The sequence below is a fragment of the Gambusia affinis genome, linkage group LG12, assembly GCF_019740435.1.
Source record: "Gambusia affinis linkage group LG12, SWU_Gaff_1.0, whole genome shotgun sequence".
In the NCBI taxonomy this organism is placed as follows: Eukaryota; Metazoa; Chordata; class Actinopteri; order Cyprinodontiformes; family Poeciliidae; genus Gambusia; species Gambusia affinis.
The window spans coordinates 2,104,221-2,220,165 of NC_057879.1; the positions used below are offsets into that span (position 1 = coordinate 2,104,221).

The following is a 115,945-nucleotide window of genomic DNA, read 5'->3' on the forward strand; positions in this document are numbered from 1 at the left end:
TATGGCAATTAAATTGATATAGCCCCAAATTTTCAGCACCTTTAGGTTGCCAGGCTTTAAGCTTGCAGAGTGGATCAGTAGACCTCGCCTGTTGGCGGGACTAGGAATGAATTAAGTTAACTTTTCAGCCATTAAAGTTAACCCTTTCCTTGTACAATGTTCTGCCAGCCTCAGCGCCAGGTATCCCCCCACTCCCAGTGAAACCTGATCTCAGCTGCATCAACGTCCGGGAAAAAAAAAAAAAAAAAAAGACTTCTTCACTCACAGTGGTCAAGGAGAGCCTGTGGAGCCCTCTCACAGGCGTGGCATTGTCGTCACGCTCTGATGGATGTCAGATGTTTAGACTTGCAGTGACAGCTTCACCCTGAGACCACGGCGACCTTTGACCCCAGAGGAATGGACAAGCCTGGTAACAAAAACAGAGGCCTTTTGTGCAGGTCAGAGGGAAAACATCTGCTGCGCTGAAGACACAGAGACACGAGAGGAATTGACCCTCCAGGTTTCTCTTCGGTGTTCGGTGGGAACACTTGGAAAGCCACTGTACCTGACAATGTGCGGAGTAAAAAATCCTTTTTCCCACACGCTGCCGCAGCCCAGTCGTTTCTGGGCTCAACAGGAACGTGGATTTAAATTAAAATATGTATAAACACAATGTGAAGGAGTAGAATAACGCTGAATTATGGAAAAAAGGAGTGCATTTAAAAAATGTCCACATATTTTTCTAGTAAATTTTGTTTTCTAATTACAATGCCCCTAATAGGTTGTGGTAGGATGAGTGGTGTGACATGAATCCTGCAGGTTATCTTATCAAACAACCAAATGGGAAATCGGCAAATAAATACATAATTCAAGCAAACTGGGCATCAGATGGCCTCAGTAATCTGTCACAAAGCATGGAGGAAATTTCACTTTGTGTTCTGAATTGAGACTTTGCTGATGTGCAACTGGATGTTTATTCACAGAGGGATAAAATAAGCATTGGACGCGTCTAAGGTTTTTGGCTTTTGTCTTGAAATTCACACCAGATGTTGGTAAAGGGTCTAAGCATCGATACACATAAAGAAATCAACGCAAATTACTCAGTTAATGAATCACGTGAGGTGCTTACACAGGGAATAATACTGAATCCAATTAATCGGGTTTCATACACAGTAGAAAAAGTCGTGTTCGGACTCTTTCCTGTGTGTAGAAACTCATCTTTCTAGTCAAATGATATTCTTTATATTTCAAGATTAAATTCCCATCATGCTTCACTGAAACATTTTACATTTTAGAGCTTCTTTTGTTACCTTAGCTTGCCAAACTTTGCTAAGTCTTGCCAAACTTAGCAAAGTTTGGCAAGACTTTGCAAAGGTTATAGTTGGTTTTAGAAATCATGGGCTTTTCATGTGTTACTTTGCTGATGACAAACTATAATAAACTGTAAAATTTGAACTAAAGCAGCCGATATTGTTTGAAGCGGATACAGAGCCAGAATGCTGTCTGAGGTATTTTCTTGGCTTTTTATTCTAAGGTGTCATTTGTAAAGTTACACAGTCAAAAATTAGCAACAATAATTTGTGTGTGTTTTTTTTTAGTCCATCATAAGAAAAGCAGGAGTTACATTCATTTCTAAATGCACCATTTTCAAACAAGATAATGAATTACCAAGCTAAATATTTAGCTTATACACAAAATATTTAGCTAGCAATCTAAATATTTTAATACAATCTGAATATTTAGTTAACAAACTAAATGCTTAACTCACTAATTAAATATTTAGTTTGGAACTGTGACATTTATAAATCAAACAACGGATAACATGGTGAAAACATGGCTTTGGAAAATGCTCACCCAATTTTTTTCTCTTATGAATAACCCAAATTATTGTTGCTGACATTTCACCGTGTAACTTTACAAACAGCTCTCCATAATTTTATGCTTTTTTCCCCCAGCTTCTTCTGTTTACATTTCATTTATTATTTGTTTGTGTAGACTACCTGGGCTGTGAGTACCATTTCAACTGTCCCATTAAAATAAATATATATACTGGAAAAAAAACCTTCAATGCTTATTTTCCCCGGAGAAGCTGGAAGAGAGACAACAGAAAGCAGACTCTTTCTACAGAGAGCATGAACTGTGCACATCATTTGGCACCAGATTGTTTATTTGTCCTTGTTCCATCTGGCAGAGGACTTCAGCCCGTCTCCTGCTTGTGAGTCCCTCAGTACAGAGACAGCATTCTTCAGGCCTGGACGCCCAGGTGTGATTTGGGAAACCAGATGCTGTGGAGCAAAGCAACAATAAGTCAAACATCACTGGAGGGAAGCCTTGTGGGCTTATCCCACTTGTATTATTGGTAAATTAGTTTAATTATTTATGTTAAAACTACTTGAGGATTGACATATTATAACATATAATAGCCAAAACTTTAAATTGTGAATATTTCAATAGAGTAATTTTGACAAGGAAAACCAATATGTTTTCACATGCTAAGGAAAAACAAATCTGAAGCTGTTGAAGCAAAACTATCACTGGACACTAAAACATGCAGGGGAAACATTCTTTGCAGAAATCATAAATAAAAACACGAACAATACTCCAGCTTTATTTGCAACAGCTGACAGGTTCTCAAACCCTCCTGTGAATGTAGCACCTGAACTCCGCTCCAGCATGGCCTGCAGGAATTTTAACAACTTCAGTGAAGAGAAAAATAAAAAATAAAAAATAGAGGTAAAAAAATAATAGAGGGCTAATCTGCACATCTATACCTAATCCAATATCAATCCTGTCCCCAAACATAACACATGCAGAAAAAAAAACACTTGGAAGAAATTGTAAATCAATTAAGCGGAAGTTCTTGCTGTCATACCGACAACTTTGCTCAAGAAAGTCCTGCCCGTCATTGCATCTGATATAATTAGGTATCCCTCTCATGTTATTGTTGGTTTTGAACTATAATAAATTAAACATTGACAAGTTTATTGGTGTGTATTGATGATTTTAATGATGGCACTAAAAAAAGTGCAATATTTGTTACTGGTTTCTCTACTGACGACTACATGATATTTTTTTTACTTTGTATTTTGGTGTTTTTATGATGTGAAGCACTTTGAACTGCCTTGTTGCTGAAATGTGATTTACAAATAAATGTGATTGATTTATTGATTTATTGAAGCAAGTGCACCAGTGAAGGTGTTTCTTGCTTTTGAAAGGAGAGCCTGGGGTTGTGGGATGTGCACATAAACAGCTAAACAGTCTGCCAGTTGAAGCTGCAGTTGCCATGGCAACCATCAGAGACTCCAGGAAGCGTGGTTCCCAGTCCTCACATTACCAAACTAATGATCAGGAATCCACATAGTAGCTGTTAAGATACACTGTGAATTCTTAGATGAACGTTATAAACTGACTCATTTTAGGGGTGATTCAAAAACGAACAAGAAAAGAAATCCTGGGGCATTCCAGAGTTTTAAAGGATTTAATGTCAGTGGCAAAAACCAAAAAAAAAATATCAAGCTTTTGTTACTCATAACTCAAAGACACTGAGCAGTTAAGCCTCCATGCTTAGTGTCCTTAGGGTCTCATTTTGTGTAAGAAATCAGGACTTGCATACCACAATAAGAAAAATACCTTGATACTCCTTCTGCTACATCAGCAACATTTTAGAAGTGACAGAATTGTTTCTAGATAAGAGCAAAAAGAAAAAAAAACAATGTGACAAAATCTTATCTCCCTAAGTATGGGTACAACCAATAAGTAGAGAAAAAATTAGCACCAGTTTGGTGCTCAGACCTCACAGTGAAGAAGATAACATCACTAATTGATTACTCTGATTCACAGCTCATTGTGTTTGTTCTTTTTTTAAGATAAATAATTAATCCTAAAGATGTGCTGAAACCTTTAAATTTGAAACTATTTCAGGAGATGAACAAATCCAAACTGCAGGAGGACTTCAGATGGTATATGGGATTATTTATTTAAATGAAATGGCTTATTGTAGCTCATCAATGCTACTTTGCATTGCGAATTAAAATAGAAAATTAAGAATGCTATTCTTTACCTTGTCACTTGCTCTACGAGAGGTTGTTGTGAGGCTGCTGCAGCCCTGAAACCCAAAAGCTGATCAACAAACGAATAAAAGCTAAAGACAAAGCATCAAAACATTCTGTGCCGTTGCTGTCTGGGCTTAACTACACCTCAAACTAGAAGACCATAAATTATTGAATGTTTCAAAAAAAATTTCATGCATTTCTTGATCTAGTTCTGTTCAAGTCATCCATGACAAATGTGTAGCCAGTTTCAACAGCTCTACTTAAATAATTCACAGATGCAGACTGGTTATGGGATTCAGTCATCAAATATTGATGACACGAGAAACAGATTCAATTAAATGGCAAAAATCATTCAAAAGTAAAAATTCTGCATACAACTGTTTATCTTGTCAGCTATGTGCTGGAACGTTCTCACCGGGTCAGTCATTCACTAAGATTGTGTAGTCACTTGTGGTTGTAGTACTTTTTATTTCCACCAGGTGGCAGTGTGCTCCATGTCAAAACTCGTCTGATTTGTGGCCAATCTTGGGATCTCCCTCCGCTCAGTACACATCCTCACTAAAAACAAAGCGAAGCTCCAGCCTACTCTAAACTTTGGGAGGTTCTAGAGTTTTGTTCTAGGAACAACATTTTTATTTTTTTTACTTTTTTTTATTTTTATTTTTTTACAAATAATCAGATTTGGAGATGATTTAATTTGTTTAAAAATTACTAAGAAGTCCACATAACACAGAACATTCAACAAAAAACAGGAAAAAAAACAGGAAAACATGAATAGTAGTGACAGTGTTGAAAACATTTGTGTTCAGCTTCTTCTGCTGTCCAGTAGCTTGGAGAAATCTCTCTTCATATCAGTTCATTTCAGCTGCAGGAAGTTGGCAAGATGTCCTTTATCAACATTTTAACAGAATTACATAACTTGGCTTTCTACTCAACATATTGTTGTGAACCTTCCTGCAGTCTTTGGTGAGGCTGTCATAAAAAACCGATAGAGATTTCTCAAAGATTCAACACAAGAAAATATGCTAATCCATAGCAACCTGTAATTATTGATTTTTATGACCCAATATAATTTTTGTTTGTTCCTTCCAACAAATTGTATACGGTACTTATAAAAACCATTGGAAGATATACGATATGAGTAAAGTAGTCCAGTTCTACTTACTGATAAGACTCATATACCTCTGGATTTTCCATCCATTGATCGGGTGAGAGGTGGGGTCACCAAGGACATGTCTCCAGGGCAACACAAAGACTTGATCAGGATGCTTCACTGGTGGAAAGATGATTCTTACTGGACTTACCGGACACACATGCTCATACCACTGAACCTCCATGAACTTCTTTCTGAATGATGATGGCTGCAGGCCTTCTTTTATTTTTTAGCCTTAACCATTGCTGACAGAAAATGACAATGAAACACAGTCTGTCCAATCAGTGGACATTTTATTATGTACAGTACAGTTCAATAAATTGTGAACCCAATGTCAGCAGCTCGATATATGTAAGCATCTAGGCAGCTTCTGTCTTTTTTCTTTTAAGTTCAAAGTGAGGATCAGAATGGGAAAGAAAAGGAAGTTCAGTGACTTTGAAGTTGGCCTGGTTCATGGTGTCAAGAGAGTGGCTCTCTGTTAGCAACCAGTCTGCTACTGAGCACAACTTCATCTCTCATTGTCACCATTATGATATGAAGTTTGCAGACTTTTTCTCAGATTGTAAATACAGTCAAAATGGATCTTTGGAAACTTTTAAGCTCATAGAGCTCACAGCTCATAACTCTGACCTTTTAAAAGCATTTGGCTTTGTGTTGCCATTAAAACTTATGACCGTTACTGTATGTCTGACAGCTACAAAATGACACTCCAGATCAAACTCTTTGAAAAACTGTGCATTAACTGGATCTTGTACTTCTCAATGATCGCTATGGTTTCTAGCTTGTTTTCTCTCTTTGTGCAGGTGGAGAAGCAGACTTCTAGAGCGGTATCTTATAAACTCTTCTCTTATCTCCTTTCTCTTTTAATTTTTTCCCTAGCTTTATCTATTTATTTTCATCTCTGTGTCCATTACATTTGAAATATACTCAAAGGAGAAAAGTGTAAAATAAATAAATAAATTAATTAATTAAAATAAATTAAAACTGAGTGAAACTCTTCATGTTTTCTGGGTACTCAACATTTCAGACTCTGTGGAGTGTCACGCAGCAGACACAAAGCAATCTGGTGCCTGGGAATCTACTTACCAACAAACACAGAAACAGTTGAGCTCTTATTAATAGGCTCGTCTGGCTCCATGACAAAAAAAAACTAAGCATCACAGCGATGGCGGGGACATGTAGTTCAGGGTTGGTAAACAGCCTTATGCTGACAGGAAACCCTCCCGGTAAACACTTCACTTTTCTTTGTGCTCTCATGTCCTCCACTGACAACACAATAGAGCTCTGGTTCCTAATCACCTCCACGCTGTGATTTCCAAACTGTAAACTGTACATTGTGTAAAAAGCAGGACCTAAGTGGGAGCAGATGCTCCACATCTCAGCATGTGGGAGTGATAGAGATTTGGCTTGTTTATGCTGTCTCAAGTGTTTCAATTTCCACAAACAGCTGGATCAAGTTCAACTCTTGTTTCCAGTAAAGGGATCTTAGTCAGAGATCGTTAAAGGCGTGATAAAAATCTGACTACTTAGATGACACTTCGTAGGAAACAGGACTGACATCCCTTTGTTTTCACTCTGTGTCCAGTCTGGTTCCTCGGGAAATATTATTTTTAACTTGGCCTTCCAAGTAAAAACCCTTTAATTGCACTTGTAAATAATCCTGCATTGTTTGATTTTACTGTATGTTCTTGTGTGAAAACACTTTTGGATTCATATTTTTTAAAATTACTTTAGACTTTATGACCTCATCCTATTCTTAAATTTGTCCTTCCTTCTCCAAAACCCTTCAATAAAAGGGTGACTATTATTAGACTATAACAATAGTACAATAGTCTAATAATAGTGTTTCATTAGACTATTACAGATTCATTAAAAAGATGTCAGTGCTGTCAAATTCCACCTTTATATAACAAACATTCACAATCAATAAACTAAAATATTTCATCATTTTGATGAGGTTTGATGGTCAAATTAGAAGTGGAGTTTGGAAAAAAAAACATCCTAAAGCATACCTTTTATTTAGCCCCGCATTTCTGTATGAAAAATGTTTTATTGTTGATTTAATGTATTTACTGGAAGTGTAAAATCATCATAATTAACAGAAGTAAAGGCTTTCAAACATTCAGTGTGTGTTAAATCTATATTGTAGCTCCAAAGTGACAACACTGGCACGGCTTCCTTTAGACAGGCTCTTTATTAAACGCCGTGAAAACTATACAAATAAAACACAAAGATTTAGATACAGATACATTTACAGATGGACATGTGACACGTGCTTTAACAAAAGTTACCTCTTGGCCGCCAGCCACTTCGGAGGTCTTTAACAGATTAATTCTTCGTCGTCCATTCTAAATGAAAATATTAAATAATTAAAACACTACATTTACATTTATTACATTGATGCATTTATTTTGTGCCAATAAATGTCCAAAATATTGCAAACATAACTACAAAATACCTTGACAGCTACAGGAGACACAAGGCTGCTGTACGTAGGTTCCAGACTTCTGCTCTTTCTCTATTTATTCAAGTCTCGCAGTCTCACATATACGCACATCTCGCAATGACCTTCAACAAAAAATAGTTCGACACGAAATAAAATGCAATCATTTTACACAAATCTCAAAACGTGACCCAAACAACTTAAAATGCACTATCCTAACTGTTAGAAATAAACATACATTTTTTTCCAAGAAATAAATTATTCCACTGACACTTACATGTATAATGCGTTTCACTTAGAGATGATGTTCCAGAAATAAATGATTTTTAATAATATTTTAATTAACTGAATGAATCTTTGCAATCAAACCACTGTTTTTTTTTTAAATAACTACCTGTAAGTTATTGATTATAACAACTACTTCCTGTTAAACTGACTTCTTTATATTCTTTAAAATATGTCAAAATTATGGGAAGTTCCACTTCTCCATGTTGTTACAGGCCTGTTTGTTTCTGCTTTTTCTAGATAAAAACAACATGAGCATCGTTATACAGAGGGCCTTTCTTCCTCTCCCCAACATAGATTACAGATATTTTCTGAAGATATATCGGCAATGTTGCGTTTCTGCAGCTTATTTATTCCCATTTCCCATTGGCCTAATGTTGTTTTTATTTTATTATTTTTTTCACCTTAGACTAAGAACGACTACGACCTGGCTCAACTGAAGAGTTTAGTCAACAAGTCCATAGAGATTTTAAAGTACCAGAGCATGAAGATGGTAAGAAAAATACACTGAAAAAAATGACTCTTTGAATGAACAAAAAAAAAATCATGGAAAGGATTTCCACCAGATTACTTTGCTTTATTTCTGCACCATGTAATTCTGTTACTCCTATTTAAAGCAAATGTGTTAGGTCAACTTAATTTATTAATGTTATTCCAATGTAAAGCAATTGTGTTGGCTCAACGTATGTTATTATGGTTATTCTACGGGTGATTCTAAATCATACGTGTTGGCGCAACTTATTTTATTATGGTTATTCTATTAAGTGTTGGCTTAACTTTATTATCGTTATTCCAATTTAAAGCAAATTTGTTTGCTCAATTTAATTTATTAAGGTTGATTCAACTAATTTACTATAGTTGGATCCAATGTAATTTAAAAAAGCCAGCCCAACTAATTTACAATGCTTTGGACCAATTAATGTACTTGACTAAGATTAATGGCAATTTAGTTGAAACCAACTTTTTTTTGTCCCCTCCGAAAAGTTTTTGCAGCGCTAGTGGCTCGTATTTATTTAAGGCAGTAGGCAGACAGGATGAAGACATGCGGCAAAAGTTGCCGGGACTTGAACCAGCAACGTCTGCATCGAGGACTAAGGCCTCCAAACATGTAGTGTGTTAAACCCCTGCGCCACCACAGGACGCCTGAGAAACCAACTTATGTTACAGTGATACCTTCACACTACTTATTAAGTTGATCCAACTCATGAAAATTAAGTTAGTTCAACAAACATGCCTCATGCTGAAAGAAAGCTTTTTAATCATGTGGATATCCTTTCCACATGACTTAATTACGTTAATTCAAAGACAATTTTTTAAAAAAGTCATAGACTTTTTTTACGGTTCTTAAATGCCAATAGTTCCCTTCAGAGAAAAACAAATATCTATAGTTTAATGTGTCACTAAAACTGCTTTGAAGACTTCCCAGGTGCAAACCAGTTATGTCACATGATCTTCCATAATCTCTTGTGATCCCCTGAACTCGCTAGACACTCTTTGGAGGGAAATGAATCTGACTAAATTGAATCATGTTATCTCAACTTGAATACGCATGTTGTTCAAGTTGAGACAAAAATGATTGTCTCGCGTGATATCCCGTGATTTCACTCGTTGTCTTCAGCACAAGATCAGTCTGACTATAATGAATCATGTTATCTCAACATGGTTAAATTTCATAAACGTGAAGTTGTTGAATTTCTTGTTTATCCAACATGATTGTATCACGTTTTTGTTCGAAACATGAAATCATTTAGTTAAAAATACAAGATATTCTTTTGTTAATGTAATAACCCCCTAAGTTCATTGTTTACAGTGTAGCTTTGGCACCATGATTAGTTTCTTCCTCTCCAGCTCAGATCTGCAATGTGAAGAACGCACGGCAGGAAAAGTGGCGACTGCTACAATGAACAAGTTGCTCTGCACTCTAAATGGCGTCGGTGCTTGTTTGCCACAGAGGAAAGTGGATTGACGTCAAAATGTTGACAAGAGACTCAGGTCTTCAAAGACCTTCTGGGGGAGAATTCCAGTAGAACAGCACATGGCTTTGTCCTTCTCTCATGCTGCGCACCGGAAAACACTCATCATGATCCCATAAATATGTTTTTGACAGCTTTATGGAGAGACTCCACATATCCAGTGTGGTGCAGCGTTCAACAGTGGAACATACGGAGTTCAAACCAGAAGTTTACATATACTTCTACTTTGAAGTATATGTAAACTTCAAACCAGAAGTTTTTAGGTGTTTTCTTTTGTCTGAAGTTAAATCAGACCAAACTTGTCTTTTTTCAGGTTAGTTAGAATTACCAAAATCATTTCTATTTGCCAATTGCCACAATAATGAGAGAAAGAATATGAGAGAGATTTATTTGTTTAAGTCATCACATTTTACCTAACTATTCCTTTAAAATATAGGGGACATTGTGGTACCACTTTATGTGAAGGGGTGTTCTTAACACTGACATGACACTGTCATAAATGTGACATAACTCCTGCTATGAACATGAAGAAGTCTTTATGAATGGTTATGACTGTTGTTATGAAGAGTCATTTGATAAATAATTACATTTTTAATGTAAAGTTGCTTTAAAATTTGCATTATAAGTCATATAAAAGGGGCATCTTCTCATTAAAGTGTCATTATTTATCAAATAATTTAGCTGCCATATGCAAACGCTGCATAATGCTGAATTTGAGAAAATTCAACTGAATCTTGCGAGTTATTGTAGTTATTTTGGGAAGGCAGAAATAATTTTTCTTCACACCAAACATCTGTAAAAAAAATTTCTCCCTATTTAATCAGTGGCGATGCAGTGAACAGTTAGCTACAGCAGGTAAGATGTGTTTGACCTTTACACTCAAACTCACTTTAAAAAACTGCCTATTTAACCCAGACGTGTCTTTTTACACTGAGAAAATACAAAGTCTTACTTACCAGTAATGTTGGTTTAGCTTCTAGTATAAATATTTAAATACATTTGAAATGAGACAAAGCTAACTTACAAGTAACCTTTCAGGAAGAAATAGGAGTTTGTTTTAGTTCAATAATTGCTAAATGTTAATGAAAAAGTATCAGTTCCACTGGCAGATTATTTAATTTATAACAAGTACTTTTCTTTTTCAATATTACAAAATTATTGACTTGAAACAATCTTTTGTATCTTAGCTGAAAGGTTACTTGTAAGTTAGTTTCGTCTTTTCTCAAGAGCACTAAGATGTTATCACTAGAAACTGGACAAAAATATGTAGTAAGATTTTATGTTTCTGCATTGTACCATTATGTTCATATTTTATGTACATAGTTTTTTTCACATTACCTTTAAAACCACAAAGAGCAGTGTTCATAACACAACATTATTTTAATATGGAATCGTGTGTGATTGTGTGAATATTTGTGGGTTTAAAGCAGCCAATAGGAGGAGGAGGCTGAAGCAGGCTCCACTTCCCCTGAAGGGAAATGGCTACACAGAGGGGTTTATAAACTCCTGCTCATGTTTGTACCTGATCCACAATCGATTGTTGTGTTTCCAGAGCTGCAGTGAGGAAACAGCTGTCCTACATGTGCTGGGAAATTGGCTTGCTGTGAAATGTGTCTGCTGTGTTAAACCTGCAAGTTGCTGCAGGTTATCTTCCTCCTTAGAGAAAGACTTCAACAGAACTCGACTGACAGCTCTTTGTAATCTCAACTCTTGGACAGCCTTGTATCTTACCGACAGTGATGTATAGCAGCGGCTATTCCCAAGTCAACAAGTTCAGTCCAGAGGCTCAGAAGAAGATGCAGTACCGCTCCAAGGGCAAGAGTTGTGGCTACTACATGCGCATTATCTTCTTCTTCTCGTCTCTCATCCAGTCTCTCATCATAGTCAGCCTTGTGCTGTTTCTGATCTATGGGAACGTGCAGGTCTCTGCCTCTTCGAATCCCGACCAGGACCTGGAGAAGAGGTTCAGCCAAATCTCCATCGAAAACGTCGCCCTGCAGAACCAGAGGAAGAACCTCACCAACCTCCTGAACGCCACCCTGATTGAGAAGGCTAAGAACGACTATGACCTGGCTCACCTGAAGAGCTTAGTGAACAAGTCCATCGACATTTTCAAGTACCAGAGCATGGAGATGGTAAGAAAAATACACTGAAAAAAATAACTCTTTGGATGAACATAAACAAATCATGGAAAGGATTTCCACCTGATTACTTTGCTTAATTTCAGCACCATGTAATTCTGTTACTCCTATTTAAAGCAAATGTGTTAGGTCAACTTAATGCATTAAGGTTATTCTAATGTAAAGCAATTGTGTTGGCTCAACTTAATATATTATGGTTATTCCAATTTAAAGCAAATATGTTGGCTCAATTTAATTTATTAAGGTTCATTTACTATAGTTGGACCCGATGTAATTTAAAAGAGCCAGCCCAACTAATTTGCAATGCTTTGGACCAAATAATTTACTTTACTAAGACTAATGCAAATTTAGTTGAAACCAACTTGTTTTTTTTTCCCCAAAGAGTTTTTGCGGCGCTAGTGGCTCGTAATTTTTTGAGACAGTAGGCAGACAGGAAAGCAAAGGTTGCCGGGACCGGGAGTCAAACCAGCAACGTCCACGACTAAGACCTCCAAACGTGCAGTGTGCTAAACCCCTGCACCACGACAGCACACCCATGAAACCAACTTATGTTACAGTGATACCTTCACACTACTTATTAAGTTGATCCAACTCATGAGAATTAAGTTAGCTCAACAAACATGCTTCATGCTGAAAGAAAGTTATTTAATCATGTGGAAATCCTTTCCATGACTTAATTACATTAATTCAAAGACTTTTTTTAAGTTACATTACATTAAGTGTTTTAAGACAGGACTGGGCGAAAGGGTAGAAAGAATACTCAATAATTAGAAAAGCTCCAACAGAACTGTATTTTCAAAACCCATCCACCTTACTGTATTTTCATGCTGTAGTTTTTACAGCATTTAAGAACTGCACTGTTACAGTAGTGCCCTGCAGAGAAAAACAAATATCTATAGTTTAATATGTAACTAAAACCGCTTTGAATTTTTCCCAGGTGCAAAACAGTTATGTCGCGTGATCTTTCATAATCTACATTTTATTCAAGTCAAGACAAAAACGATTGTCTTGTGTGGTCTCATGTGATATCCTGTGATTTCCCATAATCTCACTCATCGGTTCCAGCAACTATAATGAATCATGTTATTTCAACATGATTAACGTTAAGTTATTGAATTCCTTATTTATCCAACATGATTGTATCACGTTTTTGTTAGAAACATGAAATTATTGTGTTAGAAGTACATTATATTCTTTTGTTAATGTGATAACCTCCTAAGTTCATTTTTTTCAGTGTAGAGAACACATTGTTAACTCAAACATTTTGGTGTGAAAACGCTTTAAAAAAAAACACACAAAAAAAAACAATAATAAGAATAATAAGAATAAGAATAAAAATAAGAATAAGAACTGTTTTTGTTTCTACAAAAACCTGAACATACAGCTGTCTCTGTAGTATTCTTGGTTTTATTTCTGACGGTTGTCTTGGCCAGGGCTCGCTTGTAAGATTTCTGATCTCAGTGGGACTTCTTGGTTAAATAGTAATAATAATAATATTTCATGTATACTTTTAATGCATTTGGCACAAATAGGAATTTTGGGCTGAGGTAGGAAGGCGGTGGGGTTTCCCACATGCCACGTCCAGCCCCAGTTTAAATGCATCTTACTTTCTGTTGTGAGCTGATTCCACATGTAGATTGTTACCCCGTTTGTCAGTCTGACTGCTATAGTTTATTGGTTGATGCATTTATTTTCTTGTCAGCTCCACTGAAAGGTGTTTCTACAATGTGTTTAAATATACACACTGAGGAAACAGAAGGTGTTTCAATCTGCAGCTAGCCTCCCACATCACACAAGTGAAAACAACAGAAAACAACCTCAGACATAAATTAGGTATGGAGGATATGAAGGTATGCTGAATCTGAGTACCACTAGTTGGTTCCTTGCTGGCGCCGTGAGTAGATGTTTCACTAACAGGTGCTACGTTGTATATTTGCACATACTTTCCTACATGGGATCTTCAGCAGAGGAAGTTGGACGTCTCATGTTGAACAAATTCTTGTGTTGAAGATGTTCAACCATCCTCATCACAAGATGATCCTCTGCTCAACATAAGGTGTTGAACTTTTAAGATGTTGTTATGTTGAACATCTTCAACATAAGCCAAAGAACATTCTGTCCTTCCCACCCCACATTGAACTTAAGATGCTTTCATAATGAGCACCTTCAACATAAGACGGAGATCATCCTTTCCTTCCCAACCCACCTCGAACATAAGATGAAGCTCTTCCCACATTAAACACAAAATGTTCAGCACAAGATGTTCAAGAAAATTCTCACAGCATGAAGATGCTGCTACGTTGAACATCTTCAGCACAAGAATTTGTTCAACATAAGACGTCTAACTTCCTCTGCTGAAGATCCCATGTAGGAAAGTATGTGCAAACATACAACGTAGCACCTGTTAGTGAAACATCTACTCACGGCGCCAGCAAGGAACCAACTAGTGGTACTCAGATTCAGCATACCTTCATGATCCACAACATAAGAGCTGATGTTAAATTGTTCACAAAATGAAACTACATTTTGTTTTGTTGTGTTACGAGAGATATTTTTATAATTCACTTCCTAAAAAAATAAAAAGGAATGAACTGTTGACAAAAAAGTTTCTAATTATTGACTAGTTTTTCTTTTCAGTATAATTGATTCAGAAGCAATACCTTCACGTTTATATAATTACATCAATAAACTTTTACTGTGTAAAAAAAACAAACAAAAAAAAACTCTTACAACACTTGGTTTGTGGTAAAAAGAAACCAAGTTTTGCATTGTGTAACAAAAATACATGATAAAAAATGTGTTAAATTGAGTTGAATTGATAAATATCAGAATGTTTCATTGTGCAAATTAGATTTTGGATTTAAAATGCAATTAATTTGCTTTATTTTGGGGCTTTTGTTAGGGCGGGTCATTCTGACCCGTAGGACAAGGGGAGTAAACAGAATGTTGGGATCGCACTGGGGTTAAAGAAAAATGTTCAACTTTGACTGCAACATTTTGAACAAAGGGCTGCAAAATATTTTGGGCTACAACAATCTAAAAAAAAAAAAACAACAACAAAAAGAAAAGCATCTCGACGTCCTGGAGTGACTGATTATATTTCAATGACAAATCTTCACAGACTGAGAGTCTAATGGCTTTTTTCTTACTCTTTACACAGAAAAATTGTGAATTCGAGCTGATGAAATGCAGGATGACATACATGTCAACCCGCACTCTGAGTAAGTATAATAATCATTCAAACTCAAAATGTTTTACTCAAATCTAAAACATAAAAATACTTGTATGTATTTGAAAGAATAGCAATTTATTCACTGCTATTTTGTGTTTAAAGCTGTCCAGCCCCCTGGGGACTGTAACTGTGGGCTGCTGACTGAGCAAATGAAATATGGACTTCAGTCTTTGGATTCCAACTTTACTGCAACATTGAGGTCAATGACTATGGAAAAGGAGCAGATTGCTAAAGAGAGGGACAAGCAGATCCTGGAAGCTATCCGTCTCAGAAGAGAAAAATCCCTTCTGGAAAAAGAGCTGGACCTCTTCAAGCAAAACTCTAAGAACGAGTTTTCCCAGTTGCTGGCTCCCGTCTCAGACGTTTCCAAGGCTTTCCTGGAGAAGATCGAATCTCTGTTCCCTAAGCACATCGCGTTCCAGCTCACCTGCGCAAAACAGAAGGAACACCTGGAGCAGATCCACACCAACTGCACCAGCTTGTCCCGGGACGTGGAGAACAAGCTGCAGCACTACCTGAATGTGGTCGGAGAGCAGGTGTCAGACATGCAGATTGAGAACACCCGCCTAAAGGCAGAGAACTGGAGGCTGTCTGAGGACTATCGTGAGGTCATCCAAAATCGCACGAGCATTATGGAGCAGCACAAACGCAGCAGAGAAGAGCTTCAGCAGAAACACGATCAGGAGAAGGAGAGACTCCTGATGGACAAGATGAAGCTGACCAGCGATAATAATCTCTCTCTTCAGAAACTGAAGTACAAAGACTTAGTTGTGGATGACCTGAAAGGCAAATTAAAGCAACTCAACACGTCATGCATGGCAAGGGTAAGAATCACCACTGAGGAGTGGTTTAGATTCCTTCTGACTTTACATAAAATACTGTGAAGAACATAAATCATTTCAAAATATGATCTCTATAACAGACTATTTTATTGACTACATAACCTTGAGCTGAGATTGATGGAAGTAATTACAAGGAACATTTACACAATTTCCCTTTAGCTATGTTCTATCTCCATCCAACTGTCATGTAAATTTTGAGCAAACGTTTGAAATGTAAAAGAAAAAAACCAGAAAGAAAGAAAGAAGATGTAAATTAAGCTTGTTTCCATTAGCTGGCTTGGAGTAAATCAATCAGGCTACGCAAAGTTATTTCACCAGATGTCGATGCTGCGCATGGCTGTAGTGAACAGAAAGTTAAGTTTAGAAACTATTCTAAACAAGCACAAAAAAAAAATCAAAGTCATTGTTCACAACTTCTCTTTCTGTTCGCTGATTGGCTTGTTAGAAATTCTACTAGAGGAATCCAAGACAATGTAGGAAGACAGTGACCAGGCTGGCTGAGTTTCTTTATTGTAGAATTGTCTTTTGAAATTTACTAAAACAATGACAAAAACACGGTCAGATTCTGGAACTGCTGCCAACCTCAGATCTCGTGCTTTGGTTACGGGGTGATGAGGAAGAGGAGAGAGATCTATGATGAAGCCTCAGCTGAAACCATCCAATCACCCAGGTAAAATGTGGCAAGACCAACAGGCCTAATTCAGGTCAGCGCCATGGATGCAGACACACAAGTGGATGGGTTCATTCACTACGCCAGAACTTATTCTGCAAATGTGTTTCCATCTCCACTTTAGCGCACAAACTCTTTTTTGCAGAAAAGCCAAAAGCCAAACGAGCATGAAAATGGTTTAGCAAAGTAGAGGAAGTTATTTCAAATTTTGCAATCTTTTTCTATTGCAGTACTTTTAAAAAAGTTAATAGAATCATGGCGTCTGTAGACCAGTGAATGATCACAGACATGAAGCAGCTGAAAATGATCCAGCATCAGGTTCAGAGGGGGACAAGTTTAATAATGTTGCGTAACAACAGCTGAAGGCTCCATTTTGGATGAACCTGGGTGTCATTCTTGTTATCCCTGCATTGTTTTGCTGGGAACTCGCATGTTCATTTGCTGCTGTCTTTTTATTTCAGAATGCATTTGGTGGATACCTAGGAGGGGGCCTGGGCTCAACGTCAGGCATACAGAACGTATTCGGGACTGGCTTGTCAGACGGTGGTGGTTCCAGCTATTCCCCTTCCAGTTCTTCCGGTGTAGGTCAAAGCAGAACAGGAACGGCTGGGTCAAGTCCAAGCCACAGTAGTGCTGGGTCAGAACTCAATAGGGGTGGATCCACAGGAGCAGGCTCAGCAAGTTCAACCTTCTCATCCTATGGGTCAAGGTCAAGCCCCGGTAACACTGGGTCAACATTTAATCAGCCAGGATCAGCTGGAGCAGGCTCAATAAGTTCAATCTTCCAGCCACCCAGGTCAAACCCAAGCCTGAGCGTTGGTTCAGGAAATAATAGACCCTCAAGCCCGGGAGTGTTTGGGTCAACTCTTGGCTCAAGCGGGACACAACCAGACAAACCAGCAGAGAGTGGGAAAAGCCTGTCATCCTTTGGGTCGTCAGTTGGGTCTTTGGGATCCAGACTAAACCAAGGTTCAGCTGGGACGAGTTTAAACAATCCAGTTTCAGGGGGGAGAAGCTCACCAGGCTTTGGGTTGGCGTCATCATCTGTGTCGAGTGGGACTGGCAGCTCAGCCGGTAAAACCAGTTCATCACCATCTTTGTCTTGGCTTGATTTTGGTCTTGGGAGCAGCAACTCAGGGCAAAGTAAGACAGGAAGTGTGCCAGGGAAACCATCTACTGGAAGTGGGAATGTTGGAACCGGGCCTGTGTTTGGTGGAGGAAGAACAAGCGGACAGCCGGGTGGTTCAGGTAAGACCAATCCCCCCAAAATGTTATGTTTTAGTTATATCTCTTTATTTTGTGATCCATTTTCAGGAGTATTTTATATGTAAACAGTGTGTTCCTCTGATGGTCTCCATGGCAACAATCTTCAGAGTCATATTTCGGTTTTTAACCCAAACTTCTCGGGTTCTTGAACTGGGTGTAATCAGAAATTCATCCCATTTTTTTTTTCAGTAGTTTTAAACCCAGCTCTGATTTCCTGAGATAGAATCTACATTTAAATAAGGATGTGCTCCCCTCTTTCCATAACCGTATACCTCATATCATTTTAGTCCAAATTAGAAATAATACCATTGGTCCCTTCAAAACCGTTACTATTTGCAATACACAGATGATTTACAACATGTCCTATTCACACTTTAACATCACAATGCTCATCACAACTGTTTATGTTTCATAATTTTTCCTTCTGTGTTTGACCATTAGTCATCAGCAAACACATCCAGGACCTGCAGCGCTTCATCGACCCTCCTGCCCCACAGTGAGTATCAGCATTCTGTCACAAAGGGGGCAAATTAAATTGAAATTTTCATTATTTATTTTAGGGGTTTTGGAGAATATTGTGAGTTTAAAAAAAAAAAAAAAAAAGGATAGGAAAAAAAAAAGACAAATAAAATATACAGTGTAATCTTTAAATAAAAATGAGATGATACAGTGTAACCTGCTTTGTGAAGATGGACCAGGCATGTTAACATGAGAACCTGACCCACTTCCTCCTCACATACACAACAACAACAACCACTAATTCACTTTTTCTCTTTGTGTTTTTCTTTCAGGGAGAAGCAAGATCTATCCAGAATGTTGGGTTAAACTAATGGAAGTACATGTGGAGATTAAGTAAATATTTAGATGGGAAAGGAAGGAATTTACAAGAGATTACACAGGTTTCTCATTATGAGCTCATGTACAATGACTATCAACATTTATTTAATATTTCCCACATTTTTAGTCATGTAATAATCACAAACCTCCATGTATTTTATATTTTGTTGGGACGTCATGTGATAGAGCAACACAAAGTTGAGATTATTTTAGAATGGAAGGAAAATGATGCATGGTTTTTAATTTGTTCTCCAAATAAAACTCTGAAAACATGAATTAATTTAGTATTCTTCCCCTTAGGAGTGACAAACCATCTTTCTCTGCCATTACACACGTACATGTCTTTTTGGGTTTGTCACTGTCAGTTTCTTCACATCTTGTCACTGAAATTACTGGCAGTACCTCTTATTAAAACAGATTCTGTATGGTTGAACATCTGGATACAGTAGACACCTTGGTTTAAATTATAGCAAATGAGCAAAGAATGCTTAATTTTTCTTTCTTTGCTTTTGGAGTTTAGGCGCTTGGGTCCAGTGGCAGACAAGTTAAACAAAAATATGTAGTTGTTTTATTTTCTGTTTTACTTTTATTTTTTTTTTTTTTGCAGATTTTCAACATTATAATGAAAAACCTTTAAGTAAAGGGATGAAACCCTGTCACTTCATCTAGTATCCAGTCAAAGTCCCGATTCGTTGTATAAGAAAACAGCAACAAGCAGTTACATCATAAAACTGTTTGTCTGATATGTAAGCCTTCATCCCATTCTGGAGTCCATTTACTAGTTAAGGCCCTTTTGAAAGCAATTGATTTCAGTTTATTTGAGGTCAACCTAGTGAAGGGGGCAGAATGCATTGCACATCACATTTCTCAGATTTTTATTTGTAAACGATATCATTTTGAAAACCATGTCACATTCCCCTTTATTTCATAGTTATTGTCTAATTTTTGTAGATATCTCGCATAGAACTGTGTTGAAGACCTCAAGACATATGAACACTTTTGCAAGGCACTTTGTTGAATATAAAGAAATAGAATGTACAATACATATTTCACCAGTTATGTCTTCAATATGCATCTACTGAAATTTATTTGAAAGCTGCTTAGCTCTTTTACTGTGAAAATTGTGCCACAGATTATATTCAACATGTCATTCCCAGGATATTGCTTTTGTTTTTGTAAACATATGAAAATAAATAAAATACACTATAAATACACAATAAAATGTGTTGGCAGGGATGTGCACCCAGAGCACCTGTGGACAAAAACTCAGTTTTTTACCAGTGTGCTCTGAACAAAGAAGCTTTTCTGGATTTAAAAGCCTCGTTCACCACTGGCCCACATTTTTGTACTTTTACTAGACAAAATGTCAGCTCGTTTTCTGTTGTTTCCAATTATATTGTTAAAGAAACAAAATCAACCAAGTGTTGAACATAATTAAACTTCTGCTTCAGACCTCATGTGGCTATTAGTTTGAAATATTTATAAATACATCCTGTTAAGGTTGTGTCTTTAACAGCAAACCGGTGGCTGCCCTTTCCCCACTTGAGCACCTGAGCCTCCAGATGTCTGTCTGTCAGAACAAAAGCATGCCTTTGTAAACAAAGCTATTTAAACTATTACCCCATTCAGACCTGGAAATCACTGTTTGTCCCTTTTTGCGTCACCTATTGTGTAGCTAATTGTCTGCAAAGTGACTCCGTGGCCCCTGCTGCCACGGTTATTGGCAGCGAGGTTTAATCTTTCCTTGGTGTTTATGTTTACCTGCCAACCTGTCAGAAGACAGAGGCAGACGGATGAGGGGAACCTTTGCACAGTGTCACGTAGGTGCAGGTTCCAAAAACAGCTCCACAGTTCTTCCCTGTCTAAAGATCTGGTTCCTGTCGCCCAGATGGAGGCACTAAACATCTCAGGTTATTCAGAAATGAAAGGCAGCTGGCGTATATCACATTTTACTAATTAGATATTTGATTGTCATGTTTTGTGTGGTTTTGACATGAAATATGAGGGAGTTCATTGGGGTTCTTTTAAATTATGAGGACATTATTCTATCAATCCTAATTATATATATATATATAGAGAGAGAGAGAGGTAGATAAACAGACAAATACCCTGTTGGTTCACCAAAGCCCATTTCTATTGTTGTCCTTTCATATGAGGACAGCTCTGCCCTGTCCAAAGGATTTCCTTTGTTTAGCAGAAACAGTTTTTTCCACTTTTGGGATGTGCAGCTCGTTGGAAGAGTAGCTGTAAGGAAAATAAAGGTCAACTAGGTGGATGCTTTGGGGAGTCATTTTATTAAAGACTCAGATAAAAGATGCATTCAGATCATTTCCACTGTCACCATGATGCTCTTCTGAGTAAGCATACTTCCTGTTGGCTTATCTCAGGATCCCAGACAGCTCCTCACATGTCAGCATTCCTGTGGATGAACAGCAAGGATTATGAGGAATTATTGTTTTAATCCAGCAGGGAACAATAACAAGTGAAAGAAATACATAAATGCTAACTTATCAGTTTGAGTCAATTCTTTTGTTGTGTTTACAAACTAGTAATGATGCAACCTATGAATTAAGAAAAAATAAGGAAAATATTAGGGCTGAAACAATTCATCGGATTAATCATGAGTTAATTGAGTATTGAAATAATCATCAAGGAATTCAGTAATCGATTTACTGTTAGCTGGAGTAAACAGACAACAGAAAGGTCATTTGCTGAAAGAACAACCCACTGAGAGCAGGAATCAAACTTAAACTGTACAAAAATATGTACATTTTTGCTTTAAACATAAAAAAATAAGTTCAATAAGTTCTACTTAGAGCTCATTAAAAGGCTTACTTTAATTTCATCAAATTCTGTTGGAAAAAAAACAAAAAAACATAATCTCATAATTATGAATAGGTAAACCCAAAACTGATAACCAGGTCAGCCCTACTGCTGTTAAATCATTCAGAAAGAGCTGAGCTGTTCACATGTTGATGCTGGAAGAATTTATTTATTAAAAATTGAAAAAAGGAGGATTTGTAGCTGCAGATGTATTCTTTGGTACAAGTGACCACTAAAGACAAGCATTCACTAAAGATATTTTTAGGCAATCAAATGTTTATTTTCCTATTTAAGAAATGAATTGTATTTGCATATTTTAATGCATTCCATATATTGCAAAGTTGTTAAATGAAGAATCTGCAGAATGTGCCAATATTCTTTATTCAATTAAATTGATTAATCGTCAGTAAATTAATTGAGTACTGAAAAAATTGTTAGTTGCAGCCCCTAGAAAACAGCTTCTGCGTATGATTGTTTTTAGAGTATAGATAATGGCACCAAATGGCCTGAATCACAATTATTCAGTATTAGGAATTAGTTTTTCTTTGTCTTAGGGTTAGGGCGGACTCTTTATGGGGGCAACCAGTGTGGGTTTCTGTAAGAGTAAATCATCTTCTGAAGGATTTGGGGATGTGGAGCCCAAGGCACTGATGAAGAGTTGGGTCCATTGTGCAGCAGTCCGCCTGGCCACCACCCTCCTCTTCCTTTGGCAGGATATTTAACAGATGGTTATGATTACAACCTCCTTCCTAATCTGGGGTTGAAGGACTGCTGCCTCTTTTTCAGAGGCTCCGAATGTTCACATGTTATTTGGACTTCTAATTGCATTTCCTCTCTCCTGGAACTCTTACAATCCAGTCCAATAGATGAGGGTGGAAGATAGTGCTGGAGACCACTAAGGATGGACAAGCTGTGGATGGGTGGGGTTGAGAGTAACCGTGACCTCCACCATGACCTCTACAGACAGCGCTGTTGTCAAAGAGAAAAACAAAGAGCAAATTTAGCTTCAAGAGATGTCTGATTTTCATAGTTTCAGCTTCTTTTAGCCCAAAAGTTGAAACCTCAACTAACATCATGAGGTCATTATAACAAACTTTAGCAACCCCTCCAGATGTTAATAATACAGGAGTTATTCACTGGAGGTTATGCACAGAAAAATATTCTGAATGTTCAACAAATCACAGCATCAGTATAATCAGATTAATCAGGTCCTGGGAATTAAATACATCAATGATTCTGAGTAGGTGTAATCACTTCTATAAATGCAGACACTTGGATTGTTGTGACAATGAGGAAGCACATCAGGAAAGATGTTAGGGAAGCAGCTTTTGAGATGTTTATTAATTGTTAAAACGACATTTTAGGTTTAGCGTTCAAAAATACAAATGATACATTTTTTCATGCCTGGGAAGCATGAACCTCGACTTCCAGATGGAGCAGTACGTCTACAAGAGGAAAAGCGACAGTGTTTATATCATTAACCTTAACCATTAACCTGATACATCTACTCTATTTTACAGAGTTGACGTATCAGCTGCTTCATCCTGAGTTCAAACTGTGAAATATGGACACAAATGTTTTCATTCCCCTTATGAAAAAGTCATGGGTTTGAATTACTTAATTATATATGTATTGAAAAATGTTAAAATGATTGCCCTTGTCCCCAAATTTGACATTTTTTGTTGAGCAGCAGCACAAACAAATGTTATTCAATGACGACCCTTGACTTTGTGAAGCTACAGGCTCGATAAATCTACTCAAAACAAATGATTTTCGTCTATTGAACACAACGTGTGGTTACTTTATTATGTTTGGAGGCACTGGCTGCGAAAGATTCAAGTCAAAAACGAAATAAAACAAAGATGTCACAGCAGTTCTAACTGGAGTCAAAAGAATCATCTAGCAGCACAATGGAGACCTGTTACAGAGTAAACCTGGCAGAGATCTGAAGACCCTGAAAAGAAAACTAGAGAGAAAAGTATCAAAAGGCCACAGAACAACTCCCAAGATGCTAATGAATGAGTTTAGCCAGGTGGGGAATTGGAGCTCTGCAGGAATGAACAGCAAGGCTCCAAAGAAAACAAGAAAAACTTTCCAACCAGACAGAAGTGTGAGGAAAAAAACCATCCATTCTGCAAGCGAGCCCTTTGGTCTGATAAGATAAGCAGGAAAACATTGCTGATGTTCGGAAGATGAAGAGAGAGGCTGTTGTAGCGTCAAATAATAAAAAACAGACTTTAGATACCTATTCACAATGAATCTTCTATTTCACAGATTGTTCTTGAATCCATCCAAAACACGTTTTTTTTTTTTATATAAAACATATATAATTTGTTGTTGGTTATGAAAGCAACATTAAGCATTTGTTTGTGACCCAAAGGAAACCTATAGTAATTTTATTTGAAGTGAGTGTTAAAGAACATGCAAATTGTTTATTTGAAACTAAGGAACAAGATCAATTTAAAAATTCTATTTGTTATATTTGAAGCTAGAAAGAGGTTGTTGCCAATTAATTCACAAGAGCTACTTATCTTAAGATCAAGTGATAGGAATAACACAAGAAAGTTTGATTTCCAAAGTAAAATTATGTGTATTACTTTAAAACTAATGTGCATTTCAGAAGTAAACCAGTGTGGACGAGAAGTTGAAAAAATGCTCTTCGACAAATACATTCAAAACACTTTAAAAGACAAAAATATGAGCTTTTACATACCAGTGTAAACAATTAGAATGATGTTTGCAATTTATATCGAAAAGTAACGCACTATACAGAGCAATAAAAAATATTTTATATTCAAGGAGAATATTGCAATGAAATTTATATAAAAAATTTATATTGGTTTTGTGCGAGAGTTTTTCTTCTGTATCTCCAGAAGAAGAAAAATATACATTAAAAAAATCATTGTCTTGGCGTGCTGTGGTGGTGTAGGGGAGAGCGCCACCCACGCTTTGGAGGCCTTGAGTCCTCAACGTGGCCGTCGTGGGTTCGATTGTTTTCCCCCTTTTCCTGTAAGCCTACTTTCATACAAGGGACCCTATCCCACAAAAGACCCCCTGGAGGGGAGAAAAAATAATAATAATCATTGTCTTTATAGAGACGTGTACTGAAAACCTCTGGTATTTTCCTCATCATAACTCCCACAAAATGATAATGTCCTGTTGGAAAATCATATCTACAGCAGTTTTCTGTACAGATAATAAAATATTATTTGTCAAAGGTCGAGGCTCATTCACCAGTTTGTTGGTATGGAACTATTTTAAATCATCTATTTTACTTTTCCTTCTGATTAGTCTATTGTATGACGTGTCCCTTCTTTGACTTTTATTGTTTTCTTTGTACTTGTTTATCTTTTTATGAAGAATTGAAACTTGTCACACACGTTGACCTCAGACGCACAGTATTGTTTGTGCTTTGATGTATGTCTTTTTCTGAATCAGGGATCAGGGTTTCCAGTACAATCAGATTTATCCAGCACCATAGTTCTCTGGAATGTTGGCTCTCTGGAATGCTTTGACAGATTGCAGTTGCCTCATATATGGTCATTTTATGGAGGTAATTTTACTGGTGTGACGAGTTGCTTGACTTTAGCAGGAATGAAACCAGCGTGTCATAATAATGTGCTTGAGACGCCGTCAAGCTTTCCAGAAAGAATTAAGAAATAAACCACTCAACTCTGCCATCTAGTGGCCATAGGTGTATTTGCTATCACAGGGGCTTTTCTACAACATCATGGAAATAATGTGGATAAATGTTTCATGGTAGATTACGTTCACATTTTAGATGCATGTGACATGTATGGGTATGTGGGGCATCTTTAATATGTACATGTGCCTTTACATGACCAGTTCACAGGATGCAGTGCATGATTAAAGTGCATTAATAGTGCGAATATGTTTATAATTACAGACCATTTGTGCTGTCTTTAAAGGACCAGATATTGAAGAGTCAACTATGCCTATAATGTTCAGATACACTGTAAAAGAAAAAAAAATCAAGCAGAAAAGGTCATGGGTTTGAATTACTGAATTACATATGTACTGAAAAATGTTGAAATGATTGGCCTTGTCCTCAAATCTGATATTTTTTGTTGAGCAGCAGCACAAACAAATGTTATTCATTGACGACTCTTGACTTTGTGAAGGGTCGTTACAGTATTTATTGACCATATTTATTTATATGGTCAAATTCTGGCAACCACAGGCCGGGCAGGGGGACATGCGGCGGGGGTCGAGCCCGCGACGTCCACGTTGGGGACTGGAACCTCCAAGCGTGGGGCGTGCTAACCCCCTGCGCCACCACAGCACCCCCCAGGTGCTGGTATTTTACCGTTTGCTTGTTTTTTTTACAGTGTAACTAAAACATTATTTTATTATCATTTACATTTCTGTTGAGGTCTGCTAAAGTGAAATGAATTCCATTGTGTACAGATGGATGAAAATGCTTTCTGTTCACAATCAACAATTTTTCAGAGGTTTTACTTAACTGAGTCACCAAGCAGCCAATAACAAGAAATGGAGGCCATGGATCTGCCGTTAGGTTGAACATTTTAACACTTAGTTGATTATTTAGCCGTGTTGAAGTTTATGTTGAAAATGGCACACACAAGTTATTTGTGTGTACACAACCTCTGAACATTTCTTAATAAATCAGAAATGCATTAGGTTTTTGAAGCTCTTTTAGATCCACCCCAGCTTTTAATCTGTCCTGCTCCCATTTTTATCTATTCCCAATATTCTTCCCTGCCACATTCTCCTCATTGTTCATTCTCCCATGTGATCCATGAACCATCTGTTCCTTTTTCTCATTTCTGGTAGTACAATCATCTGTCAACCAATCCATGCACAATCTTTTATCTTTTATCTTCTAATCTGTAACTTTTAACTTTTTAACTTTGGATTGGCATTCACAAACATTAAAACATCATTTGAATGTTTGTGAGTGTTTACTTTTGCTTGGTTGTTTAGATGCGCGTTTATTGGTGTTTTATGTAGGCCCTGGAATTATTTAAAGTCCAACCTGCAGCTGGGTCTAGAAATTGTCAATTGATAAGAGGACCAATAGATAGAGCAAATGTTTCTTTGTTTAATGTGTTACACTGTGTAATCCTCTGTCCCTGTTTACACAAACTAGTCTGAAAAACAGAAGCCAAAGGCAACCATTTATCTTTGAGTGTCCCATGCTAGATACAGCCTGAGAAGGTCCTCATGTGTCTCAATAAATGTACAAACCACTGAGTCCAGTTGTGAGCAGCACTACTGGAGGGATTACAGGTGAAATCCCTCATGTTCAGCATTCCGGTGTGAAGAAGTTCCTGCATAAAAATACACATTTAAAATAAGTTGGAAACAACAATATCAACTTCTAAGAGGTCGTAAAAGGCAAAGTGATTAAGTGGGTCTTATGAGAAGTTTTAAAAACAGCTAGTGAAGACGCCTGTTTAATGTGTAGCACAAGGTCATTCTTTGATTTAGGCCTCAACACGGCCAAAGACCACACTGTAAAATGCAATAAGTGGACTTTACTTAAAACAAATAATAATGCAAATCTAGTTTTGAAAATTAAAAAATGTGCACAATGATTCATCATTGGTAGGTAACCAGATAACTTGTGAAATTCTATCTGTTTTTCATACTTTAACAATAAGCAGCTATACAGAAATAATTTTGGTAACTCTAACTGATCTGAAACAAGGGAAGTTTAGAAGATTTAACGTAAGACAGTGAGGGGGAAAATTTATTTTTATTTGGTTTATGTAAACTTTTGTTTTCAGCTTTATATTTAATGTGTGTGGATTATCATACACATTCAGAATATGCGTTTTAAATGAAAAACGGATAATGCAGATATATAGCAAAGCGATATTCAGACTAGATTGATCTGAAGCATAAATACGCCTACCTAGAAGAGATGTCCCATTTTCTGTATGTACCTGTTGCCCGTGCTCGGTGTCCCCGGTCTGTGACGTCACGCAGTCACGACTGGTGAGCAGAACTTGCGGCTACATGACATGTTTATGTTTCTCGTTCTCCTCCCTCTCCTCCCTGACTGCTACACACACCAGGCTGTCATTCCTACAGCCAGCAGCCATGTATTAACAGTAGCCTCCTCCGGGTTCAGACTGTCGTCTTCCTTAACGTAATGGAGCGTTTGGGCACGAACAAGCAGACGACAGCTGACGCCGACTCTGCGGCAGACGGTTGCAGCTGCGCCGCAGACGTCGACAGCAGAGACGGGGCATGGGAGAGGATGGAGACGACGGAGAGGACGATGCCTAGCGAGCACCAGGACAGAACCAGCAACCAGCAGCAGCAAACCGCCGGGGTGTTCGGTGAGTTCCCCACCCTTAAGCTACCTATTTGTGTTTCATGTGATTGAAAATGAAGACTTACAAGCCACCGTGCCCGGGCTTTGTCAGTCATCACTGACGCCGCGACGACTTGGCTGAAGGGTTTTTGGTTTAGCGTGTTTCCCTGTGACGGGCCTGCTGGAACCACAGGTGTATTCAGGAATCATCAGGCATGTCCTGCTGCTGCATTACTGGTTAAACAGTAAAAAAAAAAAAAAAAAAAAAAAAAAAAGGATATGCTGCAGCTCTTTTTTGTCTGGAGAACCGTACAATGAGGATGCATTATGAAATGTTGCTCTGTCCTTATCTGATTAGTTAGATTCACTGAAAAATGCTGCTTGTCTTTTAACCTATATGTTTAACCCCTTTATTTAACGGGTTGTGAATATGACTGTCATGACAACGTCATTAATATGACATAACACCTGTCATGAACATGAGTAAGTCTTCATGGATATTTATGACTGTTGTCATAAAGTGTTATTTGGTTAATCATGACACTTTTAATGCAAAGTTGACGTTATTCAAAATGTCTTTGTTATGACAACTTGTCATTAACCAAGAAATCATGATTTGACATAAATTTGTTATAAGAATATTACTGATTAGACTTTAAAAAATTGTGTAGCTTTATGTTATTAAAGCTAAAGTTTAATCAGTAATCCTTTTATAACAAATTTATGTCAGATCATGATTTCTTGATTTACCACTATATTTGATTTGTAGGGTTCTGTTTGTTTGGTGTGTTTCTTTTCAAACTCAATTGCTGACATAATACATATTGATAGTAAAGTGTATTGACATACAGTTTTAGAATGTATTTCATGTTAATAATTCAACTGAACTCAATTTGGCATACGTATACCACTCAAAATGACCAAACATCATCTTAAAGTGTGTTAGAAACAGGTCAATTTTATATTCTGCCATATTTGGATGGAATGTGATTTTTATTCTCTGTATTTATAAATTTCATTGCAATTTATTCCAATCCATGGTCATGATAGGAATAAACCATGACCATAGATTGGTCAATGGTCATGATTTTTTGCATCGGTGATGGTTTATCGATGCTATGTGCATCGATAAACAAGCCTCAGTTTCTTTGATTGGGAGAACGATGACTGGCCGATATTTACATGTGAAACCGATCTTACCGGTTTTATCTACCTTTGCAATTATTAACTTTCTTTCTATATTTAGTGACTTTTCAGACAAAAAAATGGTAAGGGGCGAAACAAAACTCATGTATGAACTTATCTGGCCTTAGTCACAAGTTCGAGTCCCGGCATGATGTCCTTTTCCACACGTCTTCCCTGTCTCTCACAGCTGTTAAATAAAGGCTACTTCACCCAACAAAATCTTAAAAAAAAAAAATTTGTACTGACCAAAATCAGAAGGCAACAGTCTAATTTACAACATTTGCACTGATCAGACATAAAATTATCAGCATTGTTGGTAACATTATGCTTAGTAACATGCTGGTTTTCCTTTTCCCGTCAAACCAGCGCTGACTTCCTGCGCCATGGACTCCTCATGGAGCCTGGAGCCATGCAGCTGGAGCTGTGATTCGGGGCAGAGCTTTTACGTTCTGGGAGTTGTCAGATAGGGCCTCCATAAATTGAACTTGTTTATGCGTCACACCCCAAAAGATTTTGTAGGATTAAGATCTGGGAAATTTGGAGGCAATCTTCAAACCATCCTGAAGCATTACCACTTAGTGCCAGGGAGTCTGATCTTGTTGAAACAGGCCAGTGCCATCAGGAAATACTAGATCCAAGAACAAGTGTATCTGAGAATGTGTCATCCACATTGACCCAAGGTTTCACAGCAAAACACTGACCAAAGCATCACACTGTTGGGTTGGCTTTCCTTCTTCTCATTGTGCTTCCTAGTGTCAGGTCAGTGACACACACATCCAAACGTTCAGGTGATGCAAAAGAAACTGCCTAACACATCCCACCCACTAACTGGTGCCATGATAAGATAAGAAGGCATAAGGTTCTGATGGATCCATTCTAACAAAGATGGTTCTGTGTCTAATGTATTCATATTTCAGTAGGCAACAGTTCATATTTCATAACATTTATGAGCACTGATGCCACTTAACCCCAAATATTATTCTGATTTGTTTTGAACTTCATAAGCAGTTGTTGTCACAGGTCCCAGACCTATCCATATAGTTGTAAGTTTTTAAATGATAACTAAAGAGTTGTTTAGTAGGGGTGCACTGATTGCTGTTTTTTGACTGATCACCAATATTTAAAAAAACCTGATTTGCCAATTCACCTGTTGGCAGATACCAATTTTCTTTTGCCAAAAAAGTTGTTTAATATTGCAAAAAAAGTTGATAAGATGGCAACAGGACAGGGGGGAAGAGGGTAACTATTGGTTTTGATTGATTTTCAAACCTTTATGGAAGTATCAAATATTGGTGGATAAGCTCGCCTTCACATGCAACTATCAGCCGATCACCAGTCTCCCAAAATAAAGGATGTCAGGGCTGATTTTTGGCTTCCCCCATTAGTAGCATAGCATTTTTTTTCTCTCATTATGCTGTATATTTACTGCTTATTTAAATAAGGTTTTTTGGGGGGGATATTAAAACTGTGACTTCCTTTATTTATTTATGTAAAAGAAAGTTTACCTAACCTTTTTATTTTAAATCTCACAAAGCAAAAATATTTGTTTTTTAAATTAATATAGACATGACTAACACACGGCTGCCTCAGGCTGGGAGGGATACCACAGACTATGAGTAGATGGGTTTGATCATAAAAAATCCAAGCTCACGCAGACACTGACAAACTCACCTTATAATTCAGTGAACAATTAGGAGAGTGGTCAGTCACTGCAGCTACTGCCTCAGCAGGAAGGAGTGTGAGCCACTGAGAGCCAGCAGGCAGCAAAAATGGCATCAGACCACGTTCACACACACACACACACACACACACGTATTTTGGGATTTCAGCTTTTTTTTCTCTTTTTTCTTTTTACATATATTTCTGTGATATACTTCAAACCTGATTAACTATATCACATGGTTCTAAGGTTTCTGTTTGCAAATACATCAAATATGTGTGAAGAGTTCATATTTAGAGTGTTAATCATTCTTTTTCACAACTTCTGTAATTTTCTGTGACCTACATGTGATCAATACATGCCTTTTCATCCATGACAAACAACCCGCAGTTAACTGCACATGCATAGAAGCATTGGGAAACCTGTGCAAGGTTCAGCTGACCGATAAGCTGCAGATTATGTATTGCTTTTCTTCCAACATCCACCTCCATGTCAGAGTAAAATCCACATGAGCAGTACGAGTGTGAGACAAACCAAAAATAACACCACTGATGTTTGTTTTGGTTTTTTTTTTTGGAGTCAGGCTTGAAAAGAGAGTTTGCTTGGGACTGTTTGCACGCCGCTCAGTTTGCAAAGTAGTTTCTCAGTACACAATATTTGCTCAGTCATTCAGCCACAGCAGCAGAGTCATTCTTATCTGGGATATCTTAGAGAAAATTTTAAAAAAGGAAGGAGTTAAAAATATATATATATTCAGAAGAAATAACGTCAGTAGCTATATTTCTATTACAAATATAAGCAAAGTTTTGTCAGCATTTTGCAAATGTCGTAAAACCACGCAATTGTGGTGTTTCAATTCAATATGAAATACAATTAAAATGATGTGTGAATACGTTTGTCCAAGCAATAAGGCATTTAAAAGCATGCAGTGCTGTTATCCTCCAGCTACTTCCTGTTGTTGTCTTCTTTGTGGTTTGTGCCAGCAGTAACATCTAGTTACTCATGTGATGCGAAAAAAGTCTTTCCATTTCAGTTTTGCAAAATAAACCAGTCCTCTCTCATCCTAGCTGAAAAAAACTTTTAAGCAAAAAACAATGAAACACATGAAATGTCAGATTGGTGAATGGAAATGCAGTTAGTGGTGAGTGGCAGAACCAGCCAGTCATCTGTGTTCATGATCATCACAATGATAAATACCACAATCTGTCTGGTACATGTTGTCTTTTATCAGCACACACTCACGGTTTTAATGTGCTTTATCCTTCCCTGTCAGACTCGTGTTTTTCTTTCTTTTTCATAGATAAACTGTTCGGGAAACAACTTCTGCTGGCCAGACATTACATCAACTCTCGCAAGTCTTGGTTAAAGATGGTTCCCACACAAAACTGTGACATCCTGATGACCTTTCCAGGTAGACGCTCTACTCTGACATATCCTCCATGTTTGTCCTGCGGTGAGGAGAGAAGGCACTTGGAGCCAGTCAGAGGTTTACAGTGAAGTGCTTTGGGGGATATTAAAAGCTGTCAATTAACAGCACCTGTTCTTTCTGCTGTTTCCTTTTAATGGAAGGGCCAGTAATGTGAACTTGAAGCATTTCATTAAGCAACCATACACGCAAGCAGTGTGAAGGAGCACATCCTGTTATATGTGTGGTGTTTAAACAGCACACTGTTTACTTATGGGCAGACAAGCAGCTTAAGTCAACATTAATTATTTCTGTTTAACTACACAATTGCCACTGTTGTCTCAGGCACCGTTTTTAAAAGGACAATGTGTAAAATAGTTTCTTGTTTTTATTTTCTATGAAAGATGAGAAAATGATCTAACGCAGCTTGACTGACCTTTAACCTTTAACAAGTACCACCTTTCACCAGTGAGCATATTAGTGCTGTTAAAAATGGCTTTTACTCAACCTTACTGTGTGTGCACTGATTAGAGATTATCTTTCTGGATCAATTGAACAGCATCAAAAATGCTCAAAGTGTTCTGTCCGTGAGAGGATCTGCAGTTTGGAACTCACTTCCTGTTGATTTAAAGTTTGTAACCAGTTTTAATACGTTCAAAACTCAAATTATGTCAAAAACAGAACTGTACCCATTTTTGATGTTTCCTGTTTCACTGTTTGTTTGTAGATGTCGTCAACATTATGCTATTTTAAATGATTATCATTTTAACTGTTAGAGGTACTTTTTAAAAAGCCCATCTAGGGATAAGTGCTGCGAATTTGCAGTTGCTATTGCTCTATGAAGCAAACATGGGACTGCTGCTTTGTTTAGTTTGTCTATGTCGATGTGTGTCTGTCCCTAACAAATAAACTCAAGTAAATAAATAAATTAAAATACTTATATAAAAATAAATCAATTACAGAACGATCCCAAATTTACAGGACTATCAGGTTACAGTTGGAAATGCACATAAAAACCAAAAGGAGTCACATTATGTCTGATTTATTCCTTTGTAAGAGAGATTCTAGCTCATTTGGTTTCTTTTTCACAGGTCTCTGTTCTACTCTTTTTTTTTTGTTTCGTACCTGCCAGAACTTATTGAAATGGGCAAAAATGGGCAAATAATATATATATATATATATATATATATATATATATATATATATATATATATATTATTATATATATATATATATATATATATATATATATATATATATATATATATATATATATATTATTATATATATATATATATATATATATATATATATATATATATATATATCTATATAAAATTATTCAATAATGGTAATATGAACAATAAGAGCATATATAAACGTCTGACTACTTGAAGAATTCTTAACGGTCGGTAATCAAAGCTTCAACACAAATTTTAAACTTTATTGAGCTAAATGTTTACAAAACCACAAATTAAATTAGCACTTTCGTATTTATCCGGAAAAATTCATTTACAGGAAGCCAACTGCTCTAAACATTTTAAAATTAACAAAAAACGCTAAAGGCAATAAATGACAAATTAGCTCTGCTATTAGCGCATTAGCAGATTAGCGGGAGTGGATCCACCACTGAGATTCCACGCATTTGGGCTAAAAACAAAACTATAGCTAAAATGATTCATTGGAATAATTGTCATAAATTAATAATTGAAATAATCGTCAAGTAATTTGGTAAATGATTCATCTTTAACTTGAGTAAACAAACTCAAAAAAGGTCATTTGCTGACAGAAGAATACTCTCAGAACAGTAAATAGGTCAAAACTGTGTAAAAAGATGCATTTTCCAATTAAGATGAAAAATCTCCTTTGTTTTTAAATATTCTTTACCCAGAACTCCTCAAGTGGGATAGTTTTAGTAATAAAACTATCAATAACTGATCACACAAAGGATGTGATTTTTAGTTTTAGATCAGCTGATCAACAACTGCTCTAGTCAAGCATCTCTAGAATAGACACACAAACTTCTACTATACCACGTCTGCTTCTGTTTTTGGACAGTAGATAGTTGAAAACATGCTGATGAACTTCAAATGGATGTATTTCTAATTTCCCCAGATACAATAGATGACCCCTCTCTGCTGTGGCTTCTGAATCAAATTCGTGTTGGAATCCCACAGGTCAGCATCCAGGTCCGGCAACATAAACACACCCTGACCCACGCCTTCTTCATCACAACAACATTTGAAAAGTAAGACTCGACCTCTTTCACAGGTACACGAAACCATAGCCTTTTATTTCAGACAGAAATTAAATCTTGCTGTCCCCCCCCCAACAGCCTACTGCGAGGAGCCGAGCAGATGGGCATATACAAGACTGTGAAGCCACAGTTTGGTGGTGGCATGCGCCGCTTCTCCTATGAAGAGGACAACATATATGAGAACATAGAAAGCGAGCTTTGCTTTTTCACTTCGCAGGTTAGAAGTCTGAGATTCTCGTTTTCTGTGTCATCTGGAATTGTTGGAATGTCCTCAGATCTTTGTGAAAAAATAAACAAATAAACGGATGTACAAATGTACATGTTATTTTATTAAATTCAATAAAACTATGTGTGCCTGTTGTGCTTAGGAACGTCAGAGCATCATTAAGTATTGGCTGGATAACCTGCGTGCCAAACAGGGGGAAATGCTCCACAACATCCACTTCTTGGAGGGGCAGCCAATAAGTGAGATGCTTTTTATCATCTACATTTCCCAGGCTGTTCTGCATCTTCTCATTTCTTTATTCAGGTTTTATCCCTTAATGCAGGGGTTAATGTTCAAAGTGTGGCCTTGGGGCCATGTTTGCAGCAGCTAAGCTAATTTTGTGTGGCTCATGGCTGCAAGCAGTGTATATGTTTTTTATGATGTAAAGCACTTTGAACTGCCTTGTTGCTGAAATGTGCTGTGCAAATAAAATTTGATTGATATATAATTGGGCACCCAGGACAGGCAAATGATCCAAATGAAAACTTTTTCAATTAAAAAAGAAATTTTCTTACAACTGAATTTTTCTAAAAGAGGAAAACATTAGGTACATTACAATGTATTCATCTTTTAATACTCATGTTTTTTCTTTTTGTTTCTTAAATTTTATATTGATATCCAGCAACCTTTACTGTAAAGCAGACATGATTTCACCAAAACATTTAAGCTGTAACATTTAATTGATTTACTAAAGCTTGGCAATATCAAGCAGTTTTCAAAGAAAATCCAAAATCAAAATCACAACATATTCTTGCTGTTGAAAATAGACAATAAGTTGAGTCATTGTATGACAACTGTACAACTTTAATAAGTACAAAACTTATCAGTGATTTATATATCCCTTCCTGTAAAAAATTAAGACTTTTTGTTTCACTAAAATATCCCATTTAGTTTAGTTTATTGCTGAGCAGGTAAAAAAATTATGTTCAAATCTATGTTTTTTCCTTATCATATTTATGTGGCTCTTTTAACTTGGTGATTTTTTACCAGAAGCTATAAAAAAAAAAGGTCAGCAAAAAGATGCAACATTGTTAGACTGCTATAATTTCAGTACCTTTCAAAAGTTTACATACCCCAAAGCTTTTCACATCTTTGTAATCCAAAAACTGATTCATTTCGTTACAATTTTATGTGATAAAAGAACAGACGCATCGAACTGGGAACTCTGGTTTTAGCCGTTGTCTGTACTTTTAGTTCCAGAGCTAATCGCTCGGGGAGTGATCCATCAGATGTTTCCTCTTCATGAGCAAAGAATACTCAACCAGCTGATGACTTCGTGGGTCCAGGCTGTGTGTGAAAGGCAGCCCCTTGGTAAGAAATACTAGAGGAGGACACGCCAGAACAATGGAATGCATCATACTGAATAGATTTCTTGAAATCGTGGTCGACTTCTACAAGCACAAAGATGGAGTTGTTTAAAGCAAGCTGAATATCCTCAGTTATGTCTAATAAATAATTTCCAGATGACATTTGCGACTACTTTGGAGTGAAGATCGGCATGTACTTTGCTTGGCTGGGTTTCTACACCAACTCCATGCTCTACCCTGCAGTCATCGGCTTTCTGTTGTGGATACTAGCAGAAGATGACCAGGTATCCCAAACCTTAAAGAGAGAGCTTTTGTATTTCAATTCATGGTGTAAAACTATGGAACAAGTTAAATGAGAAATTAAAACAAAGTCAAAATTTAATACAATTTAAAAAGAAAAATTAGGTCATTTTAACTTGCTATAGAAATATGGATGAGACATAGCACAAATCTGTATATGTAAACTGATGCTAACGCATATTTATGTGTTGGGGAAATAATAATGATTACTGCATTATTATTTTGTTATACTTACCTTATATTCCGCTTTTATATTTATTTTACTCATTCTATTCATCATATTATATTAAATGCAGTCATTTTGCATTTATTGATTATATTGTTTTTGATTTATAGTTATATTCTTGTCGTTTATTCCACCTTATGTCCCCCTTTGACCTTATACTTCCATAACAATGTTTGGTGACATATTGATGGTTGAAGTGAAACATGTACATTGCAGCCTTTATAGTATGTAGAAAAATTAAGTTCATAAGTTCATTTCCTGTAGCAGATGAGGAGCATCTGCAAAGATAAGGAACCGACGGTTTTAGATGTTTTCTCAGGGTTGAAAACAGCCACCTTACATCTGTGCAAAAAGCGTAGACAAGTGGATAATAACAAGGTCATTTCCTTTATTAACTGGAAGTCCGATCACCTAAACTCTGTATCTTGTGTTTGCATGACCAAAGACTGGACATGCAAAGAACATTTTAGCCAGTTTTACTGTAATACATATACTTCTTTAAAAAGGCAGCACATTGTCAGTTTATGAACAGAAATCCATGTTTTTAGTATTTTTCTCCTGTGTGCTGTAGAGTCATCCTCAGATTTTATATTTTCACAAAGAAAAGTTTCAAAAAGTACACATTGAACAAAGAAGGGGTACATCTTGGGTTGGAATGTAACTTCAAAGCAAAAGTACTAAAGAAAACTGATTGATCCTCCTCACAGCTTTACAATTAAAGTGGTGTAAAGTGACTGACTCAACCTTTTGTCCCCACACAGACCAGCCAGGATATCTGCTGTGTAGTTTTTGCTCTCTTCAACGTCGTCTGGGCAACTTTGTTTCTGGAGCGCTGGAAGCGGCGAGAAGCGGAGCTGGCCTACAGGTGGGGCACCCTGGACACCCCCGCCGAGTCCTTGGAGGAGCCCAGGCCCCAGTTCAGGGTGAGAACTCTTCACAATAAAAGCACAGGCCTCCTGTAATAATGACCCTGAAAGCTTCTCATGTCTTGGTGATGTTTCCTCTGACAGTCTTCTTCCCAACTCAGGGTTAGCCTAAAATAGCAGGAAATGGGATTGGCGGGTCCATGTGTTCTGAGAGCAGCAGAAGGGGCGGGGTCAGTGTGTGTGTGTGTGTGTGTGTGTGTGTGTGTGGTGATGGGGGGGTGTTATTAGGTTGCATGCCCCCACAAAAAGAAGTTGTGATGGATAAAAAGGCACACTGGTCACAGGTGGGCAGAGCCTGGCTACCTCTGTCAGTAGAGCGTGAGACTCTTAATCTCAGGGTGGTGGGTTTGAGCCCCATGTTTGGTTCTTGCTTTTGTCAACTTTCAATTTCTTTTCCACATAAACATGATCTGTTTATCATATTTATAATAAGCACATCATAACTGTTAGATCAGTGTATATTAATTAATTACGAATTAATTCAATTAATTATTGATTAATATTAATTCAATACAAAAGTATTTTATTGATCCCAAAGGGAAATTAAATGTTGGTGTAGAAAGTGATGGCTGTTGGCAGGAAAGAGCTCCTGTACTGGTCTATATAAAAGCAAATTTGAAAAGCCTCTGACTAAAGACAGTCTCATGGTCAGGGTTGTTCATAATGTTTTTTTTTTTTTTTTGTAAAATCCTTCTTTGCATCATCACATCCACATTCTTTCCCAACAATCTCATTTGTAATATGTGCCTGCAGGGTGTGAAGCGGTGCAGTCCCATAACAGGCTGTGAGGAGTTCTACTACCCCGCCTGGAAGAGAGCCGTGTTCAGATGGCTAGTCAGCCTGCCGGTCTGCCTGCTCTGCCTCTGCTTCGTCTTCCTCGCCATGCTCCTCTGTCTTCAGCTGCAGGTCTCTGTTGGACAGCGCTGTCCACCGTGCTAAACAAAAACAGCTAATAGTGACACAGCTCCACAGCCAAGCATAAAGAATCCAATATTACAATAGTATTCAATTTTCAAACAGGCAAAATATACATGTCATATATATATATAGTGTCTAGTGCTAGTTTTATGACACACATAGCGTCATCTAGCCCTTTGAAATCTCAAGATGTAACAGCCACTATAAATAAAATGTATTTGTCACATTTACACATGCATTTCATCAAGAAATGTATGAATATATTGTATTTCCTTCTCCTTTGTTCTTTTTATATTTCCTCACCTCCTCGTTTTAATTTTTCTTTGTCGTTATGCAAATGAGGAGGGCGGTGTCTTAAAACTTCAACTCTTCCCTATTGGTTGGTCATGTATTTCTAGATGAAAATGCATGTGTAAGGAAAAGTAAAAAACAAATTCTATTACTTTCTGCTTTTATTTTTATGTCAGTTTTGGTCCTCCATGGTTTTCATGTCATGACTGATAAATAACAGCTGTGAGACTGTCACTAGTTCTGATTTCATAATAATATTCTTCACTTTGCAGGAAGTGGTGATGGAGATTCAGGAGCTGCCTGGTATCACAAGATTCATTCCTAAGATACTTCTGGCCATCACTGTAACTGTATGTGACGAGGTGTATAAGAAGATTGCCTACTGGCTTAATGACATGGGTAAGAATCATTTTGTCAAATGACAGAAATCTGTTGTAGCTGAGTTCTTTGATAAGAAAGGGAAAGGATGGTGACTGGCTCTCCATTTCTCCAGCAGAAACAGAAGTAGGAAACAGAATCTCTCTAACGCTTCATGTTTATTTGTTCTTCCAGAGAACTACAGATTTCAGAGTGCCTACGAGAACAATTTGATCATCAAGATGGTTTTTGTAAGTTACCCTGTTTTGTTTTGTGGTTTGTTTTTCAGGATAATTTGGTTTTCTATTTCTTCTTAAGTCTTCTTGTTCTTCACAGTTTGAATTCATCAATTCTTACCTCAGTCTTTTCTACATTGGATTCTATCTCAAGGACATGGAGCGACTGAAGGAGGTAAGAACTTTGAAGAAAATTAGAAATTTGAAATCGGTAGTACAAAATGAAAAAAAAGAATTCAGTAGTTGCTATTTGTTTTGGAATATCAGTCAGTTTTGAGCTTTGGCAAAAACTTTTCCAGCCCTGTAGACTCATTCAATTCAATTCAGTTTATTTATATGGCGCCAGTTCACAACACATGTCCTCTCCAGGCACTTTACAATATTAAAATTAAAATTACAATTAAAATCAGACTGCAACTTCCATCAGTGTCAAAACCCTCTGACTTCAACAGAACTGTTGCTGAGCATGTCTTTCTTCTCAGCTTTTTCAATGCTTTTGTTTTGGAAATATGATGACAATTCTGGAATTTTTACCTTAAAAATGTGTATGAATTCTGGTGGTAATATTAAATAACATATTAACAAAAACAGAATCTTATGACTTGATAATCATTATAATGTTGATTTTAACATAAGTTTATGTCAGTTGATATGTCTACTTTAACTGAATACACACATATATACTCTTACTTTTCAGAGTAAGAGTACTTACTCTGAAGAGTAAGTATATACTCAATGTGCACACATCTATCCATGTATCCATAACCTGTATCACACATAACAATACACATAAAACATAAATTCCATTTAATGTCTGAGAAGGTGTAGGAAGAAGTAACAATGTATTTAATCGTACCCCTTCTCCAATACTCCATAATAACAAACATATACATGCGCATATAAAAAAATATATGTTGTATGTAAAGTCTCTGTTTTCCTTTCAGATGCTTGCTACTCTGTTGATTTTCCGCCAGTTCCTGCAAAACATCAAAGAAGTCCTTCAGCCATATCTCTACGAGCAAAGCAAGCTCGGTGTCTTCACCCCAAAGATCTTATGGGAGCTCCTACAAGTCATCATTCTCAAGTATGGGCGCTTGGCTCTTGGGAAGGCACAAGCCTCAATGACGTCCTACTCCTTCTTGAGTCCCAGAGGAATCTCAAACAGTGACGCTGCGAACTGTGTCCAGGAACCAAGGAGAAGAGGAGATCTGAAAGCTGGCTTCAGGCTCTCAGAGGAAGAGTGGGACATGAACGACAGCATTATGAAGCATCGGAAAGTCAGCTTCACTGAGAAAGTGGACTACAAGAATGTCAAGATGGAGACCCAGGCTATGGAGGACAGTTTCCTGGAAGACAGTCCGACTATGGTGGAAGACGGGATGGATCCATCCAGTATTTTTGACAGTTGCGATGAGGACAGTGACTGTGAATCGCTGTCTCAGGTAATGTGGTCAGCAATGTTTCTGTCTACTGGTCAGGGTTTATCAACGTCTTAAGGGCCCAGCATTGTTGGGCCAAAGTCGACAATGCCCAACTAAGGTGTTTGCTTTCACAAACACCCTTCAAGGTCCACAAGACATACTGATCTGAGCTCCTGTGAAGCCCCTCCTACTGCAGTATATGTCATGGTGTTTCGTCATATGTGTGGTTTACAACAGTGTTGTAAACTCAGCAGTCATGGCAGAGAGGAACCACTGTACTCCAAGTTCGATAGAATGAGAAGGAGGCTGGAGAAGTTCAGTGTTCACTGAACGTACTACCTCATGAGCTTAGTCAACCCCTCCTCAAACTACCCATCTTACATCTACCCATCTTCAGCCAGAGGGCTGAAAAAACTGTTTTTGGATGTTGTGTATTTGGGGCAAACACACCCACAAATTCTGACCAATCTTCATAGGTTTACATGAAGCAGGGAGCATATGTTCTTTGGGGGAAGAAGGGGTGGACGATTTTGTTACCCAACTGCAACAATGAGAACCAATTTCAACACGTTGGCTTGACCATGCTAGACCCTTACAAAATTATGTGAATAAATACACATTAAAGATGTCTCAGTTGCACAGAAGTATTATTTTTAATATTTTTCCTTCAGCAGGAGACCAAGGAGAACATTAGTGTGTCCTCTTCAAAAGAGTCCGACTCCGTCTGCCAGAGAAGGAATGTAGGCGAGCGGAAAGATGACAAGAAATCTTGGATGGATCCACCAGAGGAACCCAAAACCGTTGCTTTGACTCAGGCTGAGATAGAGAGTTGTATGCAGACTTATGAGGTAGCATTCCGGATACATGTTTCTCCAAAATTATGCCTACTCACAGTTATGTGAACACATTAAAAAAATGTGACTAATCTTTTTGTGCTGGGACATTTGATGTGAAAAGGGAACACTTCAGGACTACCAGGAGATGTTCATTCAGTTCGGCTACGTGGTGCTCTTCTCCTCGGCCTTTCCCCTGGCGGCCATGTGCGCTCTTATCAACAACATTATTGAGATACGAAGTGATGCCCTGAAGCTGTGCACCGGCCTCCAGAGACCGTTCGGACAGAGAGTGGAGAACATCGGACAGTGGCAGGTTGGTTACTTCCAGCTTGGAATTGTCAATAATGCCTTTTGGGCTCCCACTTCAACACCCTGTAAATTTGTCTGCTTGTTCTCAACAACAGACTGCAATGGAGGCCATGGGCTTGATAGCCATTATAGTTAACTGTTACCTGATTGGTCAGTGTGGCCAGCTTCAGCGTCTGTTCCCCTGGTTGAGCCCTGAGATGACCATCATCTCCATTGTCTTGCTTGAGGTATTTCCTGCATACTCATTAAATCTGAAGATGTTCTGACTAGTGTAGGCTTTATGGTGTGTGTAAGACTTATTTATCCATCAAAACACAGAATGTGAAAATGAATGTCTTGTACTCTGATGTGTTGTGTTCAGTTTGTCCCTTTGTGGTCTTGTGGGTTTTCAGCACTTTGCAATCCTCCTAAAGTACGTCATCCATGTCGCCATCCCTGATATCCCTGGCTGGGTAGCAGACGAGATGGCCAAGCTAGAGTACCGACGAAGGGAAGCTTTCAAGGTATATCGCTACATCATAGCTTGAAAGACCTTCTGCCAACATCAGACCTGCTGTTGGCTGCCGATTGGCCAGTTTGTGTTGTATTGTTGTATATCTGTGTGTACATGTCCCTTGGTTTCTTGCTGTGTGTTAACCTGAAATGCTGTGTGATCCAGTCTGTGTTTGGATAGTAGCAGTGCATGATGTCAGTCAACTCTCTGTACGCTGCTCCTTTTTCAAATATTTTCAGTTTTTTACTTGTCACGCTTCAAAGGACAACAGTGTTAATATCAGAGCAAAATAATCAGAGTTACAATTAAAAAGAAGTTTTATATGTAGTGATGCACAACATATCGCAAATATATTGTCATCACAGTATTATAGAGCCCATTATTCATATCCCAAAAGATTGTTTGGAGTGCAATGATGATTATGATGAGCACTGTTATTGTGATCACAAAATGTATCAATATTATTGCCATCACAGTATTTTCTAATATTGTGCAGCCCTAATTTCATTTATTAAGAAAAAAAGCCTTGTGTGATAGAACCTGCATGACATTATACAGGTTTAACTTCTTTGGACTTCTTCTGATCCAAAGAAAATCAGAAGAAGTTCAAAAACACAAGAGAAGCAGTCATTCTGGAAAGGGTTACAAATCCATTTAAAAAGCTTTACGACTGTGAGAACCGTCATCCATACATAGCGCAAGTGTGGAACAATGGTGAACTTTCCCAAAATGACTACAAAAGTGCATCGACTACTCATTCAGGAGGTCACAAAATCCCAGAACAATGTCTAATGGTCAGCAGGCCTCACCTCAGTTAAGATCAGAGTTAAGGGATTGAACAATGAGACAGACAGACTGGGCCTATAAAATGGCCTAGTGAGAGTTTCAATGTGAGACCTATGGCTGACAAATTAAAGACCAAGGTCTCATTTGCAAAAATAATTTTTTCCTTGACCTCTTAATAGCTCAAAACAAAAGAAAGTGATGGGTTTAATGGCTTACTGACAGCTTTTACAAAAATGTATTTTGGACACACCTTCTCATTGAATTCAATCAGAAAGTATGTCCAAACTTTTGGTCTGTACTGTATATGCTAAATATGAGACAGATAATGTATGAAAAAAAGCAAGCTTCTCTGGCTCCTATTGCTATGTGCAGAAATGCACCACTACCAGTGAGAGTTTGATTACACATCCGCATCTCACCAAACAAACCAGACTTTCTAGAGAAAGCAAATAGAGTTTCATTAAAGTGGACTGAACAGAGGATGTTATCAAACTCTGATGCAGAGCAAAAAAGTGAACTCTGGTCTGTCTACAAACCAGGTCTTGATTTGATTGAGGTTAATTACAGTGTGGTTTGAATACATATGTGAACGCCAAGCGGTCCAAATACCATTCCAAAAGCAGGAAGTGGATTACAACACAAGGCATTCTGGATAAATACAACAACACAAACATGTCCGTCTAGCAGAAATGGAGAAATGACTTTGGGGTCTTTTACCAAGGACAAAAGAAAAATCGTCCAACCACTAAAATCTGACACCACTCCACTTTTGTTCACATTTTGTGAAGAAGGAAGATGCCTTCCGTGTCAGGGTCAGGTGTTTCGTTCAGTGTTTCTTAGGTGAGGGGTTAAACAGGTTTTCCAAAGGACTTGTTTGGTTTGGCTCAATGCTGTGTGTAAGAGAACACAACACATGAAAATGGACCAAACGCTGCCTTCTTGGTCCCCAGTCAAACTGAGTCTGCCAGACTATCGAGTCTGAAAACACCCTTAGTTTACTGTCGGAATGTAGAACACTTTGTGGTTCTGTAGAACGTTTCTTTTCGATCACTTTGTCCTAACTGTTTCTCCTTTCAGAAACATGAGCTGCAGGCACAGCAGCACTTCCAGCAGCAGCTCCGGCGCCGCCGGGAGGAGGAGGAGCTTCACCGTCAGGCCGAGCTGCAGGCAGAAGCTCGTCATGAGAGCGACCATAAGGCGGACATGCAGCACCAGCACCACAACGACAAATCACAGGGCAGCAAGCCTGGCGACAAGCCCAAGAGGCCAAGCTCCCTGCTGGGGAATAATAACGTGATGAAGCTCAAACAGATCATTCCTCTCCAAGGGAAGTTCTCCTCTGGGACATCCCGGTCACCAGCTCAGTCCCCGACGGGAGGCGAAGCAAAGCTGCCTGGGTTTCTGAAGTTCCTAAAGTCACCTGAAGCAAAAAAAGAGCCTGCGGCAGCATCTGGAGGAACGTCAGCAGTGACGTCTTCTGCTCCCCCTGGTGGACAGGAGAAATCACAATCCCCAAACAGAACATTTAGTCCAGGGAAGCTGTTCAATTTTAGCAAATCAGAGGGTACTGTGGTGTGTGCTAATGGCACACAGCAGCCAAACCAGGCTACTAACTCTCAACCTAACACAACCACAGAGGAATTACCCTCAAACGAGTCAGATAAAGGAGAATCAAGACTACAGACTGATTTAGAAAACCCAAAGACCTAACAAATGATCACCCACAGCAACGTCATATTAGGAAGGGAAAAAAAATGTACAAATGATCATGCAAAATGTAGAGGCACTGATGCAACTCCATAAAGCGTGCTGCTGTCTCTGTGTACACTTAATTACCTAACTTCCATGTATAAATTGTACAGTAAGTGTCACTGATTCTATGGGGGTTCAGTAACAGTGCAGCCTGATCTGAGACAATACCAGAGACTGAAATGGTCCAGAACCAAGACAGTAGAAAGGCAGTTTGTAGGTCAAACTTCCAAGTTGGTGTTGGTACTGAATGCATGTTTTCATGTGCATGCGTGACATGTTCACTGTCTTTTCAGTTGCAATGCACATTCAAAGCCATTGGGATTCTTCTGCACTAGGTCAGATATAGTCACTGTGAACATAAAAAAAATCTATTTTTCCAAACTTTGATTTTCTATGAATTTATTTTACTACATAATTTAGTGACTGTAACTATATGAGGCAAATAAATGTCACTTAGTTCAATGTCCATGTGAGAGAAACAGGATAGGAGGAGCTGGTCTTTCTTTATGAGAGACCATGCTAGTGCTGGGTTCTGATGCCTCCAGGCAGTGGGGCTGGGGGCCGGAGGGCAAACTCTGACCTATTGGTTCAGCCACCACTGTTTCAACTTACAGTGAGGATGAAAAGTGAGTACACCTTGTTTGTTCTTGGGTTTGATATATAATAGGACACAATCAAATTTCACACACCGTTTTGAACAAAAAGTAAACCATGATGGAAACCCTGGTGAAAAAACTAAGTGCACCTGTGGTGCCTTCATGGGACCTTTAGAGGGGCTGTAGCAGCAGTTCATTAACTGATTATTATCAAAATCAGCACCACCATGCAATTGTTAGTCATGACAGCTCAGTATTTGTAAAAATTTAAACACAGAGAGAGATATTTCAAGTCTTAATTTCTTCTAGCTTTGATGATTATGCCTCACAGATCCTGGCAACCCAACATTCAGTGTATCAGAATATTTCTTAACAGACATGTCAGGCTTCTGAGAATGATGTTTATTTCTATTCCCTTAATATTTGATTGGGGCTCTTTGTGCATGAATTACTGCATAAATGCAGCGTGGCATGGAGGAGGTCAGCTTGTGACCCAGGTAGCTTTGACAGCGGCCTTCAGGTCCCTCTTGGGTTTTCCACTTGACGGGAAAGATTAGGTATTCTTTACAGGGTTAAAAGTCAAATTCACACATTTTTGAATGGATTCTTCTTGACAATCGTCTCAAAGCTTCAATTATGTTGCTGGCTCACCTTGTTCACACATTTTTCTTCCATTCAACTTTCTATGAATATGCCCCAGATACAGACCTCTGCGAACCAGCAGCTTCCTCAGCAATCACCTCTTGTACCCTCGCCTCCTAGTGGATGGTATCTGTCACTGTCTTATGCTCCAGTCAGAATGTTGTGTTTTACCAACCCAGCCTGAGGTGCTCAGGAAACCTCTGCAGGTGTTTTCAGTCAGTTAGCTGATTAAGGTGTGAACTGTGAGTTTTCAGTGTTTAATATCGCCACAATTTTCTTATATTGTGAGACACTAAATTGAAGGTTGCCGTTATCTTTAGGACATAATCATCAAAAATAGTAGAAGTAGAGGCTTGAAAAATGCCAGTGTGTGATGTAGCTATACACGAGTCACTTTCTGAAAAAAAGTGACAAAAACTATAAAACTTTTGAACAAAATGTTTTAAGTGTAAACTGTAATCATGAGTGGAAAACATTTAGAAAAGAAAAGTTGTCTATCTTCTTATTGACAGCATTACAAAAACACAACTGCTAGACCATAATGCACAATGTAATGTTTCTCAACATTGTTTTACTACAAGGCCTGCTGAATCATGACAGTGTGAATGAAGGTACACAGTTTTGTACATTCAAATGAAATTCAAATTGAAATTATTTTTTTTTAAAAGAACAGATGATTTTTATTGTACCCTGAAACATAAAACCCAAGAGCTGAAACAGGGTGTACTTTCTTTCTGTCATGACAGTAGAGGTAAGTAGGAAGAAGGGCTGTTTTTTTCCTTGAAAGTTTCTCCAAAGCTTTCTGGTTTTTGTCAGTTACTGTGTGTCACCATGTACGTTTATACAAAACGCTGACAGTGCATATATGCAATAAACTCGGACACATTCCAAACTCGTCATGTGAGAGCTGCAACTGTTCTACTGAGAGGTTGAAAGAACTGTCCAAGTCAAATATGCTAAATGTTGGTACTCACCATGCCTGAGCAGGTAAACACTCAGTCCAAACCTCTGAGCAGCAGTCAACGAATAAACAAACACCACAAATAATTCTGACAGAAAGATGCATTTTAATGTTCAGAACATGTTCTTGTTACATTGTGACCGAAATCTGTCTTTAAAATGCAACAGCATAAACAAAGCTAAACAAAGAAGATATTACTTCAAGAAACAAGACACAATACAAAACCATTTGTCGCATTAAAAGAATAAACATAATTTATTGGGATTCTGAAGAGAACCAAAGCAAATCTGTTGACAGGAATCCACATCACTCTGAAACACAGTAGTGAGTGCATCATGTTGTGGGAACAGGGAAGAAGGATGGAGCTAAATATATGAGAATCAGGGAAGAAAACCTGCATTAGACTTGAGACTGAGGAGGAGCTTCGTCTTCTAGCAGGCCCCAAAACATGGAACGGGTTATGAAAATGGCCCAGTCAAAGTCCTGACCAGGATGTTCAGAATTTATGGTAAGACTTGAAAACTGATGTTCACAGATCTGTTCTCCATCTAGTGTGACTGAGTTGGAGCTATTATACAACACAGGCAAAGCTAGCAAACAAAAATTACAAATGCACGTCACACGTTTCAGATTTATTTCAAAAATACTTCTCTATCTCCTTAGATGTCACATTACATTGTGTGCACTATAATGTTTTTCTCTTTAATGAAAAATCCCCAAAAAACTAAAAATTAATTTGTGGTGACAGCGTGCCAAATTTAAAGGAATATGAATATTTTTTCATACTGCTCCAACATGCACACTGCAAATACCCAAACGCTTGTCAGGAAGTAACCATCACAGTCTGAACTTGTTTCTCAAAGCACTGAACTCTTTAAAGAGGACTCTTTCCCACCGGTTTTTGCTCGGCCCAACCCAGCCCGGTTTTCAGGATTCTTCTTTAGTGTGTCTGGCACATCTCTAGCATGGACTCACAGGAAGCCTCGCTATTAGTATGGATACAAGTTAACTTAAACACAGCTGTAGGTATTAACAACATATTGAAGTATTGTTTAAATCTTATAGTTAGAAAATGTACACCATTGGTTGTGAAGCCTCACACCACAGAGCACTTGAAAGCTACAAAATCTACTTCTGGAAACCGATCGGAATCCCTTGATGTGAGCATGAAATCTGCTTCACTAGACGCTGGCTCATATTTCTCCAATGTGGCTTAATATTTAAGGCAATAAATCACTATTTTCTCTGAGGAAACAACTCATTTACTTCAGCATTCAGGTCTTTTAATGCAGAAAGCCCAGAATCGATAAATCATCATAAACTACTGAGAACATTAAAGATGAAACTAGAACGTATTTGAAATGCCTCCTTTCATTACCAATTATGAAAGTGGAAAATACCTGATTGAACACGAACCAGAATGATAGCAATATATGTATATGTGTGAATTATTGCATACATAAGCTCTGCAACAATTAGAACTTCACATGCCGTGTACAAACGAGACAGTTTAGGAGGAGAAGAAGAAGAACAAAACAAGATGGAGGGCAGAGGTAGAAGTATGGTCATGTTAAGACTCCCACTCCACAGCAGAGACATGGAGACTCGGTAAGTAAAGGAGCTGCTGGAGTAAACCTGGAGTCACACTGTGGGGGGCCGCCGGGACAGCTGCGGTCCGAACCCATCAGCACTGTTCACCACACCGCCACGTCTGCAAACGCGCCGCATGTCTGCGTGGATTCTGTTGAAGCAGTCGAGTCTCTGGGAGAACGGAGGACGAGGCGGAGCTCTTTACGAGTCCTCGGTGGGCTCCTCGCTGTCCATTCGCGCCATCTTTTGCGGAGGCGCCACGCTGTCCTCTTCCGTCTGCTCCTGCTCTCGCTTCTTCCCCGAATTCTGGCAAATTTAGAAGAAAATCCAAATCGTTGGCTCACGACATTCAGCATGGGCAGTCAAAGATGAAACAATGATGGCTCAGACGTTTACATGCAAATTTGAAGGTAGTGCTTCACATAGTCTCTTTCCCTGAATGGAAAATTAATATAATGTGCAGCAAAAGAGTTTGAAATGCGTATAGGTCAGGTTGGCATTTATTGTGGTTTTCTTTTACCCAGACAATGTCGGATCTTTCAAATATATACATGTATTCATAAGCTTGTTGCAATAAGCAATTAATCAATTAACCCCATGATATATTTCCATTCTGACAATTATTTTTTGGAGTACAGTTCATTTTATTTATGGTTTCGAGTGTGTGCGTCTTTTAATTTGCGTTTTATTTAATTGTTTTAGTTTATCGTGTTTTATTTTGGATATATAAAATATCTTCCTGTTCTAGCATTAAAATTAAAGGTTATTGGTTTTTGAGGGGGCAAAATTGTATTATTACGCCATTTTCTAGTTGTTTCTGAAACCCTGCAAGTTTCCAGAGTGTCACATCATTCCACTGTTACGTTTACCTTTTTATCCCACTGCTGATGTAGATACCGCAGTAGGATGTTTGTCTTCTCTGTCACAATGACTGAGTGAAATAACACAGACATGAACAGGAAACATTAAAAGATGCACAGAATGTTCTGTTTAGAATAAGTCTTGGAACTTACTCTGATCTGACGGATATTCTCGTGTAGGAAGATACACAGACGGCCGACGGTTCTGAAACACAGGGTTGACAATAAGTTTAAGAAATTAGCAGTAGTCATGTCGACAAAACAGGAACATTTGTTTATCCAAACAGTGAGAATGGAGAACTTACTGATGCTTTACATACAGACTCGGCATGGAACTTGGTGAAGCTGTTTTTGTTGTAGACAGGCAGCCCCTTCAGGAAGTTTCTCTGTCAAAGGTTCAGACAGATAAAGCATAACAGTAACTCCGAGGTGGTAAAAAATAATTCCTGACATTCGTGGTACAAACTACGAATTATTTCACAAGTTCACACTGTTGTTAATGGGCCAGAAGCCCAATAGAAGAAAGGATGTATTCTTCTATAATTTATCTAAACGCCGACATAGAGCAACAGTAAACAAACCTTCTCCATTTTTGTCTTCGCTGGTCCACTGGCTTAGCACGCTGAGTGAAAACGAGCTAGCAACAAAGCTTTGTTGTTGAGCCGTTTCCTAGAAACCGACTTGTTTACCTGTTAGACAGCTTCTCGGGATGACTAACGGTCATAAACTACATCTAATATTACTGTACTACGTCAGCTTTATTATTTAGACGCTTAAAAGTCTATAAGAAAAAAAACACAAACATTTACTAAAGGAGTCTGCGTAGCTCTCAGTTCACAACTCCATCTTTGTTGTTTATCCATTTTAAGGGCGGTGACTCTTTAACCTCCACGTCATCTCATTGGTTTTACTGTGAACGAGCTCTGAAGACCGATACGGTGATTGGCCAGAACGGTGATTACGTAATTTTGCCTTTGAGCCTGTAGGAGTTTCCAGCACTACGTTATGTTATGGCAATGCAAACCATAGACATATTAAAGAACGTATTACTTTTCTGTGTGTTTCTTTATTTTGACAATAATGAATACAGTTAAAAGTTACTATTGCTCTGAAAATACTGCATTTTTTCCATTTTAGGTAATCCAAAGTATCTTGAAATAATACAATACTATGATTCCATAATTGAAACGTAAAACAAATTAAAATGTCGATTTATAAATTTGACGTGTATTTATCAGTTTATTAAATTATCAACACATTCCAAAATACCCTTAGTGAATGCATATCGTTTTTGATATTTATTCTGAAGTCAATAATATTGTCACAATAAGAATAAGTAGAATGACATATTTTAAGTGTTTATTTCTGCTCATTTTGATTCTAATAGCTCACAACTGAGAAAAACAATAAGAAGTCTCTGAATATTACATCAAATGATTGAAAGATGATTATTTTGTTTTTGTCCAATGCAGAAATGTCCCCCTGCTAACAGGGGGGAAAATGATGTATCCCATATGCACAAATTACAGCATCAATGCCATTCAAGCAAAAGTTGAGCAAAAGCTGCTGCTTTGACACCAGTTCTTCTTTCCAGTCAACTTTCTATTATTACAATTGGATAAAACATTGTAAAAAGCCAGCTTTTTTTACTGTGAGCAGCTGTATGTAACTTTGTAAAAAAAAAAAAAGTCATCATCAATGTACTAATGGCAGAGAAACAACTTACCTTTACAGAAAAACGGTTTCGCTGTAAAACATGTAACTATTGTTTGTTACTGCGCAATAGCCAGCCCCGCCCTCTCCTCACAACTCCTCGGGCTGACTACTGAACCAGTTCTCTGTCTAACAGGTCCGGAGAATCTCTAAGACCTGGGTCTTACCCTGAACAAGATCTATAAGAGATAATCTATTTAAACTGGTGGCGAAAGGGATTCGTCTAGCTCTGACTACCTCCTTATCCAGAAGTTATGACCCTTCCCAGTTAAGGAACAATCAACCGAGTAGCCCTCACAGCCGCATAGTTCCAATAACCACTTCTGTTAACGGTAGTTCCCTTTCTAAAATTGTAACGTGCACTTGGTAACGGCTAGATAATTTTTAGTGACTAAGACTAAGATAATCACAGGGTCATTATTTTTCTCTCACCAAAGGAAAGTCTGAAGCCACCACATTACTAGAATCATGAATACTGATTTTACTATAAATAGAAGCACTTTAATTCAAATGACTCAATTAATTTCAATGTCCACAACCTAATCAGAATTTTTAAAATATATGAATTTATTAAGCAAGCTTTAGCAGGGAAAATGACAGGCATACAGAATTTACTTGTGATTACCATACAAAGAAAATCAATATAGTTTAGATCAATTCAACCTTTACCTAACAACCTCCCTACACTGTCATCTATCTATCAAATAAGGCTTTGGGGTGTGGCACAACTCATACCCATCGATGGTATCGGATCTTGGCAACAGGAGTCCTTGTAGTCCTTGGTCAGAGTCTTTGACTTTGAATCATAAATCCTCTTTGGAACCGAAACAAAATGAACTGTCTGCTTCATCCAGCCGAACAGCCCTTAGTCGATCCTGTGACTTTTGTTCAGTTCCCCAAGTCCGTTGTGATGTAATTTTGAAATCGCTGGGTAGAGTGCAGAGTTTGGAAATCTAATTAGGAACCAAGGCAGTGGGTCGGTGGATCTCGCCCTTTGGTCCGGCGTGAGGAGCTCCGTTGTCCTCCTTGTGAGGCGCTTTTCTTGGTTCAGGCGTAGTCCTCTGCTGGTCTTCTTACCACACTTGTGTAGAGTCTCAGCGCCAAGACGAAGAACATCGTATCACCTCGGTCTCACATTTTTATACGTTTCTGCACTTGTGGGCATGTACCCCAGATAGAGAGAGAGAGCAGGGGTGCTGCTTGCGTTTGCCGCCTCTACACTCAGGCCCCAACCGTTGTGGAGATTGCACACCACTCTGGTGACATTCGTGACTTGGGTCATATTGACCCTGTTGCGAGATAACGTGCTTTTGACACCTGCGACTATTGGAAACTTTCTCAAGTGGCAGGCATACTTGTGACCTGGCAGTTGCACAACTAAACCCACTCTCATGTTCTGACATTTGCAGTTTGCACCCACCTCAGCCTTCCTTCTCTTTCTTTGATTCTATACTCTTATCCATATAATTAACTTTAATCAATAAAGTTTGTTTTATATAAAACATCAATTCATTACATTAGATTATTTGATTTTGGTTCATCGTTACAGAAAACATACTAAAATACAGAGATTACACATTAAGCAATCACTATTAATCAACACACAAAGCTGTAGCAGTCTCCTAGGCATTTTTATAGAAAAAGAACATCTGTAAGCACATCCTCATGACTGCGCAACCAGGCCCCAACTCTTAGCTCAGGCCTTCGCCCTGGTTACTGTTGAAGGTTGCGAAATAATGCACCTGTGACACTTGTGACCTGGGTCACTTTGACCCAGGCACGTAGGACACGACTCCTTTTCCGAGAAAAGGAGCAACTGCATCCTCCAAACTCACATCTTCGCACCGAGAGTTGCTAAAGTCGCACCCACACCCCACTTTTGCTCAACAACCTGTTTCCAAATAAGGTGTTGACCATCTCTGCTCTCCTGTTAGTTCCTCTTTCTCCCTTAACCTTTCACCTACAATCTACCTCCAATACATCAGTGATCTTTAATTGCAGTTACACCTTTGACACCATTTCAAGTTCAGAGTAAAAATCACATTTATAACATTTCAAGTTCAGAGTAAAAATCACATTTATAACTTCTTTTACTTCTCTGATTTATCATTCTTTTATAATGTTATGATAACCATAATTTATCAGTTACTCTTATTATAATCTTAATGTGAGTTATTACAAATGTTTTCTGTAAAGAAACCAAGAATAATCCATGATTCTTATTATTTGATATCAAAGTTACAGTTACTTGTTTTACTTGTAAGAGTTCCCACTAATGTAAGTGTAAGTGTAAGTATTATTACAAGTAAACCAATATTAATATAAGTATTTTACTTTGAATCTTATCCAATTACTCACAATATTTAGATTTCTTTCTCTAAAACTTTCATGCTAAGTAATAGTCTGAACTATTTTTATAAATCTGCAGGCTGGAAACTTACTTCCTCTTTTTCCAGGAAACTGCTTTTCCTGTTTCATGACTCTCTCTGTCTTGACTATGATTTCTTATGATTAAATAGAAAAAAGTAGAATTAAAGCAAAGTTTGCAGGAGACAGAAACAACACACACAACCAGATTGATTTTATTGACATTTAAGTCTAATGTTGGGTCTAGATTTTACTTGAGTAATTAATTTTAAAGATAACTTTATTTATTTTTACTGTTAAACTAAAATCTCCAGCATGGGGAAGTGGGATGATCTCGGATTTTCTTGACACTATTGCTTTATGAACTGAATAAAATAAATAAGCCTTTGGGTGGAATTTGTACTCAATGAGATGAATCTGTACTTCCACAAACGGAATGTCAAACAAATTACTAAATACTAAAACTTTACAAAGAAGTGTTCCTCCTGGTGTCTTCTGGCAAATAAACAGAGTTCTAAAAGCTGGAGGGCAGAGCACTGAGAAGGTGTTACACATAACTCCAAACATCATCGGGTTTCACAATAACAAAACTTGTTTTGCAAAATCATTTTATTTTAATACATTTCATCATTTAAACACATTTTACATGTTGTGAACAGGACGTTTTGACCAATTGGTGAAACTCTAAGATAGCAGTTCTTGGTTGTGATCAGAGGTCAGAGCAGTCATTTTGAATGTATAAACCCCAAAACACACTAGCATCACCATTTTATCCAACTACAGACATTTCCAGTGGCATCCTGAGCGTCTCCCAAGATTCCAATTCCTTCAGATCCTCCATCAAGACCTTCAGTGAGAGAGGGATTTCCGTCTCTTCAACATACGGCGCAGGATCACCTCTATGCCGCCCCGCGAGCGCATCCTCTTGGCCCAACCGTGCGTATTTATCCGTTTTATATTGTTCGGCTGGTACTCTGTGCCTCTTTTGCGGGTTCGCACCTGCTGGTGCAGCCAGGGGAGCTGCTGGACCGTGTTCCCGCTCTCCACTTGCGTAGGGAGAGGCCCCAGAAGTCGGAAAACCCGAGGTCTCGCAGCTCCGCCGGACGCAAACCAGCTGCTGAAGAACCTGAGGTGAGACGTGGTATTTGCTGAGACATCCGATGTAGGGACGCTGCTGCAGAAGAAGCACAAGTTAAAGTTTAATGAGCCTGAATATGAAAACAAAATTCAATGTAATGAATTTATCACATCTCATAGGTAAGCTGAGGCCTGTCAAGATAACAAATTTAGCTATAAACCAAAAATTATTGCGATAAACAATAATATTTTCATTTTGAGACCACTTTCAACTAATATGTTGAATTCTCTCTCAATCCCTCCCTTCTGTTGATCCAAAATGCTGAAGCAAGAGTTTTGATGAAAATTAAAAACAGAAATAATATTTCCCCGTTTTAGCTTCCCTTCACTGGTTCCCTTTTAAATCCAGAATAGAATTAAATATTGTCCCTCTCACATCTAAATCCTTTAATAGTTAAGTTTCGTCGTGCATCAGAGACCTGATTGCTCCATCTGTTCCTGGGAATTTGCGGTGTATAAATAAACTGAACTGAATCACTGACACTTCTACATTAAATAAGCCCACTTTAGCAGAGAAAATGGAGCAGTGAAAGCAAACTACAAAACCAAACGGAGGCACTGAAAAGTTGATAGGTCCCTGCCAGCTAGCAGTGACAATGACTTTATTCAGTGTCACTTGGTTGTAGTCTATGACCATGAGTCAGTGTGAAGCTCGCAGAAGCAGCCTCCCACTCCGTGTTAGCATAAATATGGATTTTAGCGAACAGGACCTTCTAGCCGTTAGCATGTGCACTTAGCATGGCGTACAAACACTACGGCCTTCCTCCTCTGTCTGTCATAGCAAACTGACTTACCAACGCAGGTGGGTTAATCCACGCAGTCGGGAAATAGATGACAAAACGGTGTTCATTGTGAGATTCTTTTCAAACGAACAGATTAACTACATGAGAACGCTGAAAGTCAGATAGAATGGTACCTTGCAAGAAGAAGCAAGCTGATTGGCTCAGACTTCGACCAAAGAAAATGCTTCTTGCTGCACGAGGCAGTGGAGTAGAGAGAGTGTGTATGTTTTAAAACAAAGTCGGAGGGTGCGCATGCGCACCATTTTGTCGTCTATCTTGCTGTTGCTATTCGTTCATGGTGCAGATCAATTCTTCTTATGATTAAAATTCGACTCCAGCAAAGTATTTGACACATACATAACTACAGAACCTGCAGGTTTAAGTTACCCAGGTAAATCAAACTGGTTTTGGGTTTGGTGCCAATGTGAAATAATAATCAGTCTGTTTTTGGACATATTCTGGCATAAATTAAATAGATGGCAGCAGCGAGATCATTTAACCATTTCACAATTGTCATGTTAAAACTTCCACTTTCGCCTAACTGTGTCTTAGGCAAAATTACAAAAATGTGGGCACAATCTGAAGGGGCAAATTGGTAGCCTAGTAAAAACTAGCCCCTTGATCTATGCTATTTGCTTGGTACAGAGGGTCTAAAATGATTCTAAAATAGCACAGAACATCAACATCGTTGTTCACAACTTCTCATTATGTTTGCTGATTGACCCAGAAGACATTCTAACTCAAATAAATGGTAGAAAGCCCAGACTGTCTGTGAGGCAAGATTATAATCGAGCAGAATTGTGCAGGAAGACAATGACCAGGATGGCAAAATAGGCTTTTAAATCCAGAAATGTTACCTTGGACCCAAAAAAAAGAAAAAAGAAGCAGGGTGCATAAGGGCACATTTTTTGTCAAGAGGAAAAATGGTCTTACTGTGCACTTCCCTGTTCCCACAGCATAATGCTACCATCACCATGTTGCACTGTGGATGTGTGTGTGTGTGCAGGGTGGTGTTCAGTGTCAGTTTTCTTCATCTTTAGTCTTATCTGACTTGAGCACCTTCTTTGATGATTGCTGCCAGCCCACTCTATGGCTTTGGTCATAGGCCAGATAAGTTTACAACTAATATTGTCCCATCGTGTGAGCTCTTGAGAAAGCCTGTTCACTGCCTCTCTTAATAATGCTCTAACCCAAGTTGCCATTTTAAGTGGACATCCAATTGGTAGAATTGCAGGTGTGCCATATTCCCACAGTAGACGGAGTCGTGTTCTTTCAAATCTTAAAAGCTGGATTTATTGTTTTGTAAGTAACTCTGCTTTGAACTTCTCTGCAGCTTTCTCCCTGACCTGCTTGCTGGGTACTCATTCTCTAAAAAAACCCTCTGGCCCTCATAGAAAAGCCCTCATGTGAAATGCATGCACATATGCATCCATTTCTGTTTACAAACTCAATCCTGGAGGCATTTGGTTGCACTGGATTTGATTTCACGATGTTAGAATTAAGGAGACTCTAGGATAATATACATCACACCTCTGTGATGCAGTAAGTCTTTCATGTACAACATAATGACACGTTTATGGGGGTTTGATAGCAGCTGCAGATTTTAACAGAGACTAACGCATGTCATGTTATGTATGATCATGCATCCCACTACTCAGATGATAAAATGGGACCATCTCAGCAGGTTCTGTCTCTGACTACAAGCATGCTGTTATTAAACCAGCCTTAGCAACAAGAAAAGCAGCCTTCTCCTATTGGCTTCTTCCCAGCGACCAGCTGTCCTCTATTAGCCCTCCCCACTGCCACTCAGCAACGAAAATGCGCGAAGATTGCCCGTGGTGCTGCGGATCCAAGGGCAGCAGGGCTGGGTTGGGTTTGGCCCTCATAACGCAGTGGATGCTGAGGGGAGGAGGAGGTGCTGAAAAACACTGCCGTTCCTTCTCGCTATGGGTATCTTATTTAAATGGCACTGGCACAATTTGATGGAGGCATGCTTTACTTCCACTTCGAGTCCATTTGTGTCGAGTGACGGCCGCCTGATGAGGCTGAAAAGCGCCCACAGTTCTGCAGCATCTCCCGTGTAGACGGCCCTTCAGAGCCGGTTACGCACCAGATCATCAGTAATTCTGCAGGTAAGAAATCTATTTTTTGCGAGGCAGGCTTTCACTTAGCATGTACATCTTTTCATGGTCGGCCGACTGCATCTGTTAATGCGCAAAATTACGCACATCTCAATCATATAAACGCACATTCCGCACAGGACTGCCACATATTGTTGATGCGCAAAAAGAAAAGATGCATAAAATAAATAATAATAATAATAATAATAATAATAATAATAATAATAATAATAATAATAATAATAATAATAATAATAATAATAAATTGTTCTCGCTGTTCTTTCATGTATGTCTAGCCACATTGTTTTCCTGCAGAACAGCCTGTGATGCTGTGGTATGACTCAATGTTTTGAATTCATTGTGATTCCGCTGCGCCACTTCGCATCGCTTAGTAAACAGAAAGTAGGTTAAAATGGTCGTCTCTTGCAAAATAGGCCATGCACGTGCAGCACTCAGCCCACGCACCACCGCAGCGGTGGCTGAACGCGCACAATGCGCCAAATGTGTGTAAGTGTTGCGAAAATGGCGGTACGGTTCGAGGGGCAGCCTGCACTGTTCAGAGGTCCGTTAAAAACTGCAGACACATGCAGATCTGGGTCTGGTTATCGATGAGTAGGTCAGTAGGAGAATCCCTGATTTACATTTCAGCGCAGCTGCTGTGTTTTTCTGCACCATAAGGGAAAATTCAACTGCATGATAGATAGATAGACCTTTCTATCTAGAATTCTGACTGCATATAAGAACACTCTTCTTATCGAAAATGATAGAACTTGTTCAAACTGTTTGGCTTCTTATCTCTGATCCAGCTTTCAGGCACCATCCATAACATCTCACAAGGTTTGATGTTGGACAAATTCCATTAACTTATTATAAACCTGCTTCCAAAACCAAATTGGGTGTGTTTGTGTTTTGGAACTTTACATTATGTCCAATTTACTGCAATCTGATCCAAACTGTCACCATGAAATTATATTGGTTAGGGAGTTCAAGAACTGAGGAACATTCAAAGGTCAAGCAAATACCAGTTTCTTTATCCACAGTGAAGCAAGTTTAGTATAAGCATGAGGGTAGTGACCAAGATTCAAAGAGCCTAAAGTTCTATTCAGCCTGTCTCCCACAGAGTAACACTACCCTGCCCAGGCTTCACTGCAGGGATGGTCCAGCCTGACATGCTGTGCTAGGTTTTTATTTTTTTTATTTTTTATTTTTTTTGAAATCACACATTTTTTACAATGGTCAAGGCCATTTCAGAATTTTAATGTCAGCCTGCTTATCCATTCTAACTTTTTCACTTCTGTTATAATACTGATACTGCAGCTTTGAGTATCGGCCAATATCGATATTGACCCAATATGATATCAGCACAAATCATTCATATTTTCATAACTTGCATTGCAGTGTGGAATGTTAGAAAGGCTTGACCAAGTGGCATTACTCAAGCAGAGAACAATAATCAACAACAATAAGTGTCAGAACAACTGACTCACTAATAATTAACCAGTGGGTCTGCGTGAGGGATAGAAATTCTGGGGCAGACTAAATGCTGTGAGAGTGTTTATATTTGTGATTTTAGATGTAAACTGATATAATCCAATGCTAATTCTTTGGCTGATAGGAAACCAATTTTTGATATAAATATCGGATTCTAAAACCTTTTTTTTAATGAATGTTTGGGATCCTTGTCCTGGTGGAGCACCCTGCTGTCTAAATTTTAACCATCTAACCCAAATTGCCACACTTTGATTAAAAAAAGTTAGTTTAGACCAAGGTTCAAGCCTACCATACACAGGATGATTGCACATCGGTGTGATTGTCAACACTGTGAATCAAATATTATTGCCTGGGTGCTGACCAAGAAACTGGCACCTGGTCAAAATGAAGTACATCAGTAGGAATTAGCATGTGGCTGAGCTACATGTCTTCTGGAGAAAGGTGTTATAGACCATTTAGTCATTTTAGCATAAATACTGTGCAGTTACTAAAAATAGTGCAGTCCTATCCAAAGTAAATAAATGCATAGGTTAATTAGACCCATGGTATTAACAGACTATTTAAAATGAGGATCAATAAAAATGCCAGATATCAGCAGAAATATGATTTAAAATGAATATATTGTGCAAATACCAGCAAGTATATAAACACTTACTGAGTTTGCACAGGGAAGTGGATCCTTTCAGGTTCTTTACCAACCTTTTCCTGTTCTCATTCCCAGATTGTTTTCGTTCAAATGTTAGCAACAAAGACGCTTAATTTGAACTCCCTTCAAGTTCTTTAGATGCATCAAAGAGTCGAATACTACTATTTTACTAGTCTGGACTGGAAACAGAAATAGTTGGAAAACCATTCTCATTCTCTTATGAGACATTTTGCTCGCAGACAAATACATAGTCATGACCCATGACTAGTGTTTGCTATTTATTTTTGGATTCTGGCTGCGTTAAAGAAGGAGTTATAAATAGAAAACGTCATGGTCCAATTGTCAACAGTCAGTCCTGACTGACACTGAAACTCCAAGACAGCAGAAGTATTTTTTTTATGGTTTCTGTTGAATGTGGACGTTGGAATACTGCTTTATCATAGAGGTGAGTGCATTACTTGATCTGATCTTCATTGGCTCAGCATTTTGACTCTTTTGGGATTACCACAGATTAAATTTCATCATGGAGCAGAAGTTGACATTTGGAACCTCCAGTGATAGCTTGTTGAACAGACAATGTTGAAATCAAAAACAATCTGAAATCTGATGTTTTTCCCTACATTAATGATGAGATTTGATTGAAAATTTTAATCGAGTTAATTGGAGGGCCTGTAATAATTGCAATTAATCAAAAACCATACATTGACAAAAATAAGCAACATTTTCAATTCGAAAGTCCTTTTTGCCGCTACCTTATTGAATAAATAGGCATATGAGCTCAACAACAGAGATATTTACTGTTTTAATCTGTTATTTAGGTTTTTCAACCATCAGATTGGAGCAAAGTGCCGTTCTATCCATTCAGTTTTCCAGTTTCTGAAAGTCCTGGCTAAATGCCTGACAGAAGAAGGAGGAACAGTTGATCCTGCTCTCTCTTATCCTTACTGATAGTTATTTTATATAGCCAGCTTTTATAGTTACACTTACAATGTCAAGCTCATAATTGGATCATCATCATCATCATCATCATCATCATCATCATCATCATCATCAAAGTAAGAAAAAAAATTAAAATAAGCATGACATATTATTCACTGAGCCACAAAGAAAGGATGACGCCAATGATTTCACAATCTTGAAGAAAATCTCACTGTACTAAAAGCAGAATTTACTTAAATTGCAATTATATTATTGCATGACACAGATGATATGCATTTGTACATAAAATTCCTGATCACAGCTGCACATGTGGGCACAGCATTATGTACAAACATATGGCTAGCACTACTCCATCTAGGCACTTTGAGTAGTAGCCTAATGTCATCATTGTATGCTGCATAAAGTTTCTGCAGGCTACTTTTTTTGTATCGTCGCCACGGATGGGCAGTGTGTATTGGAGTACAAAAAGCTTTAAAAAGAGCCATTTTCACAGAGGATGAACTTTCTGATCAGAATATTAGCTTGTGCATACATCATATGATACTGCCTATGGATTACTTTATTTTATGACTGTGCACTAGTGCTAAGCTGAACTATAGCTGAATTTGATTTCAATTTCAAAGTGAACTTTAATATATATATATATATATATATATATATATATATATATATATATATATATATATATATATATATATATATATATATATATATATATATATATATATATATATATAATATATTTAATATATACTGCATTTTTACAATAAATGAAGGTAACATAATTACTTGACAAAAGACCACTATATGCCTGGAAAATACTTCCTTTGATTTCCATTCCTGACACTTAGTTGTAGCTTTGCGTATGTGTTGTCTTGTCAAAGCAGAAAGGCACCATGCTGACCAGCATCACTGACGGGATCCTGTGCTGCCTGACTGGGAAGACCACCAGCCTGGTCCTGCCTCTGGAGTCTTCAGAGCCCTCCGATGGGTTCGAGTTTGTGGAGGTGAAACCAGGGAGGGTTCTGCGAGTGCGGCACATCAAACCAGAGCGCCAGCGTGTGGACACGGAAAAACAAGATGCCGGGAAGAACAAGACAACTGCTGACTGTGATGGCAATAGGGATGCCTCTGTTCGGGACTCAATTGATGATGGTGATGCTGGCACCAGCGTCCACTGCAAGAGGAAGATCACAGTCTATCGTAATGGCCAGCTGGTGATTGAGAACCTGGGCGATGTTTTGCATTCTGAGATCCTGCAGTGTCAGGATGGAGATCTGGAGCCCTGCAGCACCGTGGAGGTGGAGCTCGCTGACTACAAAGAGATGCCCTCATCTCCTGACCCCAACCCTGTTCCCCCGGTTCCTTTGCCTTCTGGAGAGCAGAAGCCTGCTCCGCCTCCCCGCCGCCGCCGTCGCAAGCCTAAACGCACCGTGCTGATTGACTCGACACGGGTCATCTCGAGCTGCAAAGGAACGCATTCGGACGTGGCGCTATTTTTTGTGCATGGCGTGGGAGGCTCTCTGGACATTTGGAGCAGCCAGCTGGAGTTCTTCTCCCGTCTGGGCTATGAGGTGATCGCGCCTGACCTGGCTGGGCACGGGGCCAGTAGTGCTCCGCAGATCGCAGCGGCTTACACTTTTTACGCTCTGGCAGAAGACCTTCGGGCCATCTTCAAGAGATATGCTCGGAAAAGGAACATTCTAATAGGCCACTCATATGGGTGAGACTGATTAATAAATCATTGGGTCCAGGAGGAGTCTGTACTTGCAAAATAATTAAAATCAAGGTTTCCCCCAGAAAACTTGCTAACCCTAATGGTAGGGCCGCTCGACAGTCATTCATCAGCCGCCCACCGTTTTTGAGTTAATCTGTTTACAGTTGACAGGAACTTTGATAATATCACTTGATAATTATGTGTTATTGAAAGATTTATATCTGAACACCAACTATAAAGACTTTAAAAAAGCAAACATTAAAAAAAAACTTAAATAGATGCTAAGCCTGCAATGCTAAGCCTGGTGGGGGCACAAGTAAAGCCTGGTGTCCCTCCAGGCTTATAATATACTGGGGGAAACACTGAAAATTATGATGGCGTAAAAGAACCATTTTTGATTAAATAAACATGAGTTAATTTTCACCAAAAGACTCTTTTATTTTGAGAATTATCTCAAAAATTTTCTAGAAAAAACAAGAACATTCCTGAGCCCCAAGAGCTGTGAATTTTTGAAAAAGAAATTGAGGAATTCTGTGATCAACCTCTGTAATTTTCTAGAAAAAAGACTATTTTTTCCAGCAAATCTTCAGCTTGAAACTCAGAAATTTCTATGTTGTCTACTGAAAAATTATTAAACTATTTTCAAGATTTCAGAGGGTTTTTTCAAACAAATATTTGGCTTTTCAAACTGAGAAATGTAATCTATAAATGTTTGGATTTTTTCTAACAAATGTTCAACTTTTCAGGCTCAGAAATTTCTTCTTTTTTTTTTTCTAGAAAACTTTTTTTCTCAAAATTTCTGAGTATAAATGTACTCTTTTTTCTATCTACAATTACCTTTATTACACAGTTGTCCAAAACTGCTTTTTCAGTTGCAATGTGCATTTTACTGCCATTCTTCAATTAGTCTTTATGTCTCTTCCAGAGTATCATTTTGCACATTCCTTGCCCATGAATATCCTGATCTGGTCCATAAGGTAGTGATGATCAATGGAGGGGGCCCTACAGCTCTGGAGCCTAGTCTCTGCTCCATCTTCCAGCTTCCATCATGTGTCCTTCACTGCCTTTCACCTTGCCTGGCCTGGAGCTTTCTGAAGTAAGATCTATGGTTTTGTGTTGTAGAATGACCCATTGAACGAAAAATTAATAAATAAATAAAATAAATAATATCAAGAAATAGTACAAAAAAAAGCAGCCTTTGTCTACTTTTTAATCTTTATAAGATATTCAAATGTGCAGATTTTTGGTAACATTTCTCCAACTTTCAGAGCTGGATTTGCTCGCCAAGGTGCAAAAGAGAAGCAGTTGTTGAAGCAGGGCAACGCATTCAATGTGTCTCCGTTTGTCCTGCGGGCGATGATGAGCGGTCAGTACTGGCCCGAGGGCGATGAGGTCTACCATGCCGAGCTCACTGTGCCCATTCTGCTGGTTCACGGCATGTGTGACAAGTTTGTGCCCATGGAGGAGGACCAGCGCATGGCAGAGGTACAGTAAAGCTACAGGAAACATATGCCTGTTCAGATATGAGGCTTCCACATTATGACACATTATGAGTGGACGTATCTCAGTCTTATGGTATTAGACTATTCACAAAATCACTAATTACAAAAATGTTATTTAAAATAATTTACAAATGTTTACTGCCCATCTCTTAAAAATGTTTCTGTGGACACTCCTGTGTATCTGTAATTTTTATAAAAAATTTTTTGCATAAATATATTAAATATTTCCAGAGTGAGATAAATGTGTAGGAGCCATGTTTAAGCCAGCTGACAGACAGTACACAACAACAAGGGGGGGAGAAGCAGCACTGAATTACTGTACACTTCGGCAATAGACTGTTAGAACTTAACTGCAATTTTTTTTTTTAATTGTTTGGGTAGATTTTAGCTTATATTTCTTTGTTCAAATGTATTAAGTTTTGTAAATAAAATAATTCATAGTTAATTCCAATCCCATTTTGAGTTGTACTTAACTAAATTAGGTAAATTCTAACAAATGTATTTGTACACTACTTAAATCCACCAGTAAATTAAATGAATTAGGCTCTTACTGTAGTGCTACATAAATGGGAATATATCTATGTATTTTATTGATCAAATAAAATTATAGAATATTTCCACAATCTTGAGTGCAAAACCAATAAGATCCATTTGAAATTTCCCAGTCCAGATTAATCTTCACTGCTTATATTAATAAGCAGTGATAAATGTTCATAAAACAGTGTTATGGATGTGAAGGATCCCCCTGTCAGGAGCAGACACCTCTGTTGGGTCGTCTTCTTGAGGAAATTGTCAGGTTTGTCCTCCATGTCAAAATTAAACAAAATGATGAATGGCAATAAAATCCTACGGAGAATAGAAATAGAATGCGGCATAACGGTGGTTATAAAGAAAGTGTGTGCAACAGGTGGTGGCAGGATTGGTGCACATGATTTTAATAATGAATTGCAGAAATGACTTTTAAAACTCCTGGTTAAGGTGAAAGGTAACAAAGAAACATAGAGAAAAGACTGACAGAGAGCAACATTTTCTCTCTGTACCATTCACATTAAACTCAATGTGAGCAGAAAGCTTAAATGCGCTCAGGAGGGAGTGGAACTGGTAGAGGAACTGGAGAAGATAGTTACAGGCAAGTGGATGCAGCTGGAAAAAATAACAGGTATTGGCAAATGAGAAAATGATTAACAACTGGGATGGGAAGCAGAACGGTAGCCTGAGGTGAAGTAAACAGAAGGAAACAGAGTGAAAGAATGAACAGTAAGCAGATAAGTACAAATCTAAGTAAATAAATCCAAAACACAAACAATAAGAGTAACTGAAATAACACAATGAACTAAAATGACATAAGAAAAACAAACAATGAAAAATGGTCTAAACACAAAATAACTGAAGCTAAAGTTTCAAACACTTTTGCATCATAACAGTAAAGCTAAGAATTTGTACTTATAAATAAATAAATAAATAAATAAATAAATAAATAAATAAATAAATAAATAAACAAATAAATAAATAAATAAATAAATAAATAAATAAATATAATATGCCCTGCGACAGACTGGCGACCTCTCCAGGTTGAACCCCGCCTCTCGCCCGGAACGTAGCTGGAGATAGGCAACAGCAACCCTCCCGTCCCCATTAGGGACAAGGGGGAACAGAAAATGGATGGATGGATAATAATAATAATAGTTTGGACACCATAAATCAGGATAACAGTTAACTGAACCAACATATTCAATTAAATTCTGATCAAAATGACAGAATTTGCCCATTATTCATCGTTCAATAAATGCAAACAGACTTACTAACTAATGTTTAATACCTTCAACAAAAACCTTCTTATAGAGAACAGAAATGAGGCTGAATTTGTGTGTCTGATCCATTCCAGTTTTAGATATTGACAGGTTTGCATTCCTTTCAACTCTGCTTCCAGATCCTCTTGTTTGCCTTCCTGAAGGTCATTGAGGAAGGAAGTCACATGGTCATGATGGAGTGTCCTGACACCGTCAACACCCTCCTCCACGAGTTCTTCCTCTGGGAGCCCGACATGTCCAGAAAGGGAGAGGCCAACCACACCGTTTCTGTCTGTGACACTATTAACACGCTGAAGATCAAAAAGCCTGTGGACAAATAACGCTCACAGAAGGCTCCCTCTGTCACATCACCAAGCGGAAAGCCGTTTTTTTGCATCTCTGTGTTAATAAGGCCCCGGGGCTGAGAGCGATTCCGAGGAGGGCCATGTCTTCAGGATGTGGGTGAACGCTTGCGCTCTGAGATAGAGCAGCGAGGAACTTTGGATGAGAGGAAAGGATGTAAACACAGTTTCTTTTCCACTTCTGCACCGGTTTGTGCTCCCCTTGCAAAATGGCTTCCTCGGTGCTCAAATGAACTGCCATTCGTGATCTGTGAAATGTTTGTGAGGAAAAGTGGACAGCTACTCAACACAAAAGATTAAACATCTCTGTAATGATGTCTGGAGTTCCTCATGTGGACTCTGCTTTACCTCTGAGAAGGATTACGTAATGGTTGAATCCATTTCAGGTCGGCTGTAAAAGGGAACTGACTTTAATAGATCTGTTGGAGAGACAGTCTATGGCAAGAATTGGTGGTATTGATGTGTCATAACATCCAATGATAAGCATAATAATACTAATAACCTACTAAAAGAAATCATAATGGGCATCTGTATAAATTAACCGGAAATATAAAATAACAAAGACACAAAAATATTCTTCAGTTCTATAAAATGTGCTGTTTTCCCCGTCTCAGACATAATTAACAGATGCACACTTTATGGCCAACAGAAGTATTTCTGTTTTTCTTTGAGGTCTGACCCACTATTCTTATTTTCTCGTTCATTTTCTATAAGGATTACAAAAACATTATATTGCAGGTTCCAAATGATCCCCATTTATGTGTCAGATCATATGTCCCCAAACTTTATTTGACTTTTGATGAACTCGTAAAGTTAAATCAGCATGCATTTAGAGACTGAAAATTGGAGGACTGATTCAAAAACATATTAATTTGACCTTTAGATCTCCGATCAGAGCCAATCAAGGGAGAATCGACCATTTCTGACCTCTGGTCAGTTCTAGATGTGACCTAATGACTTAAACAACTCAAATGCTATTGCGTCATTCTTGAATATAAACAACAGGAGACAATTAATAATTAGTACACTACATTTTGATTAATTTGATTAATTGATTAATCAAATTAATTGATTAATTTTTATTGTTTTCCTTTTCTGAAACAATGCCAATCTCCAGTACAAGCTGTGGTTGCTTTTTTGACCTGCTATGTTTAAACAGTGATGAGTGCAAAAATAAGACTACTTTGCTCTCCTTGCTCTCTATGCCCTAATCTTTTTTTTCTTCCTTTTACTGTGTGTCAGACTAATCAAAATGTTCCTAAGTGGAAGTTATTCATTCATGGATGTTGTTTGTCTCATAGTGGGACAGGACAGTGCAGGCTAAGCGTTCTCTAACATACTCCCTGACGGTACGTATCTGTTGGTTGGATAGTTTACTGTTTTGTGTCGTGGAGGGTGTAAATAGATGAGAAGAAAAAATGGGCCGCCATGATTAAATTTATATTAATCCCCCAAAGGAGGACATGCTAGAGGTTAAATATGCATTTTGAGAGAATGTGGATGCAACTTACCTTATGTTTTATGCAATTTAAGGAACCAGAGAGGAAATAGACTGAGGACTGATGTCTCTATAACATTCTATACTAGATTCTTTATGGACATTTTTCAAAAACCCCATAAATGCTGCTTGTGTCTCCTTTGGTGTAAAAGGTGAGTAAAATTGTGTGGACTACAGGGTGCACATATACTTCCTATTATGCTAAAACTGTGCTTATACAAATTGTTGTACGTGCTGAATGTTTTTTTTTGTGTGTATGTGGTTAACAAGTTTAATGTTATTGTTTCCTTTATTAATGGAAGTGATAACGCTGTATATGCACTGCCTAAATGTAGATGCATATAACATAATATAACCAATCAAAAACAGTGGGATTCAATGTATGAATGTGCCTTTTATGGCATGAAATAAAACAGATGTTCAGTATCAAGATGGGTTACAGCATGTTTCTTTTTGTTTTGTTTTCTTTGGCAGAGTTGGAAATATCTGACATCCAGCCATATGTAATGAAGGTCCTGAATTGTGCTCCACATTGACAGGAGATATGCAGGGGCGCAACTACATATTTTTTAGGTGGATGCGAACATCTCACCGGCGCCCCCCACCCTCCCAGGACATAAACTTGTAGAAGTGAGCCAAAGAGCCGCTTCTGTTAGCCTGTGTCTAGAACCTCCTATGAGCTGCAGGTCTGAGGCTTTTTGTTAGCATGTTTTCTATTATTCTTATAACTTGATAGGAAGCCTTATCCAAACTGGCAACCCACATTAATAAAATGGTGAAATAATATTGACCACAAAACACTATTTATAAAAGATATCAACATTTTTCCTACACAATCCTAACAAACGTTATTGATGTTCTCTTCACAATATTTATTTACTATTAATCTATTTGTATGATTTGTTCATTAAATTGCCATCTATATTTTTGGTCTCAGGAAATGACTGAGGGATGAAGAGTCTGATGTCTGGTTCTGTAGGTTCTTTAGGTTCTGCGTTTCCTCTCCTGATCCATTCTGTCTGATATCAAACCCACTGGGTGCCACTGAATATCGCCGACACGTTTATTTTAATGCCCCTATTAAACTTCATTGTGATTGTTGTCTTCCCCCTACCATCTCTATTCTTGCCAGAGGTTTTACTTTAAGGACGGTGTAGTATCGGGTGTTCTTGAAGGGCCGCTGCCCAAGCTACCTGTATGGGAGGGGAGAGCGACTGGCAGGAGGGGAGGGACGCCTAATTAGTGCTGTCCCTCTGTTATTGATCATTTCATACACAAACAGCTGTTAAGTACTTAAAATGCTGACTAGAAAAAAAATATCCCCCTCATCGTTTTGCGCCCCATATAGTGCAGCGCCCCTATGCGTTGCATGCACTGCATAGCCACCTTTTGCGCCACTGGAGATATGTATAAATCCTTCAAAATAAATTCATTGTTTGTCATATCCAACCTTTAATATATGCACATAAAATTCCATTAAAAAAGTAATTTCTTAAAATCACCAGGGCACGGATAGGTCAACTTTTTGCCTTCCCGCTGTAACATTTTCCCAAGCCTCAGCCTACAGATGAGGGATTTTTGACCATTCCTAAGCGCACAATCCCTTTAGATCGGGGTGGCCAAATCTAGTCCTAGAGATCTACCATGCTGCAACTTTTAGGTAGGCCTATCTCCCTTCGCCAACACACCTGAATTTAATGGCTCATCAGCATTTTTGAGGTCTGCCAGGCATCCTGCATCTAAAAGTTGCAGAAGGATAAATCTCAAGGACTGGACTTTGGCACCTCTGTTCTGGATCACCAGTGGTCCCCAACCTTTTTATTACCGTGGACCGGCCAAGACATAAGCAATTTAGCTGCGACCCAGGGGGGTCTAAAGCCTTTTTTTGCCCCGATTTTCCGTTTTCGACAATCTTACAACGTCCTGCAGTGTGTGGTGTGTTACGTGGTGGTGTGCTGAATAAGCCTGATATAAAATCGGGCATATTCAACCTTGTCTTAGTCCGATGGACCTTACCAGAGGGGCCGCTTTTCATTGGCTGATGCACATTCTACGTGGTCACGTGGGTGGCCGTCTCACAAACACACGCTTCTCGTTAGCTAAGTACAGCATAATAGCAGTTCTGATACAACTTCTAAACCTTGAAGCCTGTCTGCTACACAGTCTTATGTTAGCTAAACAGATCAATATGCAATGTGTACTGTATCTGACACACACTAAAGATTTTATTTTAGCAGAAAAGGCTTTGGACTAAACTGTTACTCGTGTTAGCCACTCTAGCACCAAGTACAGCTAGCCAATCAACCATCGCTGTGTTCAGGGAAGCGCTGATTAATAATCCAGAAATAAATATCAAGCCTGGAAACTTGATATCGTAACGGAGTGAATGTTTTGTTTTTAACGTAATCTTTGCTCGTCTTGCGGGGGCGCAGGCGGTTGCCACGGTAACAGGTGTGCTTAAACCACAAAGAGAGAGAGAGTAAAAAGGTAGAGTGGTTTTGAGTTTATCACCTGTTCGGGTTATTTTACTTTTGTTTACCTTTGCTGTGGCGCATTACAGCCGCTGTAGTTTCTAAAGGTTGGACTAATTACGTCGTTCGTTTGTGACGGTCGCATCGTCATTCATAACAAACATCAAATAGAAAAAATAGATTTCATAAAATTTTAACAAACAAATGGCTTCTTTACCTTAACAGAGCTCTTTGGTTCCTCTTAACAGTCTGTAGCTTCTCATATTGAGGTCATCAAACCAAATTTCAGATCTACCATAACTGACCGACTGACACCTGCTGGCCTCAGGTTTGCAACCAGCTTGTGACTGAGAAACCAGTAACCTCCTCCCAGATGATGACATGAACTTGTTATTTCCTCTGTCCATTCTAGTAGCTGATATATTGTGAAAATCCGGTAGAAATGATGCACTAATGGAGTCATGTTTACATAGAAATAATGCGCTACGAGGCTTTGCTTGTGAGACTTGCGGTCACGTGGGTCGGTTGTGGGCGGAGCTTGGTAAGGTCCATTATCTCAGCCTGTGGGGTTTCCCTGACTGTGAGCGAGAATGCAGCCTGTTGAATGTGACAGGTAGCCAATCAGAAAGCACGGTGACGTAAGAACGGAGGGGAATCCCAGACAGCTGACATGGCGCAACTGAGAGTCCGGTGGACATCAGAGGTGATATGTGGAAATGTTTATGACCAGTGGCGTATCTAGGCCTGTTTTAGAGGTCCTTTAGCACTAAAACTGTATCTCAGCACTCCTAAATAGGATCGCCACTCTTCCCGTAAAATACAGAATCGTCTCATATTTGGCCGTGCGACCTGTATTGAACCGATATATAACTGTCTGACAGAAACGCCTATCATACACACATCAACACTAAGTTTAACAATAATGACCAAAATAAAACACAGGAAATATTAAGGTCAGCTAAATTCTCGTGGCTGGAGCTAAAGGACCCCAGAACGCTACGGACCGACGCTGAACATCACCGTTGCCTGGAGACGGACACTACGCAACCGCGGTGAGCCCGCGTCTTTTTAAAATAGGGGTGGGTACTCGTGGTCCTCGAGGGGCGGTTTCGTGCAACTTTTAGATGTTTCTCTACTTCAACACACCTGAGTCAAATAATGAGGTCATTAGCAGGACTCTGGAGAACCTGACTGTACTTGGGAGGCGATTCAGCTTTTGGATTCAAGTGTGTTGGACCAGGGAGACGTCTAAGAGTTGCAGGACACTGACCCTCGAGGACCAGGAGTGCCCACTCCTGTTTTAAAACGCCCTCTACCCGATTCAATGTCCTTAGAAGCAAAAACGTTTTTAAAAATACAGATGTGAGAGAAAAGACGCGCATTATAAGCTGAACAATTTCAGAGAGGATGGATAATGTGTACATCGAAAGACAAAAAAAAATTGTCTGTCGTGGCGCAGTGTGCTGCTGTATATCAGACAGAATGGATCAGGAGAGGAACTGCAGACCCGTCAGAACCTTAAGAACCAGAAAACAGCGTCTCTTCATCCTCAATCATCTCCTGAGGCTGGCATGGTACAGAACATTTACGGTAGTTATGATTGATTAAGTTTCTTATTGTGATTTTAGCTGACTATTGTGGTTTGATTCTTTGCATAGGATGTTGAGTTTGGATGGTATTTAATAAATAATAGCATTAGCCAAAATAAGTGGCCATTTAAAGAACAAATCATACAAATAGATTAACAGTAAATACATAAATATTTCCTACATTACATTACTTTCTGTATTTTTTTTCCCCAGAAATGTTTATATTTTATGAATAATTGCTCAGTGCTCATTTAATATATTATTTCACTAATATTTTATTAATGTGCTTTACCAATCTGGATAATCTAACTTCCTATCAATGAAGTAAAAAATATAAGCAAAAGTGCACCAGACCCAGACCTGCAGGCCAGGGCCGGTTCTAGACGGGGGCTAAGAGGGATTCTAAAGAAATTATACTAAATAAATGTATTTTTTAAATATTCACTGGTAGATATTTTTTCTTCACAATTTTCTTTTTAAGGTATTATTAAAATACATTAAAATTACCTTTAATAAAAAATAATTTAATGAATTAAAAATTATGGTACTGCTCTTTCAACTGCTGTATGGAGAAAGGATCACACTTTCCATCTACTTAATCAGATATCTGCAACCTGAATCTCTGGAGACACAAGTGGCTCTTTGGGTCACATATGATGAAATATTGCTGTGTTTTTGTTTAATTCTTTTTTAAGTGTCTCCATAAAACACTGCCTGCATGGGCCCCTGTGGTAAATTTGGTCTAGAACCAGCCTCTAAAGAAAACAGTAAAGACCATTATATATGTTTTTTTTAACCAGCTGTAAGGGGGCAAACTTGTATCATCAGCACCTTAATTCAGATGACAATTTGCAATGCAAAATATTATGCTTAGTGATTTTTTTTTTTTTTTTTGCAATGGGCAATGCAGTACTTAATTAATTTAGAATTATTTTTAGATTTTTTAATACAATTGCATACAGCATTGGCTTTATTTATTTGAATAATATTTTATTGTTCAGTACAAAATGTTGTATATGTGCAAAATATTTGTATAAATAATGGGTTAGTCCTTAAGGACCGCTGTCCTGCAGTTTTTAGATGTGCCACAGGTACAAAACACTGGAATGAAATGGCTTAATTACCTCCTCATTGTGTAGATAAGTTCTCCAGAGTCTTGCTGGAGATAGGCACCAGCAACCCTCCTTACCCCACTAAGGGGCAAGGGTGAACAGAAAATGGATGGATGGATAAATTTATTAAAATGTTCTTCAAATGACTGTAAATCCATAGTTTTGAGTAGATTTTATTTTAATTTCTGGGGCAGCAGACCACACTAAGGACTGTGCTACTCCACAGCTGCTTGTGTCTCATTAATGTTAGCAGATGTTGGCAGGTATGGTGTAGTCTAGAGATTCTGTTTCAATCCGAGTTTATACACCTCTGGGACAAATTTTAAGTTTCTCTGATTTTTCTCTTTATAAGTATATGTTTGAGTAAAATGAACATTGTTCTTTTGTTCTGTGAATTACTGACAACATGTCTCTTAATTTTGTTTGTGAATGTATGTAAATAAGCAGTTAGATTTAGAAAACTGCACCAATGAATATCTTCTCATGGGTCTTAGCCCTCCTGTGGGCTAAGCACCCCTAAAAGTCAGATTTTATAATCGCCCCTGACTTATGCTATAAAAAAAAATCTAAATTCTAGTTCAAGAGTTTAAAGTAAAACTTGCAAGTGGGTTCGTTCTTTTCCTAAATAATGGCTAATACAGTTTTTTAAAATATATAATTTGGCTTCTGTTATGACTATGTTGGTGTAATAGATCCTTTAACCAGCAAAAAATGCTCCTCTTTTTGTTTAAAGTGCATCAAATTAACTTATAACTGCATTCGTGAGTAAACTTCTAAATAAATCTGCTGTAAAGCTAAGCCATGAAACTCGCCATCTGATTGGCTGAGCGTGTCCCGTGCGTCTTGTGGTAAACAACTTACGAGATGCGTGTTCTTACGTAGAGGTGGTAATGGAGGACTGTGATGTTCTGTTAGTTAGTTAGCAGGCTATCTTCTCTGTGGTATGCTATTCGTCCTTTTGGATAACTACAATTTATTTGCTCCATAAAGGACAGAGTTCGGTCATATCTAGAGCAAGAGGTATGTATCTACTCGTCGACGTCGCTTGGATACAGAACGTGAACTACTGAATTTACAATGCTAATCCGGTGGATATAGTCTGTTAGCCATAGGAGCTGCTGTGAAGCTAATGGAGTTGCTATTGATCGGGGTGCAGGCCATGCCCTGATATAGATTCAGAATTTGCATGCCAGTTGCAATATTTCGGCTCAGACATTCGTTCAAAAGAATGCTAAAGCTAAGTCTGCCCAAGGTGCATACAAATGTTTCTATGGGATGTAACATCTGATACTTAGCGTAGCCACATCTTATTTCGAGCTTAGTGGGGTTAGAGTTGTTAATACACCCTGCCATTGTTTCCCAGCCTGTTTATTGTTGTTTACAAAGTTAACGCATTGGTTGACATTGCCATATTTCCGGTATCCGCTGAATAAGACTTGCTATCATTTCTAACTTTATATTCTGCTTTGCTACACAGTCGTTGACTGATATAGCTTGTTTCGTTAGCACGGTAGCTAGCCACATTTCGGGGAGATTTAAAGAGACCAGTTCTTAACCAATCAGGAGCGATTATTTCTGTGCGCGGCAGCATCCAGGCTGAATTCATACTAGCTTCAAAGTAACGTGGAACATGAAATGCTGGTATGTCAAATGGCTACATGTTAAGAGCCTAAAAAATAGTTTGTCAGAGAATAATTGGTTAAGGAGAGATGGGTTTATCGACATTTGATCGCCTGTTCAGAATATGTATCCTTTTAAAATGCTTTTCATGGGTTAGAGTTGTTGTATTTTTATTTTTTTTGAAAAGGTAAATATTAAAAATCTGATAATTTTGTACATAAAAAAAATATATTTTTAAGATGTTACGAGAAACTTGTCAGTTGTTTTCAAATAGATTACTCAGTGGGAAAGATATCACTATATTAAATAGACTTTTTTCATAAATAAAAAGAGAATGTCTTGCTTGTCTTTTCATGGCAACAAAATTATATATGACTCAGGTTTTTTATATCCGATTTCTAGTCCTTTGTTTGCTCAGATAAACAATATTAAATAGTAAATCAGATTCCTGTACTAGCGTGGTGCCTTATCATGGGCATCTCCCTTCTGTTAATCATATCAATATTTTAAATCAATCATGTTTTTAGAATAGAGGCTCAAAGGTCAAATGATAAAACTGAGTAACTGTTTGATCAACTGAGCAAGTCTGTTTGATCAACAGAGCAACTCTGTTTGATCATTTGATCATTTCATCTGTTTGGAGCCTCTATTCAGGCTTTGTGGTACTTGCTTTAAGTTTTGCTCTCTTTCTCAACATCCTGAGTTAACCACATGCAAGTCTCAAAATTGTTCTAAGTATTTTAGTTTCCTTTTAAAGAACTTACATCTTCTTGAAAATGTCTATGTTTAAGGCACAATGAAGAGTGTAGTTGTTACTGGGATCATGATCAGAGAAAGATCAGATTTCTGACTGGCCAGTGGAGCTAAAAATCTTCTGATTACAGTCATTAACTGTTTTCTTGCTACATGCAGCCCAGTACCATCAACAGTGTGGAAAACATCTTTTTTTTTCACAGAATTATTTTTTGACCTGCGTCGGACATAAATTCCAGCATTTTGGCATCGACTAGACCAGCTCAGTGATTTATTAGAAAATGTGTTTTTCATCCAATCAGTTAGTCTCAAACAGTGGTGTCAACTCCAGTCCTTCAGGGTTGGTGTCCTGGAACTTCTAACCATTTTTCCCAAGTTATATGTAAAATAATCTAATGTGCAAATACTTTTTTATTATTAATATGAAGAAATTATAGACTTCAACCATGCTCCTATATCTTGCGAAAAAGATACTTCTAAGTAGTAATGAATCAATAACTACGTATGTTGCTATATAATAACTCAATAACAACTTATATCGGCATAGACGTGATTTAAATCACATATCTACCGTATGTGATATTTTATACGTTTTATAATATATGAACTGAACCGCACAGCATTCTGGGAGATGTAGGCAGGCTTTAGCCGCTCAATCTCTCAGGGCCAGCAAAGCTGGGTTGGCAGCATCAACTAATTCAATCGCTCTTTGGTTGCCTAGCAACAACCTGTTGAGTAACTTGTGTAGCAGTTTCAGGTTTTGCCACTGTGCCTCATAATTGCACAACATGCAGTTCAGAGGCAATTAAAAAAATAACAGTGTGAAGTGAAATATTCCCACAGGAACGGCCACCAGTTTGGCAGTATATCGAATATTTTAAATAAAAACCACCAAATCAATAATTATTAATATTGACGGTTATGAAAACATTGTATTGTGATAAGCCCTTCAGCCAATTTGTCCAGTCATACTTGTAAGATATTTCTGTCCCATTTCAGGTGTATTTACGTATTTACACTAGAAACTACACAAAAATACATTAATATTTTCTTTGCGGTGTTTACATTGTATCAAAGTGTCATATCTTCAACGTTGTCCCATGAAAAGATAAAATAGAACATTTACAAAAATATATGAGGTGGAATAACTTTTACAAGACACTTTAAATTGCTACTTGTGCTAAAAGAAAAAAAATGTCTCTCTTCAATATGCAGGAGCCGCACCAGAGATAAAAGATGGCGTCAGAGACACTCTCTCAAAATCATGGTTCCAAAGGGATCATGACGTTTTATCCCACTGCTGAAGAATTCAAGAATTTCACCCGCTATATTGCATATATAGAGTCCAAGGGAGCACACAGAGCAGGATTAGCAAAGGTAACTAATGTCTGATGTTGGGATGTAGATGCCACGGATCAGTTCTATGTTGCTAGCTGAGATAATGCCGCCCCCTGACCCTTCTTTCAGATTGTTCCACCAAAGGAGTGGAAGCCTCGGGGTTCTTATGAGGACATAGATGATTTGGTGATTCCTGCACCCATTCAGCAGGTGGTGACTGGACAGTCGGGCCTTTTCACTCAGTACAACATTCAGAAGAGAGCCATGACTGTTAAAGAATTTCGCAAGATTGCCAACAGTGACAAGTAGGAGTCATGTGCTTGTAACGCTGATTGTTTAAAGAAAAAGAAAAAAAAGTTTGGTCTTAACTGCCCTGAATGCCTTTTGCAGGTTCTGCAGCCCACATTATGATGATTTTGAGGAGCTGGAAAGGAAATACTGGAAGAATTTAACATTTAACCCTCCTCTGTATGGAGCAGATGTTAACGGAAGCCTGTATGACCCTGTGAGTTGATACTCATTAGATGTGGTTGATGTGGTGATCATCAGTACACATTTCTGGTTGTGATGTAGTGTTTATGTGATTGGTCAAGCTGATGTTGGAACATCATTATTTATATTTGCCCATGTGGCTGCTGTAACCTAATCTGGGACTGTATTCTGATAGGATATTGAGGAATGGAATATTTGCCACTTGGGAACCATTTTGGACACTGTGGAGCGTGACAGTGGAATAACTATTGAGGGTGTTAACACCCCCTACTTGTACTTTGGGATGTGGAAGACCACCTTTGCATGGCACACTGAGGACATGGACCTTTACAGCATCAACTACTTGCACTTTGGAGAGCCCAAGTCATGGTAAGTCCTTCCCCAGATTTTCTTTGAAAGTTATAGGAAGTGTGAAGGTGTTTTAAAATTTATTGGGAGTTATTGCACAAGCATGGCAGGGTGATTAAAAAAATACAGCAGCTTAGGTTTAACAGAGATTCATAAGATACTGAAGGCTCCAGCCAATTTGGAGCCCCATTTTGACCATTTTGTCCCTTCCTACTTCCACTTAAACCTTTTGTACTCTTTTTGCTAAGTTACTCCACTTTATTTATCCCTTCAAGTCAACTCTCATGAATTAGAGATGGTCATGAAAATACTGAAAAGTCTTGCATAATTTAATATTATTGTACATTATTTACTGATGACTGTATAACTTGCAGTTAAGAAACTTTGAACAACTATCTGCTGGTAGATGTTTTTATTGAAACCATAAAACCTAATTTTCTCATAATAGAATTAGGGTTGTGCCAATAAATTGGCCCCCGTTTCCTTAATTTTGGAATATAGGCTGATACTTGAATGTCAAACCTCTTTCACTCAATCCATATTTCAGCAAATAAACAAATGAATAAAATTAACGTTATCACAGGTGCTATATTTGGCAACTTTTCAGAATTAAAAATTTGTATAGGCCAAAATTGGAATTGGCAGGTCAGCGATTGGCCATAAAACTTTGTCTGATATGTTGCTAAATATAGCAAGAAAGTTGCTGAGTTGGTAACAGCGAGGAGACTATTGTTAATTTCAAATGTGCAGATATGTACTGTTAGGCTGGTCTATCAGTCAAACCTCTTTCACTCAATCCATATTTCAGCAAATAAACAAATGAATAAAATTAACATTATCACAAATGTTTATGGACAAGTTCAGTTTAGGAGATTTTTCTCTCTTAATTATATCGAGATTCAGTTCTGATTAAAACACTGAAGGCAATAAAACACCAACAACACCTTATTGGATCTTCATCACAAGACATCACGAAGTCCTGAAGCAGCTTACAGTCCATCTTCGTACTAAAAGATCTGTTGAAAAGAATATCATCTGATTAACCAGGCTACTTTAGAGGTTGTTCTTTAATCTGTTTGTTCTTATCCTTTAGGATTTTTTCCTGGTAGTTCCCAAAATTGTGAAGCCTTTTTAAGGCATAAAATGACTCTTATCTCTCCTTCAATACTGAAGAAATACAGCATTCCATTTGAAAAGGTAAGTGTTCGTTTAACATTTTCAATAGTGATTTGTACTTGTGAAACAAGCTAAAGGCTTAATGTGTAGTTGCTAATTAGTGTAATCCTGTTTCTGTAGATCACTCAGGAAGCTGGTGAGTTTATGATTACTTTCCCCTATGCCTATCACGCTGGTTTCAACCACGGTTTCAATTGTGCCGAGTCCACCAACTTTGCTACGGAGAGATGGATTGAGTATGGCAAGCAAGCAGTTTTGGTAAGGACTAGATAAAGCATGTATGCTTTTAATAGTCTATTTAATTGAGTTGTTTTGACCCCTGTCTTGCTTTCTCTTCCTCCCTCAGTGCTCATGCCGTAAAGACATGGTGAAGATTTCAATGGATGTTTTTGTCAGGAAGTTCCAGCCAGACCGCTATGAACAGTGGCTGGCAGGGCGAGATACGGTGCCCATCGACCACTCAAAGCCCACCCCAGAGGCTAGGGAATTTCTGGGCAACTCTTTCAGCAGCAGTGATAGCAGCTTCAACGAGATTGGCTATGAGGATGGAGAAAGGAAAAGGTGTGGTAGTGACAGCTAAAATAATGAGGTGGTGGGGGAAATGTTCTAAATATATGCAAGAGGCAACAATAGAAACAATATTGATCTGTTAAGAGATCTGATTCAAGCTAGACACCAGCATCCACTTTAGCTTCACCACTAATGCCAGCAGTCAAACCCAGCAATTCACTAGAGAGCACTTTTATAATAATGTTTCATGAAATTTTAAAAAAAGAATTGTTTAAATTGGCCCACTTAGAGGTGCAAAACTTTACAAGCAAGCTAAAATAGCCTCAAAATTATTCAGCAAACAATGGAAATTTGAACATATGTTGGTAACCTTTGTCCTGTCTGTTTCTGGTGATTCTTCAGCACACAACGCATAGAGGCCAAGAGACACCGTGTTTGTTTGGAGGTGCCTGACGAGGTTGTCCCCAAAGATGAGGATGATGACGAGGCGTATGGAAAGAGGCCCAGGCTGAGCCTCATCCCTCACCGAGCAGTGACACACGATGGCAGAAGAAATAAAGGTGATAAAATAATCGCAAGGGCTTTCTGTTTGGTCAGCTGGTTTTGTCTTAGTTACTCTGTGGGGAAAGAAAATATATGGCCTTTTCTCATTTTATTTCCAGGGCCGCCAAAGTTGGTTGTCACGCCAACAAAGCTTACGCTCATGGACCCATTTCATAGGAGCATGTCGCAGAGCAACGGTGACGGAGGCCGTCCTCCTCATTACACCAAGACTCGAGCACCTGCAATCTGTTCTCAGACGAGGCCCAGAAATGGGCATCTGTCGGTTTCAGCAGCGCCGATGTGGACAGAAGCCCCCGCTCAACACGTGCGTAAAATGGGCGTGGCCAGTCTGCTCTTCCACAAGACTTTGAGTTCAAAAGACACTCTCCTGGTGCAAAGCTACACGTCAGAAAAGCAGCAGGATCATCACAAGCAGCTCCAAATCCACAGCTACGCTAAGGAGCAGCAGCCTCGTCGCCTTCAGAGCAAAGCTTGCACGCTGACCCAGGTCCAGGCTTTACCCATGGCGCTGGGCCAAGAACTAGCACAGCTTCAGCCTGGAGCCTCAGTTCTTCAGATACAAGAGAAACTTAATGAATCACAAGTACACCAGAACCAAAACAATGGCGAGCCTGAAAAAATACAGTTCATTCAAGACCCAGCTAGAATGGAGAAAGCCAAAGCTGAGGCCAGGTCGCCCCCCCCACAGAGCCGTACACACCTCCATGACCTCAGCAAAGTCAAGATGGAGGCTTCCAGAACCAACAAACAAAAGGTCTGTGTCGCTTGACTTAAAACAATACTTACTGCCAAATGTGAGGGGGAACTATACTGCTTTCTAAAAGTCCTTCCAAATATCTACATATATGTTCACCTCTAACATGTCAGAATAAGCAGAGCAAAGTTATCAGATGCTAAAGGGGCAGTATTACCATTTGAGCTTTACATCATGTTATTGTTATTCCCTCATCAAAAACACACCTGGAGTGTTGTCTTGACTCTTTCATGCATTTTTGAGAAATCCTTTAATGTCCATGGTAATCATTCAGCTGTACAAAATGCCTGGGTGGATCTCGCTCTGGCTTCAAGTTTCCAAGTCACAGAGCAGCCCTTCCCCCCCCTCCGAGACTCCTTTCTCAGCTCCTTCAGAATAGCAAACGCCTGGTGGATCTGTGAATCGTCTGAGTTCATTATAGGAGCTACGTCTCAACGCTGATAAAAACGTTGACGGGTTCGTACTGAGCCATGTTGTGATGACTTCCTGAAAGCGGAGTTTCAGAAAGAGCTGGAGTTTTTAAAGAGACAGAGGCCCAATTTCAAGGCATTTATATACAATGTCAAATTTCTTTTAAGTCATTTTTGACATCTGTAGCATTTTAAAAACTGAAGTTAAAATAGTTACTTGTTTGTGCTATAACATGATTCAGTGTTGCTGGAGAATCATAATACTGCCCCTTTAAGATTGTGACTAGGGCCTTGTTACATATCTAGTATCCAGGCCCTTTTTGTTCTCTGTGCTCTTGCTAACTTTACTTTACTAACTTTACTCTCTGCATAACTCGCCTAACTTGCTTAATGTGGTGCAGTAACAATACCAATTCTACCTTTTCTTTTGGCATTAAACTGACAGTGATTAATACTTACAGTCCTGGTCAAAGGTTTATATACACACAAGGATAACATTGATTTCTGGCCTTTAATGTTAAATTTTAATTTTTGATTCTTTTTTTTTTTTTTTAAGGACAAGCAATTTAATTTTATTTAAAAGATAAAAACTTGGTCCAAAAAAGACCTTGGTCTGGTCTTTTTTAGATTTGTCTAGATTTTCTCTAGACTACAGAGGTTCAAAAATGTTTATGCTTGCAATATTATATGGATGCATCCTCACAAATGTCCCATATCAAATTCCAAAGAAATCACATGTAGCAAGCCATTGCTTGGTTTCTTGGCAGAAACAGCTTTGAGCCCAGTCAGTCGTTTGGGATAATTGTTCTGTTGAACTGTGTCAAGTACATCTGAAGAAAGTGAAAGACATCCTCTTTTGTTATTCCCTCCATCATGTGCAATGTCTCATTAAAACCAGGTCTGGACCAGGAAACCAACAATACAGGATAAAGGCTTTATATTCAGATGGCTACAGAAGCACTTTTTGTCTTAGCAACCTACTGAAGATTAACATGGGTTTATGCAAATAGTTGGATAAATTAGATTAGAAAAAAATCTGTAGGAAATTAAAATTTGTGCACCTAGTTGTTGTTTTTAAGATTTGCTGAGGTTGTTGTCATCACTCCTCCCTGAGAAAAGAACAGTTCAAAAGCTACTTTAATGATATTTATTTCGAATGATAGTAACTGTAATCATTGGGTATCGAATTGTGATTTTAGTCTATTGCTGAACTGAAACATCCTTTGGTGTCTCTGTACTGGTGTGTTTTCATTGCATGACTTTATTATGACACTATTCCTCTCATACTAACTATACTAAAAGTCTTAACTAAGTCGTTCTCATGGAAGAAACAACTTTTATCAACCTTTTTACCCCGAATTTGCTCTCTGCCTTTATTGATCTTCTGGATCCACTGAATCTACTGTTTAAACTACAGAGTTACGAGTGTCCACTACTGGACAGTGGCATTATCGTCCTGAAAGACACCATTCCTGCAGTGCAACACAAGCAGGATGAGGTCCAGGTGATTCCTCACACTTATGTAAGTAGTTCAAGGGAGTGGAGTTTGATGACATGGTTAGGCTGAATTTGATTAGGATTTGATGCACACAAGTACAGAGGTCCCAGTGGGCCCCAATGTTTCAAGAAGATTCAAATCTCCAGATTTTAAGGTGTCCACAGCGGCAGTGTGATGCTTATTTTAAAGATATGTTGTTCCCCTTTTTTCCTCCAGCAGGTATTAGAAGAGCAGTCTTACTGCAAGCTTGAGTCAAAAAAACAGGAGCAGGAAGAAGAGCTTTGTTCACTGCCTCGCCATCACCCTCTTCTGATCAGAGAGATGTGCGGTGATGAAGGTATGAAACTGTAGTTCTCACTGCAAGGTGGCACTTTGACTCAGTTTTTTTTTTTTTTTTTTTTTTTTTTTTAGAGCACAGTTTGGTTTAAAAATCATTGCTTTTCATTATTAAAACATTTCTCCCTCCTGTCTCCAGATCAGGATGTCAGCATAGAGGTCGAACAAGAAGAGAAGGAGGAGTGGGCAAAGCCTCTGACCCAACTGTGGCAGAGTCAGCCTTACAACCCCCAGGCAGAGTGGGACTACAACAAAATTATGGGCCAGCAGCCTCCTTACTGCTCCATCTGTCTGCTGTTCTACACTTACCACCAGGTACCAGCTACAGCACTGCTGCAACTACTATATATGTAAACAATTACTATATATGTGTCTTTTCAGGCATGTTACCAGTGATGTTATCCATACTTTAATCAATTAGATCTTTAGTCATAGATTCTGTGCTTTGTGCTCTGAGTAATTTCATGCTTTATTATTTATTTTCTATTATATTTAGAAATCCTAATTGCATTTCTGGGGTTTCCTCCAAAAAACCTGCTAACCCTGGTGGTCGGGGTTCCAGGCGGTCAACCGTGTTTTTGTATTAAATGTTACTTGACAAACAGACAGGACATTGTTGACTGTACTTCAAACGCACAGCCATAGAGTCTTGATAACCACAAACGAAAATTACAATTAAAATAAATATAAATTTTTTGCACTTTTATTAAATACCAGTTAACTAATCCGCCAGTGGATCTTAAGACATGATGTAATGCTGCCCATGTTAAGAGCCAATGTAACATTGGCTCTTAATAAAAATAAAGTAATGAAATAAAGTTCATTTATTTATACCATAAATGAACTAAGCAGCTGCTTATGCTAAATAAATTCTAATATTTTAAAAGCTGGCAATACCAACAAAAATATTAATATCGCCCATATCAAGCTGTGTAAAGATCAGCGATCGTCCAGAAAACAGTCAGATACTGACAAAGGAAGTCTGGTAGGTCAGTTAATGTAACGTAAGTTTTAAGTAGCTGCACATCAGTTCACTGCGTTTGAAATGCCAAAGGGTTGGGGTGAAATAAACTCTTTCTGTTCTGCTCCCCTTAAAGTCTGAGTCTGGCAACGAGAGCTCCAGCTTGATGCTGGTGAACCGCCCAGGAGGCCGTCAGTGGTCCAGGCCGCTCATCCCTGAAATGTGCTTCAACGCGCATTCGGCCAGAGCAAACGATGGCGTACAGGGTCAGCTGTCCAATCCTCACGTCGCTGAGGATGGAACGAGCCGCCTCATCAGCTGTGCTCAGTGCTGCGTTCGAGTGCATACAAGTAAGACCACCCCTCTGGATAAATAGACTGGAAAACAATCCAGTGTCTGCACAGACACTCAGATATTACTGTAAATTTACTGTAAACTTAAAATAGCTGAGACATAGTCTCATTGTCAGATTTTTTTAAAACTGTTTTTCAGATTTAAGTTTTATTATTGAGTAGAGTGTTTCTATTTGCATATCTTTTAACATCAAAGTGTTTTTAATGAAGAATGTAAAATGCTTGACATGTTGCTTCAGTACACCTCAGGAATGTATGACTTGTTTTTTTTGTGGTCATGCTTAGGTTGCTACGGTGTTTCTGGAGAAGAGGCGGAGTTGGACGGCTGGCTATGTGCTCGCTGTGAGGCGAGTGCCATCACTGAGGTTAGTTTCTTGGCTTCCCTCATGTTTCCATTAGCAGTTAGCTGGTTGGAGGATTTTTTGCTCCTTCAGATATTGTCGTGGAGGACAGTTCTCCGCACTTTAGTCTTCAAAGTGGCTTCCTGACTCTCAGCAGTCCTATATGCTTCATAAGATTGAACGTTGTCTTCCACTAGTGGGCAGTGCTGAGTTGGGAAAGACATTTATTTATAGTATCTTATATCTTTTTCTGCTTTATATTGTTGTTCAGTTAGCCAAATCATTTTATATTTCTTAACTTGGATTAGTTTTTGGTAACTTCTGTCTCCCACCTCCACCCAAGTAATTTTTTTTACATAGTAATTGTTTTTATGTAGAATCTAAAATTGTTATTGCTGATCAGAACCTTTGAAAATGCCTTTGATCTCAGTTTTCCTGTTACTTTCATCGTTCTAGATTAAAATGAGTCATGACCAATTATCTAACCTAGTCGGGCGTTCCTCGAGGTGTAGTTGTGACAGACGATTTATTGTTCCCTCCTTCAGGACTGCTGCCTGTGTTCACTGAGAGGTGGAGCCCTGCAGAGAGCCAACAATGACAAGTAAGTAGTAGAGGCAGGGAAAATATGACTTAATATGTTTTCATTCTTAAGAAACTGTCTTTGACGCAAAATGTAACGCATGGTTAGTGACAGTTTGTACAATCTGATTCTGATTAGAGCCACAAAACAAAAACATAGAGCTTACACCGCACATGTTGAGGAGTTATTATAGAACCATCAATGCTTAATTATTCAGCATGGGGTAAGTGACTGAAAGCTACAGGAAATTAAAACAAAACAACAGTGTCTGACTGTTGTGGATAAAAAAATAAAAAAAAATCATTGATATTTCTTTTACTCTAAAGTATGATTGGTCAATAAAATGATTTGATCAATTTAATAGAATTTTCTGTTTCATTTTTCCACCAACACACACGGTGTGTTTCTGTAATTCAGTGATGTCAGCCTGCCCAGGGCTTCCCATCTTGGTTTACAGAAGTTTTACAGCTTGTATTTGTTCAAATTCAGGTCAACTCCCAGAACAGATGATTGAAATAAAAGCAAGTTTTAGAAAATATTTTCAGTCATTTGTAATCTCTTCTCAAGAAAAGTAAAAGAGAGGAAAATAATTGATTTAAAAATCAGATTTTCTATGAAAAAATCAGAGCTTTAATTTTTTTAGTCACAAGAAATATCAATGATTTTTTAAAAATTTTTATCCACAGCATATTGGAATATTGTAGTTGTTCAGATCCGTTAATTGCATCAAAACTCATATACCAGTAGTTAATGCAGTTTTGAGTATTAAAAGAAAATCTGATAAAGATTGGGATCATGGTTATTGATGTACTAATTTGAATTTTCTTGGGATTAAATTCAAAACAGTCTTAAAATGTACTGCACATATTTTTTTCTGATTTATGTGTTGTAGTATTTAAAGTAACCAGTCAGATCTGGAACAAAAATCTGAAATTTGCATTGAAAAGGACCTGCACCTGAGCAGTGCGTCTCTATTTTAGTTAAAGGTAAGGTGAGAGGGAACATTGAGCCATAGCCTAATACTAATCTTGTCATTTTTTCCCAGAGTCAAACTAGAAATTCTTCTCGATAGGATTTGTATTCTGTCTTTAGTGTCATCATCATGTTTAGCTGCTTTTGCCTTGAAGAAGTTATTTGTTTGATTAATCCAGACTTTATGGTTAATGTTTACTTTTCCTTCAGATGGGTCCATGTTCTGTGTGCCATCACCGTCCTGGAGGCGCGTTTTGTCAACATCACCAACCGCAGCCCCATCGACCTCTCGGCCATCCCGCTGCCTCGCTTCAAGCTGGTAGGAGCCCAGAGGCGCTTTTTTTCTTTGTGTTTGTCCTTGTTTTAAAACGGATGAAGGGAATTTCTGCTGATCTGAAGTTACATCCTGTTTGCTCTCACATCCTGTGGAGTTTGATTAATTTAATTAGGAAAATCTGAATATTAAGCAGACATTTGCATGGGGAAATATAGTTTCCAGATTTGATCAGATATTTAGATTTTTATCAATTAGATATTAGAATAAGAAATAAAGGACTTTCACATTTATTTATATTGAGATGACAACTTGTGTCTTGAGTTTTTCATGATATGAGACATTGAACTACTTGAGTTAATAGTTAATAGTAGTTATTGGGTGGACTGACATCATTCTGAACTGTGAAAACATTGGTGAAAAAAAAAAAAATGGATTTTTTTCCCCCCAAAAAATTAAGTCTTCAAAGACAAAAAATAAAGCTGTTTTTATCATCATTTTTGACGTAGATTTCAAATAAATAGTTCAGCCGGCCCCTATTTTACTGCCAGCTCACAGGCTAGTTTCATTGTTAGTGTTACAATATTTGTGGTTGGAACCATTTCTGATAAAACCCATATAGGTGAAAGTTTGGTACTTACCATGATGTTGCAATTTTCACTTTGTGCAGAGAGTCCCCTTTCAGGCTTGGTGACGTTCTGTCTGCATTATGTCATGTTGTGAGAGTGTTGGTTATGCCACAAGTTGTTAAACACAATGGCTGACCTTCTGTTCATTGATGTAGGTCACATGAATGAAATGAGAAAGGCCCCATGATGTCATGATGGCACTAAAATATCAAAGGGAAATTGGTGTAATTCTGCTTTCTTGCCTCCAGCTTGTGTCCCAGTCTTTCTGCTGCCTTTGATAGTGGACATCCTCCCCTTGTCCTTTTTCCCTCGCAAAGTCATTCTGTTTTTCCCTTTTTCTGACTGCTCTCTGTGCTCCTCCTGGGTTGTGTGAGCAGAAGTGTGCATGCTGCAGGAAGCGGATGAAGAGGGAGGTGAAGGGCTGCTGCGTCCAGTGCTCCCATGGCCGCTGCTCCACAGCGTTCCATCCCTCCTGTGCTCAGGCAGCTGGCATCCTCATGCACCCAGACGACTGGCCGTTCGTCGTCTTCATCACCTGCCACCGGCACAGAGCGCCCGTCCTACCTGAGGTAACCTAGCAGAGCCACAGCTGGGCTGACGGTTAGAGGTCAACTTTAGGCAACAATTATATTATAAGTTTGTTTATTTTTGGTGTTTTTGTTTTTTTTTTTACTTTTTCATACACAAGTCAGAGAAAAGAAAAAAAGATACACCATACTGAAAAACACAACAAAAACAAGAAGATGGTAGTACAGAAATAAACAATATTTAAATTCCTATTAATGGCAAAAACACAGTGTTATGTTTGTGTGCATAAAGGTTCCTTAACCTCTGAGCAATAAGTTCAGCTGGTCTGGTGTATTTACAAATATTTTCTTTTTTTTTTTCACCAATATGTGCTGTTCCTGATTTAAAGAATAAATCTGAACTCCTTTTAGATTGATCTCCCTCCCAGTATTTCCTGTCTAAGAATTTTCCTGCTGTCAGCAGGACGACTGACCTGGATTTTAGGACTGTATTGATACACGTGTCGGTGCCTAAAACATTCAGTACAGCCCTAAAAATGCTAAACATTTACATATTGAAACTGAATTACACAACTTACCCAAAATGAAGCCAAATTCTTATATATTCCAGTTTGGAGCATAAATCTTTTAATAATAAGCATAGAGAAAGGTGGACTGAGCCAAAGCCTTAGAGCAGCGTGTTTTCAACAACTCGCTCTACACTGAGCTTACTTAACTAGACTGTAGAAAAGCAGAGTGTTAAATCTCACTGGTACAAAGAAATGGAGACTAACGTCCAAATCCAGCAGCCTGTATAGCATTCAACCAATCATAACTGCTGCTGTAAGTTATACAACAAGCAGACATGGGACCATACAAGGCAGAGTTTATGTTCAGCTCCTCTCCACCAGCAGCACTGCTGTGTTATATTCAGTTGAATTTTACGTTTTATTAAAATTTTTCCCTTTTAATAAACTTGCTAAATAAGAATAGTAAAGAAGGCTGGACTGTGGAGATTAGCATACAAAAAAAAATCCTCATAAAACGAAAAAACAAAACAATCCTGATCATCCTCTTCATGAGACTGTTGTAGAGGAACCGTTTCTTCAGTCAGATGCTTCTTCAGATCACTGTCATACAGTCAGCCAACAAACCCGTCCTCAGTGCTGTAGTGGTGCTCCAGGAAGCTACATCTGTGCACGTTCTAGAACCCGTTCGTTACCCAAGCTGGGTCTGTCTAGAAGCAGAGAAACGTGGAGCATTTCTCTCCAAGTCCTAATCCATTAGTGGAGCGTCACCTTCATACCTCTGGCTCGTTGTTTGATTCACTGCCGCTCTAGTTGATGTAACACTCAGTTTCTGTTCCGTAGCGCAACAAGGCCTCTCTGAGAGATCTGTCAGTGGGCCACAAGGTGATCTGTAAGCACAAGAACTGCCGCTACTACTACAGTGAGGTGGTGGAGCTGACCACCGCCACCTTCTACGAGGTGGTGTTTGACGACGGCTCGTACAGCGACAATCTCTTCCCAGAGGACATCGAGGTCAGTACTGGTACAGTCCAATCAACAAGCCCTGACGGTTATCCATTCCCTCGATTCCATTCAAAAGGAAGGGCTGTGATGATGTTTTTATTTTTAATTCTTTATCTTTTCACTCAGCAATACAGAGTTACAACTTAAAGAGCAGAAATATGATCTGATCATTTGCAGTACTTTTTTCTTCTTATTGATATGAATAAAGTAAATTGCTTTAAGAACAGTATGGAAGAGAAAGAAGAAACGCAACACAAAAAAACCACCAATATATGTATTTTTTATTTATTTGTTTAGAGAAAAACAAAACAGGACACACACAAATAGGCTGATTAATACAACACCTCTAAAAAATCCCGGAGCAGAGTAATGCATTTTATTCACAATAGAAGAAAACCCCACATTCTCTGATAATTGCATAACAATAAAAAGGTAGAATTTTCAATCCAGACTAGGAGACTGTTCTTAGTTTTGGCTCCATTTGTTTTACTGATCTGTTCAGGAAACCTTCATATCTTCTACATTCTTTGTTCCTGTGTCTCATTTTCTTCTTGATAAGACTCCATTTATTCTGCATGACATTTCCATGTCGCATCACACCGGGGTCATGAATGTCCTGAGAGGATCGTGGCAGAACCTATTTTTAAACTGTTAAATACTGTATCTTTGTCTGCATTTTATTTGCATTTAAGATTAAATCACATTTCAGATTGATGTAATTTGGTCTTATATGAAATAAAAACTGAATTTATTCGACTGAACATGATAAGCACACAACTGTCATTGTGGACTTCTGTTTGTGGCCCTCAGAGGCCTGGAGGGCCACAGAAATGGATATGGTGGGCCAGATTTGGCCTGCAGGCCCTGAGTTTGACACAGGGGTCATGTGAGGTCAGTCGGTCACAGTAACACTTCAGCTTTACACAATCTGCTCCGCACTTCCTTTTAACGTGTCTTGACACAATTAGCTTCCTTAGCAACGGCCTTCTGCAGCTCAACCTCCCTGTGACTGAAGCCTCAACATGACTGGAGGACATAACATGAATATTTCTGCATGGAACATAACTATTGTTGATATTTTTAGTAATATTTTAGGTTTTCATTAGCTGGCACTCTGATAATCTAAATTAGAGGAATTGAGACAAAGTTCACACAGCAGGCAAATGCGACCCAAACTATTTTTTTTTTTTTTTTTATCCAAATGAAACCCAGATTCACTGTTTGACTACAGTCTGAACAGCCCCCTTCCAATCTGTTCACCCCAAAACATCCGGTTTGAGCCACTTCCATAAGTGGACCTGAATCGTGTCTGATAGTTTTCTGAACTTGCTCTGCAGTCTGTTTTTTTTTTTTTGTTTGTTTTTTAAGTTTATGTGAAACTTTTAAAAACTCATCTACCCATCTGCTGTCAGCTAGATAAGTGACCACAAAGGGACAGAATTCACTCACATTCTTATCTGGTGTTAAAGAACGACTGATAAAATCAATAACATTAACTGTGAACACGAACAGTTACTATAGGTTGTAATGTTCTGTGGAATTGAAACGCTGCTCTGAAGTATGTGGCTCTGTGTAGAGCGTTTATCATCTCTGTATTGCTTCTGCATGTATAGAAATGTGTGCAACAGTTTCTTGCAGCTTCAAAGGTCCACGAACAGAGTTAAAGTTGACACTTTGCTCTGCGTGTTTCCAGAACCGGGATTGTGTCCGGCTCGGCCCGCCCTCCGCAGGTCAGCCTGTCCAAGTGCGATGGACAGACGGCCTTCTGTACGGAGCTAAGTTTGTAGCATCCCACTCCGTCCCCATGTACATGGTAAACCTGCTGCTACTGGTCCTTCACACTATCCTGCACATCATTTCTGTGTCAAGTTTTTAATATGTGTGTGTGTGTGTGTGTGTGTGCGCACCACCCTACAGGTGGAGTTTGAAGATGGATCACAACTCACGGTGAAGAGAGAAGACATTTACACACCTGAAGAGGATTTGCCCAAACGAGTCAAGTCTCGAATGGTAGGCTGGGTTTCTTCTTTCTGTTCTGTCATGAATGAGCCTGAGTGGTGACCTTCGGTGACCTGCGGCGCCTCTGTCCTCCCCCCTCACCCTCTTTGTTCTGTCTCCAGTCGGTGGCGTCGGACATGCGCTTTGAGCTATTCACACAGAGCAACGTCAAACAGAACTCCAAACGACAGCGAGTCATCAACTCCCGATACAGAGAGGATTACATAGAGCCTGTTATCTACCGAGCCATCATGGAGTGACTGCTGCCATGTTTTACCAAAATAAATCACTATGGAAACGTGAAAGTCTTCATTTCTTTAGTTTTCTAGCTCATTGGTAGCCGTTCCTCTCCTTTCTTTGTTTTTCTTTCTTTTCTCTTTGTTTTCCTTTGCATTCTTTCTCTTCCTCCAGAAGCCTCCATATTTCTTAACTACGGCTGGGACTTAAAACGACTCGTGCTTTAAAACATCCTGTTAGACCTCTGTTCTCCATTCTTCAGGAAGAAGCCATTAATCAGTGAAGTGTAAGCATTAGGACTGAATGGGACAGTAAGTTTAGATTTTCTCTACTATCACCGCTTCCTCAAGCTTTTCTGATCAGGTTGCAGCTATTTATGTCCAACTTTCTGTTTATTTTAACAATATTTGCTTCTAAAGGAATTTTTTTTATTTAACTAATGCAGTTAAAATGTATGCTTTCTTCTTTTTGTCATGAAGTGTTCCAACTTTGACCCCAAAGAGTTGTAGATCCCGAAGATGTTTTTTTTTTTTTTTAATCAAGTTTTTCAGACTGTAATTTTCAATCGTAGAATCATTTTAATAAATTGAATAGGATCTGATTAAGTAAGTGTGTAGTTAAGTCACAGCTCGTTATGGTGCATCTACTGTGAAGATGGGAGGAAGTCTATACATGTTCTCTAAGCCTTACATTTTAAAGGGCCAAGCTGAGGTTTTGGTTTTCTGTTTTTATGTCCTGGGGATTATTATAAATATTGTAAATAATAGTGTTACTTTATTTATGCAAAATGCATCCAGATTGAGAAGAAAGCTATTTTTGTCACATGCTTTTCACCAATCTAAAGACAACTTGAGATGTATTTATATTTATTATGCTGAGGGGTTTTAAATTTTTAGAGTTTTTTTTTTTTTTTTGTTTCTTTATTGTTTTTGTTCCTGTGCAGGAAATGGAAGGTGACAACCTCCTGTTGTTCCAGAGTTTTTCTTGAAGCTAAAGCACTTATTGTTTCTTTCAGGAAGTTTTAACCTTCGATACATCTCTGTATCCTTGACAACCACCCTGAAAATTTTATTTTATTTCCCCTTGTGTTTGTGTTTTTTATTTCAACTAGCTGTAGAGTATTAAATTTCAGATACTTTGAAGCCCTATAGTTTTGTGCTCTGAATTTTTTACTCCCACTTTCAGGCCATTATTCCTCCTTTAAGTTAGAATTGTGATAAGGAAAGTCAAAGTAGCTGGTCATTCTGTAGGATAATGTGGCCAGATGCTTGTTTTATCTTCGTCCTGCTGTCGTCTTTAGATCTCTGTCCATAAGGCTGCTTTAAAACTTTGTAAGCATAAACTATTTGAGTAAAGTTTGGGGTAAAAAAAAAGTGCTTTGTTTCATTCATTTTTCCTTGACATCTTATACTATTCAACAGCCAATCTGAGGTCTTTTCTTTTTTAATTCTACAACTTTCCATTCACTCAAATTTAGCATGTTTATTAAACTAGTTGGAATCATGTTTTGTTCCTTCCCTTTTGCCTCTGTTGCTTCCGATCTGCTTAGCATGTTCTCAGAAATGATGACTAATCTTAATAACACAGGAAACCTATTTAAAGAAATGTTGCACATACACAAAACCTCAAATGTGTTTAAATAAACCTCGGTGAGAGATGGCTGAGAACATTGCCGAGTTTCGAGTCTCGAACTGAACTTTGCAGGAGTGCTTAATGTACAAGTTGAACCTTTTAACCTTTTGTCACAGAACCACAAACCTCAAGGGATTTTTGATTGGTAGATGAAATCATATGTGTGAAATAGTAAAGGTGAGTGATTCTCAAAAATGCATCAAAAAAGGGTGAAGTGCAGAAGTATTCAGCTCTAACAGTTTGTAGGGTGAGTATAACTACAAGGTGCAGGGTTTGTCTCCCTGATGCAGATGGATGGAAGTCCTGAAATGCTACATTTAGGCACACTACACTTAAAAAAATAATATAAAAATAAAATTGGCAGCTTTGTGCAAAATCCACGGTTTGAGCTTTACATTTTGTGTTTTGTTATGTTATTCTGTCATCAAAGATATAACTGGAGTGTTGCCTTGATTCATTCATGCATGTTTGTGAAGTCCTTTAATCACCATGGCAACCATACGAATGGGTGGACATAGTGCTGCCTGTGAGATGCAGCTCCTCCACTGAACTTCCACATTACAGAACAGTCATCCCGTAGGATTCCCCCACTCAGCTCCTTCAGACTAGCCAGCAGCTATTGGCAAACACCTGGTGGAATCTGCTGAACTCATTCCAGGAGCTACATGGTTAAAAAAAAATAAATAAATAAAGCATTAAAGGGTTAATAAAGGAGCCATGTTGGTATGACTTTGTGGAAGAGGAGTTTCTAAAGAGACAGAGGCCCAATTTCTAGGTGTTAAGTCTTGATATATGCAGCATTTATATAAACAGGGGAAGGTAACATAGTTACTTGATTGTGCTATAAAATGGCACTATGTGCCTAGAAAACACATAATACCGGCCCTTTCAAAAAAAATAAAAAGATTTCAGCAAGGCACTTTTTTTTGTTCAGAAGAAAAAGGACGGATTCTTTAGCGCCTCCTATCGTCTATCCGTCTGCAGCACTGTTCACAACTAATAGTTGTCCCGTCCACAGATTCTTCCACATGAGCTGGGGAGGTCTGCAGCTCCTCCTGAGTACCCCTGGAACTTTCCATATTCAAATGGTTGACCAGGACGCTGTAGATCTGTTTCCTATCCTTCTCCCTGCCTCAGTCTTCATGATCCACTTTGTTCACTAATGTTCTCCAACGAACATCTGAGCCTTTCAGTATCTGGAAAATATTCTAAAGCCATTTCCTAACAATCTGGCATTCTGGACAGAGAGAAAAACGGTTACCAGGAAGAAAACATGTAGAGCAGCTGCTAGGTGTGGACATCCCACCAGATTCACCTCAGGGTCAGACCATGCAGTGCTCACAACAAACTTATGAAGCTGCAGAATTTGCAGTGACTTCATTACACTGACAGTTTTTTTTTTCTAATGTAGTTTGCCTGGCTCAGTTTCAATCTGGACGATCAATCAACTTGACAAGCTGTTCAGATCTAGTCATGTATATCTATATATGTTTTTTCACCATGTCATCTAATTTGCTATAAAAGTACTTTGATCAGCTTGAGTGGATGTAAAGGTATTCTATAAATAGAGTTGGTTTATTGACCATTACAGATTTAACTTAAATAATAATCACTTAAAATAATTTTACAGCATGACAGCTAAAAGACATGTCACACATTTGGAGGACTTTCATTTCCTTTTCCTAAATGTCAGTCTAAATGTGACTGACAGCTGTAGAGGAAATTCAGCAGTTTCACATACATCAGTATTTAGAGACAAGTGTAACTCTGTCAGCTGAACTAGATGTAAGAAACCACGTTGTTAATGTCTCACAAACATTTCCTGTTGTTGGTGTTTTAACACACTTGGAGTCTGAGGAGAGGAAGAACGAGGAAACACAGTATGCACTTCTTTATTTAGGCGACATTCCACATATTAGTGCCAGGGGGAAGATCACACTGTGTCCTAACGGCAGAATCTGATCTGGTTCAGGGTTTCTGACTTGTCCCTGCATGTTTCTGTTTACAGTCCAAATAATAACTGCAGCTGCTTTGTTCAGCTGCAGGTTTGAGTTTCTGAATGTGTCAGTGCATATTAAGGTTGTCAAAGGTATCCTACAATGGTGCTCTATGTTTTACAGTGTCATGTCCAACCGCATAAGATTCCTTGTATCTGATATTATATTACATTATATTATATTTATTATATTATATTATATTATATTATATTATATTATATTATATTATATTATATTATATTATATTATATTATATTATATTATATTATATTATATTATATTATATTATATTATATTATATTATATTATATTATATTATATTATATTATATTATATTATATTATATTATATTATATTATATTATATTATTCCTCAGGTTTACATGTGTGGAAGCAGATGAGCGAATTCGTTGGTCCAAACTGTCTGTAGTTTCTCTTAAATGAGATTTTTGTGACATTAAAAAGGAAAGACACACCTGCATGTTCTCTTGTTCTCCCTCATTCAGGAGGGAGAAAATAAATAGAGGACTCTTCTATTATAAGAATATTTTGAGTGTCAAAGCAATTAATCAACTTTATTTAGATGTGGTCACAGGGAGGCGAGTCAGCTTTTTCGTGCCAAAAGAGATGTTTAACATAGACACACAATAAATATAGATATAACTTGATTTAAAATGTCTAAGTGCGGGATACTTTAAAATATTGAAAACTATAAAATCAGCAGAAACCAAACTGGTTTTATAATCCTTAGTTTTACATCTGGGGATCAGATTTCCAAAGTCCAAATGGGAAATATGTTTTAAATATGTTTTGGCATGATAAAAATGTTGAGCCTAAGAGGAATCTACAGAAAAATGTGAGTTTGTACCAAAGAACAGAGGATTACAATATTCCCCCTGGAGAGTTTTTGGATCTTTATGTTACAATTCGCATAAAGTTCTTTGTCATGATTCTCAGTAAATATTATTGAAAACAATGTATGCTGATATATTGTTTACCACTTTAAGTCATGCCAAAGGTGGAAATTAACAACAAAAATACTCGGAGCAGAGCGTCTTTGCCTATATTTTACAAGGTTGATGTTAGATTACCTCAAAAGCATGAAGCAGTTTCTACAGAAGGAGAGAAAAAAATACCCACACCCCTCCAGTTTTCGCTTTCTTGCGTACTTTTGGGCGGAACTGTGACTTCCTCTGAGTGGCCCGGGAAGAGAAACACGTCAGAGGTTTTCCCCTCCTCTGGTGGTTGGCATGTTGTGGTTTCATGATACTGATCTGTTACTCGTCAGTCACAGACTGGAATTCAGGTGTTTCCCTAATAATACTGAGATCTCAGTTTCTAGAGTTGTAGAATTTCTGAGCAGCTGCTTCCTAGGAAGCATCTACCACTTCATTTTCTGGGTTTACATAAATATATATATATATATATATATATATATATATATATATAGTCATAATTTAGTTGAAATAACATAGACAACTTCCAAAAAAAAATTTTTCTAGCCCAGTGTCAGCCAAAATTTGGAGTTTTTGAGTGGATATTGCATAAAACTAACCGAGCCTTTCAGTGTAATGTTTGCTCAACAACAAGAGTGGGGGGGGGAGTTTTGTGTGCCAAGTGACTCCGGAAAGAATTATATCAAAACGCCCCAAATAGTCAGGTGCCCCGAAGAAGAAACAAAAAAAAGAGGAAAAACGTGACAGAAACAGATTAGTGTGACTTTAATTGGCTGCTCATGTAGTAACCTTCCAGTGTGTCTGAATTATAATAATTCTGTAAAACAGAGTGGGTCTAGCAGTGCTGTAGCAGACTTTACCACTTATAACAAACACATGATGACTGCTATTGCTGCCATCAAGGAGGAACAAGCAGTTAAATATTAGGATCTAGAATTTTATATTTGTTTGCCATTAATGTGAAATGACGTTCAATTCTGGGTTCAAGTAAAGCCTTTAAATGTCACTTCTCATCTCTCACTTGGGTTAATGGCTTCATTTGTTTTCATGAAGTCACCTCACAGCCTGAGTAAAACATGCGTCTCACTGCTGACATGGTTAATTAGCCACCTTTCCTTTGCTGTTATCCTCCTGAGCTGAGGCTGGCTGCAGTGCATCTGTGAACAAAGTGACTGTATAAAGGGACATTGTGAAGGATGTGCTGTGGTCATGTGAATTCAGCTGAGAGGTGTTCCAGTTTCCTCAGAAGTCCTGCTGGATTCGACCCAACTCAGACCACATTACTCTGATTTAACCTTCTGCAATAAACGTCACCAACGCTGGAGGACAGGCTTCAACAGAGTCTGCTTCAGCAATAAACGTCTGAAATTAAAGGTATATTCATTTAAATATCTAGCATGTCCCATCCAGTAGGATCTCAGTGATTTCTTTTTTTTTTAGATAAATAAACCCAAATCTAATCATCCTGAGAGATTATTCAGATGGTTTTTTTCTTTATTTTTTTTAATGGGATTTTATTGACATGTTTTAAACAGTTAATATCTTACTTGCTGATAAGATATTACTTATCAGCAAGTAATGTCTTATTAGTAGTGTCCTCACTTTATTCACCTAGAGATTAGTTTATCATTTACAGGCTGGTTTGTGCAAGGCTGGAAGCAAAAATGATATCTTCTGCATTCCAATGGCATTTATAAGAACTATTCACGTAAATGAAGTTTCATTAACCTTAGAAGCAAGTTCTTCTTTGCATTAAGATATTACTATTTAAAGAGAAAGTCTATGGATACACAATGAAGACTTTGGTATATTATGGTCTGGCAGCAAGGACCTTCCCATGTAAAACACCAAGAAGAACCCCGAGTAACTATTTATGACAAATATAAGGAGACGTACAAAACCAAAAATTTTCAGATTTTTCCAGTTAACTCCATGCCAGTCATCGTCACCCTGGACGCCCACCCCTTAGATGCTTACTATGACTTCAGACCTTTAAAGTTTTCTATTTTCACAGAACAAGTTTGAAAGAGGCAGATTTCAGGAAGCGTTCAGTAACAGCAGAGCACTGCAAGAATACAAAGTCTTTCAAAGTTTTCAGTCCAGCTTCTAGTGCAGATATCTTAGCTCATTTGAAATAAAACTACAAAGTAACCTTTAGCAATAGGAGCTTTTTTACAGTCAACAATTCCTTAGTCTTGTTGAAGTAGTATTAGTTCCACTGGCAAATAATTTTCTATAACAAGACATTTTTCTTAGTAAAATATTCTGCCAGTTGATCTAGTACTTTTTCATCAATGAATTATTGACTTAAAACAAGCCCCTATACTTTCCCATTATTACCCTTTAAGTTACTTGTGGGTAATTTTTTTGTCTTATTTCAAGGTCTACGAACATTTTTGCATCAAAAACTAGACCAAAAATACTTAGTAAGATGTTGTGTTTATGCAGTGCAGTTCAACTTTCACGAGTAGAGGCAAAAAGAAACTCTTAGCCTCAAAGACACTCTACCTGATTCTGCAGTGGTTCAATAGTCCTGCTGTCTGTGGACCAAAACAGATCTAGGACATTTTTAGGACCTCAGAAAATCCCAGTTATAACGCTGATCAGAGCAGATGTATCATAATCTAAAACACTAAACAAAAAGTTAGGATCAATAATAGTCTGCCTGCTACTAATTGTTTTTTTTCCCCTGTCTCATAGCTCCTCTCAGTCCCTCACATTCTCCCCAGTCCGTCTTGGTAGGAAAGAAAGAGTTATTCACTGTTATTGACTTACTGTGCTATTCTGGTTTATGAGAAAATCAATTCGCAGATGAAACCTCACCCACCAGGATCTGATCTCTGAGTTTCAGCTTCTAAATGGAGCAAAGGATGAAAGCAAACAGGACAAACCCGTCCAGCAGGAGCACATTCACAAAACACACAAGGAAGCAGAATCACACACTGATTTAATCAGAAACATGTTGGACCAAGATTATTCTAGATTTGACACCATTTTTTATTCAACCAGGACAAGGAGACATCTGAAAAGATATGCATTTATTTAAATTTGATAAAAAAAAAAATATAAAAAAAAAACATGTCTTGTCAAACATGTTACTTATTTATTCTCAATAATCTATTGACAATTTTTTACTGGCATTACTTCAATCAAACACCCTGTGTTACACAACAGTAATGAGGCAACAGCTTTGCAAACTCTCTCACACCCTTCAAATGCACACGTGCACACACACACACACCCACACACCCACACACACACACACCCCAACTGTGATAGTATGACAAGCAAATGTGAAAAATACATATGGAAGATTATGTATAAGGCAATTTATAAATACATGGGGATCTTATAAAAGTATTTAATCAATCACTGAACTAGATGAAGGTCAGACACATGGGGCTCATATCACATTAATCCCCAAGCAGGCAGCATGTCCGACCTGCAGCAATAGTTGCTGCAGGTCGGACAGCAGGTTCCACATATTTACACAAATCATAACATGAGCTAAATAAGTAGGATTATTGTTTCTGACTGAAGGATGAACTAGGGTTAGGTCTAGATTTAGATTTTACAGTTTGTAGCTTTAGAAACTAACATACACATAAAGAATGTGGAAAGTTCTAATAATAATAATAATAATAATTTTAAAAAATCACATTGGACTAGAACAGTACCTTGAAAAATAATCCAGACCCCTTAAATGTTTCACATTGTCATTTTTACAGCCTATAGAGAATTTCAGGGTTTCTCCTCAGAAACCCCGCCTCCCCCAGAAACCTAGCTTTATCCATCTTTACTGTCACCATTGCCGGTGTGCAAAATATATAAATGATGTTAAGCTGGTGGGATAAGCATAATTATATATTTCATAATACTGTATGTTAGTCATGTTACGCTAAGGTCTTATGCTTATGAGCTCTCACCAAATGAACCTCTTGGAAACACACCCAAGGTTAGATATTGTTTTCTGCAGCTGCTCAGGAGACAGACTGTCTCTGGTGCTTGGCAATTGTGCAAGGTTAAACCAACACAACAGTGTATAACTGCAAACTGAAAATAATTTGTGCATGTTTTTCCAAATTGTGTGTCATGGATTTGAATCCAACCTTCTTCACTACGATACATCCACATAAAATCCAGTGAACATCTTCACATAAAATTATGTGAAGATGGATTTTATCATCACATAAAATCCAGTGACGATGTGGGAAAATGGCAGGAAGAAACCTAATAATGAAAGACGTTTGTCACAGATTGTGTGACAAACTGCAAACATCTGAACACAGGACCAAGTTTTTTGGTTTTTTTGGGCACCATTAGGTCTCACGTTTTTCTACTCAAATCCCAAGTAAAGGCATTAGGGTCTCAAGCTGAGCCAAAACTGTTTATTTTGAGTCTTAATCAAATAAATTGATCAATTCTGTCATCTCATCTGAGCAATACAGAGGTTCTGAACATCAATCCAAACAGTTTATATTTGAATTTGCAGAAATTCAAGATGGACCTGAAATAGTTCCTTGTGGAACTATCTTAGGTCCAGTCCTTTTTACTCTGTATGTTAACAGTCTTCCGGAAATATGTCCTGAGGTTAACCTGCAAATGTGTGCTGATGACACCATTGTTTACACATTAGACAAGAGCAGTACTGCTGTCAATGAAAAACTAAAGAACAGCTTGCAGAGATTATCATCACGGCTAAAGGATTCTTGTTTAACTCTTAATACAAAGAAAACAAAATGTATTTGCTTTTCAATCAAGAAAACATCATTACAGTCATTGAATATTCAGATCAATGGGGACCCCATAGAGCAAGAACCACAAGAAAAATATTTAGGAATAATTCTGGATGCTCAGTTAAATTTTAGGAGCCATGTTGATAAAATCAGCAAAATTGTTAGATCAAATATAAACTGTTTTAAAATTGTGAGAAACTGTTTAACACTTCACTGTGCAAAGATGTTTTTTAACTCAATGATCCTCTCACATTTTTCCTATGGAGCTACTGTCTGGTCTCAGACTAGTCAAACTTCACTCAGACCATTAACAAGTCTCTATAATCGGGCTTTGAAAGTTTTATATGAAAAGCCAATCAGATTCCATCACTGTCACATTTTGGCTAAATTTGGCATTTTGGATTTTTCTAATTTTCTAAATTATAATCTTTTAAAATTGATTTTTAAGTGTTTAAATGGACATGCACCTAAATCATTAAGTGATTGCATAAATAGACTGCAGGACAATAGCAGATCTACTAGAGCAGCTTCAAATGGAAATTGTAAGGTCCCCTTTCGAAGAACCACTTTTGCTCAAAGTGTTCTGTCCGTGAGAGGATCTGCAGTTTGGAACTCACTTCCTGTTGATTTAAAGTCTGTAACCAGTTTTAATATGTTTAAGAAGCAAACAAGGCTCTGGTTATGTCAAAAACAGAACTGTGCCCACTTTTGATGTTTTGATGTTTTATGTTTTACTGTCTGTTTGATTATTACTTTTAGAGGTATTTAAAAAAAAAAAAAAGCCCATCTAGGGACAAGTGCTGCGAATTAGCTTTCGCTATTGCACCGTGACATGAACATGGGACTGCTGTTTTCTTTCAGTTTGTCTATGTCGTTGTATGTCTGTCCATACCAAATAAACTAATTAAATTAAATTATTTTGAAAACCATTTCACAACCATGTACAACTTTGTGTTGGTCTATGGCACAAAATCACAATTAATAATATAGATGTTTCTGGGTATAATGTGACAAAATGTGAATAAAGGGGTATGAATACTTTTATCCATGGATACAAGAAGTGGTTAAAAAGTTGAAAATATCCATCCGAAACTCCTTCAATTAACCACTCAGAGAACAAAGACTGAGATTAAGGAAAGGACTTTACTTTTATTCTTAGACGCCTCCAAAGGCCTTTCAGTTTAATTCCATAATTTAATTTATGCCTCCACTCTTTTTCCAAGAGTCTATAAGAAGTCAGGCATGGAATATGTGAAAAAATGTACTTCTTGAATACAAGCACTGATACTGTCTCTGATCGTAATCCTTCTGGAAAAACAACATCCTAACTGAGGTCAGAGTAGCATTAAGTGCAGTGAGACTGCAACGCCTTTTACATATGGACTCATATTGAGCTCATATGTGACTGATGATCAGGCTGATCAGAGGGATTGTTACTGTGCTTTATGCAACTGGTCCGCTTCCACTACCCGGTTTTTGTATCTGCAGGAGACCTGGATAGAACATTTATCTGAGGCAATGAGGAATTACATATAATTCTTCATTAAATACCTCCTATTAAAAAGTTAAGATCGGTGAATGGTTATTAACTCCTGGATGGAAATTGTAGGAGGCTCCTGTCTGCAGCAAAGTGTGGCTCTCGCTCCATGTCAGTTCACAGAGGATTGGTAAACCAAAGTGGAAGAGGTTTCCCACAGACAGTCTGAGCCATTGTATGAGTTGTGTGCGGATACAAACAGTTCACTGGACCCAGTGTCCTGCGATTTCTAGTCCAACACGCATCTCCACTGACTGACCCCATCGCAGATGCCGATCCTGGAGGACTGGAATTAGACACTTGGACTCTACTGCTTTAAGTTTCTTGGCTTCAAGCTTGGCAACATAACCTTTAGATTCCTCCACAGATCTTTTATCAGATCAGAAGTTGTCAAGGCAACTCCATGACCTTAATGTGTGTTTCATTTATCCTCTGATTTGCTTCCCTGCTGGTACATTTAGTTAATTGTTCTAAAAATACCACTACGCCCTGCATGTTTGGCTCGCATTGTCGCAGTTACATAATAAAAATCCTGTCATTATGTCCTCACCCGCATGTCATTCACCCCTTATTGTCACAAACTTTTCAACCCCCTCCCCCCTCTCCATGCATAACTATTGTGTGACTGGTCAGAAGTTTGTGGGTATGTTTGCCCCAAGTACTCAACTTCCAGAAGCAGGTTCTTCAGCCAGAGGATGGACGGTTTTAGGGAGCACTTGGCTGTGAGAAAGTACGTACTTTTGGACAAAAACCTCTGTTAATATGGAAAATAAAATTAGATATCTCAGCTCTCCAGTCATTATTTCCTCCCTTGAATGAACTAGTGAACTCATTCTAGTCTTTCCTCTCTGCCATGACTGTGTGTTTACTAATCTAAAATTACTCTCCTGCAGCTGTTCAGCTTGGTGTGTTTTGTGGGCCTTGATTCTTTGGGTGGTGTAAAGCTCTTCTTGTCCTCCAAACAGTACAAGTGGAAGCAGCATTCTTGACTTTACTTAGTTCAGCTCTTAGTTTGTAGCAGATGTGTAGTAAACTGACAGCCGAGTCACTCGGCCTCCTAATGGTTCACTTCTGACAGCTCACATCACATTTACACCAAATAGATTAACCAGACTTCCTCTGCTGCACACCATTCAGTATGCAGAGGCACTGTGTACAGCAGAGGACATACGAGCTCAAACTAAGTAAAAACTAATGAAGACTCAAGACTAAAACCATGTGAAGGGAAGCTTTTGGTGTAGAATTTCAGTTCAACACGACAGACTTAACATCCTTGTAAAATACTGCAACAAAAACGACATTCATCCTGTCCGTTTTGATGAATTTATGTTGTTCCAAATGTGTCATTGTGAGCATTAGCTTCAGTCTCTGTCTCCTCTCTTTCTGTCCCCCTCTCTCTCTGTGTCTCGTCTTTCTCTGTCTCCTCTTCCTCTGTCCCCCTCTCTCTCTGCCCCCTCTCTCTCTGTCTCCTCTTTCTTTGTCCCCCTCTCTCTCTGCCCCCTCTCTCTCTGTCTCCTCTTTCTTTGTCCCCCTCTCTCTCTGTTGCCCTCGCTCTCTGCTACGATACAGGTTCTCCCGTCAGGAGATTCTGTCGTAAATGCTAAGGCTAGTCAGCATGGCCACCCATAACAGTTACTGTAACAGTGAGTTTTTTTTCTCAGGATATTTTTCAGCACAGTCAGAAAGTTGATTGACAGGGCTAAGCCCCTCCTCCTGCCTCTGATTGGTTGTTTTTGGGGCATTTTTGCAGATTGCACTAGCAACACAGGGAGGAGGTGGAGGAAACTGATCTTTTCACAAATGATCTGTTTCATATTATACTCTCATGACATGGTATGATATGATGTGATATTTTTAACAAACATGTAGAAACATATTTTTTCCAAAAGTTACATACAATTCTATACTAATTTCATCCTAGTTGGTGTGAGGCTGTAGGTATTCAGACGAGGAAGCAGAAGACCTCCAAATATACAAACTTTGCCTGTCGACTTCAAAGAAGCGGTTTTGAATGGCTTATTTTTTCTAGTTCAAAACTCATGTGTTCAGTGTTTGTAAGTGTGCAAACTTACAAAATTCAAACAAGCACTTGATGTTTCACAAGCTATCTTTACACATGATCAAGGGGAAAACATTATTTCAGCAGAGATCTTAGGCAAGTATTTACATGCACAGCATGTCTGTTTGAGGACAGCATTTGTTGCCACACTAGTGTGGAACCTTGCATGCTTTTCTCAAGCATTTTTTCAACTTTATTTAACCGCTTAAGTTGATTGAGAATAACTTCTCATTTTCATCAACGGCCTGTTCACAAAACATCAAATAACAGAATATCATGCAGCAAAAGACAGAAGAATATTATAAAATAGGGGGGGGGGATCAATAATTCCATTAAAATACAACCAATATAGTGCATTGCTGACTAAATGCACTATAATACAGGTGATAAGTTAACAGTTTCAGAAGCAGGTACATTGACCATGAATTATGGACTTTATTGAGTTGATAAAAGTTGGTATTTCAATCAGCAGGTGCAGAAAATGAAATGAGGATTAATGATGACAGACTAAGCTTGATGCAGCCATGGAAGTTTGCAGCTGCACATCTTGAATCAGACTGAAGGTCAGAAGCTGTGCAAAGAAAAACAGCAAGAAAATGTGCCTTTCATGAAGGTCAAATAACATTGACCTTCATGAGACATTCTAATTCAAATTCAATTCAAAAATACCTTATATATAAAAAAAATAAATAAATTTTTTTTGATTACTTTGGAAAGCAGTGAATCTGTCAGCCTGTGTGGGTGCGATTCATCTTTCACGATGAGATAATCGGCTCACCATCTGTGGGTACTGATGCGTTGCTCACACTTGCACCTGCAGCACCACTGCTGACCTTCGACAAATACTCACCGCTACTTGCCATACTCTCACACAGTCAAAATCCTGCTCACGCTGATATGAGATTAGATCTAGCTCTTAGTAGTCCAAACAGAGAGGAACTCAATAGAAGTGCTAGCATCATTTTTGGGTCTGCTGCTACACAGGAAGCATCGCCCTTCCTCTGTGAAACGGTAGCTCAACTGTGAAGAAGTTTTCACAGTTTTTTCCACCTGAACTAAGTTTTGGCCTCTGTGCGATTGACAACTAACATTCTTCTAAAAGCTGAGCCCTAAAGGTTCACTATGGTTTTTCCCAGTTTCATTGGGTATGTTTTTATTTGAACTTTCTACACTGAATATTATAGAATTCATTTTCTACCTGCCACTAATTTGTGTTCTGGTTGTGTTATAACCAGAAACATTTCCACTGTTTTCTCAAAGGTTCCTGAGAAGACAAAGGTAGAACATCTGTGAGTGTTTGTTGCTGAGCTGGAATCAGAGGTGTGTGACTTATAGCTGTCACACAGTAAGTGGGCTTGACTCAGAAAACAGAGTCTCTCTGGACAGATAATGGCTGCTCAGTGGATGAAGTTAGAATCAATTTATATTACTGAGGATTTCATTGCTTTTACAGTGAAGCACTTTGGAACTTCCATCTTAAGAGGAAGTTCCAAAGTGGAGGCTTATTTTATAAATAAACCTCGCTTCCTTATAAAATGTAGCCTACTGGAGTTCTGAGTAAGTGAAAAAGTTTTTAGAAGACTCCTGGAAACAGACTTTTCAGTCAGGGAGTATTTATTCAGGGGAATCCCAAACTTTGTTTCTTTCTGTAAAAGAAAGTATGCTAATCTGGGCTGAGCTACTGGGTGTTTTGGCTAACTCCACATTTTCCACCATGCTAAAGAAAACGCTAAAGTCCCCATTCATAAAATAGGCTTAACACCAACTGTTAGCAGCTAGCACTCACCACTTTCTAGCTAGTTTTTGCGCTACAATTTATGTTTCTATGTACTTTTCAGAATTTTATTAATGTAAATACAATAGCGACATGTTGGCTAGCAGATGTTTTGGAGTTTGATTGATTTACTAGGATCCAAACCATTAGGAGGGCAGACTTCAAGTGCTTAAAGGCAATGGAATTGTTACAAAGTACATTTTAATTACTGTAGTAATGTCTAGTCGCCCCCGCAAAAGCTACAGCCAATCACCTTCAAGGAAAAGGAATGGCATATTCCAGCCAATAGTCTGTCAAGCAGTACTAGGCATTTCCGCTTCCCAAGATGCGTTTCTTTCAAATATTTTAGAAAAAAGTAAACCTGCAAATACAACTCTGGAAAAAATGAAGAGCCCACTGCACTGAACCCCACTGAAAACCTCATGCTTATTCCACCAAACACTGATTTCTGAATCCTTCCTGAGTTAAAACATTAGGATTGTTGTTTCCAAAGGAATGTGAACTTGTTGTCTTTGCATCATTTGAGGTCTGAAAGGACTGCATCTTTTTTGTTACTTTGACCATTTCTCACTTTCTTCATCCATCCATCCATCCATCCATTTTCTGTTCACCCTTGTCCCTAATGGGGTTGGGACAAGGGTCGCCAGTCTGTCGCAGGGCAACACAGAGACAGACAGGACTAACAGCCACTCACACACACTCACACCCAGGGAGAATTTAGAGAGACCAATTAACGTGACAGTCATGTTTTTGGACTGTGGGAGGAAGCCGGAGAACCCGGAGAGAACCCACGCATACACAGGAAGAACATGCAAACTCCATTCAGAAAAACCCCAGGCCAGGAATCGAACCCAGGACCTTCCTGCTGCAAGGCAACAGCTCTACCAATTGTGCCACTGTGCAGCCCTCATTTTCTTCAAATAGATAAAAATATTTGCTTGGAATTTCGGAGACATGTCAGTTGTTCATAAAATGAAAGAACAATGCTCATACTATTCAAACACATGCCTATCAGAGAAAATCAGAGAAACTGATCATTTAAAGTGGTCACTTAATATTTTTCAGAATAATAAATGTAATTTGGATAAGGCTGTACCTTTCTGAAACAGCAAATAGCTCTCCACAAATTCAACACAGTAATCTTATCATATCTGTGCATTAGACAGCATTTTTTGGTACATCTTGCTCATGATTTGACATAAGGACACTTTTCAGGAAGTGCTACTCTGAATTTCTTTTATACAGATGAAACATCAAGCACTGTAAGGAAGATAATAAACGTAAGCACAGACTCATGAGTCACAACGCTGAGGAAGTGCATGTGTGTTTCCATCAGGGCTGGAGACAGAGTCTAGAGGTCTGAGGATGTGAAAGTTCAGGCTGATTAACGATTAAGGCTTTCGAGTGACAGAAAGCAGTTAGTGATTTAGCAGACAACTTTTAACTGATGTTTCACTGTATTTTAACTTCACTGGCCCACATTTTCCTTCTCCCTATACTTAACTGTGCTTAAATACCGAGAAGCACTCTGTAATCATTTGCCTGCATTGTTTTCCCACATTGACTATTCTGAAAGCATTTGCTGCTGCTGGGAAGACTAAGTTTAGCGTTCATTCCAACATGTTTCAGGCTGTTCCCACTTCATCAGGCAGACTGCAGCTCTACTCAAGTCCTCACATGATGGACTGAGCCCATAATCGTCTCAATAATCTCAGGGTGTTTTCCTGGTCCACAACCACCAGCTCTAGCCTTCTGCAGATAGGACAGAAACCTTTCAAAATGATGACAGTTTGGCAGTGAGACAAATCGTTTTTTATAAATGACCTACATATTTAAATCTAAGTAGATCCACGTTAATGTACTGTACAGTGCGTTGCAGAAGTACTCATAAGTCTGTTTGTAATTTTACATTTTTCACAAACTTTGATATGTTTTGTTGAAATTTTACTTTTGGGTAAATCAATCAAGAGAGGCTAGTTGCAAACACGTCACTGTACATCTGAGTGAACACTGAATCATTTTCCTTCCACTCCACACACACCCTCGAAACTGTGTTGGTCCGTCTCATAATATCACAGTAAACACACTGAGGTTTGTCAGAGAGTAAAGAGAAATGTAAAGGTTTCATATTTAGAAATGTTGCGTGATTATGAGAACATTTTAAGAGACCTTTGTATATTTTGGATAGTTTTTAGCAGACTTATAGAAAGCGAAACAAAGTGTTGTTTGTAGTTTATTTGTGTGTTTTGCGTATGTTAATGAACAATATGATGTAAAAGTTCATCATCAAAAACAGCATAAAAAGCTATTCTTGTGAATATCACATTTGCCTTGGTGAGGGATAATCTCCTGACGGCAGAATGTTTTGAGGACATGGGTACACTGCTGACTATGTCTGCATATATGAAATAATTTTCTTAAATAAACTGGAGCCTCCCGTAGAGATTGGCATCATGTGTTCAAGTTCATCTCCTCCTGCTTTGCTTAAATTGCCTCTTTCTTTATTTCGGATTCCAGCTCCACCTGTAACTGAAAAACTGGTTAACTATTATTGGCATAGTACTGAAAGGTCAATGAGCAAGTAAACAGTATCTTGTTAGTTTTTAGGTTTTTTTGGCCATGCAGCCCTGGTGAGAGTTCAGTCATTCAGCAATGCTCTTTGGGTTTGAATGAAGACTCAGGAGGAGGCATTGAGCTGCAGCTGAAAAGGTAATATTTCAACTTAAATTATAATGGCTTGCAGCTGAAAGACTGCAGATTGAAAATTAGGGAGAAGTCGTTGCTCCTTTTCAGGAAGAGAAATAAAGGCTGCAGCAACAAGGCGTGTGTTTCGGCGGATGATGTGTTGGTTGTGAGACGAGACGAGAACATTCAGTAAAGTCCTGATAATGGATGTTATCGAAATACTGTTTTTTTCTCTGGTCTGTGTGGTCATGCTTCTGTGTTGCCTCTGAAACAGAAGGAGAATTGAAACAAAAAAAAAAGAAGTGCTTTTATCATGGTTATGGAGAGCAGATTCACAACTCTAGCCCGGTTGTCCTTGGAATAATCTTGCTGCTGGAAGAAGGAATTCCTTTATGAGATTAAACTATTTGTTTGAATCTTGTCTCTGCTGAAGTTCACATGCTTTTTAAGCTCTGGAGAAAATGGTTCCCAGATCAGTGAGAGGCTTTACTGACGGTGGATGTTCAGACGTTCCGGTTTTGAGCTCAGATTCAGTTTTTTTATTGTTTGGTAGGAAAAGCACTGCGGTGATTACAGAAAATATCAGTTTTAAAAATTGACAGAAATTTCTTCCATGATAAATAAACTATTCATATACATAAATATTTATAGAAATGACTTTTTGTGCTAAGCCCCTCCTCCTGGCTCTGATTGGTTTGTTTTTGGCCCAGACAGCAGACAGCAGTAATAGCTCAGGGAGGAGGTGGATGAGCTTCTTTTCAGAGATGATCTAACATGTTGTCACGACATGGTGACAGTTTTAACAAATATGGAAAAAACATATTTTTTAATTACAAAAAATATGCAGCTTAAACAGAAAGAATATGGCTAATATCGACCAATACCAATTGTGCATCTCTAAAAAAAAAAAAAAAACTATATATTTAGTAACAAAAGAACCAGTAGAGTAAAAAAATTATTGTTTATTGGGAAGAAGTTGAAGAATTATGGGGGACTCTGGAGTGGTTGTAGAGGCGGTCCTAGCCTCTTGGGCAAACCACCCTACTGATGCCCCCTGGGAATTGTTGAAGTTCAGGTTGGTTGGAGTCTGACTTGGTTGTTGTGGCTTCTGCTCCAGGACAGTGTGCTGATCTCCAAGTAGTTTGAAGCCAGAGATCAGACAGGAAGATGGGTGGAGGTAAACAGTGTGTTTGGACAGCAGTGGATTCTTGAGTTGGCTGAAAGGCGTTCCAGGTTATAAGAATAGAGGCGGAGCTGACAAGGAATTAAATGAAGGACTGAAGTGAAATTATGAGGTCAGTACATGTAATGGATACTAGAGCTCAGAAGGAGCAGAACAAAATGTTTTTTTTGTAGGAACCATAGCGACAATCTGGCAGCTGCCGACTGCTCCTGTTAGTCCTCTTTACAGATTAGCAGCATGTGTGAGGAGCAGCCCCACCCTTTAAGAGCCAGGGAGAGGAGAGACAGACACGACTTATCCCCAAGCTTCAGTCTGGTCCGTTGAATCCATTAAATAGAGGGAAGAACATTTTAATTGACATTCCCTGTCAGGTGATCCAGAGATCTGTTTTAAGACATTATAAATGACAAACCAATGCAAATATTTGGAATGTTGCTTCTAAAAAATATGCCTTGGTTCAATTTGATATTGGCTGTAATAAAGCTGTAAAAAAAAAAATTAAATAAATAAGTGTTGCTCAAAAACACATAACTGGGAAAGAAACTAACATTGAAGGAAACTGGCAACATGGTCGAGAAGTGCTACAACTAGTTTTTAAAAACAGGTTTTAATGTTGGTGGTCCATAAATGTATACAAAGCTATATCTACAAACATTTGGTTTGTTCATGCGAGCAGCTCCACATGTTGATTGAGCCGTAAGTGATAATTGGAGCATCTACCAGGTTTCTTTCTTGCTCATGAACATCACAGTCTCTAAGTTGTTCTGAATAATCGATCCAGTTTGACCGTAACGGCGTGGGTCAGTTAAAATCTGGACATAACTGAGACTTCCAACCGGACAATGACCATAAACACAAGAAAGAGTTGTCTTGGAGTGGATGACGCCAGCTAACCATAAACTTACACCTTTAATGGCTCCAACTTTGTGGTGAGACTTTTATGGATTACATCTCTGGAATGCGATTAAAGACAGTTATTGTAGATCCACAGGATTTGCCTGTTTGCTCATTTTTCTGTGGATCATAACTCCAAAGTCTCTGAGAAAAAAGCGGGTCTTCACAGATTTATTTTGTAGAGCATATGAAAAATATTCAAAAGAAAATACAACCTTGAAAGCTGAAGTACCTTGCACAATGTTGCTTGACACTCTACTGGCTGGCTCTTGGAATCAGCCAATCCAACAACCACTTTTATTGAAATTCAAACTCTGTACATAGACAATTTCCCTGAAAACATTAATGGAAGATGTGGAATTGAATCAGTGAATACTTTTGCAAAGCACTGCATACTGTTGAAAGTATGCTCCTCAACATCTCAACATCTCCAAAACAAACAAGCTTGTGGTCGACTTCAGGAAGAACAAAACGGACATCCAGCCTCTCACCATCAGTGGGACCTGTGTGGAGAGGGTCCCAGTGTTCAGGTTTCTGGGCATGGAGTTGGAGGACAAGCTAACCTGGAGCACCAACACCAAGGAGCTGCTGAAGAAGGCACAGCAGAGACTGTACTTTCTGAGAATCCTCCAGAAGAACTGTGTCCCCTCAGACCTGCTGCAGGCCTTCTATCACTGCTCCATAGAGCGTGTGCTCACGTACAGTTTGTGTGTCTGGTACGGCAGCAGCACATCCTCGGACAAGAAGGCGCTCCAGAGGGATGTCAGGGCAGCAGAGAGAACCATAGGCTGCCCCCTCCTCACCATGGAACAGATTTACACTTCCAGGCTCCGCAAGAAAGTTATGGACATTTTAAATGACTCTTCTCACCCTGGCCATGGTCTCTTCCAGCTGCTGCCATCAGGCAAGAGATACAGAGCAATAAAAACCAGGACAAATCGCCTAAAAAACAGTTTCTACCCGATGGCAATCATGGCACTAAATTCAAAGACATAAAAACTTCTGCTCTTGACACCACTCTGTTAAAAATGTAAATTCTGTATACTCTGCAACACCTTCAGGCGCTGCAACCATCTTCTGATGTCTATTTATTTCTCATTTTGTACTATTTATTTCTTTATCTTTTTTATGTATATATATGTATATTGTATATTATATATATATATATATATATATATATATATATATATATATATATATATATATATATATATATATATATATATATATATATATATATATATATATATATATATAAACCTGCACTTTAACTCGAGTCAAGCAAATCTCAATCTTGTTGTAATCTGTTGATGACAATGACAAATAAATCTTATCTTATCTTATCTTATCTTAAGTTGTAAAAAATACACACTAAATGGTGCATAAACCAGCACAATGTCCATCAGTATTGTAACACTATGCTCCACTTTATCCCACTCTGCTCCACTGTCCACATATTCCTGTTTGTTGTATATGGGACATGTGCAGGATCCTTTTATTTACGTCCTACAGTCTTCTCAGTGGAGGAAAATGCCCACCTGGCTGGTCTTCTATCATTTACAGCAATTAATGATTTTTTTAGTCTCAGTTAAGCTGCAGTGGTGCAGAAACATTAATTAGATGTGATGAACGTTGGAACAATGAAGACAGGTGGAAAAGGTGTCAAGGGATTAGAACCTTTAGAACTTGTGGGAAAGGCAAAATGTCAGATTCCAGACAGATTTTCAGAGGACTTGTTCCTCAGTCTCTGTGTTTATTAAAGGGTTTCTGGTGAGGAGGAGATTTTACTGAGTTGCTTCCAACCTCCGGTGAGTCTCCTTCCTGATGCTGAGCTTTTGAATAGCAGTTATTTACTATCTTAAACTGAAATAAAGCTGTGCAAAGTTATATAAGCCTGTAGGCCACAAATCACTATCAGCCTGGATTCCAATTGACTTAAGCGTGACTATGAATGGGTCTATTATTATATGAGCTAAAATAACTTCTGAAGCATTTATTTACTGTTTCCATCATCCTCTGATCTCTGGTGAGCGTCTGGAGCGGTCTTTAAGGGAAACCCATGATCCATTCAAACTGTAGGCGCTGTCACTGAAGGTAAATCATAAGTTTTATTCAGTCAATTTAGTCAAGTGTTTGTTTTTATTCAGTGGATGGGAAGAATTATCTGAGCTTGTTTAGTAGCTACTGGTCCTCGAGTCAACTCTTATCTGCTGTGTACAAAAGTATTCTGAAGTCAAATGTGAGACTATTAGCTAAAGTGTGCACTCAGCCATGAGGACAATGACTCCAAACACACCAGAAGATCTGCACCAGATGAGAGAAAGAAAAAAAAGATCTGTGAGAAACTTTGTTAGGCCTCTACAGAAACATAAACTAGTCGATGGTGTAGCTGGACCATTTGAATCAGCTGACACATCTAAAAAACACATTCTGTGGTAACGCAATACATTTCATCCAGTGCAACACATTACTGTGATGGTTTATTTAGTATGGTATTGCTTATACTGTGCTACTATACTTATGTCTCATCTTACTTATGCAAATTGCAAATTGTATGTTTTAGCATTGTATACAGTGTGCTTTAACTATTCCAGTCCAGTCACCATATGAAATTCCTGCTGTAGTCAGAGAGTAGGAATATCCCTGAATCTCTGCAGTGCAACCCACACTTCATGGTAGTGTAGGTTCAGATGTTACATGTCCCATTGTCTGTGCTGATAGTAGGTTTTCACCAGTTATCAGGTAAAGCTGAATGAAGAATGAGCCAACATGGAGCAAACTTTTCAGCATGATGGATTGTCAGGCATTTCCATGCTTGTTCTGGGTTGTCAGTAAGAAGTTTGATGAGCCAATTGAGTGAAACAGAATCAACTTCATTGACAAAGAACAGTGTGCACAAACAACAACCTGGCTTTGGTTTTCAAGTGCAGAGTACCACACCTTTAAAACACAGAGAGAGACACTCGGAAAGCAATAGGAAAAAGGAACAGGGAACAAGATGGTGAGGTGTGATGCACCCTAACCACCTCCAGGGCAGGAAGCCTCGAGCTGAGCAAATTACATAACCTTGCAAGTAAAACAAGCTTTTAATTTATGGTGCACAGCTTGTATTTCTTTTCAGAGTTGAGCCTTTTTTTTCCCCACCATAAGCTTTTCACAACAGATGCAGTAAATGGGCAAAACTAGGGAAATGAATGTGGCTCCTCACTTTGAAGGTGCATTGTACCCCATTGCACAACATACCCTAAAAGTGGATGAGCTGTATAACTCACCAAGCTGATCGACCAACACCTCATGGAGAGCAAATGCTGTTTTGTTTTTTTTACCCTGTGACAATTCAGTCAAAGAAGTCTATTTGTGTATGAGTGCACCTCTCGTGTGTCATTCTCCTTCCTGCTCCTAATCTCCTGAGCTCATCTGGAGTACAGCGGGTGAGCAGATTCTATTTCCTGCTTGATTCAATATTAATAGATCAGGGTGCTACTCTGAGACGCTTTTTTCAGGGAAAAGGAAAACTGACTCCTCACTGTTTCGTCATCCCTTAGTAAGACAGCAGCTTGTGCAGAATACAAAGGCTCTGTGAATGTCAGGAAATGATCAAAATACAAGATATGTAAAGGAAAACCCAAAAATAAGAGTAACAGGAGCAAGAGAGTGAGGGGACAGGATTATGGGCACAGCAGTCTGCTGCTACCTGGGGGTGTGAAGTACTGAAAAGCCAACTGGAATGACGGTTGTCAGAACAGTGGGCTGTTGCATTAAGATACCTGACAGTGGCTGCTTTTCTAGTGCGCAAAAATAATAATAATAAAAAAACACAATTTTGCAATTGCAGTGTTTCCATTAAATATGAAACCCAATTAACTTTACATGTGAATAAGTTTGCTCATGCGACAAGTCATTAAAAAAAACATGCTGCGCCATCACCACCTACCACTTATTGTTGTTTTCTTTGTGTTTTCCACTAAAAGTAAAATCCAGCTGTCTATCTCATGATTTGTGTGATGCAAAAAAGTGTTTTCATTGCAGTTTTTCACAATACACTAATTTTGATAAGCCCATCTCATCCTACTGCAAAATCTTTTATTTAATAAAAACTGGGGTGTCTCCACAAAGAAAATTTATTTTTGTGATTCCAATTTGCACAACTTTAAGATCAATGGAAACATAGTGATTTGAGCAGAGGTCCTTCAAACTGTGGCCTCTAGACTGAGTCTGTAACAGTATATGAATCTCACTATACATAGACAAATCAGTCTCCCACACTATGCTGATGTAATTTTTGCAAACATGTTTTGCTACTCCATAATTCAGTTTTGATTGTGTACAATTTAGTCAGGACAGTTTAAACAATTAAATAATCTAGTGTTAAACCTTCCCCCCCCCAAATTCAACACTAAATCCTGTTGTTAATTATTACTGTCATCTCGAAATGTTGTTCGCCTGGTTCAACCCACCTTTCTGCCCCCTCCCACACACACACACACACACACACACACACACACAGCTCTACCAACTGCACCACTGTGCAGCCCGCTTCATAGACATCTTGTTTTTATTTTACACCTCATCAGAACCACAGGTGGCTCACCTCCATGCCACAATGCATTGATGCAGTTATCCATACAAAAGGAGCAAAAAACAAGAACTGGCTGCATATTCAATGGAGTTTTATTTTACTGATATACTGTAAATGTAAAGTTTGTCAGAATCTGTTAATTTTTTTCTTCCAGTTTATTTGGGTCAAGAAGATACTTTTCCTGTCACTTTATTGGTTTATGGTAAGCCGCTCTTGACAGTTGGGGGTTACCACAGTTGCAGATAGTGACGGACTTCTGTAACTGTGGTATGTATTAGAATTATCACTGTTTTCTCTCCAAGAATTATATTTTAACATATTTTAGATAAATTTAATCATAAAGGGTTCTGTCTGTATTTTGTCCCAGTATAACATTTTATCTGTTAACGTGATAAATGTCTAGTTGTGTTTAATTTTACAACTGTTAACTTTTCATTGGGAACCAGTTTGTTTAGGGTTATTTATTGTATTTTATTTAATGTAGCGGCAGAAACAGCTGGACTAATGTTGACCACCAACTTTATTTTGTCTCTTGTTAAGTATGTTTTAAATTTTGATACAATGTAACGTTTCAGTTATCAATTGTGGGTCTTTGAATTTTATGATTTTATTTTCTGTACTATACTGTAATATGTTATGTTAAACATGAGCTGAGTTATGTGGATTAATTATGTAAATTTATGTTAAATACTACAATACAATCACAGTGGCTGTAGGGCAGAAGAACTACCAACTTGATTTTAGTTAGAATAAATAAAGTGATTGTATCTGTTGTGAAATCAACCTACTGGACCTGAGACGAACAAAGAAGGGCTACTTATCTAAACGAACACATTTTTCAGAAATTTGACATGTCTGTTTAAAATGTCTTTTTAAATTATCTTTTGCAATATTCAAATTTTCCGAGGTTGAATTTT

At 38.3% G+C, this 115,945-nt stretch overlaps 7 protein-coding genes and 1 long non-coding RNA gene across 18 annotated transcripts; 5 read left to right on the plus strand and 3 right to left on the minus strand.

The window, feature by feature from the left end:
- Positions 1 to 11,394: 11,394 nt before the first annotated feature.
- Positions 11,395 to 20,330, plus strand: plvapa (plasmalemma vesicle associated protein a). The gene is made up of 6 exons (XM_044132990.1): positions 11,395 to 12,020; positions 15,187 to 15,247; positions 15,361 to 16,082; positions 17,232 to 18,018; positions 18,478 to 18,532; positions 18,828 to 20,330. The coding sequence occupies exons 1-6, from the start codon at positions 11,625 to 11,627 to the stop codon at positions 18,859 to 18,861; spliced, it is 2,055 nt and encodes a 684-aa protein (XP_043988925.1). The 5' UTR covers positions 11,395 to 11,624; the 3' UTR covers positions 18,862 to 20,330.
- Positions 20,331 to 20,991: 661 nt separating this feature from the next.
- Positions 20,992 to 27,010, minus strand: LOC122840525. Its single transcript, XR_006372250.1, has 4 exons — positions 26,926 to 27,010; positions 22,548 to 22,665; positions 21,381 to 21,434; positions 20,992 to 21,292 (listed from the first exon to the last, which is right to left on the minus strand). It is a non-coding gene; the product is annotated as an uncharacterized LOC122840525 (long non-coding RNA).
- A 661-nt stretch (positions 27,011 to 27,671) lies between these two features.
- ano8a (anoctamin 8a) lies at positions 27,672 to 47,085 on the plus strand. Of its 4 annotated transcripts, none has more exons than XM_044132991.1 (18): positions 27,672 to 28,025; positions 32,146 to 32,256; positions 34,366 to 34,498; positions 34,586 to 34,724; positions 34,876 to 34,972; positions 35,967 to 36,083; positions 36,236 to 36,363; positions 37,367 to 37,528; positions 38,285 to 38,437; positions 39,013 to 39,139; positions 39,293 to 39,348; positions 39,434 to 39,508; positions 40,278 to 40,775; positions 41,426 to 41,602; positions 41,712 to 41,903; positions 41,995 to 42,126; positions 42,292 to 42,402; positions 44,256 to 47,085. In XM_044132991.1, the coding sequence occupies exons 1-18, from the start codon at positions 27,836 to 27,838 to the stop codon at positions 44,886 to 44,888; spliced, it is 3,231 nt and encodes a 1,076-aa protein (XP_043988926.1). In that variant the 5' UTR covers positions 27,672 to 27,835; the 3' UTR covers positions 44,889 to 47,085. The 4 variants fall into 4 exon arrangements, with proteins under 4 accessions (XP_043988926.1, XP_043988927.1, XP_043988928.1 ...); XM_044132992.1 differs by having other exon boundaries at positions 41,429 to 41,602; XM_044132993.1 differs by lacking the exon at positions 42,292 to 42,402.
- A 130-nt stretch (positions 47,086 to 47,215) lies between these two features.
- Positions 47,216 to 51,408, minus strand: LOC122840524 (DET1- and DDB1-associated protein 1-like). 2 transcript variants are annotated; one of them, XM_044132995.1, is made up of 5 exons: positions 50,383 to 51,408; positions 49,885 to 49,965; positions 49,733 to 49,784; positions 49,589 to 49,650; positions 47,216 to 49,025 (listed from the first exon to the last, which is right to left on the minus strand). In XM_044132995.1, exons 1-5 carry the CDS (start codon positions 50,440 to 50,442, stop codon positions 48,921 to 48,923), a joined length of 360 nt encoding a protein of 119 aa, XP_043988930.1. In that variant the 5' UTR covers positions 50,443 to 51,408; the 3' UTR covers positions 47,216 to 48,920. The 2 variants fall into 2 exon arrangements, with proteins under 2 accessions (XP_043988930.1, XP_043988931.1); XM_044132996.1 differs by having other exon boundaries at positions 50,161 to 51,392.
- A 2,842-nt stretch (positions 51,409 to 54,250) lies between these two features.
- On the minus strand, positions 54,251 to 55,805 carry mrpl34 (mitochondrial ribosomal protein L34). 2 transcript variants are annotated; one of them, XM_044133004.1, is made up of 2 exons: positions 55,591 to 55,805; positions 54,251 to 54,833 (listed from the first exon to the last, which is right to left on the minus strand). In XM_044133004.1, the coding sequence occupies exons 1-2, from the start codon at positions 55,644 to 55,646 to the stop codon at positions 54,509 to 54,511; spliced, it is 381 nt and encodes a 126-aa protein (XP_043988939.1). In that variant the 5' UTR covers positions 55,647 to 55,805; the 3' UTR covers positions 54,251 to 54,508. The 2 variants fall into 2 exon arrangements, with proteins under 2 accessions (XP_043988939.1, XP_043988938.1); XM_044133003.1 differs by lacking the exon at positions 55,591 to 55,805 and adding an exon at positions 55,216 to 55,448 and having other exon boundaries at positions 54,251 to 54,830.
- Positions 55,806 to 57,406: 1,601 nt separating this feature from the next.
- Positions 57,407 to 68,069, plus strand: abhd8a (abhydrolase domain containing 8a). 6 transcript variants are annotated; one of them, XM_044133002.1, is made up of 6 exons: positions 59,903 to 60,280; positions 60,654 to 60,890; positions 61,659 to 62,497; positions 63,417 to 63,587; positions 63,760 to 63,976; positions 65,924 to 68,069. In XM_044133002.1, exons 3-6 carry the CDS (start codon positions 61,671 to 61,673, stop codon positions 66,122 to 66,124), a joined length of 1,416 nt encoding a protein of 471 aa, XP_043988937.1. In that variant the 5' UTR covers positions 59,903 to 60,280; positions 60,654 to 60,890; positions 61,659 to 61,670; the 3' UTR covers positions 66,125 to 68,069. The 6 variants fall into 6 exon arrangements, with proteins under 6 accessions (XP_043988936.1, XP_043988934.1, XP_043988932.1 ...); XM_044133000.1 differs by having other exon boundaries at positions 59,904 to 60,280; positions 61,662 to 62,497; XM_044133001.1 differs by lacking the exons at positions 59,903 to 60,280; positions 60,654 to 60,890 and adding an exon at positions 57,407 to 57,710.
- A 5,604-nt stretch (positions 68,070 to 73,673) lies between these two features.
- Positions 73,674 to 77,398, plus strand: LOC122840529 (lysine-specific demethylase 4A-like). Its single transcript, XM_044133005.1, has 5 exons — positions 73,674 to 73,835; positions 76,404 to 76,565; positions 76,656 to 76,831; positions 76,917 to 77,031; positions 77,194 to 77,398. Exons 2-5 carry the CDS (start codon positions 76,425 to 76,427, stop codon positions 77,389 to 77,391), a joined length of 630 nt encoding a protein of 209 aa, XP_043988940.1. The 5' UTR covers positions 73,674 to 73,835; positions 76,404 to 76,424; the 3' UTR covers positions 77,392 to 77,398.
- Positions 77,399 to 78,449: 1,051 nt separating this feature from the next.
- Positions 78,450 to 92,139, plus strand: LOC122841334 (lysine-specific demethylase 4A-like; the record flags this gene model as incomplete). Its single annotated transcript, XM_044134585.1, has 17 exons — positions 78,450 to 78,563; positions 78,663 to 78,800; positions 78,889 to 79,103; positions 79,455 to 79,612; positions 79,715 to 80,370; positions 82,198 to 82,302; positions 82,495 to 82,615; positions 82,754 to 82,929; positions 83,712 to 83,925; positions 84,214 to 84,293; positions 84,815 to 84,870; positions 86,032 to 86,140; positions 87,102 to 87,293; positions 88,601 to 88,771; positions 90,456 to 90,575; positions 90,680 to 90,772; positions 90,883 to 92,139. Coding segments are annotated over 17 exons (2,856 nt in total), but the record flags the coding sequence as incomplete, so codon positions are not given.
- Between the last annotated feature and the right edge of the window lie 23,806 nt (positions 92,140 to 115,945).

Bases quoted from the DNA above. Each gene is read 5' to 3' on its own strand.
- plvapa (XM_044132990.1), top strand. From the start codon at position 11,625: ATGTATAGCAGCGGCTATTCCCAAGTCAACAAGTTCAGTCCAGAGGCT. The intron at 16,083-17,231 runs GTAAGAATCACC...TTTTTATTTCAG, and splicing joins ACACGTCATGCATGGCAAGG to AATGCATTTGGTGGATACCT. The intron at 18,019-18,477 runs GTAAGACCAATC...TTTGACCATTAG, and splicing joins CGGACAGCCGGGTGGTTCAG to TCATCAGCAAACACATCCAG.
- ano8a (XM_044132991.1), top strand. From the start codon at position 27,836: ATGGAGCGTTTGGGCACGAACAAGCAGACGACAGCTGACGCCGACTCT. The intron at 40,776-41,425 runs GTAATGTGGTCA...TTTTTCCTTCAG, and splicing joins ACTGTGAATCGCTGTCTCAG to CAGGAGACCAAGGAGAACAT. The intron at 42,403-44,255 runs GTATATCGCTAC...TTCTCCTTTCAG, and splicing joins GACGAAGGGAAGCTTTCAAG to AAACATGAGCTGCAGGCACA.
- LOC122840524 (XM_044132995.1), bottom strand. From the start codon at position 50,442: ATGGATAAACAACAAAGATGGAGTTGTGAACTGAGAGCTACGCAGACT. The intron at 49,966-50,382 runs GTTTGTGTTTTT...AACCTTTGACAG, and splicing joins CGCAGACTCCTTTAGTAAAT to AGAAACTTCCTGAAGGGGCT. The intron at 49,651-49,732 runs GTAAGTTCCAAG...TATTTCACTCAG, and splicing joins AGAATATCCGTCAGATCAGA to TCATTGTGACAGAGAAGACA.
- mrpl34 (XM_044133003.1), bottom strand. From the start codon at position 55,433: ATGGTCATAGACTACAACCAAGTGACACTGAATAAAGTCATTGTCACT. The intron at 54,831-55,215 runs GTCTCTGATGCA...CTTCTGCAGCAG, and splicing joins GGAACAGATGGAGCAATCAG to CGTCCCTACATCGGATGTCT.
- abhd8a (XM_044132997.1), top strand. From the start codon at position 60,248: ATGTGGACGTTGGAATACTGCTTTATCATAGAG. The intron at 60,281-61,658 runs GTGAGTGCATTA...GTCTTGTCAAAG, and splicing joins AATACTGCTTTATCATAGAG to CAGAAAGGCACCATGCTGAC. The intron at 63,588-63,759 runs GTAAGATCTATG...TCCAACTTTCAG, and splicing joins CTGGCCTGGAGCTTTCTGAA to AGCTGGATTTGCTCGCCAAG.
- LOC122840529 (XM_044133005.1), top strand. From the start codon at position 76,425: ATGGCGTCAGAGACACTCTCTCAAAATCATGGTTCCAAAGGGATCATG. The intron at 76,566-76,655 runs GTAACTAATGTC...CCCTTCTTTCAG, and splicing joins ACAGAGCAGGATTAGCAAAG to ATTGTTCCACCAAAGGAGTG. The intron at 77,032-77,193 runs GTGAGTTGATAC...GTATTCTGATAG, and splicing joins ACGGAAGCCTGTATGACCCT to GATATTGAGGAATGGAATAT.